Below are 144179 nucleotides of genomic sequence, written 5' to 3'. Positions count from 1 at the left end.
GTCGTCGCCGTCATCTCCAGAGGAATACGTTCAGACCTCGTTTGGTAATGCCACAGCCGCGCCTGTATTCTCTGAATTTCCGTGTCGTGATAATCGCCCTCGTACTCAGTTAGCATCGTCGTCAACTCTGCCAGCGCCTTCTCGCATGCCTGGAATTCACTGTCGGTGTCCAGGGCAGCGATCGCGGTATCGGACAACGGGGTGTTCGACTTGAGGCATTTTGTCAAATTTTTCCGTAACGTATCTGCATTGCCCACAGCTGATTGGCCTCTTATTCTCAACTCGTACTGGTTTTCCGTCTTTTTCAAATGATAGGCGTTCATGTTGATATAAGACACGAGATTCTACAACGCAGATGAAACTGGCATATACCATTGCCAAATATCGGAATAAAGTTCGATGTATCAGCCGCTATCAGTCACGGTTATCTCCTATATCACGATAATATCATCGGCGATACGATCCCCAAGTTTTTTCACTGGTCCAGCTGAACGGATATTTAATCCAATTTTTTTTTTCAATTAAAAAACATCAAAAATCTATTAAATGTCAAGTCTCTCTCTCTCGTTTATCAATCAATTTGACAAAATATTTTTTATTACTTATTTATTTAACATCAGATCACTCAGCTGGTCAGTTTCGAAAATAAAACTCAATATGGCCACCTGGTACTAAACTCCCTAGGTGCCTACTATTTATTCGCGCAGAACTCCTCTTTACCCACTACTCATGACATTTTCCCAAAAATTTAAAATTCATCAAAGTCGATTTTCTTTCAATTTACCTCCGTATTATTGCTTAAAACTACCTGTTAAACAACCTTTGTTGACACAAATCGACCTGATTGCCATCAGTATCTAGAGAGTAACCACATCACTAAAATCAATCAATTTATTTATTACTAACTTACTTGAACATAAGCAATCCCGTAGGCATACTTACGTTCAAGTTATCTATTAATAACTATTGTGCAGAAACAAAACTTATTCAATTTCAACTATTTACTTTACTCTCCAAGATAATAAATAACAACTGCTCTTTGTTTATCAGTCGTCAACCAAGATTGTATTAACTCCACTCTTAAATATTTAACTGTTACTTTACTGAAGCTTTAACATTAGGTTAATGTGCATGCAATTATATGGATACCTAATTAAATTTATTTCATAACAAAACAATTCTCATTGACAATATATATCTCAACCAAGCTCTGCCTTCAGTATATCATCACACGAGGTGCCACCTATATCTTAGATTCCGCCATCTTGTCTTGTGTTCTTGTCGGATACGCTTGTCAGGAGGTAGAGGGGGAAGAACTCGAACTTCTCTCCGCTTTGGCGACGCCACCAAGTCGCCATTTTTAATCTACACGCGAATTTTCAATTATTTCATAAATTCGTAATAAATCACTCATAAACGCTAGACACTTCCGGTTTTCGCTAAACTTTACAAAATTACTTTATCTATTTATTTAGTCATTAATTAATTAGGGCCTACAATTGACAATGATGTTAGTACTTACCCAATTGGACCATCATTTTTCGGCAAGTAGATTGGATATTTCTGCTTCCTTAAGACCCACACCACGACACCATTTTGTAGCTCGAGCTCTCGTTGTTCATCAAGGCATCCAGTGGGAGATGTTGGATTAATAACGAGTTCGAAAAGATTAGATAAAAACGATGGTTTATTATACAAAAGAAATTTATTAGAAATTTATTATATTAATTACACTTTAAAGGATTACACTTTATACTACACTATACTGTTACAATTTAGATACGGTTACATTACTTTCAATAGTAAAAATAATAAATAATACCGGAAGGTCATCGCGACTGCGAAGGGAGAGAGAGAGAGACGAACTAGAGTTAAGAACAGATATTCATGACACAGGATGGAGAACGACTGAGACCGAGACCGAGACCGTTACATGGGCTCCACCCGGCAAGACGGAAGTAGAGGGAGAAAAGAAGGTTATTAACCGTACAGTGCTGCGCCCTATCAACAATTCTGAACATTGCGCAGCAGTGATACCAACCGCATGCGTTGTGCATGTGTCACGGCTGCGAGCTCTTATCACATAATACACTTCTCAACTGAGTTACGTTTTATAAGATAATTTTGACTGATGAATGCTGTAACGTTACTAAAATAAATCCATAGAAAACCTGTATTTCCTAATACATTGATATATGTTGCTAATAAAGTTATTTGATTATCCTGAATTTTCCTGATTAAAAATAAAAGTGAAGTTAATGCCAGTGGCCAAAATTGGGGGATGGCAGCGCTTGAGCTGTCACAGGAAATCATCGCATATCCGTGGATTGATGTGACGATTGTGCCTCTTGGCCAGAGTCACGCATTAAAACGTCGCCATAGTTTGGCCAAAAGTAGGAGTGCCATTTTCTCCTGAAAACAAGTAAGATTATTTAGTATAATATTAATAATAAACTATAAAACTTTACACACACATAATAAAGCAGTACCTGGGCCTGAGCTATTTCTTTTTTTATAAAATAAAAACTCAAGGCTAATATTAATCAAATTATGGTATTAAAATCTGTCTGCGATCATCTGAATAATATGCATAAGGTACTATAAAAAGATGTATTTAAATTGTAAATAATTAGGGCTGCTTTTATATATGGGTCCGGGGTCGCAAGCAAGAGAAACATTTCCCTACAAGGTTGGTGGAGAATGGCTCAATTATCACCCGGGGCTCATGACATGCAAGCCGCACGAATAGTGTTTTGACGAGCTAATCATCTAAGAGAAAGATGCTTTGATTTTTCTGTTTACATTTTCATAACCAACATGGTAACATATAACAATTTGAGTTATTATTAACAATTAAACCTTTTCTATATATAATACGCTAAGCCGATTCTTGTGAACAGAACTCCTCCCTCAATTTTTATCACAGAAGTACGATATGAAATGACCCGACGTGACGAAGGAAAAATCAAACACTGTAACGGAAATACCCCCCTTTTAAGTTAGAACGTGTCTTCCCAAAAAACAGATATTTTTTTTTCAAATAAAATCATAGATTTAATCTCCATTACACTGATGAAATCACGGAAGTGTTCAGCTACAAAAGATCCACCAATACGATTTTAATCCTATTTAAAATTTCTTCCAAAGGAAGAGATACCAGATAACATACTAATAATAACTCCGATGACGTACGGTATGGAAAATATTTTATTCGTTGAATTATCAACCATTTTTGCTAAATAACGAAATTAATATCATTATTGTTTTACACTTATTACTCTTTGAACAAAAAACAATTTCAAATGCTCAAAATATGTATCATTTCACTCAATTTATCGCAGTTAGATGAATTAGCGTAAGCCTTGAAAGTAACCGTTGATTTCGTCTTGTTTCACCTAGTATATAAACGCGAAGCCGATTTTTGTAAACAGAAATCCTACCTCATTTTTGAACCGATTTTGATGATTAAAGTGTCTCAAAAATGGCCCTGAAGCTTATGTATACTACTTTTTACGTAAGCAAACTCAACAGTTTGTTAAAATTTTAAGATCTGCACTTATTACTATATTCATTTTCATAGCATTCAGAGTATTCAGCAATACAAAACCTGTCAAGAAATAGTCTTTTATTATTTTCAACTGGATTTACATACAAACAGATAAATAATGTTTTTACGTCCTCAACAATACAGGCAGATACTTCAAAAACCTCTTCTATACTTAAATTTGTTACATTTGTTATTTCTTTGCATACAAAATTATTTCTTACATAAATCATAGTTCCTCCTCTTATTTAATTTTCCCTACAAAAGAATGAAACTATTTTATAACCAGTTAAGTACATCCCCTAAGTTAGATTCCAGCCAATGTTCTGCAAGACAGCATATCTAGTTCCTTTTTGACACATGAAACTTCAAGAGGATATTTTTTACTCAGAATACCTTGTACATTTAAAAATGAACTGTTTAATTTCAAAATAGAGAAATTCATATTATTAGCCTCTTGTACTGTTTTTCTTTGATTAGATTTATTGCTAATGCCGGACGAAACCGTAGAACGAAGATTTACAATATGCTTTGTTAATTCAGACTGAATACAGTCTAGACTAACAGGCTTCTGTTGTGATTCACAATTAGTCCTACAAATGAAATACCTAGTTTTTTTATGATGGCTCATTTTTATATTTGATCTTTACTAAGCAATTTCGAAGAATCCTTTTACCTGATACATTGAAATGTTGGCCATGTTTTGTGTGATAATACCGATTACAAGAACTGGCCTTTATTAGGCGTACATTACATTAGTGTACGACTTACAAATTGGACTGTAGGCTAAGTTTGCTGCTTCTACTTCCTTGTTTACACACGAAAAGTCAGCTAGGTCATGCCGATGCGGGATGTCCACATCTATAACGTTGGTGTGGGCCAGGTTTGAAATCGTTTTCTCTAGGGTCTCTGTAGAAATTTTCAACTCCTGCTGACATCATTTGATCCGCCAATCACAACAACAAAGTCCTCATTTGTTAGGCTGGGGGTATCGACGACAGATCTTGGTGTAACAATATCAGAAAACGTAGATCCTGGTTTGATAATTCCTTCGATGTTGAACTTAGATTTTAATTTTTAAGCATGCAATAGAGAAGATAATCCAAGTCCATGGTGACTATCACCTAATATTTTGATTGATTTGGACTTCCTCTTAGGCCTAGGTAGGCTAGCTTGTTTAGGCGATATGGGCTGAACTGGCTCATGTGGTCTAGGGCTATTTTTATCAGAGTGGGTGGATTTAGGTTAATTTGTTACAGAAAGTTGAGTTTTTATCACTTTCAGGTCAGACCTATCACCATGATAAGAGTTCACAGCAACTCGTTTTGGCATAGACTTAGTTTTTAAATGATCAAAGGTCCTACTAATGGCAACACAATTTTTTTCTTCAACAGGACTCCCATCTTCTGCTATTACCATCGTTTTCAGGTACTGGCCTAGGTTAACATCACTTGAAATCAAGGAAGTTGATTTAGTACTTACAATTGGTTGGTCTACTAGTTTCTTGCTCAGTTGGAAGTCGGACTCTTCCCAGTTTTTCCTTGTAAAACCTCAGCAATTAATTTGAGGTTAACTTCTTTCAGTTCAGTTATAATCAACAATAGTGAATCCCTGTCCTTGTTTATCGTTCAATATTACAACAGGCGTATCGTTCAGTTTTACCTCTTCGTTACTATTTTCTATACACACGAGGTACTTCCATTCATCATCATCACTTGGTAATTTTGATTCATTTCAACCTCATTTAAAATGATACCAACAATCACAAAAGTCACATAGGATACAATTTTTCACAACCCTCTTACATTTAGAGCACTTATGATGGCATCAAATGCGATTTTCTTCAGATCTTGTCAGACACAACTTTACTTGCCCCAATCTTCAAAAACCTCAATAACCTTCCCCAAATGGTAATGCAAACATGGTCTGTTGCTGGAACATTTCATACAACTCAGTCGCTTTGCTTGAATAACTCGAGGTTTTTATCTATCCCAGGTGACCTGGTTTACTTGCATGGGCCCAGGGAATGTTTCAATTTGCTGTGGTAGAATTCTATCTATGATTTTAACTTGGTCACTTGTTATGAAGAAAATGTTAGTTGCTCTGCAATTTGCCTCCAATACATTTTTGAATTGTTTAAAATTTGCAATATAAAGCCTCTTCCGACTAAACTGTCAGCTAATCTCTTTGTGCTCGCACTAATACCATCTACTGCTCCTTTGCCGTGACTGGCCACGGAGTAGTGCCACACAACTTCGTCAATATCTAGTTTCTTACTCAGATAGTAGGAAAAAAGGTAACACATTTTATTGTTTTTATACTGAGTTAAGGGTCCATCACTAAATGAATGAACTTTGACTTTTTTTTAATTAATGAAGTAAATAAACGTTTTTCAAGTTTGGAATCATGCCTTTCATGGTACAAAGCACTGGACTCAAATGGGCACTAACAGCAGAAGGATCATGGCGTTGATTTTCTGAGATAGTACAGAAGCTCTCGTGCTGTAAGAACTTTTGCAAGTGATCTTTAAAATAGATGTCTAAGGTATTAGTCCAGTAAAATAAGGCATGGTAGTACGCAAAATAACGGGTAGTTTAGTTTTTTTATATGTTGTCAGTGTGGGGTCCATAACATAAAATCCAATTTATCCACCTCGAGGTATCACGGCGCTCCACCTGTTATCGAAAAAGCTAAAATTTGACCATTCCTTTGGTTTTTCAATCCATCTCGCGAACGGTTGGTTTTACTGAAAATATTACTTTATTAAATTAAAGGAGGATACATTTGTGACAGTTTCTATTTATTACGATATCAATACGTATCAATACAATTTCTTTTTATTGATTTCTAGGCCCTTTCTACTTCGGGAGGCAAAAAGAAATGAACGGAAAAAAGAAGAAAAAACACAGTTGATGTGTAAAAAGAAGATAAAACACTTTATTTAAGAAAAAAATTACATTTCTCTTTTGATAACAAAACAACAATAACACATTCGAATAAATGAACAAATATAAAAATCAGTCTCTTTTAGTTTGATTTTTATCCCTTTTTTATTTAAACTTTTTTACCCTTTTTTATACTCCAAAAAAGTAAATCAAAACTTAACCTTAAAAAATAAATTCAAATATAAGAAGGAACATTTGGTTACCAATTTAATACTTGACTTGATAATATCGTTTCAAAATTTCTAAAACAAAATTCTCTTTAACTTGAAAAAAAAATCATAACAAAATATAACTAAATAAAAAGCTCTTTCTCGACTAGAATATTACAAATCACAGAAAAATTACAAATATATCTTCCTTAAAACTAACATGCCTTCGAGTTGTTCTTTTTTCTTTACTGGTCCTCTGACGTTTTATTTCGTTTTGTCAAGCTCATGATATCCACATCCGGGTAATAGTGGGGAATATTTTCCAGCTTTCTTTTATTTATACGTACAAAAGAGCTATCTGTAAGGATTACCCGTTGTCTCTGGGTATGCCCTCGCCTGCGTTTTGGGGGTTGCAGTTTCTTGGGAGGAAAAACTCTAGGTGGTGGCATTGATCCTATCGGTTTTGTGCTTCCGTGGGCACCACTAACTGTAGCAGGACTAAATGTCTCCATCCGTTCGGCAGGGGCTGGATTATGGAATTCCTTAAAGGTTGGTGCCATAAAATCTTCTCTTGTCTCTTCGACTTCCATACTACCTACATCAGGAGTTTACAGCTTCATCTCCTTTAAGGTCGACTCTAATGTCTTAAAGTCTAAGGTCTACAGGTCTTGAGGTCGTTTAATAGATTCCACCTTGGGAGAAGTTTTCGTTCCCTTTTTAATGATTCTTGTTCGATGAACTCTTTTACTTGAGCAATTCGAAGGTTGTGCTCTTGGCCAAGGCTGTCTAAGGCCACAGCGTTTTTTTTTCTTTGGGCGGACAACTATAAGGGCCCAGTGTCCGAATTGGGTGTTCGGGTTGACTTTGGTCGTGATGCTGGCCTCGTGGGATATGTTGGATGCAATTTCCGGTTTGATGAAAATTGGAAAAAGTACAAAGTCTTTTCCTAAAGGGTCTTCCTTTGCCCACTTCTTTACGCCATCATACCCTTGTCCCTCTCTGTCCCACCTTTCAAAGAAAACACTTGGGAAGGCCATCACCTTTTTTGATCGATGTTAAGACTGGGTTTCTAGTGGTTTCATGAAGCAGTTTGAGTTCAGCAGCGCGGTTTGAGGTCTTTGACGTTGGCTCTCTTCGTTTCTCCTTTGTCTTTTCGGATTTCAAATTTATTCGCTACTTCAGGGCGTACAATCGTTTAGGGTCCGTCAAATTGTGGGGCCAATTTGGCGGCGAATCCTCTTGCAGCATCTGAAAGTTCATGTCTCCTGCATAACACATGTTGTCCCTCCTTGAACGTGTTTGGTCGACTGCGAAGGTTGTAATATTTAGCTTGGCGTTGATAGGCTTTGGAGAGGTTTAGCTTCACGGTGTCTTGTATAGTCCTCAGAAGTTGCAGACGGTCTGGTACTCTAGGGTTGTCCCCTGGATCTACTTCAATACCTTCATGAAGGGCCTCGGGAAGTCGTAACTCCTTTCCAAAATTGAGGTAGGCTGGCGTGTATCCTGCCGACTGGTGTACGGCTGTGTTTATTGCCAACCTGAATTACTTCAAGTACTATTCCAGTGTCTATTATTGGAATCTATGTATTGTCTTATCATTATCTTCAGCACCCGGTTACATATCTCGGTGGGGTTCGATTGAGGAGAATACAGGGTGGTGTCAATACGTGTTTATTTTCAATTTTGTGGATAATTCTGCAAACAGCTTTGAAGTAGCGTAATACTTTGTAGGGTGCCAGCGATACTCTGTGTCTCCAATCAGGTGAGTCAGCTACCATAGCCTCGCCCAGGTTCCGGTCCTCTACCCAGTGACGAAGAACGAGTTAGCAGAAAGGGACTCGAGCTCGTGCTTGATCACTTTGTAGTCTGTCGAGTGGTGGAGTCCCCTCAGCATCGCATTCCCTGAACACTCAGGGAAAGTCACCTAGTCCACAGGGTGAGCCGTAGGTTTGCTTCCCGCAGCAAGGCAGCAAGTACCAGCAGGCTGGAGACCGGGCTAGCCGGGCAGTTGATCGCTAACCAGGGCCGTGTGGAGGTTTGGTGAGGGTTAGGTACTTGTAGAATAATTACCACACCGCTTTGAAGTCCGTCTAGTGAGGTGGTGTCGGCAGGCGAGACGGCGGGCGGGCTGGTCTGGGCCGGGCAGGCGCTCGGCTTTGCTCTGGTGACTGGGCTGCGTCGGGCGCACGGCTGTTCTGGCTGGTGCAGGCCTTCGGTTTGAAGCTGATGGAGGGGGGCTGGGCAGGCGTTTGGCTGTCTGGCCTGGCTGTCAGGGCTGGGCGTCAGACGATGGCTGTTGCTAGAAGGAACGGCACTCTGGATGTCCTTGAAGTTGGTTGATCAGCGAGCGAAGAGGAGCAGCTGGTGTTCACCCTTCGGAGTCTTGGAGCAGAATGAGATCGGCGGTGGGGGTTTCTCGGGGGCAGGCTTGATTTTTTTCCGAGGCAGGCTTGATTTTTTTCCGGGGTAGGCACCAACGATGACGTCCCGCTGTCGCTGGGGGTTTTGTAGCCTTAATTATAATTCCCCTCATAATTGGAATGTTTGAGATTACACCAACGGGCTTCCACTATTTCAGTCCAGTGAAATTATGTTCCCTAACGGATAAGGATCCTGGGAGTTGAAGATTTGGTTGTAAAATAGAGGTTGCTATTTAAAAAAATAAGTTACCCCCTACCACCTCCTACCCTGTTAGGGGGGTTAAAAAATATTTTTGATTTTAAAAATTGCGGAACCTTTGTTATCAATTATCACCACAAACAGAATATTTCTATCTATTTCAGTTTTAAAATTACAGATTTGTTTCAATACTTAATTTACACACTGCATTTCTACGAAACTTGGTTTGCGGCTTTAAGGCATATCTTATTCATTGGAAATTCGCTGAATAAGTAGGTTTGCTACGACGCGGGTGTTTTCAAATTGGAGATATTTTTAAATGCCAAATCCTTACATATGCCAATACGTTTACATACCTGCACTTCTGTCTAGCGACTGAAAACTCATTATCAATTGGGTCCTGGTTGAGCCTTTCAGTCAAGAGGTGTTTGGCCCGATCTAAGCATTCGGGTTGCAACCAGTGTGCTTGGCTCCAAGCTGTGTAAACAAGGTGGTCTTTTTAAACATGGTCAAAGATTTGAACCAATTTATATCTTTAACTAATGTAGCAAGCAGCTTTCGAAGATGGTTGTGCTAGATGCTGAAATAGCACATCTATATTGGTTCGGATTGATCTTACTTGTGCTATTCATCACGTCAAATATGTTGGTGAAACGTTTAAGAAATTACGCAGTATCAAGTGCGCTTAAAGGCAGCTTTCCAGTTTCAACTGCAGTTGACATGGCTGCACTGATGGATAAGCTAAAAACTTGCGTCGCCAACTTAACTTTATCTTCTCGAAGCTGTTTGGCCGGATGTGCTTCTCCGTCAGTTAGGTTGCTCTTCACTTTATGACTCCGCTATCGATGTTGTAGAGCTTTTTAACGTTATCCCAGTCAGCAACACCATACTAGGCTTTTCACCAGGCTCCACTTAACGTTTACTAAAACATTTACACGCTTCTTCAGAATCAGCCCGGAGCATTCGGGCTGTAACAAGTGAGCGCTCTAAGCAACAAGGTGGTCTTTATAGTCGAGTAATTGTTGAAAGAATTGACCCAGTTTATGAATTCAACTAATTTAGCAAACAGTCTTCGAAGATGGTTGTTGCTAGATGCTGAAATAGCATAATAGGCATATGAAATAGGCATACTTTTGGCGTACCCTTGGGATTAGCTGGAATTTGAACAAAATAATTGTGTGCACATTCTTTAGCAGTGCGGTGAAAAACGTTTTCTGGATAATCAATACCTATTGAAAAGTGGATTTTTTCTAAGAACGATTTCTTATCTTTTATTTGCCATCTTATTTTTGATTCTTTATTTTCTTTTGTTTCCTTCGTCTGTATACAGACCATTTCTCGTATCTCTTCTTACCAATAAATTTCTTCGTTAATTCATTCGATCTAGTTCGAGTATTGTCTGTCTTGGATATCGGTTGTTTAGTTTTTTTTATTTCTATTTAGGCCTACAGGTAAATAAATAAAAAGGTCTTTATTTACAAGTGAGTTTCATATACATGATTTTCAATCTTACTCAAGTCAAACTAAAACTTAACTAACCTAATATATACAGAAATATAATATACAAACTAACTACAAAGAAAAAACATTTACAATTTACATTTGTTTTTCTGCATTGCGGCCCTGAATGAGGTATACGATTTGGAGCTCTTTATGTCCTGAGGGAGGCCATTATACAACCGCGGGCCAAAATAAGAAAATTACTTTCTTCCAACCTCAAGCCTCACTTTAGGAAAGTGAAGCCTGCGGTCGGAACGAGTACCACGCAGGCAGATCTCCCCCCTGTACTTAAGCCTCTCGCTGAGGTACTGAGGCTCTCCCAGCGTGAGCACTTTGTGGACCAGGCATCAGGTCAGCCTCCTGCACATTTCATCCATTGGGATGAGCTTTGCAGCATCTCGGAAGGAGGACACGTGGTCAAAGCGGTATAAGTATTATGAACAGTTTCAATGAACGTGTTTCAACGATCCAGAATAAAGAGTGTTTTATTATAGGCTAAGGGAATATCTTTGTACTTTAAAATATCTAAAGTTAATGTTACGCAACGTCAACATATTTCATCCAGACATTTTGATCGATTATTTAGAAAGGAAACCCTTAGGAGTCTCAATGATTCTCAGAGTTGAAGCATTGACTTCAAATCAGTGAAAATCAGAATTGTAGTAATAATGTTACAAATATTAAGTTCATAACCGAGCCCTCACCTGAGAAGTTACCTCTCTCATACATCCGTCATTGAAAGAACCATACCACCAGATCTAGAAAGCTGTGGGGACCTCTCTCACCAGACTTTAATGAAATAAATACATCCGTCATTGAAAGAACCATACCACCAGACCTAGAAAGTTTTGGAGACCTCTCTCACCACACTTTAATGAAATAAATAAATCCGTAATTGAAAGAACCATACCACCAGACCTAGAAAGTTTTGGAGGCCTCTCTCACCAGACTCTTTACTATGGACACTTGGAAGGCTAACTTGTAAAATATAGTTACCAAAAGCCTTGGATAGACCTAAAAACCCAACTAAATGTGATTTTAAATTAATATAAATCTAAAAGTGGGTAGCCTAAAAGAAAATAAAAAATAAACAGATATAGGCTATAAAAAAATAAAATAAAGAACATAAAAATATAAGTGTAACAAAAATTAACGAAAAAAGTAACAATGGGTCATTAAATATTGTCGACCAAATAAAGTGTGCTTGAAAAATATCACACTTTAAAGATAGTATTCATTCATCATTGCCTTCAGGACTGATTATTGACAATATAAATAGGTTACATACCTTACGTCGTCAATCCTAAAATAAGTCTATGGCGTCTAGTTTCGAAACATCAAGGTTTCATTGTCGAGCCTCTTGCCTCTTAAAAACATTGTGACATCTTGTTGTCGTCATTATACACAGTACATTTAACATAAACACACGAACACGGACACATACTATTTACAAAAATGAATGCGCGGCCGGCCATAAGTACCGCGGTGACGGACACGATGCAACTAACCGACTCCTGTCTGTTGACATTGACCTTGGAGGGGGTGAAACAGCTGATTGTGAGCGCTTCCGTTATCAATGTCCTCAATCCTATCAAATATTATATTACGGCCAAAATTTAGTTTTTCATTTAAAATGTCATGAGGATGTTTTTTTGTTGCTTTGTATATTTCTAAGCTTTCTAGAACATTCATTAAGGAGCCTTTGGTGCATTTGTGTAGAATATTCAAGCTATCATTGCAGCTATTAACGTTGTGGTTTTCGTTAATCAGGTGCTCGGCGAACTTGGAGTGTTGGGTTCTCAATTTAGGTTTAGGAAGGTGTTCGTTGAACCTTTTCTTGAACGAACGACCTGTTAGTCCTATATATATTTTAGGACAGTCACTGTAAGATAGTTTATATACTCCAGTGTCCTCAAGGCTGTTTGAATGAGTTATTTCGGTAGTACGTGGATTTAGGAGGCTTTCTAATTTATTCGAAGTTTTGCAGGCTAAAGTTACGTTATGTTTCTTCAATTCGTTTTTCAGTGTATAGTGTAGATTGCTACCATATTCTATGGATATAAAGTTTTGAACGGGTTTTTCTGTTTGCTTTCTGTTTTTTTGTTTACGGATGATATTATCGATAATTTTACTGTTATAACCATTGTTGACGGCTATGCACTTTAATAATGTGTATTCATCATTGTAGTCTGCTTGGGTCATGGGTATTTTTTAGAAGCCTGTTAACAAAACTATTGTAAGCAGCCATCTTATGGGATTGTGGATGATTAGATGATGCGTGGATGGTATGGTCTGTTGTTGTAGGCTTTCTGTAAATTTTGTAGGCAATGTTGTTGTTATTTTTGGTCATTGTGAGATCTAGGAAGTTGATTGAATTATTATTTTCGACTTCGAGCGTGAATTTGATGTTCTGAGTAATATTGTTCAAGTAATTATTCAAAAGTTGTAGTTGCCTTGGATTGCCATTAAAAATAAAAAATGTGTCATCGACATATCTTTTATAGAACATTATTTTCTTGGAAAATTTATTGCTGTCGGAGAGGATGTTTTTGTTTTCAAAAATATTGAGGTATATTTCGGAGAGCACACTCGATAACGGGGAGCCCATAGCGAGTCCCTCTTCCTGTAGGTAATATTTCCCGTTAAAAGTAACCAAAAAAATAATAAAAGTTTTTCCGCTCAAAAGGCCAAATCATTAGCAGAAAGAATCTGGATAAATAACGAAATTAAATTTCTCTATAGAAAGAAAGACATGCTAAATACCCTACTCTTGAAATCACACATCGACCTTTTGAATGCAATCCACCCTTCTCAAACCAACAATGTCTTGTCAAGCATTGAAAATCAAATAAATAAAGTCATTTTAAGAAAGAAGGAAACCCAAAAACGTAAACTAGATAAACTCGTAGAACTACAATCCAAACCAATCGAAGAATTCATAACAAGACTCGCTATGGGCTCCCCGTTATCGAGTGTGCTCTTCTGAGGGGTTTTCTGATACTACACAAGTTGGTCCAGGATTATTTACTGTACATTTTGAACTTACGTCCACTGCCGGCTCAGGCGGATAGACCCTCACCCACGGCGCTTTTGTCGGCAGCTCATGCCGCGGCAGTCCTCCCTGCGGAGCTGGATCAGGTGCTGGTTGAGGGCCTTCAAGTTGAGGGGCGGCTGCCCTGGGGACTTTGGGTGGCGGGCCTGTGCCTTCTTAACAAAGAGCCGTCTCATCTGTGAGGTGAAGCGGTTGAGACAGCCTTTTATTAGGCCTAGGGTCAAATAGGGGGGGGGGGGTAGGTGACTCTGGGAGTGGAGCTACCCCGAACAGGCCTGAAATGTCTTCCCTGTCAGTCGTATCGAGGTCCTCCGAGTCTGGCTCGTACTCCTCGCCACTGCCCGATGATTAGTCATAAAGGTCTTCGAGGTCACCTTCATCCTGCACCATAGAAGAGATCGCTTTATACAGTTCATGCCTATTAGGTCGAAGGTTTTCACGCAGGGGAGCTGGCCTCTCAGACGGAGGGGTAACGGGGGCACTTTTTTTGTTCAACACTTTAGCCCTGTAGGCCTCATACGCAATCCCTCTACTTGGCCCTGCGACCTGGCCATCGTTAGCAGGAAACACTGGGGGTGGGGGGTTTAGTAGGTGGGGGATTGGACTGGATCTCTGGGGGCGGGGCTGGAAATTCCGGATCTGGACGAGGAGGGGTGATAATAATTATGGAAGAGGCAGGTATGCGATGGCAGGTGGTATCGTTGACTAGGTCTATACACTTCTCAATTGACTATTGCCATTGACTATTGGATACGGCATTATTATATTAATAGTCAAAGCTATTACTCTCTACTGTAGGCTACTTATAATCAGTGTGTGAATCGGCCGCAAATCTCACTTCAACGCTTTTCACATCGTCACAATTGTTGTTTTATTGTAAAGTTATCGGATTTAAAATTCATATCGTGTAGGCCTATGCTGGAATAAAACATAATTGGCCACTCAACATTTGTTTACGAAATGATTTTTCACATTAAAACTGCAAGAAAATATTTTTGTCTTTGTACGTGTAAACTAGCTGTTCTGAATTGTACACAGTTTTTAACTGACTACTCAATTCCCGTACGTAGGACGGGCTAGCATCTCGTTTATGTTTAATTTTAGATTTATCAAATGAACACGATTCCCTTGCAGTACAATTAATTACTGCAGATGACAAAAAATAGGTATCAACAAAAATTAATTTATTAACACTATGGTCCACCATTTTATTTGGCAATATAACCTCGGAAGCACAAAACGTGAGTACCATATGCTACCATGAAAAAGCTTTTAATTTACAGATTTTATCATTTAATTTTCAATAAATTCCAATTAAGCTGACAATGTAAATTAGGTCAAGAAAACATTACGAGAGCAGTTAGACAAACTTCTGTAGTTACTAAAAACTACTTCCTTGACCTTTAGATCTGAGAAAACACGTTTTCTTTTGAACCCGTGGTAGCTAAAGGGCATGGCCAGTCCATCACTCAACAAAAAAGCAGAGGATTCATTTGGTCGTTTCTTTGGTATTCACTCCTCAAATGGAAGATGTATTTTTTACCTAAAACAAAATGTTATCATGAATCAGAGTATCTACTTAAAATAATTCAAACTTTTCATAGTTTCATGATTAATTGAACAATTTCAAACTATTAATTGAACATGAAGAAATGCAGTATTTCTTAAACTTCAGAATTCTAAATTGACTTTTTAAGATACAGATTTTTACACTGCATTTTTTTTATATTTAAAACCTTTAACAACTTGGATGGCCCCAGTGAAAAAGAGAAAGAAGTAGTGCAAGGGGTTTTTTGATACTTCACGAGTTGGTCCACGATTATTTACTGTAAATTTTGAACTTACGTCCACTGCCGGCTCAGGCGGATAGACCCTCACCCACGGCGCTTCTGTCGGCAGCTCTTGCCGCGGCAGTCCTCCCTGCGGAGCTGGATCAGGTGCTGGTTGAGGGCCTTCAAGTTGAGGGGCGGCTGCCCTGGGGACTTTGGGTGGCGGGCCTGTGCCTATTTCACAAAGAGCCGTCTCATCTGTGAGGTGAAGCGGTTGAGACCTTTTATTAGGCCTAGGCACTTCGTGGGTAGGCCTAGGGTCAAATGGGGGGGAGGTGACTCTGGGAGTGGAGCTACCCCGAACAGGCCTGAAATGTCTTCCCTGTCAGTCGTATCGAGGTCCTCCGAGTCTGGCTCGTACTCCTCACCACTGCCCGATGAATAGTCATAAAGGTCTTCGAGGTCACTTTCATCCTGCACCATAGAAGAGATCGCTTCATACAGTTCATGCCTATTAGGTCGAAGGTTTTCACGCAGGGGAGGTGGCCTCTCAGACGGAGTGGTAACGGGGGCACTTTTTTTGTTCAACACTTTAGCCCTCTAGGCCTCATACGCAATCCCTCTACTTGGCCCTGCGACCTGGCCATCATTAGCATGAAACACTGGGGGGGGGGTTGTGGTTTAGTAGGTGGGGGATTGGACTGGATCACTGGGGGCGGGGCTGGAAATTCCGGATCTCGACGAGGAGGGGTGATAGGCCTACAAGAGGGGTCATCAACCTCCATTGTTGTATACAAATCAAGGCTCTGTACACGAGTCTTAAAAGAAAAGGATATGCAAACCATTTTACTGCTCAACTTTTTTAGGAAAGAGTTGGAAAACAACAATACTTACATGTATTAAAATTCGTCTTGGTATCTTTTTGTTTACAATTAATGTTAGTCTGCTTACAATTTGTTTGGATTAAGCAAATATTTGTGTCATAGAAAAGGAGATCAAGAATAATATAATCAGGAATCACGATTTTAAATTACCACCACAACAGCAGCCGGGTTTTATCTAAAGATAAACTGAGAGATGACTTATGAACACAGCGGCATCATTGATACTGCAATTAGACAAACCATCCTTTTATGAAAAAAAGATTGTTTGGCGTGTGTTAGTTATGGTTACGTGTGGGGCCGCTGATGTAGACAAAATATCACTTTCATTTCAACTATAAATATCTTATACTTTTAAGAAATTAATATGGGAAATTACGATGTAGGTTGATTCAATAGGTGGGTAATTATTACATACAGGGTGATTTGTACTCAGTGTGACAAAATTTTTTTGATGTAAGTACAAAGTAAATGAAGTGTGATGATGCATATCAAATGTTCCAAGTCCCAAAATTAGCGTCCCAAAAAATTATTTTATGTTTTTCAAAAATAACCATGCTTTTAAACTTAATACAGCGATTTCTCAATTACCTGTATATGGATTTGAGTAGATAATGTCATTTTCGTGTTCTACATTAAATTTTGAACAAGAATAATGGAAAATGACGGAGGATTAGTTGTAAAAACTCCATTGTAAATAGGTTCAAAGATAAACATTAAGATATTTGATAAAAATTTTAATAACAATAGTCTATTGCATTTTCACACCCTGTATACAAGAAAGTGTCGGAATATGTTAAAAACTGCGCCATTTTATAAGCTTTCCAACCATATGCTACACTATTGAGGTTTAGATAGTTGTTTGTTTGTTTTAGTGGTTTGAATACCAGAAAACAGGGAACTTTTTACTGTTTTTACTGTTCAAGCTGAATAAAAAATACAACTTTTGCTTAATACATGCCGACTTTCTATGTTTTAATGTTGAATACACCATGCTTTGTAGTCTTCAAACCACTAAAGCGTACATAAGCAGACATAAACCTCAATAGTGTAGCATATCGTTGGAAAGCTTATAAAATGGCGCAGTTTTTAACATATTCCGACACTTTCTTGTATACAGGGTGTGAAAAATGCAATAGACCATTGTTTTTAAAATTTTTATCAAACATCTTAATTTTTATCTTTGAATCTATTTACAATGGAGTTTTTACAACTGATCCTCCGTCATTTTCTATTATTCTTGTTCAAAATTTAATGTAGAACACGAAAATTACATTATCTACTCAAATCCATATGCAGGTAATTGAGAAATCGCTGTATTAAGTGTAAAAACATGGTTATTTTTGAAAAACGTAAAATAATTTTTTGAGAAGCTAATTTTTAGACTTGGAACATTTGATATGCAATATCACACTTCATTTACTTTATACTTACACCAAAAAAATTTTGTCACACTAAGTACAAATCACCCTGTATATTAGAACTGATAACGGTATGGATTATTAACATAGATAATTACGTCACTAGCTTTACTAGCGTGTTTACTTTTCAAATTCCTTCAACATGTGACCAGTTCTTTATTCAAATGAATGTTTAACCAAACAGCTGTCTCAAAACAAACGATATGTTATTGTTTTTACTTTTCTATGTTTACTCTTTAGCAATTGATTCAGTGAAATTGATACGTTTAATGATGTTAGGATACCAGTGTAGGCCTACTGTGAATTTTATTGGATAATGTCGTTTTATTTTAGGTAGTTTCTATTCAGACCTACTGGAAATTGTGTATAGTATGAGTAATAGTATTGTGGTGATAATAATTATGGAAGAGGCAGGTATGCGATGGCAGGTGGTATTGTTGACTAGGTCTATACACTTCTCAATTGACTATTGCCATTGACTATTGGATACGGCATTATTATATCAAGAGTCAAAGCTATTACTCTCTACTGTAGGCTACTTATAATCAGTGTGTGAATCGGCCGCAAATCTCACTTCAACGCTTTTCACATCGTCACAATTGTTGTTTTATTGTAAAGTTATCGGATTTGAAATTCATATTCGTATAGGCCTATGCTGGAATAAAACATAATTGGCCACTCAACATTTGTTTACAAAATGATTTTTCATATTAAAACTTCAAGAAAATATTTTTGTCTTTGTACGTGTAAACTAGCTGTTCTGAATTGTACACAGTTTTTAACTGACTACTCAATTCCCGTACGTAGGACGGGCTAGCATCTCGTTTATGTTTAATTTTAGATTTATCAAATGAACACGATTCCCTTGCAGTACAATTAATTACTGCAGATGACAAAAAATAGGTATCAACAAAAATTAATTCATTAACACTATGGTCCACCATTTTATTTGGCAATATAACCTCGGAAGCACAAAACGTGAGTACAAATCCACTTGATAGGGGGGTTCCCGTGTGCATTTTATGTATAGGAAAGCACCCTAACGGATCATGTAGGTACTGTGTGGGTTATCATTTTTCACGTGGGTGCCAGCTTGGCAGAGTGGGCATAACCTCAGAATCCGCCATTTTAAAAATGACGGTGGCATTTATTACATGAAACTTATCGGGAGCTTATATCTCGAAAACTGTAATATATAGCGAGTTACTTTTATTACAATAAATGTTGCTTACACAATAAGGAACAACTTTTGTATTTACAAAAATGCCCTTAATATAACTATTTAGGAGTAATTGAGCAATTTATGCTTATTTAACCTAAAACTTTTTACTATGTTTGGAAAAAAAATGCTAATATCTAAAAAAAAATGTTCTTTTTAATTTTGCACATAACACTTATTGCTCTTTACATTTAAGGTCAAAATACCCCTACCGAAGCAAACCTGCAGACTAAGCAAACATTTACCTGGCTGCATTTCTACTAAAATATTAAAATTGACATATTTAACCTATAAATTTTATCTCTGTTGCAAAAAAAATCTAAAAATTATAAAAAAGCTGTTATTTTGTAATTTGGCACAGAACACTAATTTTTCTTCGCATTTAAGGTAAAAAGCCTGCAAAAAGTATTCGAGAAGCTTCTGACAGATGTATAAGTTATTAAAATAGTATAAAATATTTTAAAATTAATTTTTTGTTATTACATGACGCATTTAAATATAAAATAAATATAGACCTTTCTATACAATGAATTTTTATTATTACAAATAATAATAAATCTACGAATGTAACAGAAATTATTATTATAATTCTTAACATGTATTATTAAAACGGCGATGAAGCGGGAACGGGACCGGAGGCTATGTTGGTGCATCGGCCAAGCATTGACGTCTCGTTAACACAACCAGTACCTTGACATTGTCCTTGGTGGTAGGCTGTTTCGGACTGATGAACTAGTTTCGTGGATCATACAATTTGAGCGCAGTTATTGGATCTAAATTATAAGCCTTTTGGGTTAAGATGAATTAGATCTGTTCCCTTTTATAGTCATCAGAAAAATGAAACTGTTCACAACATACTTGTGTGCATTGCGGCAGTCAACTACAGGAACACTTCTACATTTAAAAAAGGGCAACACGGTATTCCAGCTAGTTTCGTACACATGTGCAGCTTTGATCGGGACAGGTTTTGCAGTTGCAGCCTTCTAATAAATCACTTGGGCAAAGCTGGAAATAAAATTTTGACCAAAAACCAACAAAGAGTAACCACCATCACTGTATCCAAAACTCAAGGATCGATTTGAAAAACGTGTTCTTCCAAGCAATGGATTTGGATGTATGTACAATAAAAAGCACGTAGGCTACATAAGATATGCTGTCTAGTTCTGTAGCTCTACTAGACATAATTTCTTCACGAGCAACGGATGCAGTTCTTTAAGAGTATTCGTTGTACAGTGACAGTGTACATCCAGTATCTTAGACCATTCATGGTTAGATCATACATAGTTTTACACTGAGTATCCATTTTTTTTAAATGTGAACTAGATACTTCTCTGTGTTTTTCAAACTTTATTCTATCTCTTCCTCCCCATCTTTTCCAAAGTCTATTAGCAAGGTACTTGGATTACATTTTAGGGTAGCACGCTTTGTTCCAAATTTGCTGGCAAAATCACAGCCCGTTAAAATATGGAGTGCATGGAGAACTGAGCAAAGGTTACTTCCAAGCCTGTTTGCTATAATTTGAACTAGTACATATTCTGGCTGAACCAAGTCGCATCCACAATTCCTGCAAACCTTCCGAAGAGAATCCATTCATAAAGTGTAAAGCCAACACTACGACATTTTTGTATCTGATGACAGAACTACAACTTAATTTGATAACTCGAGCAAAAATGATCCAATTTTAATGAAATTTATCACAAACGTGTAAACCTACGTTTTCAAACAAATTCGGACTATTAAACCAGCACGATCGGACTATGGCAACGGGGTTTATGGGGAGTTTTATGGGATAAAAATAGATTTTTCCGATTTTCGACCCTAAAACACGAAATTTTATAATAAACCAAACCATTTTGTAGAGCTCAAAAAAGAAATTATTTTGTATATTGAAGCGTTGTTGTATGCCCAAAAGTTACGGAGATAAATTTAAAAAAAAATTAAATTTAAAATTCCCATGTTATTCTTATGGAGAATAAATAAACTGTTTTAGTTTGCTTGTTTATGGATATATTATAATTAAAATTGAAAATGTTGTTTCATTCATACTTAGCTATCAACATTTCAATAAAAATATATATAAAAAAACACCTCAATACCTTCCCTGAAGCAGCAAACTTAAGTACTCATTACAAATCAATGTCATTTAAATAAGAAATCAATCTGTCAATTTTAATATTTTAGTGGAAATGCAGCCAGGTAAATGTTTGCTGATTCTGCAGGTTTGCTGGGTTGGGGGTATTTAGACCTTAGAAGTAAAGAACAATAAGTGCTATGTGCCAAATTAAAAAGAACAGTTTTTTCAAAGACATTAGAATTTTTTTGTCACAGTAAAAATGTACAGGTTCAATTAACATAAATTGCTCAACTACTCCTAAATAGTTATATTAAGGACATTTTTGTTAGTACAAAAGTTATTCCTTATTGTGTAAGCAATATTCATTGTAATAAAAGTAACTCGCTATATATTACCGTTTTCGAGATATAAGCTCCCGATGAGTTTCATGTAATAAATGCCACCGCCATTTTTAAAATGGCGGATTCTGAGGTTATGCCCACTCTGCCAAGCTGGCACCCACGTGAAAAATGATAACCCACATAGTACCTACATGATCCCTTAGGGTGTTTTTCTATACATAAAATGCACACGGGAACCCCCCTAGCAAGTGGATTACATATGCTACCATGAAAAAGCTTTTAATTTTCAGATTTTATCATTTAATTTTCAATAAATTCCAATTTAGCTGACAATGTAAATTAGGTCAAGAAAACATTACGAGAGCAGTTAGACAAACTTCTGTAGTTACTAAAAACTACTTCCTTGACCTTTAGATCTGAGAAAACACGTTTTCTTTTGAACCCGTGGTAGCTAAAGGGCATGGCCAGTCCATCACTCAACAAAAAGCAGAGGATTCATTTGGTCGTTTCTTTGGTATTCACTCCTCAAATGGAAGATGTATTTTTTACCTAAAACAAAATGGTGTAATGAATCAGAGTATCTACTTAAAATAATTCAAACTTTTCATAGTTTCATGATTAATTGAACAATTTCAAACTATTAATTGAACTTGAAGAAATGCAGTATTTCTTAAACTTCTGAATTCTAAATTGACTTTTTAAGATACAGATTTTTACACTGCATTTTTTTTATATTTAAAACCTTTAACAACTTGGATGGCCCCAGTGATAAAGAGAAAGAAGTAGTGCAAGGGGTTTTTTGATACTTCACGAGTTGGTCCACGATTATTTACTGTAAATTTTGAACTTACGTCCACTGCCGGCTCAGGCGGATAGACCCTCACCCACGGCGCTTCTGTCGGCAGCTCTTGCCGCGGCAGTCCTCCCTGCGGAGCTGGATCAGGTGCTGGTTGAGGGCCTTCAAGTTGAGGGGCGGCTGCCCTGGGGACTTTGGGTGGCGGGCCTGTGCCTATTTCACAAAGAGCCGTATCATCTGTGAGGTTAAGTGGTTGAGACGGCCTTTTATTAGGCCTAGGGGGCCGAGGCTCTTCGTGGGTAGGCCTAGGGTCAAATGGGGGGAAGGTGACTCTGGGAGTGGAGCTACCCCGAACAGGCCTGAAATGTCTTCCCTGTCAGTCGTATCGAGGTCCTCCGAGTCTCGCTCGTACTCCTCACCACTGCCCGATGATTAGTCATAAAGGTCTTCGAGGTCACCTTCATCCTGCACCATAGAAGAGATCGCTTCATACAGTTCATGCCTATTAGGTCGAAGGTATTCACGCAGGGGAGGTGGCCTTTTAGACGGAGGGGTAACGGGGGCACTTTTTTTGTTCAACACTTTAGCCCTGTAGGCCTCATACGCAATCCCTCTACAGATACAGATTTGTACACTGCATTTTTTTAAATTTTTAAACCTTTAACAACTTGGATGGCCCCAGTGAAAAAGAGAAAGAATTAGTGCAAGGGGTTTTCTGATACTTCACACGTTGGTCCAGGATTATTTACTGTAAATTTTGAACTTATTTTGAACTTGAATGTAGGTATTCATTTATTAAAGTACAGTGCGGTAACCCTTATAAATAACATAATAATTTGTTTTTCATTATCCATAAAGCTGTACATGATGAATTAGACAACAAAATCAATACCCAACATGTTTTCTACCTTGAAAATTGGTAAGCTAGCCTACAACTTTTGTGAAATAAATTGCCAGCTTATCAAATACGTCTTTGCTGCGGAGTTCATCTTTAATTTTAATGAATTCATTAAAATTATGGATTGGGAATGGAGTTCAAGTGTGTCAGCAGAGAAGAAAAACCATCATCCACTACATCTGATGTTTTGTCCTTTGATTGAGGAAGGTTTTGAACAATTTAAACCACTTCGTCGAGCTTCTCTAAGGAACTATCAATTTTAAATTTCAGGTAGTTTAGTGTTCTAGTAACTCCGACTTTCCAGTCTACAAAAAAAAAATAAAAAAAATAATAAATAATATAAACAATTTTAAATCAAAGAAATTATATAAAACAAAACTAAATTGGTTGATACAAACATATTCACTATTCTTATCGTGTAAAAAATGTTCCTCGCATAGTAATATGAAACATCGTGTGCATGCGGAAAATATCACTTCACAATATTGTTCGTCGGATTGAAAATTCACTTCTGATTGTTTTTACGTTTCATTCTGTTGCTCTTCGGAGGACAAATCGACATCTTTCTTTGTGCATATGTGTTTATGCCTTAAAGAATCCCCTATCTTTTTTGGGTTGTGTGCTAGCCTTTGTGTCAGCTGTAGATGATAACAATGCATCCCGCATACTTGAGGTGATTGGCTGTGATGAGAAATCGACTTTCATCATATAACTACTTGTATGCATCAGAAGGGCTTAGGTCTTTTTGATCCGGTAAATTTTACCAGGGCCTATTAAATGTGGTAGGTATATTTCAGGTTCATTATTATTGTGGTAGTATTCTCGGTTTTAGCGAATTTTTCTATAGGAAATAGCTTTTACCGTGGTGGCACGGTAAAACCTAGGCTCGGGACCGATATACTTTTTTATTTTGATCTCCCCAGAGGCCCAAAACACCATTCGTTAAAACTTTTATATATGTATATATTTTAGGATTTTTCCTTCGTTTCCACTAAAAGTATTGTATGCTCGCAGAGTTCGGTCACCCTCAGTGGGTGTTATCTGAATCACCGCCACATTTTTCTATTGCTATTTGGCCCTACTTTCTCTAAGGACTTTATTTGTCATTACTGTTGGGTCCAGACAGGATGCACCTAACACCACTCTTCTTTTCAGTGGGCTTTTATCATCAATCTTAGCAAATCATTTAATCAAAAACTTTTTACAATCATTTTTTAAATCTTAGAGCATCAATTTCCTTAACATTTTTCAAAGCTGCCATTGCTCCAAAGCCTATTTCGACCTTTTCAAAACTTTTCAGGTTCTCTGTAGCGGCGCGTGATGTGCGCCAATGTTTTGGAAGTAATAACAAACTAACACTTTGAAATGAACTATGATTTTATTGGTATAGAAACGGTTAATTGGCGCTGTGATGAATAAAATTGCTAGAACGAAACTAACGCGGTTGTAACTAAATGTAAATTAAGACTAAAAGTGAGATAAGTGGAGGGAACTGCCTCTCGCGTCCTAAACGAAACTTTGCGAAGTTAACAAAGTGATGCTCGTCGATGCACTGACAAAAGGCACCTCCCTCACCCTAGATTGGGGTTACAACTTTCTAAAACAGGTAAGGAAGGGTCCGTCCTTTTTCAGAAGGTAGATGGTTTTAACTCTGTTACCAAAAATAATGAAAAGCCGACAAGTAAGCCTATCAGGGAGAACGTTAGAATTTAAATCTGACATTTCACTATGATAAACTATTTACCTACAATATGCTACTATACTAAGAACATAAATTAAACAATAAACAATCATGACACCAAACATTCTCATTACAATAACTATCGAAATCCTTCAATTAAGAGGCACTTGTAATTTTTTCTATGACACTCCGCCTGACAAACCGGGTCGCTATATTTTTCATCATAATTAAAATCTCTTTATATAAAAATGGAAGTAGAGGTGTTTTTTTTTTTAATAAACCCATGAAATCCTTTAGTTATTCAGAAATTATGCAAGAGAAGTGAAGCTTAGCTTCTGGTGTGCTGTCTTTCAGTGTATATTTAACCCGAATATATATTTGGGAGTCAGGGTAATTTTTCTCTACATTTTCAACTACTCTTGATTACCGAGGAGTTATCGATTCAGTGGATAGCACAAAACTTTTTAGGAAATGCCTATGAACCAGTTACTTGGTTGTAAATAGAACGTCTAGATGGGGATTTTTTAACAAACTATAAAGTTCCCTTAAGAACTGCTTTAGTGTCCTTTCCTTTTCAATATCTCAATACTTGATTCAGATGATTTCGATAATGGTTTATCCATTATTTATAAGCTTGTTGACAGGGGAATGAAAGCATGAGGTGTGTGTGTACCTTTTGATCGTCCATACATAACTAAAGCGTTTATCCAAGAATACTCCCGTTTCAATATGGTCTTCTTGGGTGGAGAATTCAGAGTTTACATACTTGATATTTTCAACTGCCCAGTCAAAAAGACCGTTTTTGGTTGTCAAAGGGTCTCCAACCACTTTAGTAGCTAACCTTTTGAGGATGCCCTCAACCCCATCGCAAGGCCCCTTAACATGAAATTTCATTTAGCTCCAACAAAATCTTCCTTATGTATGGATTATAAATGTTCTTTTTGTTTTTGTATTGCGCTGCACGACCGTCTGAAAAAATTGCGAGGTCCTGTTTACAAACTGAATTAATTTATTTTGAATGTAATACACAGCCGCAGTTGTGTGATCAAGGTAATAATTACGTAGCTTGTGTGTTTTAGTTCATTTTCTTCTTTAAAATGTACTACGTATGGATGGATGATCGCTCGCCCACTGATACTCTTGATCCTTATCTTGAATAAAAAAGCAAAGATTTTCTGAAAATTCACCAACTATACTGAACTCACTATCATTTAAATTTAATTAAAGAAATAACTTTTTTAATGACAAAATCATGGATTTTAAAACAGTACAATTCTATGAACTAACTGGACGTATTTCATTCACGAGTAAAACACGTTTTTCAATGAATGTTCTAAGTATGAATGCATTGCTGTCCCATCATAGCTTTTGTAAAAATTATTAGTAACAACCCAACCAACAATACATTTTTTTTTAGTACTTTAAAAGTGCACTTTTTGAGACATTTTAATTCTAAATTAAAATATAAATTTTGAAAACAAACTTTCTTAGTGTCAAAAAACTATTCGATCGCTTTTTACCCACAATATTGCATTTCTGAATTGTCTTTTATTGAATTTAATATAATGACTAACTTTGTAGCCGTTCTACGGACGGGGATCTTGTAACCAGTTGAATCTAATGAATCCTTCTTATAACCAGACCAGCAGTTTAATAAGTATAAAGCAGTTTAATAAGTATTATTTATTATTATTATTTAACATCAGTTGGTTTGCATATTAAGTGTGCATTTTTATTCAGATATTCAGGCAAAACTATTATAGGAATACACATAAACCTTCGAAAATACAATATCTGACAGTTTCAATCCAAAACAAATGCTTAGTAATTATATGTAACCCGGATATACAACTTGTAAGTCTATATTTTATATGTAATGATTAAACTAATAAAACTGCTTTATAGATCAACTAGCTGTAACCCGCGGGCTTTGCCCCGTTTAACTTCTTAATTATCAAGATTATCTCGTTCGCATGCTCAATCACGTTCTGGTTGAAGTTTGTTCGCTACGCTCACTCACCTTTAGGTTGGAGCTCGTTCGCTGCGCTCACTTGCCTTCAGGTTAGCTCGTTCGCTACGCTAACTCGCCTCTAGGTTGAAGTTCGTTCGCTACGCTCACTCACCTTTTGGTTGCAAATTAGCTGTTGTCATAAATGTAAAAGAAATAATAGTGCTGCACCCTGTTGGTAATCCTTGTAACTTTAATTAATGCTATTGAACATCAGAGAACAGAATCAACTTGTTTAATTGAAACAGCTGTTAAGATTCAATAATTCCATTTCTCATAAGGTTAACATGGGAAACTCCAGAGCCACTGGGGCGGAGCCCGAAAGGATCTTTGAAATAAGAATATGCCTATATGTTAATAGGGAATGTGAGCTATCATCATGCCAAATTTCAGCCCAATCCGACCAGTATTTTTCGCGTTCACTTGTCACAAACATCCAAACTTTCTCATTTATAATATTAGTAGGATGATGCATAGCTCAAAGGTAAATAAACGGTATCAGCATTCTGACACATACTTTCTCCCATAAGTTTGTCAAAAACCTTTATCATATGTATGTGGTGAGAGTAAATATACGCAAATGGGATTTGTACAATTTTGTTAAGAATTTAAAGGACTATAACATGCTAAATTTTTATCAAAATCGTTCGGGCCATTTTTGGGAAAATCCGATTTTTCTGTTATTTTATGGGGGTTTTATGGGAAAATGACATAATTTACAATAACCGTAATTTTTACAGAAATGGGATTTGTACCATTTTGTTCAGAATATAAAGGACTATAACATACTAAATGTTTATCAAAATCGTTCGGGCCATTTTTGGGAAAATCATATGTTTCCGATATTTTATGGGGTTTTATGGGAAAATCCCCATTAAAAATAAAAATTTCTAAAAAATAAAAAAAACTATAAAACTATAAGGACTATAACATACTATGTTAAATCAAAACCGGATTTTTTTCTAAAATCCTATTTTTCGTTAATTTATGGGGTTTTTATGGGAAAATAACATATTTGACTATAACTTTTGAACCGTAATTTTTACAGATATGGGATTTGTACCATTTTATTCAGAATTTAAAGGGCTACAACATACTAAATTTTTATCAAAATCGTTCGGGCCATTTTCGAGAAAATCCGATTTTTCCGGTTTTTTATGGGTTTTTATGGGAAAATTCCCATTAAAAATAAAAATTTCAAAAAAATGAAAAAAACGCCTGGAGATACCATGGATTAGAACCTACATACCAAATTTCATCGAAATCGGACTACAGGTGTGGTCTCTAGCTCTGTACACATCCACACACACACACACACACACACACACACACACACACACACACACACACACACACACACACACAGACATCACTTCGAAAACCACTTTTTTGGGTCCAGGGGGACCCAAAACGAATCTATCCACTCAAAACTCAAACTCGAAAATTTTGACGAAAACAATACTTTCTCCATATACTATGGTATAGGGGGAGAAAGTAAAAAGAGGCTACTTCACACACTGGATGAAGTAGTTCACCATTGCAATTTTTATTCCAGTTGACATTTTCAAACCTCTTGAATCCCGAGTAAGCTAGGTCATGCTACTTTCATGCAGACATGAAATAGGTGTCTTGCGGCTCGGGATCTCCTCTTGTAGTACGTTTAAGCACATGGCATTTCCTTCTTGGCCGTTGATTCTTAGTGGTCGGTGGGATTAGTTCAGGAAAATGCCTCTGTCTAAGGCGAAGAGGAGTTTCACCAGGGGAGGGCAACCTCCTTGTGGTGTAAGTCTAGTAGGGCAGTGAATCTCCAGTATTTATCGAACAAGCTCTTTGCGGAAGTCCGAAAGATTTGATTTAGAGCCTGTTTTTAGTTTCTTCATGTTATGAGCATTTCTTATAGATATATCAAGGAAGTTAAAAAATAATTTTTTATACCACTTGATTGATTTTCTGGCAGTAAGGTTGAAAGATAATGCCATATCCCCTATATCTATGGCTCCCATATTTGGGTTATAGTCCATAACACTTTTTGATTTTAATTTTATCTACCATTTTGCCCAGTCTGTATTCCCTTTGTCCATCAATGTACTGGTGTGCATGGTTGTTAATATTCTCACCTCACGCTTATCTTGCCTCCATAGATCATAACATCAGTATGATGAGCATCTACCTGACCAACTTCAACCTGTGGTAGCATTTTGGTAAAACCCTGCTTATCAGGTAAAACCGACCCGCGCATATTTATATCATGTTTGTAAAGCTCCATAACAATAGAGATTAATTGTCAAGGTATACTTTGTGCCCCAATCTAAAGTACGGCTCAAGGAGTGTTAGGACAACTTTTCTAGTCATTCCTACGCCTAAAATGTTTGGAAATTCCCATTTGGTTTCGGGCCCAACATATGGCAAAATGTAAATTACCATTCCAGTCACACACTTGGTCGGAACAAATAATTTTACTCCGAGCCTATCTCTTTTGGATTTGGATGGTATATACTGACGGAATGAAAGTTTCCCCTTATAAAGAAAAAGGGTTTCATCAATGACTAATTTCTCAGAGGGTGTATATTTGTCTGATTTTTTTTTTTTTTGTTTACAGTGATTAGGACTGGATTTATTTTTTGAAGCCTACCGAGTGATCTAGAGTTGGTAACCACTGAATTTTTGAAGTTTAGCATTCTCAAAAGAGCCTGGAACCTATTCCTACTCATTATTTCTCTAAATATTTCTGTCTCGATCAAACTATCGGTGTACCAATAGTCCCTCATTTCATTTTTCCTTACATGGGACATAAGCACACACAATGCCAAAAAGCATAGCATTTCATTTTCGTCGGTAGGTCTCCAATTATTCAGCTCATTTTGTGACACACTAGGAAGTTTAGATACGACTTCAGTAAAATAGAGATTTGTCTGTTGCACAATATGTGATAGGCCTATAAGGTCCATTCCAAAAGTGTCCATGAAATATTTTAGGTTGGATGATATAATACCTAGGACTTGTCCCCCCTTAGGATAAAGCAGAAAATGTGGTATCATCATTATTAAAAATACGGGAAGGATCTTCTAAGACTTTCTCTGCTAGGTTATTTTTAAGGTTATAACTAACCTCAGTAAACCAATCATGAATGTCTTTTTTCGATACTACAGCTCGTACATTTGACAGTTTTTCCGGAATCCTTCTGGAACTGGGATGTCCACTCCTTTAATCTATGATTTATTTCAGGGCATGTCTCAATTACAGACTTGATATTTCCTTTATTGTAATTACTCTGATTGAGTTACTTATTTTTTATATCAGGATCTCCTAACAAAATGCTATCATTATTTTGACCATAATCTGGGCTGGTTCTTTCATCCTGTACTTTGGTGACATTCCAATCATTCAAACCCTGGACCCCGGTACTTTTTAATTGATTTGACGTACTTTCTCATTACGCTTAGCAACCTCAACAACTGGTAGCCCTGTTTGTGTATCAATCAACTCCATTAACCCGTTTCTCAATCTCATCAAACCCTTGAGATTTAAATTAATTAAATCTAATTGATGTTTCACCCTTAATATTTAATACTCTCTCGTTACTATCATTATTTAGACCACAAATAAAACTCTTATACCGCCATAGCTTATCAAAATGATATTCATCATAATTATGTAACTTGGAGTATTGGTGAAGTTAGTGGTAAAACTACATTAACCCAGATAGCACAGACATATTCATAAGATATCTGTTAAACATCTAAATTTGTTAGTCAATATATCGTATAGATATCGTAATATAAACCTTTGATATCTTATAAACCTCTTATTTACATTCAGATTTCCGAAAATCAGATATCTAAGAAATGTTCAGGCCAGATGTTCTATAAACATATAAATATCGATATCTGCTGGATGTTTAGGATTAAACGTTTATAAAATATCTATAAATTTGATAGTTTGAAAGGAAATAGATATCTATTAAACCTCTTATTAACATTCAATTGACTAATTTCGATATTTAAGAAATGTTCAGGCCAGATGTTCTATGAACATATAAATATTGATATCTAATAGATGTTTAGGCCTAAACGTTTAGAAAATGTCTATAAATTCCGTATTTAGGACCAGATTTTCATAAAATGTATATAAATGTGACAATTTGAGGGAAAACACTTTTATTTCGTTAAAATAAGGGTATTTTCCACTTACAAAAGACCTAGAATGAAATATATAACACACTATGCTGGCTAAACAAAAAAATTTAACACAAGCTGATTAGGTATACGCTTGAGTGGGTCAAATATCTTAAGAATAAATAACATTCTTACGCTTAATCTAAAAATAGCAATTTAGTTGGGACAAATTGTAAATAGATATTATACAGTACAATTAAAAGGTCAATTGAAATAAAGCTTTAGATATAGAATCACTCAAATATATTTTTTCATATAAAGTACATATAATTCATTGCCAGTAAAAAACATGTTACAAAAGCCAATGTAATATTAAATAAACCTTTACATTACGTAGATTAATCACTTAATCACTCAAATTTAATCTTTCATAAAAAGTAGGCCTACAATTATTGCTAGTAAAAAACATAATACTTCTTTATTATAAAACACTCATAAAAAATTACATACACACCATTACTTGTAAAATACATAATACATCATTTACTAAGCACTTAGTTACAAAAGCCAATGTATTATTAAATAAAGCTTTACATATAGAATCACTCAAATTTATTCTTTCATAAAAAGTAGGCCTACATATAATTCATTGCTAGTAAAAAACATAATACTTATTTACTTATGAAACACTTGTAAAAAATTACATACACTCCATTACTTATAAAATACATAATACATTATTTACTAAACACTTGTATAGTTACAAAAATTGGGGACGGAGAGAAAACGAATAGAACAGGAATTCTATTATCAGAATTTAAATAAAACCTGTGTCACAGTGACATTATTTACCATGGAATGACCCAAAACAGCAAACTCCTTAACATTCTTCCACCTTATATAGCAATAGGCTTAAAGTTGGAAAAGGCTCAACCTTTTTTTATGTATGCAAAAAAGGATATATTACAAACCCATTTTGGTACGTCAGTAGTGCCAATATGATATTCTTTCTGGTTTTGGTTTATAAAGCTACAGTGGGTCCGTAAGGGGGCGTCTAAATCAGGGAAATAAACTCGTCTCTCACTGGATTCACCCTTTTGTGTACACCTCGTGCAAGAATAGAATCCTGAATGCCCTTTTGTTTTAAAAACAAAAGCTTTGGCAGGTGCATCACATATTATTGAACAAATCTGTATGTCTATGATAGTGTTTGAAAAATCAGCGTTAAAACCGTTATTTATTAAAGGCACAGCTTCTTCAATGAAGTCTTTAAGGAAATCATTGGAACAAAAAGGTTTTTCATTACCATGGTACACACCGATAGGATAAACACGAGAATCATATGAATCTTTTTTGTCACTTTTGAACATACATAGTATGGGCCAGATTTGGCTAGAAGAACTTTTAGAAATTTGTAATCCATCAATACCAATCTTCAAGTTAATACTGTTGGGGGTTTCTCCATTCAGTGATTGAAGAAATAAATTTAACGCAATATTTTACCCAAAGTGATGATACTGCCCTGGTGCAACTTGTCTAATTTTAGTGGCACGCGGTGTCTTTAGTAATGTTCGGCTATCTTTCGGTAAACTTGAATATCCTGGTTCATTTCTTTGTATGTCTAAAAATGCATTCAAAGCATTTCCTTTTATATTGAATGTAGTCGCCCAGTTAGCTAATTTCCCCACATATTCTAAGTTACAAATTACAGATTCGGAAACACTAGTGCCATTGTGCGAAGCCAAAGTGTTATTGTTAGTTTCATTTAACACATTTATTTGATTAGGGTCATCATCATCAGTATACTGATCAACATCACTAGTCAAACCACTAGAAATATGAAATTCTAAGTCTTCAAGCTCACTAGAACTTATTTGATTTATGTCATTATTGTAATTACTTTCTTCAAGAAATTCATTAGGCCTATTAACTAAAGATAATTTGCTCACAGGTTCGCAACTTTAATACACTATTTGACTGTGAAGTAGAAGGACTCTCCAAGTTAAGTGATTCATCATTACATATAGCATATTGAAAATTTTGTTCTTCTTGTTTTACTTGATTGAACAAATGCCTTTGGACATATCCTTAAATTTTTTCATTCTTTGTTTAGGCATGTTTAGAAGATTCATTGGTAACTAAGTAAAATGTTAAGGTTAACCTATCTGTTACCTTGGGTTTTGTTTTAAAACAACATAAATTATGTTTTATGGTAATTGTAAAGAAGCTACTTAGAACAGTATAACCCTGATAATAAGACTATCATAGTGAATTATTAAATAAAGTTTTTGAGGTCGACTTCGAATTTGAAAATTATACCTTTTATCACGGGATCAGGAGTCCTGTTATTAAGGTTTCACTGCATTAAAAAAAAATTAGTTAAGACACTTATGGCATCAAAATTGCTTAACAACTAACTATTCTTTGGTTGAGTCTTGAGGGTAATGCTTAACAACTATTCTTTGGTTGAGTCTTGAGGTTGATTGGCTTCTGTAACAATATTGCCCCGTTTGTTCCTAAAAGAAATAAAAAAAAAACTATAGTACAAGGCAATGAACGTAACAATTATTGTTAACAAGATCTTTGGTATGTAGGCTGATGTTAATTTAAAACATTAACAAATTGATAGGCTGTTAGCAAAACGTCCATTAGAGAGAAAGGAAATAGTACATTCACAGCTCTTCTTTGCTGCAATTACCTTTTAAAATCAAATTTCATTATGTATAAAATCATTTGTCATAAATTGTCAACATTCTGGACCTAGAGAATTACTAGTTGCTTTGTCCATGCTTTAAATCGGGATGAGAATGCAGAGGATAAGTTAAAAACAGGGTACTTTAATTCTACTTAAAAAAAATTGCACTACAATCATTAAGGCACATCATCGAATAGGAAAATCTCAATTGTACGGTACCGTACTGCTTACTGTATTTTTAACGAATATCTCTTAGGCCCGTTTAGCAGCTACATCCTTAATTGTGACAGCTGACCAATATTCAATATTGAAAATGTTATTGGTTAGGGTTAACATTTATGTTATAATTATTGTGGGGGGGGGTTCTCAAGTATATATTTCATTTAAGTATGCGGTTGATAGGTGTGCAACTTGGTTTTTTTTTAAAGTTCGAGATCCTGTTTAAGTTAACTTTAGTTTATACAAAAGAATTTTTTCACGATGTCAACAGAAACAGTGCTTATATCGTATTAGGCTAGTCAAATTAAGGAAAAACATCAAACTAATTGTATAAGAAACAAAGTAAGATTTTTTAGATGCGGAATGGTGTCCCGAACAACATATCAAAAGTCTACCAAAATCCACGCGGGGGAAGTCCGCCATATTGGCCGCCATCTTTGATTTTTCAAAAATCTGAGACTTATGAGTATTATGGCTCTTGAACGACCAAATATCAACCGAATAAGGCAAACAAAGTGTCTATTTAATATAGAATTAAACCAGCTTTTTGATTATGTATAACATGTAGACATTCGACAAGCCAAAATTTAGCAAATCCTAAAAAACACTTAAAAAAAATAGTTTTCCTCTTTAGTTCCCTGAAACTAAATAATTACTCAATTTAACAATTGATCAAATTAAAAAACATTCTAAGAGGTTTATAATAATAGACATCTACAAATATATCATCAAAATTGTTTTAGCCAAACTTCAGTGAACCGGCTTTCTCATACTATGAACACTCAGCTCTTTTGCTGTTTATTGGTAGTCATGAATAATGGTTGTTAGAGCTAAAGAGCTAATATGTAAGTTTACTAAAACACATAATATAGTTTAACAATTGACAAAAATAAATATTAACACGGGTTTTTTAAGTCGAAGTTGTTTATATCAGTAAATAAAAAAACACCGGCACTTATAACCCAGTAACCTTGTTATAAAAAGCAAGGTCTACCTTGCATGAAATGGGGTGTGGGTAGTAGGTTTCTTTTTTTTTATGTTGTTTGTAATAGTACCGAGATGCTAAATCCAAATTTTCGACCTCGGCGACCTTCCGGATCACCTCCAAAAAGCTTAAAAATCGGCGGAGCTTCGCACTATTTTTACGTTTGTGTGATTTTTGACACTGAAGCATCACTTTTTCATAAAGAACAACGATAATCATTTTTTAAGTGCATTAAATTACCTATCGTTTAAGACCAAAATGGTTATTACAGGCCTAATAGTTTTCCAGCAAACAATGGCCAAAACTATAACATTTTGAACTTTTTTAAAGTTTGGCTAACGTTAACCCTAAAGCATAACTTTCTATTATTTTTTCATTAAAACAACATAAAATTACTCACAATATAAGACCAAAATGGTGATTATAGGCCTAACACATTGAGAGATATGACTCTTCAAGGTTCATAAAATCTTCCATAAATGTTTGTATTTTAAGATTTAAAGCTATTCAATTTGGTGAAATCTTATAAAAGAACCATACTAAGAATATAAACAAATTTATTTCATTTCAAGAAAAGATTTTAAGTTTTTAATGGATGAAATCTATTGTAATTAAAATGTACATACTATCAAGAGGAATTGATAGAAAGAATGAAGAGGCGTCAGTGAAAACAGGTTTTAACTTTGCTGCCGTTCTGCCATGCTACATATTACTTCTTTTATGCTAAGTTTTTGCATCGGTACCTGCAGGATATGTTGAAATTAGGAAACAAGACGGATTTCAATAAACACCAGTTATTTACCACCAACGGGTTCTTCACCATTGTGCGTTCTGAAAAGTTCTAGACGGATGTTTGGACGGACATGACTATAGAGCAGGTGCTCATTTGCTTAATGAAAAACTATGTAGGTTTGAGTCGGAACCGTGGTATAACTGACACTGTGCTCACCCGATGGACATTAGGAATGATATAATTTATCTGTAGAATATAAGTGCTGAGGTTGAGGAGTAGGCCTACGGCAATGTTAAGGCACATACAACTGAGTAGCATTTAGAAATGAGACCCTCACGAGTCACTCGAGTTAAAGCGAATATAGAGAAGCTTTGTGACTGGTTACTTCGTCACGTCACCCTCCATTCCCTAATACTAGCGTTATAATGTTCTTAAGCAGTGGAATTGTTGGAGGGAAACTGTCAATGGCTAGAGATATTGACAAGGAAGCGATTTTAAAAGTTTTATGAGAAAAATATGAATAAGTCAGATACAAAAGGAAGAATAGAGTAGTATATCTTTCTTCTAAAGTTAATACTGTGACTGATGGCAATATAAAGGTGACTATTGGCCCCCTCTATTTGTTTCACAGGTTATGTGTTCTGAAGCAGTCGGATGAAGATTTAAAGCACTTCTTCACACATAGATTTTCACCATTACCCTTGTCTCAATTGATTGAAAAACTAAATTATAGTGCACACATCCAAATGTCTCAAGTTAGTCAAACAAGTCAATCTTCAACTGATACCCCCACAAGACGAGTTCATGTCCAAAGGTACAAGGATCACCTAATCACAGACGCATCGCCTTCAGTGTTCTCCAACCGGCTCCCGCGACAATACAAATACAATAAATACCGTTCTACACAGGCCTGTGTTCTATCCACAAGAACCAGTTATAGTAACAATGTGCGTGTGTGTTTATGTAGATGGATACGTTGTATTTGTTTCCATTTTACAAATCCATCTAGAAAACTATTAAGCCTGTATTAACCATTTAGGTCTGAAACGATAAGTAATTTAATGTACTTAAAAAATGATGCCGAGGTCGAAAATTTGGATTTAGCATATTTGTACTATTACAAACAACATAAAAGAAAGAAACCTACTACCCACACCCCATTTCATGCAAGGTAGACCTTTTTTTTATAACAAGGTTACTGGGTTATAAGTGCCGGTGTTTTTTTTTTATTTACTGATATAAACAACTTCGACTTAAAAAACCCGTGTTAATATTTATTTTTGCCAATTGTTAAACTATATTATGTGTTTTAGTAAACTTACATATTAGCTCTTTAGCTCTAACAACCATTATTTATGACTACCTATAAACAGCAAAAGAGCTGAGTGTTCATAGTATGAGAAAGCCGGTTCAATGAAGTTTGGCTAAAACAATTCTTTACCCATTCTAAACCCGTCTAAAGGAATACGTCTATATTGGTATATATATATTATTATAAACCTCTTAGAATTTTTTTAAAATTATTATTGATCTGATCAATTGTTAAATTGAGTAATTATTTACTTTCAGGGGACTAAAGAGAAATAGTATTAAAAAATCTGTTTATTTCGAAGTGTTTTTGGATTTGCTCAATTTTGGCTTGTCGAATGTATACATGTTATAATCAAAAAGCTGGTTTAATTCTATATTAAATAGACACTTTGTTTGCCTTATTCGGTTGATATTTGGTCGTTCAAGAGCCATAATACTCATAAGTCTCAGATTTTTTGAAAAATCAAAGATGGCGGCCAATATGGCGGACTTCCCCCGCGTGGATTTTGGTAGACTTTTGATATGTTGTTCGGGACACCATTCCGCATCTAAAAAACCTTACTTTGTTTCTTTTACAATTAGTTTGATGTTAAACCTTTTTTACCCTTAATTTGACTAGCCTATATTAGTACAAGACTTACTTTGTCTTTTGCTCCACTCTTGACTTTGCTTGCCGGAGCCAGTCTTTGATGACTCCTTCTATCTCCGAGTCAGTCGTTTTGGCCAATGATGTGTTTGCTCGAACTGAGTCTAAAATAAAGTAAATATCTGTAAAAAACTCATTGGCAGTGTCACAAATTCAGGTAAAACTTAACTTTGGTTCTTCTGCTTTATACATACTTTGGAGTGCAACTTTCCTTAAGAGTTTTGATGATAATTTCGCAATACAATTAAAATTATAAAATAAACCTTCTCTTTTCAAACTATATACCATTTAATTTTCTCCTAATGCTCATAGAAATAAGTTGATTAATGAACAAATACATTTTGATTCCAGTTGTACTTATAAAAGTGTATTGGCCGGTGCTTCCGGTAGCCAATAGGGTATAAGTAGGGACGCCATTAGGATTCTTGTCATTCGCCTATTGGGTCTGATGATGATTGGAGTGTCCAATTGAAATCGATCACCATTTACCATCTTTTTTGTATATTTACCGTCTTGTGAGTAACAGTATAAGCGTAAATATATGTTTTAAGTGTTATAAGACGTTTCTTTTATTTACTTTCCGTAAATTTAATAACATGTACAATGCTGATCAAGAAATTATTTAATCATATACCTAACTATCGTTTATTTATTTATTTATTGAACACCAACGGAAAACACCATTTTACATTTACCCATTGTGCATTAGAACTAAAGCAAAGCCTTGGCTGACAGGTGAATCAGCGAGCTAACAGCTGATTGGCTCTGACCGTAGCAGTAATCTCAGGTTAGATAGGCTAAGCCAAATACGATACAGCAAGAGACTACCATTCATTTTTCTTTGTTTCACACATTATTTAATCTTTCCCCATGTATATAATTAAAAAATAATCTATTTACTTTTCTTACCAAATAATACTGATTTTAGGCGAAGATCAGCAAAGACGCGCTTCTTCTTAAATCCAAGGTAGCTGTAATTTTTGGCCAATTCGTCACTGAACATTCTTCGAAGCAGCCTTTTCACTGCTTCTTTTGTGTTTTCCCCACCGACTATAGAGAAATGTTTCACCTGCAGATGAGAGTTGATTGTTACACATGTCTTTAGATTATATAAAACAAAGAAGGGTGACTGTGGAGGAAGGTATTGTTGTATGGAGAGGGGGCAATTACATAGAGGAACATACATCTGATGCTGAAACAAAATGGACAGAGCAATTAGTGTACCTAGTTTAAATAATAAAAGTTTGAATTTAAATAAAAGAAAATTAAATTCAAGCTTGGAAATTGGAACAACTGTTGTATATTTGATTAGGCCTACATGAATAAATAGTCGATATTTAATCAATTTTTAGTACTTTCTAATCAACATTCACAAAAATAGAACACAAATTAAAAGAATGAAGTTAACCTATAAGAACAACAACTATAAGAGTAACAGATGGATGAAATAAGCTGAAAAATATCAAGGATCACAAACAAGTGTATTTTAATATGCAAATTACAATTTGAAATTGAAAATCTTAACATTAAAGTTATTTTATAGGCCTAGGGAATATCCTGCATTTTTAAAATACATACCATAAGGTCAAAAATGACTTTTTCCTTGAGTTTCTCTTCAACATCCTCTAGATCTTGTGAAGTTTCAAGTGGAAAATTTCCCAAAATGGCTGATAAATCCATGTCTTCATCATTTTCTGTTACTGTTCGGTTACCGGTACTACTTTGTTTGGTTATCAGGCTCTCTAACAGTTCTTTGATTATGTTTTGGTTGACTTTCAACACAGCAAGCGTTTTGGTTACAGACTTCTTCCATGCTGAAAATTATTACGTGCCTATTAGTTTAGTAATTAAAAACCAAAAAGGTAACCAAAAATGAAATTAAGCTTATTGATTAATTGTATCCTGTATGTAATGGTTTGTCCGTCAAATAAAAAAATTATAACTGCCCTCCTATGACAGCAGAAAAAAATCAAACTCAAATTGTTTATATTTGCAAGTTAACTTGCAATGTTAACTGTAGTAGGCCTGCACATTTCTTCACTACTTTATAAGTCCAAAAAGTGTCACATTCCAGGGGAAAATGGGTTACGGCAGAGGCGAAGCCGAGCGCAGACTACTACATCTGAACCATCTCGAGATCCGAAATAGGAGTTTTGTGACGAGTTATTTGAGATTTTCATTACTTCAAAATACCTACATAAAAATGTTAGTGGACTTAAAAACCACTTACAATTTACGTACGGCAACATTATATCAGGTGTTTAAAAATACTAAGTTATTGGCCTAGGCCTATTAGCCTACTTGTACCAAGAGAAAATTAATTTCTACTACTGTTATTCTTTTCATTGTTTATCGTTGTTAATGCCTAGCACAAAATACAAACATTCACTGTTGTAGCTTTCAATCTTTATCTTTGTAAATTGGTGTAGCCTATTGCCGTTGGTAAATAAATAAATAAAAAATAAAATACCAGAAAGCATAAGTTAGATTTGAGCCTATAAAACAATTAGACTAGGCCTACTGTGACAATCTTAGTTCTTACCTTGATCATCCAAGATATGAGATGTAGGCCTTTGAAGGGGTTGTGGTGTAACAGGGCTATGTACCGGTAGAGATTTTTGAGTGGTAGGAGTGCTTATATTGAAATTATTGTTATTGCCTGGTTCTATTGGGGATTCAAATCTATCGATGTCAGGCAGGATATTTAGGCCAACAGCAAAATCTTCGTCATCTGATTTATCTGATCTATCTCTCAGTGGCTCTTGGTTTTTAAAAAAATCTGTCTTTGGTCTTTTTGGTTTGCCAGCACAATCTTCGTCCTCAGAACTTGACATATATTTTGGGTTGGGGATTTTATTTCTTTTGATATTTTCTTGATCACTGTTCAAGTCGGAAGTGATTTCGTACCCCCACTTTTCTCACGGGCCACCTTCAAGGAATCTGAAAATAAGATAATAATACTGTAGTACTGTACTTGGGCTGTTTCAGAATATCGCTTTAACTACTGTACAACGCCTAGCCTTAATCATTGAAAATTTTGAAAAATAAAAAAATCTTGGTTAAAAAGTAAAACAGTAGGTCTACCGGTAGACTCCCTCTCAACCGACTGGACCTAGGGATAACTGAAAAGGTTGGTTAAAACGGGCAATCCCTAAAAAATTAAAAAAATTAAGTGCTAGGCCTATTCATTTTTGAATTATAAAGGTAATCATTATTCTGAAGCTCTGAAGGATTTTTAGCATTCAACAAACGCAAACTTTCAATGTCTTCTTACTTCTCTCAGAAAAAACTGCACTTGCCTAGCACAAAACGTAGGTATAGAACAACATTCAGTTGGTGTTAGTTTATACGTAAAGCAGTATAAAAAGAAAAACTACCTAATCGTAAGAGCCGATAGTCTCGTTTTATCCCGCATCCTGCACATGGTCTAGAAAGTCCTGTTTTAGGGATAAAAATCCCAAAGCAAACGTAAATGGCAGCACCGCGCAGCTCATGCGCACTAGCCAGCAAAATGGCGGCTGTGGGCAGATATTACAACACTGAGACTGAACGTTTAGAGAAAACAATCTTCTTTCAGATGTGTTAATGTTTTTATAATATCCGTTCCAACTTTCAATAGGCCTACATTAGAATCAATTAATAATATTTTCATAACCGCTTTTTCTTTGATAAAACGAAGAATCACGCCTAAATAACCTTGTATCTTACTGGTTTTCTACCACAAACATAGGCGTGAAAAGTAGTTAAGTTATGTTGATCGAAAAAATGAATTTGAGTTTTACAGTTAGGCCTACATAAAACTTACCTATGGGCAGATTGTAAGTGTTCGCTCTTATATATTTTTATAAAAAACAAGTGTCTGGAACCGATTTGTTATTAAGTTCTTTAACTTGGTTTAAGTTACGTACATGGAATTGAGGTTACGTCTTTTAGCATTATTTGCACGATATTTTCGTGCTGGTAAGACACAGGCTGGTTGCCTGTTGCAACAATAATTGTCATGACACTGGTAAGTTACGGTAATTAAAAGCATCTAGAAATATACATCATCAGGAGAAAGCTCTGAATCTGCTGAAAAAAACGATAAGTTCAGTTCAATCCGATTCAGTCAGTCCCAGAGCCATTGCCGTAAACAGTGTTAGTGAGTCGCATAAGCGACGCATAAGTCAACACCACGGCGGGTGAGTTATGAGTCGCTTTTAAGACACTTAGGCTAACATTCGGAGGGTTAAGTAGGCGGCTAAGTATAGGCCTAAGTTGATAACAGAAATGAAGAGCACTAACTTAGGCCTTGGCCTACTTAGTTAAGTACATAGAAGAAATAGGCCTAGGCCTAGGCTTGAGCTATTACAAGTTAGGCCAAAAATATTGAATTGACATAAGTTAAGTTTACCACAAGGCAAAGCCAAACTAGGACGAAGCTGAGATAACTCATGCCTAAACCTTTTTTCGCCTGAAACAGACAGCGGGGTGGGGATAAGTTACCTATTCATGCATATAGGGGCCCTAAGCTAAGAAACTACACAAGTATTTTTAAGTTAGGTTAGCCAACACTTTAGCTTACTTCACTAACTTAATTAGCCTAGGACTAATAGGCCTAGGCCCAACTTATTGAAACTTAACTTACCAAAGGTTTTGAAAACCCTGACTTCATATACTTTCCAGGTGTCTGGGTCAGGGGTAGTAGCTTTTTTTATCAATGAACTAGGGTGGAAGGACTTCTCAAGCCAGTAGCACTTTTGATTTTCGTGGAATAACCATGTTGCTGGGACGGCTTCTACTTCCCCCCTCGACACAAATTCGACCAGTACATTCCCAGTACGGCATTAGACAAACAAATACCTAAGTTAATCTGAAACACTGATATTGGGGACGGATGAAATAGAGAAAAGAAAGCCAGAGAGAGGCGAGGCGAGAGACGATAGACGATCAATAATAATATAGCACAATGGAATGGCGGAAGCGTGGAGGCGGCACTATGACTATAAGATGGCGAGGCGATGGCGATGGCGACGAGGTCCAGCTCAGGTCGGCGAGGTTTGGAATAGGATTGAGGAAGAAGAATGATTGCGGGTGGTGTCGAGGTGTGGTAGAATAGAAAAGTGGAGTTAGTCAAATTCAATCTATTTATTTTTTTAATTACATAAAGTAATTCAGACATTAATTTTAACGTGGCTAGCTTTAATTTATTTTGGTTAATGAAACGTTAATATTTATTTGAACCTATTGAAGTAAATAAAACTATTTTGTTGATAAATTAATATTTTTCCTTATATAGTTCCCGGTATGACCAATTGACCATCTTTTTTCTATTATACGTATATGATGGAACTGCAAAGAGTAGCCTAATCCAAGTCTTAGATAAACAAAACCAGCCTACAAACTAAATACTATTATAACAAATTTGGTTCTGAATATTATAACAAATAAATATATTTATTACCTAGCTTTTCCTAGCAATTAAAACGTTAAAACGGCTAGATGTGTCATTAGTTATTTGAAGTACCTTTTCCTGAACAAATATATATATATGTGTGTGTGTGTGTGTATAGCGTGTTGAAAATGCTGGGGGAAAATTTTACACTAAAAATTTATAGAATAATTATTTGTGTTTTCATCTACATAAAGGTGTGTTTAATCCTAAAAGTATTTTTATAATTTATTACAGTAAAATATCGTTCAATATGTTTTGTTTTAATTAGTCTAGCTTTTGTGTTGTTTAGTCTATAAATAAAATTCATTAATATACTTTGATATTTGTTATGAAATGGAAATTTAAAAATATTAAAAAAAATCCTTTAATATAATAAACAAATTCTTAAGAATATTTTTTATTTAAACAATATACAAAATAAGGACACAGGTATAGAGGAAAATTATAAAAACTATAGTTAATGTATATTAATAGACATCTTGAAGATATTCATAATCAATATTCTATAAACATTTTAAATTAGATATCCATGGGATGTACATATATCTCCAAAATGATCTGTGGACAAATATATACCTTTTTAGATGTTGATCAGACATATAATTTCAGATATCTTATGAATGTTTAGATTAATATGTCTTATAAATATTTAAAGAACTCTATAGATATCTTTGGACATAAATCAACCGAAATAGATATCTGTGAGACATTCTGTGCTATCTGGGAATGTGTAATCTAATAAGTTTCTTCAACAACAGTTGCAGTGACTGCGTCATAATGATCCATTGCATCGTCTCTCAATAAATTGTTTGTACCTACAAATAACGTTTTCCCCAAAACTAAAAGATTAAATCAATATTTTGACCAATAACTGTTCAATGGTAAACCCAACAACACAATATTCAGCAATATGTTAAAAGAGTAATAACTCTTTTAACATTCAAAACAGTTTTCATCAAATCTAACCAAATTACTATCACTGTATCAGTGCTTTCTCTAGTTTTAATTCCTGCTCAGTGTTTAGGACAATAAAATCATCTTTGGATAGTAAGTAAAACGACGATTTTCGTAAATTACAACTGTACGGACGGATATGAGGTATTTTCGTATACACAATCAACAGTTGAAATGTCACTGTTGGAATACGATCACTCCTTTATCAAAGATTTTGCCTTTAATAACTCTTTTACCATGATGTGCGACGACAAGCTTCCGGTTATTGGTGTTTAAAATGCATTTTTCTGACCCTTAGAGAATATTTTCTCAAGAAAAAATGTTAACTCTACCTCTATGAAATAGTACTCGTATAATTGATGGACTATTTTACAAAGGTAAAGGTAAACCTAGTCTCTCGGTTTTCTGTTTTGCTGAAACCCAACACACAGGCTTAACTGCAATGTCCTAACAAGGTCGGAGAAAGTGAACAATTAAATTGTCGTCCATCAAGACAGGTTTGTGTGTGATAGAGTGAGAGAGGGGGAAGGAATAAGGCTCACATCCACAATCACAATCAGTCCTCGCGCCTACCAGTGCCTCTGTAGTGTAGTGTAGTGTTGTGTGCCTTCGTGTGTTTGGATTGATCAACTGAATTAAGTAGGTACTAGTTTTCAAATACAAGGTATATGTATTAATAGCTGTGGTATTTCTATTTGATTTACAAAATGAATTCAAAATCTAATAGAAGTAGAAAATTAGTCGGACGACTTCCAGTTTCCCTAATTTCTTGCTTACAATTACTGTGCGAATTGTATGTCGTGTTATTATGTTATTCATTTTTATTTTCAATATTTGAAGTGTGTATTGTTCTAAACACAATAAAACTAAAGATAAATTTAACAGTGATAGGACAAATTAAGACCAATATTAAAATTTATACACGCCTTCTCACATAAAATGTAAAACATCAAAGAAAATATTAGTCGTACATGATTAAAACTTGTACTAACAGTTAAGAAAATGTTTTTTTTTTACCGAAAATTTATTAGTTTGCTCCTAGATATGTGTTTAATGTCTGTAAAGAGCATGGCAGTTGTACTACCGTGCCACGTACTACTTTCAATTATTCCATTCAACCAACCTTTTTATAAGTCGTAGTTTTTTGTTTAAAGTTTTCTCCTGTCGGATTGTGTTAAAAATATATCAGTTTATTATTGGCAACGTTTTCTTTCCTCTCGGAATCAAACCATAGTAACCTACCATTTTAATTTCGTTATCACAAACCTTAAAGTTAGTTTTTACAGAAGTGTACGAACAATAAATATATGTCTTTATTATTTTTTTTTTAACAGATAGTCATTAGGCTACACTTGATCAGAAGTTATAACACTTAAAATTTATAGATGTCACCTAAAAAAAGCATTAAGATTGCTTAAAGTTATAAGAGAGGGAAAACATTACACACTTTCACGTTCCCTCGGTTGCATGCCAGAGTTTTTTTATTACGTTGTTGACCTAAAACACGACAACTTTAATAACATGTCTAGTCCAGTAAAAATGAAACACGATTCTAAAAACATGGGTCTTATGAAAACTGACAATGCCCATTATTTATTAGTAGATTTGAATGTTACTTGATCATAGCGTATCTTCAAACTATATGAAAGTCGGTAATTTAAACAACACGATAAGTTATATAATTACGTATTAAACCAATTTTCATAACTTGATCAGACTGTTTACTATATCTACGTACGGCGTTTGCCATCATTTTGTAACCCATGAGATGTTTCAGATTTTAAGAAAATTTTGGATACGAATGGTGTACAAAACAACTAAAAATCCCTTTGAATAACTACAGGGTGTTATTTTTTTAACGCAGCGAAATTTTTTACAACTACCAAGAGACACATTTTAACGACAAAACAAGCTTATATGTTGGTATCCCTGTTTTCCACGCTTGATAATTGTCGATCAGCTGATCTGCATTGTTGCAAAGATATGTATGAGGTTTATTGTTACGGAGAATTCATATTTATTAAGGCTCAACGTGATATTTCCGTTTAAAATGAACTTTGTATCGTGGGTCTACGTTTATTTTGTTTTCTACTGATTCGATTTTCTTTAACTGTTGACAATACTATGCATAGTTGATTTTTTGGGTACGGAATTACATATGGAATCTTAATTTCAAACCTATCTCGGTATAAGGCCAAGGATTTACTTTAATATACATGCAAGACACACACTTTAAGAGTGCATAAATCCCATGCTGAGTCTTATTGATGATGAATTCCTTAAAACACTAGAACTCATAGATAACTATGCAACAATGCATATTAACTAATTGGCAATTAAGAAAAGAAAACAGGTATGCCAACATATGAGCTTGTTTCATGGTACTTGTAAATTGGGTATCGTTAAAAAAACGCCCTGCACTTTATTTACCAATGGTAAAATGATATTTCGATTGAGCTACGTTTAGTCATCACCAGTTAATGACACACTGCCGTTACAACCTTAGCTGGTTACTCTGGAGTAACGAGCAGGCTACTAGCCTTGTATGAGGTACTTATATTGTTTACGATGGTAGTAATATTGCGCAACGGTAACCTTGAATGAACATTCCCACTACCTACGTTTGTAGCTCCTCGTTCTGATTGGGTTACGTTTACTTGTCATCTAAAACATTAGGCTACCTCTATTTTCACACATTACAATTCCTCAGCCCGAATAATGTACCTAATAGTTCAACTACACTCAGAGCACTTAGCCAAAGCATGTTAATGTTTAAACAACTCTAGATAACACATGGTTTCGTAAATCTTTACAACCAATGTGTTCGTTATTTTTAGATTTGTAATGTTTCCTAACCAACCCAGAAATACTAATTTACGCATCAATTTAGATGCGTATTTATTATTATTTTTTGTTCTTAAGAAGTGATATAAAGAAAGTATTGTTACCAAAACTGTCATTAGATATTACGTTACATTTGCAAAGTAATTTGTTACATTATTTTTGGCCATTTCAAAATGAGTTGAGTACTTAGGTTTAAAAAATGACCAGGTCAACTAATTTGTATTGTTAGCTGTGTAGAAACATTAACTATATACTACATAAGCCTGATCCATAGCATATCTAATTTTCAATAACATAACCGTATAATACCCTGTTAGCCTTCATTTTAAAATTTTATTATTATATGAAAATTAAATATTCTAGCTGCATCTTTCGTGGTGTAACCCATGAAAGAGCATTCAGCTAATGAATAAAATATGGTTTAAGCTTGTGTACGAGTCACATAATTTGCCTACAGTCTTTAACTTGCCAAGATTAACGTCAATAATCTAAACAAATGCTAGAGAGACAACCTTGAAAGTTGTGTTAACCAGCAAACTCATAACTAGGTAGAGTTGGTCAAGTAAATATTTACCACGTCTAGAATACAAACGTCAACGAAGGTGTACTCGCCCATTCATTACCGTCCATTCATTCTCTGGCTACCCATTCATACCCATTCATACTAATTCATACCAGTTGTCACTATTCTAACACATGGTAAAGGCGTAGCTGGTTCATGAACACTCTTTCATCCAGAACCATTCATTAAAGACTGGGCATGACAGAGCTAGTATGTTAAGATAGTTAAACGGCTTGATTAATTTTGATAGTTTATCGACAAAGTTAGAATCGTACATATAATTACTATTGTAACATTAGAGACTTTAACGAACGGGCTGATCGAAGTCATAAGGGGAATTGAGGCACTCTTTCTGTAATCGACTAGTTCAGGGGAGGCCGAGACTTGCTCGGTTGTCGTTAATTCAGTTTATGTATTTCCCAACAGCTTACGCCAGTTTAGAAAATGGATACAACATTAACAAGATGGGTTTGAATCGTTAACACACTATCATTAACAGCCCTTTAAAATTTACGAAAATCATTTCGGTTACAAACCATAGACATTTGATCGCTGAAATAATAACAAATATGCAATCTAAAAGTATGCAATCTAAAAGTATGCAATTCAACAAAAATAAGACAAACTTTTGTGATCTTGCTTAAGTTTAAGTGCTACTCGTACAACATCTTTCTCCCGTCTAGCTATTGAAACCCGTTGTGCGTCTTTTAAGCTCACCAATGACAGTAGATAAAAAACAAAATAATTTTAGTTTTTAAATAGGATTTGACAACGATTTTTTTCTTTTTACCACTACTTTTAAAGACATTGAGATTTTGTCTTTTTTCATTGGAATTTAGTATACGGTAGTGTTATGCTAATTAAAACAGGCAGGTGTAAGAGTAGGTGTAATTTAGTGGGAGAGGGCTAAGTAAAATAATCATCTTTGTTGAATTGTTACAACTTTTTGTTTTTTCCTTTATACTGTATTTTGTAATTTTGCTAGTATACTGTTGATGGCTTGTTATAAATACATGTACAACATGTCTTTTGTTTACTTTTACTTGTTAATTTGTTCAACCAACACTTGGCAACCCATAAGGTCAATATTAATTTATTTTTATTTTCAAACGAGTTTTGTAGCGAAATACGAATATTCCTGAGGTAGTGGTACCAATCACGTTTTAAGGGCCATAAGCCCCTAATTCCGAAATTTAGTCAAAACCCTTCCGCTGGATTTCAAGATACATCAAACAGCCAGACGGACAAACAGGCATAGCTCGTAATAGATTATAGGATTTGAGTATTAGATACTTCAACGATCGGGTTGACTGATGTCTTAGAGGGAATTTAGGCACAACTTCTGTAATTGACTATATTGTTGTGGATAACCTTGATGATAATAACAATTAAAGTATTCAATAACAATTACGTGCAATATTATATAATTGTTGCTTTGACTATATTTTACTGTTGAAAATTAGAATTAGACGATTGCTTCTAGTTATGAATGCTGTAAATTCTGTTACATCAAATTAGACCACTTGTAAATCCCTCTTACTTTCTATTGTTAGCTAGTCAATTCCAAGATAGCAAATGTAGAATTCAGGAAAGTGAGTTGCGATTAGAAAGCAGAAGACACGACGGAGCGACCTGAGTGTGGCGTGGGCAATGTTTAGGTCATCATCATTCCTTCTCCCCTCTCACTCTCTCTTCCTCTATCTCCGTCTGTGACCCGCGAGTATGTTGCTATCCTTGAAACACTTCCACACTGCGTGAACCTGGAGAGCGTTGAACTGGTCGTCGTCCTTTCCTTTCAACACTGCTCTCCATATAATATATTAGCAATAACACTTGGTTTGCATTCGATCGGTTACTTAATTTTTATTACTTAATTTACAGCATATAAATTTATAATATATAGGTTTGCTGTTAAAGGAAATTACTTATTTTTTTAAGTTTTACACCGAGATAGAACGATTCTCTAACTTGAATGATTTTGCTAGAGACAAATTTATAGCAATAGTTGTAAAAGTTCGCTATGTTTTAGCAGTAAGATTAAATTGATCATGCACAGCTTAACATGATTCGTTGCAGTAAACATAGTTCAGCAAATAGTATTTACATAGTCATAAACAAATACAATACACGTCTTCGGGCACTTTATGTAAACATAACGGTAAATAGACAAAATATTATATTTCGTACCAAGGGGCAAAAATCAGGTTTCGCTGGCTTGAGACACTTTTTTAAACTCGAGACGAAGTCGAGAACTTAAGAACGATCGAGCGTGGACAGCAACACGTAGCTTTCGATTAATAAGTCATTGAATAGTCGAATACGCCTACGTCTCTTCAGTATTGTTTCCGGACATCTAGGAGTTTCTTCAGTACCAGAACACCAAGTGTTTAGTATGTGACTGTAGTCCCATGAACACATTGCGTTGCTCATCACGAATGTCCGTGACTACGTATGCGTGAAGAGTGTCACAATCAGCTGCACAGCCGCTGCTTTTGTCACTACCTCTCATCGTCAAAGCTATATTAACATTAAACATTGTCTATTTTTCTGAAATAAAGTTCAAACTGAATTTCAGTAACAAACATAAAATACGACCGTGGGCACTCAACCATTATGAGTAAACTGGAACTTTATTTGTCATCTTGTTCATTTTACAATAACATTTAAATTTATTTTATTTAACGAAATCACTACGACATATAACTAGGCTGTATTGAAGAGCCCAACTGTGCATTAAAAGTGGGATTTATGTTGTCTACCAAACCCATTATATCATATTGTTTTCTAATAAATCTACAAAATTACGAGGAAACTATGTTTAAGTGTTTAAAAAACACTATCATTTTCTAATGTTTTTCCCAGGCCTTAGGCTGTCGTACATCTTCACAGAAAAGTTGGTTATTGATTCGAACGTTACTGCCTCCTTGTCATAGTTTTCATACGTGTACCTTAAGTAATCACTTGGTAAGTTAATAAGTTTGTTTTTAATTTGTCGTTCAATAACAGCGTGGACTGAATCAACTTCCATCTGCGTGTGGTCTTTTTCAACAAACCTCTGAGTAATTCGGATGTTTTGTTCATGGCTGAAACTCAATAATGCATTTAAAAATATGGCATTCCTATTTTGGGCTGTGCAGCCGTCACGCCATAGAATGACCGGTGGGTTATCTAAGCAGACATTACTTAATTAGTCCAATGCGAAAGAGGCAAAAGGGTTCGCAGAAATATCTGCCTGGGTTTCATCAAACCAAAAACATTTAAGTTTGTGCTTCGTGTTAATATCGAAAATGGTGAAATTGTGGCACAGCAGTTTTGTCTTATAATAGAGGGATGAGGCATTAAATCTAGTTTAATAATTTAATTCCTAAAATTTATTAAACTAGGTGAAACCCGTCGAATCGGCGGTTACTTCCAAGGCTTACGCTATTTCATCTAACTCCGATAAATAGAGTTAAATTATACAAGTTTTTAGCATTTAGTATTCTTTATTGAGTTATAAGTGAAAAATTATCAATAATGACTATTGATATTATTGCGTTATTTACAAAATATGGTTGATCAAGGTTGACAAATAATGTAAATTACAAAGCAATGCTGCATTTCTAAAATGCAAATACCGTAATTTGCTACATAAATAATGAAATTGCAAATACTTCTCTTTGACTAATTCAACTCCCTAATTCGTCAAACGGTATTTTGAAGCTACAAAATATAACTGCGACGATTCTTTTCTTATTTATATGTTTTTTTGGGGCGCTGAATCAGAATCTGAAGAGATCTAACAAAGACTTTGCAAATACTTCTCTTTGACTAATTCAACTCCCTAATTCGTCAAACGATATTTTGAAGTTAAAAAATATATCTGCGACGATTCTTTTCTTATTTCTATGTTTTTTTGGGGCGTTGAATCAGAATCTGGAGAGATCTAACAAAAATTCCTTGTGCGTTTTGAGCTAGACGCAAAAACTATGAAAAATCTTCGTACTTTTTTCAGTTTCTTGCTTATTACTCGGTAACTATGCGTTCTACTAAATATGAAAATTAAAGATCATAACATTTTTTACAAAATACATACATATCTTTCTTTATCAAACACATACTTAGCCCGCTAGAGCGCGCTCCAAAAAGACAAAAATTAACATTTTTGTAAAAACTCTTTTTTTGCCATATTTTCACGTTTATTATTAAAAGTACAAATTTTTCCACTCAACTTCTTTCAGTTATTTCACTGCCTATTTAACTTAATTTTACCTTTAAAAAATCACTCTCAATTAATTATTACTTTCTTAAAAAAACACCCCTGAACTGTTTGATTATAAGGCATATATGCACGTCAACAGTTTAAAGTACGGTCAGGAATTGTAAAGTGATCTGGTTTCCAAGAACGTTTCATTAATAAAATAGTTGAAAATTATATCCAAATAAATACACACATATGGGATACAACAACGCACAAAAAACTTTCAAACATTTAAATAGGTCCTACTATTAACCTGTATGATGTGGTCCAGCTATTACCAATGATGTTCGGTGACAATTCAGGTGTATATGGTTTTGTTGCCTGGTGTTGTAATTATGTATTTCTTGGTTGCGTTTGAAGTCTTCCGGAAATTTCCATATCATCATAGCTGATTCCAATATATAAACGGAGGTAAGGGTGGGAACTTTAAGATTAATAAAACGTGGTCTGCAATGTTCTAAAAAATGGGTTTTACAAATTATTCTAATAATTCTCTTCTGTAGTAGAAAGACTCTGTTTGCTTCACTGTTGTTGCCCCAAAGTACGATGCCATAACTCAATACGCTATGAAAGCAGCCATAATAAACTTTCATCAGGATATGATGATCCACTATGTTTTGTAGTCTGCGCAAAAGACAGCATACTACCACAAGTCTTGAGGTTATATGATCAATATGGATATTCCATCTAAGGTTATTGCTTATTTTGATTCCAAGATAATTTACGTTATCATTTATTTTTAAGTTTTTTTTTATTTTAAGAGAGGGCTATGGTCAGGTGCCTTTGTATTGAAAAAATTTAAAACTAATGTTTTGTTTTCATTTAGTACTAATTTGTTGTCGTTGCACCATTCTTCCATCTGATGAACGCCTATCTGGGACTTGCATATTGTTTCCTCAGAGCTTTTATTATTAACTAGATGGCAAACATCATCCGCAAAAAGCCAAAGAGCCCTCTTGTATTGTCTCTTGTAAATCATTGACTCATAACAAATACAGCACAGGTCCTATATTTGAGCTCTGCGGGACTCCAGTGTTGATGTTATTCTGAATTTTTGATCTGCATTGTCTTATGACATTATCAGCACCTAAGTTATTTACGGCTACTAACTGAGATCTGTTCCCAAGAAATGACATAATCTAATTTAAAGGGGCATTTACTATACCCAATTTTTGTAGTTTTAATTTTAGGATCGAGTTATTAAGGCAATTAAAAGCCTTAGTGATATCATAAAATAGTCCAAGTACTTCTTCAGAGCAATCTACTTTTTCATGTACATGGGTAATCAGCGAGAACACAGCATCAATTGTCGACTTATTTTTACGGAATCCATATTGATTAGATTTTAAAATGTCATTTTTTTCTAAGTATGGTATTAATCTATTTAAATATGCCACTTCAAAATGTTTTGAAAAAACTGACTGTATGGCCGCTGGCCTATAATTGCTTACCTCCTCTATACTATTCTTCTTGTGAATAGGAACGATTTTTGAAGTTTTGATTATGTCTGGAAATTTTCCTTCGTCAAAAGACTTATTAATGATCACAGATAATGGTTTTGCGATTACATCAACGCAAGCCAACAGTACCTTGCAAGTAACCCCATCCACACCTGAACACACCTGAAGTACGACATACTTTTTGTACAATTTCCACTACTTCTTTTTCATTTGTATGTTTTATTTCTAATATGTCATGATTGGGTAAATCTACTAAATTGAAGTTTGGAAGGTCCGAGGATATAGGCCTACCTGAATTGGCTCCAATTACGAGTAATTTGTCTACTTCTTCGTAAAAATAATTATTAAACAGGTTAGCTACCACAATAGGGTTTTCTTGAACTGAGTTATTGGATTTAATTGTTAGGTTATCATGAGTTACATTTTCCTCTGTTAGGCTATGTACTATTTTCCAGGATTCTTTACTCACATTTGATGAATTAACTATTTTATTGTTATAAAACTTTTTCTTGCTGTTTGCTATAGTTTGAGTGTGCAATTTCTTAGCTTTACTATATTCCAGTATACAGTTAATATCCTGTGTTATCATACTTTGCCAATAAATATTTACAAGATTCTCTCGGGAATCAACCACTTTATCATCTATCCTAGCTGTGTCCTTTTCATTTTTTAACCTAACTACCTTTTTGGGGAAGCTAACCATAAAGCAGTACATTAAGCTATCGTAAAAATCCTTAGAAGCTAAGTCACAATTATTTGGCCTATCATCATTTTACTTGATCCATTCTTCTTGGTTCAGTCTAAAAATAAGCTCATCCATATTTGATTTGTTATATATCCCTATATATCCCCACAAACAATTATGGGCATGTTGAAATCTGTTAGTTTGTTCAATGCATTTTCTAGATATTCAATAAATTTATTAAAATTATTATCATGCTATGTACTGTAACTTAGAATCATATAAGTATTAGATTATGTAAGTTTGTGAATGCTTATATCTAGTTGTCCACTCCGGTCCTTCACATTGTTTTATCGTTGTTTATTGTTTTATTTTACGTGATGTGTTGGTTACAGGATGCGAGCGGCAGGTCGCGCCGCCTCCTCAGTGGCCTCTGTGTGTGAGGAGCTCGCCCTCGCAAGGCCCTACAGTGAGGTACCTGGACCGAGGCCGCTACCACTACTGGGCAACACTTGGAGGCTGCTGCCAGTCGTAGGTCAGGTGCTCACATTGTAGATGTACCCTACAAGTGTTTCTGGAAAGTTGTCAACATATTTGTTAGAGGGAGATACGTTTACGTCAGGCTGCTGATATGATGCAATACGATAAGAGAATCTGGATAGGATCAAGGTTCAGTCTCATTTTCAGTTTTTAGATGCATAAAGAACAACCTTGAAAGCTTAGTTAGCAGCGTTTGGCTTTGAAGCATGGGGAATTGGTTGGTTTCGATGAGGATTATCTAAATTACGAATCTTAGTCTAATGTTCTCCTTAAAAAAAAAACATGAATGTTGGTCTAGCGTTACCATTTGAATCATAATTATTTTCGAGTGTTGTTCTGAGGGACTCTTGAACGATGTTGTTTAGCTGCATTCATGAAATCATTATCAATTTATAAATCATGTGGGTTTTATTGGATTATTGCCCTTGAGGTATTTCTGAAAGTAAATTTAAATGCAATGCAAACAACTACAAAACCAAATGGATTTCATAAAAATGTCTACCATTACACGTGAAAAAGCACGATTTTTTGCTGTCTTGTACATAAATATTATCTTATAAGTTACTGTAAATAATTATAAACGCAGAACTTGCTGCATTGGGCTACGTTATTATAGGTTTATAATGTAATATTTAAATGCCACTTAGTCAACTACTGTATACTGTTGCAGGGCAGTACCAAGTATCAGATCTGGCCCGGGTGTCCAGACTACTGTACGAGCAGTACGGCCAGATAGTGAAACTGTCCGGTCTCATCGGTCGGCCGGACTTGCTGTTTGTGTTCGATGCGGACGAGACAGAGAAGGTTTACCGACTAGAGGGGGACACACCGTACCGACCCTCCATGCCTTGTCTCGTCCAGTACAAGAGCGAAGTTCGCAAAGACTTCTTTGGCAGACTACCTGGCGTTGTTGGAGTGTACGTATGTTTTCCATTATTTATTTAGGACAACTTCAAAAAGTTACTGTCGGAAACTGACTGAAATAAAACTTAATTTTAAATTGTTTTTATAGTTGAAATAGGGTCGCAGGAATTTTATCCCCCTGGAACTTTACCCCCTGGGCAAAGCTGACGTCACTATGACGTAGTAACCTGAGTGGCCAAAAGTTTGTTCGTGGCTGGAATTTTACCCCCGCGGATTTTGAAGTCTAATGAAAATAGCCAGAGCGTGATTAATTAGATTAGCGATACAAACCGGAATTTTACCCCCTGTCCATATAACTAGCGTTTAGACAACTGAAGATGTACGGGCTGGATTTTTACCCCCGGAATTTTACCCCCCGGCCGATTTTAGAAATTCAATGATTGATTTTATTATTTCTGTTTTTAATTAATTGTAAACATTTCATTATTTAGTAGCCTATCTTTATTTGTTTATTTTGTAATGAAATATCCGAAACAATTATCATTCAGTTGATTGTTTATACGTCATATTAACCAGCTGTTGGCTTCAAGTACGAATCCTAATACTAAAAGGAATCTCAAAACTAAAATTGAAAACCTGTTTGATTAGTTAATGTTACAAATAAATTTATATAGGACAGAACGAAGTTAATTAATCATTCCCACTAATTTATATATCTGGCCAGGGGGTAAAATTCCGGGGGTAAAAATCCGGGCCGTAAACTCTAGGTTTTTATAATTTGATGTGTTCTGATTAAATTCACAACCGTGAAAATATATGTTTAATTCCGCGTTTAATCCATCGAGCTGATGTCGCGAAACTCAAAAGTTCGCGGCCGGAATTTTACCCCCTGGTTTGTGACGTGTCGTTTGCCCAGGGGGTAAAATTACAGGGGGATAAAAATCCGCTACCCCGTTAAAATATAGGGGAAACTGTTGTACCTTGGATCATATAATTATTAAAATATTTAAAAAAAATTGAAAATTACGTTTAAAAACGAAACAAAAGTAACCCTATTGTTAGAGGCTATATCTTTAGTGAACATTTTTTTAATTTCTCCTTAATATTAACTATACATATTTTTTAATTGAAAAATAAAAATTTTTGTACTTGTGATCCACGGTACAACATCTTGTACCTTGGATCGGGAACATAAAGTACCTTGAAGTTGAAGAGGATAGCTAAAAAACACAATAATGGAAAGAAAAATATGTATTGCATGTTATTAAAACTCTTGGTACATGTGTTACATGTCAAACCAAATAAAATTAAGTAATAAAAACTTAGATCATCTGTAACAATAATAAAGTTAAATAATTATTTCATTTTTTCTCTCAGTCTATTATTACAAAGGTAGCCTACAAAAACTAAATAAAATTTTGAAACTTGATGCAATAACTGCTAACCTACTTAACGTAGTAAGTGGCAAAATCCACTTTGAACCAGATTTGTCCCGATGTCCTCTGCGACCCAGTGCAAATTGTTGGTTTTGGGAGTTTGATCAGAATGTCCTCTTCGTTGACATCAAACTCTTCCGTTGACTTGACGATAAACTTATTACTTGAACCGATGCGATAGAAAAACTTAACTCAAAATTCAAATTTGCCCTACATAATATTCTTTTGGTCCTCTTTTCTTATCAAAACCTACTTATAAGTAGTCTTCATTACAATAAGTAGGCCTCTCAAACTCGAGCTCCTCCTGAGCTTATACTACGAATTTACAATTCGTTGCAAAGCAGAGAAGTCATTTCCTTAATCTTCTTCATCATAGGGAACTCGATCATCAATTTCAGATTCACTATCACATTCAATCTTTCTGCTTATATTTTGTTTCTTCTTTGGATGTTTTATAGACTTGTTCATGACAATTTGATTTTTTTTACCTCGTTCTTATTTGTTTCTCTTCTTATTTCTTCTTTCTCAGGGGTGTCTGTCGCAATTTTGCTTCTTCCTGGTTGTTATATATATACACACATATATATATATACATAAAGGGAGAATTTTAGTTTATTTCCTACAATGACTTTCAGCAAGTCATTCATTCGTGAAGTCCTTCTTAATCAAAACTTTCTCTTTTCTTCCACCTACGCCAGAGGCATTTCACGAGAGAGTCACAAGAGAAAAAATGTTTAGTGGATGTGCCGGGGCTTGAACCCGTCCCTCCCGCACCGAAGCCCGAGACGCTAACCATTAGGATCGCAAAACAACCGTGGTTTTCTTCCTCGTCGAGTTGTTTTCCTCTGCAGTGCTTTAGGATATTGCTGAATTTGTTCTGGTGACACCATATGATTTACTAGTGAAGCTCCTCCTTCGATTTCCTTGGAAGTAGATGTTTGGCAGTAGTCATGGTCGTGGTCTTCCTGATTGGTTACCTGATTCGTCTCTTTTGTATTATTGTATCGGCCTCATCAGATATATCTTGGCACTCTTCCGTGGGGCTATCTAATGGATGGCTATCTATTCACAGAATTCTTCCTCGGGAGCACCCTCATCATCTCCGATATTGGCATGATCCAGAAACCTGTGCAAGAAATCGTTACCTGGTACAGCACGCCAGTTTTCACCATAGTGTTTTACAAGAAGGGTTTCAATATCCTTAACCTTTGCTGCTTTAACTGGGTGGCCACGTCGCACTTCTGATAACAACAAGTTGTTTATTTGTTGCCCCTTTTTCAGGAGTGATCTTCCACTTCCTAAATTTGATGCATAGTACGGCTCTCCTCTAACAAACACTGTTGTCGCAGTCTTTCACTTGGTGAACACAGACCGTTTGCATGGAGCAAATTTAAATTGCCAATTTTTAGTCGGTTTGAAGTAGGCCTTTGTAGCTTTTTTCCAATCATAGATGGTGAAATCTGTTCCTAGCTTGTAAACAGTTCCATGCATGTTAAAAACATCCAAGTACTCATGTGGATTGTTAATAACAGGCATGGTCTTAAGTACTTTTTCTATCCGTCCTAACACTCCATCGGAGGGCAAAAATGAGTGTCCAGGGATGGGAAAAACTAATTCTATTTCTGTAATGTTGGGAGGTGCAACATTCAACAGATAATATGAACACATAGAAATCAAATTTTGAAATATCAAACAAATTAAGACAGTGAAATACTGATGAACAAATTTCATTTGAGCCCTTTGCAAAATCATTTTCATTCCATGTATATATTATGGTATTTTCTTTTGTCATTTTGCTCTTCGATGAGCCCCTTACAACCGTATAATTATAGGTATATAATTGACGGCTTTAAAATGTCGAAGGTTTTCCCAGGATTGTTCATCAACCAAGCATCAACTGCTTGATTGTAGATCGATTGTAGCTCGTTAGTAAACCGATACATCAAGTGGTTGTAATTTATGTGAAGTGTGAGGTGGGAATGTTAACATCACGATTCCAGCATGAGACGCCTTAACCACAGCATCATGCGAAAGATGTGTCTCATGATTATCTATAATCAGCAGAACTTTATCTTCTTTTGTATGCTTTACATGTGAAATAAAGGGTACTTTCCTGTTAAAGGGAACATTCATTATTATCGATGATTTTTTTCTCGATATATCGATCAAATTGAAACACATCAGCTGACAACTACGATAAATAAAATATTGTTCGAGTGATCAATAAACTGTAGTTATAGAGCATCATTCGTCCAGCCTGCATTCCAGCTGGTTCGTCTGCCACCGCTGGAAGGCCAGAGCATCCAACATCATGCACTGTAGCTTAATGTAAGGACGACTCTTGAATAGTTTCATCATATCGTTTCCCTGGATGTGTTGCCAAGTGTTTTGACATAGGTGGAAAAAACACCCCTTAACTACACTACTACCAAAAACATTATTAACTGCAATCATTGAACCCTTCTCATAGTGAAACACTCCTCCGCATAGTCAATTGATGCAGCCCTAACTGACCTGCAGGGCAATTACCTGTTCCTGCACGGCCCTTTTACAATTCTTTTAGCAACGCTTTCGCGAATGCTCTTGTAAAAATTGAATATTAATAAAATTATTATCTAATATATTAATTTATTCGTTTACATTAAATATCATCGTTTTAACAAGCACCTTTGGTAATATACAACTATAATTTTAACTGAAAATTAAACGTAATATAAACACTCAAAGCGTTAACTTCTCAAAAATCTTCTCCTCCTAATAACAAATTTATTGACCAGTCCCCAGATAGCACACAAACGAAAAATTCTCGTATTAATCACGTTTCCCCTGTACATTCGTAACGTGAATTTCACGTGCACAATTATCAATTTTACGTTTTTTTCATCATTTTACGGTGCAGATGACTCAACTTTTCACGTGAATATATCGTGAAAAAAGGCGTGAAAACAACGTTTCAATTGCACTTTATTTTTACATATTTAACATTTTTCACGTAAATATCACATTTTTAACTCATTGTATATACTCAAGTTTTACCTCTTTGAGCATTTTACGTAAAAATAACAGCATATTTGTGTTTTTCACGTGAAAATTTATTGTTTTTACTATATATGTATACTATTTTTTACACCCAAACGAATAAGTTTGAAGGATTAAAAACAGTTAAAATACTTTACATTTCAAGGAAATCTGTTTTATTTATGAAACTCAAATTGGCTCAGATGTTTTCAGAATCCCCCCTCAAGGTTGTTCAACATTCCACACTCCGCTGGAGATTACGCCGCATCCCCAACCTCCTGGCCTCCCTCAACTGGTTTCCATCAAACAGAAAAAATCAAAAATAATAAATACTCATACACTCACATTACATAGCCTATATTCTAACTGATACATACAGTACTTCTATGCTAGCATGTAGGAAAAGGTATGTGGTAACCATATTTAAGCACACAAAGTTTATAGGGTGTTTGTGAACTCTCTCGAAAAAATTCATAGGATTGTTCCTTGGGTTAATACAAGAATATTTTACATTATAAAAATGGGTCGCCGGAGCCTCGTTGTCCGGCTGTCCGTCTGTATGTGATTTTTACAAATGAATCCATAACTTTCGAATTCCTTAAACGATTAAATTGAAACTTGGTACGTAAGTAGTGACAAGTAAGACTAATCTTTGCACAAAGTATCAGGTTTATAAGTTGAACCAATTCAAAATGGCGGCCATTTAAAATTTTCTTTCTTAAATAACTCAAAAACCATTGATTTTACAAAAAATTTACAAGCATAACTTTTTTTAGACAATTTAATTACAAATCGATTGACACCTTATTTTTTGAGATCGGACAAATATCAACTGAGATATGGCAGCTTTAGTGATACGTGACCACTAGAGGTTAGCTGCAGTGCATACCAGAGCATGCGGCTTAAGTCTGCCACAACAATGCAACAGTCTCCGTCCGCTTTATAAGTTATTTTTAAGCGATTTTAGATTATTTCAAACAATAATAAAATTATAACATAACCCTAAAAGTATTTTTTTTATAAATTATCCATCAGTAGTACCATGGCTAGGGGAGCGAGCTGGCGTAGTGGTTAGAGCGCGGGACTTCAGTCCCTGAGGTCCCGGGTTCGATCCCCACCAAGTCACCAATGGATTTTATCTAAGTGATAATGCCGTAACCCCTAGGTCTAGCCTGAAGTAATGTGAAAAACAATCCCAGGCTCGTGCCTAGCGTCCTAGGACAAAAAAAAAAAAGTACCATGGCTAAGTTAAGTTGCACACCTTTTTACTGTCTTTAAAATAAACACAGAAAACTCAAACTATTTGTATCAGCTGTGGTGAAGTCAACGTATGTTTATCAACTAATCAGCTGATTTTATTGTGACCTGAAAATGTTATTATTTATTCATCACTTTTAAAGTGTACACTCAGCGTAAAAAGGTAGAGGAACTGACTTTATTAAATAAAGTCTTTCTTTGAATAAGAACTTTTAGGGTTATGTATAGTTTTATTATTGTTTGAAATAATCTAAAATCGCTTAAAAATAACTTATAAAGCGGACAGAGACTTGCATTGTTGTGGCAGACTTAAGCCGCATGCTCTGGTATGCACTGCAGCTAACCTCTAGTGGTCACGTATCACTAAAGCTGCCATATCTCAGTTGATATTTGTCCGATCTCAAAAAATAAGGTGTCAATCGATTTGTAATTAAATTGTCTAAAAAAAGTTATTCTTGTAAATTTTTTGTAAAATCAATGGTTTTTGAGTTATTTAAGAAAGAATTTAAATGGCCGCCATTTTGAATTGGTTCAACTTATAAGCCTGATACTTTGTGCAAAGATTAGTCTTACTTGTCACTACTTACGTACCAAGTTTCAAGTTAATCGTTTAAGGAATTCGAAAGTTATGGATTCGTTTGTGAAAATCACATACAGACGGACAGCTGGACAACGAGGCTCCGGCGACCCATGTTTATAATGTAAAATATTCTTGTATTAACCCAAGGAACAATCCTATGAATTTTTTCGAGAGAGTTCACAAACACCCTGTATAATAGAATGCGAACAACATAAAAATATAAGTGATGCAATGAAATGGTAACAGAAAGATAAAAAGATATTATGAAAATAACTTAATGTCTCAACGTCGGAAATACTAAAGAGAAGAAATGTTCAGAATTTTTTTTTATCCCTTTCAAAATGTACAATTACAGCATTAAATATATATTATCAAATGAGGATGTGTCTTTTCACAACATAAAAATATACACTATTTAGTAGTGGTGAACTACCGGTATGACCCCACTTTAGGCACGTTTTTCCCATGTTATTCTTATGGGGATCATTTTTAGCCACCAAATCCAAAAATCCTGATCTTCGCCTGTACACCCCAATATAAATGTTCAATACCATTGTACAACTTCATTACTATTTCAAATCCACATGCATTCACATGTATATTCTCAAAATCATCAACTTGACAGTGTGAGGTTTGTACGTAAACCATTGATATATAACTACTGCGTAAACTCGGGCATGCTGCTGGCCTTGAGTGCGACCGGTCTTCTCACTTTCAACAGCGACACTAACAACACATCAAGGCTACTTCGGGTACCTCCGCCAAGGTTCGGTGATCCTGAATGCGCAAGTGTTGAGACCACTGCAATTAATTATGCAGACAGCCCAGTCTCAGACATTCTATTCGTTGCCGAGACAGGTGCGCCGTGCCAGACGTCTAGACAGGTGCGTGGTGCCAGATGTCTAGACAGGCGCGCGGCGTCGGACGTATTGACAGTGATTGATGTGATGACAGGTGACAGGTGTTAAATTAAATTTGTACTTTCATATTTTAATTTTCTCCAGAAATTGTTAAAATAAATTTTACAAATACACTGCAATTGTTAAAAATTATTTTATGAATTCACTCGCTGGGAATTATATAAAAAGGCGGGGAAAACCGGTTCCTTCAGTAAGTCCCCTTCCGTCGCAGCCAGCGCAGCCATCTTGATCTCTCTCCTCTGGTAAGTTTTTTTCACATGCGGGGCTGGGCTAGTGGAAGGCGTCGGCACCGTGGACCTGTCTAGACATCCTACGCTGCCACGCCCCTGTCTCGGTAGCGAATAGAATGTCTGAGACTGGTCTGTCTGTATAATTAATTGCAGTTGTATGGACACTTCCTCGCTTGCTCGTGCGGAAATGACTTAGTTAGGTGACTGCCTGTCTGTGTATTTATTATTTGAAACTTAGAGAGAGTATTTTTCAAAAGACTTGTGACAGTGAAACTTAAACATTAAAGTCCTAATTTTTGAACTTAGAAAAATTGTACAGGATTTTTCTTTAAAACTTATTATTTTATTATTATTATTTTATTATTTTTATTATTATTTTTAAAACATTATTTTTCTCTAATGACACTTTGTCATTTTTGTATAACTTCCACTATGTTAAAATATAACAAGCCCTGATTTTTATACAATTAGCTGAATTTCACTCATTAAGGTAACACAGGTAACATAGGTAGTTTTCTCTATAGCACACGATGTATAAATGTAGACTCAGCATTCTGAATTGCTAAAAAGTATTTTTATTTAACAAATTTAATTTTTGATTTAGTTTTGATTTTGAAAATTGCAATTATAAAATCTTATTGTATAAAATTGTTTTGAATATTAACATTTAAAATTCTGATTTAAATTATTATTTCTTACAAATTGAAATTGTTAAAATGTAATTTCAACTATATAGAAGATGCCAACCTAATTTTTAGTTACATATATAAAATGAAGACTACATGAACACTGCTCTGTGTCGCTCCACTCAGCATTCTGAATTGCTAAAAAGTATTCTTTTATTTAACAAATTTAACCTTTAAGATTTAGTTTTGATTTTGAAAATTGCAATTGTCAAATCTTATTGTATAAAATTGTTTTGAATATTGAAATTTAGAATTCTGATTTAAACTATTATTTCTCATTAATTGAAATTGTCAAAATGTAATTTATACTAAAGAGTATTTCTCAACAGTTACTATGGCAGTGAAACTTAAACATTAAAATCCCTATTTTTGAACTTAGAAAAAATTTTACAGGATTTTTCTTTAAAACTTATATTATTTTTCTCTCATGACACTTTGTCATTTTTGTATAACTTCTACTATGTTAAAATATAACAAGTCCTGATTTTTATACAATTAGCTGAATTTCACTCATTAAGGTAACAGAGGTAACATAGGTAGTTTTCTCTATAGCACACACTGTATAAATGTAGACTCAACATTCTGAATTGCTAAAAAGTATTTTTTATTTAACAAATTTAATTTTTGATCTAGTTTTGATTTTGAAAATTGCAATTATAAAATCTTATTGTATAAAATTGTTTTGAATATTAACATTTAAAATTCTGATTTAAATTATTATTTCTCACTAATTGAAATTGTTAAAATGTAATTTCAACTATATAGAAGATGCCAACCTAGTTTTTTGTTACATATATAAAATGAAGGCTACATGTCAACACTGCTCTGTGTCATTCTCCACCAAAAGTAACCTGATTCGCCACTACAATTTGATACATCAAATCAAGGTAAAACTGTGTAAAGTTTGTAATTTAATCTGTGATAGTAACATAGCTCTAAAATCTCATATATTAATAACTCACAAGACTTGTAGTTTCTGTAAAAGAAATGTTGTTGGTCATTTTAAAAGACATGTACATTCTTGCAACAAATGTCCATATACAATGATTAAATTTGTTGGTGAATCGATTAAAACTAAACTTAAAAATACTCTTCACTCTTGTCCTCTGCCGATAAAATGGACTTTAGTAAGGAGAATCAAATTTATAAAATATTCTATGGATCAAAATGGAAAATTAGTTAATGAGAAAGAATGTATTGCAGATTTTAGAAGCATTACCACCTTAACTATTGAGAAGAGAGATTTAAAGCCTCAAATTGACAATGCTCTTTTAAAGATTGATGCATCTATACACAAATATCAAGCCCAAGGCAGTGGATGGATTTATGACCATACTAAATATTGGCAGTTACATGTTTACAAGTATAAGCCCTTAACTCCAAAATCATACATTCCCACACCAGAGAGTATTAAATTGACAAAAGCAGTTTTAAATATAAAAAATTTGGATAATAAATGCTTTCTTTGGTCAATTTTAGCAGCTTTATATCCAAGGAATGCTAATGATCATGCTGAAAGGGTCTCTAACTATGTACCCTACGTAAGTCAGTTAAATATGACAAATATAAAATATCCCGTAAAAATATTTGATATAGATAAATTCGAAAGACAGAATAATATAAGTGTTAATGTATTTGGAGTTGAAGACCAGAAATGTATATATCCATTAAGAACAACCAAACTAAATAGAAATACTCACATAGATTTATTATTATTACAAGAAGGTCGTAAATCACATTACTGTTTAATTCGTGATTTTAATATGTTAATGTTCCACTCTACAAAAGATGACCATAAGAAGCATTTTTGCAAATTTTGTTTACAACATTTTTACACTAATGATATATTGGAACGTCATGCAACATATTGTAAAAACTTTGATGCCCAACGAGTGGAAATGTCTAAACAAGATACATTACAATTTAAAAATTATAAATATCAACTTAAAGCCCCATTTGTGATTTATGCAGATTTTGAATGCTTTATAAACTCTAACAACCATACTCCATCTGGATTTGCATTTGTTGTAGTAAGAGATTCTAAGATAATATCTGAAGAGTTGTATAGTGGTGCAAATGTTATGGATGTGTTTTTCAAAAGGTTGTTTGAGACTTATGACTTCATTAAAAGTCAAATGTCGATATATATTCCCCTTGTAATAACTCCAGAGCAAGAGGCATCTTTCCAAAACTCAACACATTGTCACATTTGTGAAAAACCCCTATATTTTGATAGGGTGAGAGATCATTGCCATTCCTCTGGGCAATACCGTGGAGCTGCCCACAATGATTGTAATTTAAACTATAAAGTAACAAAGAAAATCCCAGTATTCTTCCATAACTTAAAAAATTACGATGGTCATTTAATAATGCAACACTTAGGAAAATTTAATAATTGTAAATTAAATTGCATAGCCAAAGATATGGAAAAATATATATCATTCTCAGTTGATGATTTAGTATTTTTAGATTCCTATAACTTTCTGTCCCTTCCATTATATAAATTGGCTTCCAATTTAAACACATTTAGATTCATACAAAATCCACTACTACAACGCAAAGGTGTATTTCCCTATGAATATATGACGGGACCAGATAAGTTTGCAGAGTATCTCCCTCCTATAGAAGCATTTTACAGTACTCTAACTAAAGAACATATCTCTCCCAATGAATATGAACATGCTAAAAATGTCTGGACACATTTTAATATAAATAATTTACAAGAATATCATGATTTATATCTTAAAACAGATGTATTGCTACTGGCTGATGTCTTTGAGACTTTTAGAGACCTGTGCTTAAAAGATTACAAACTTGACCCCGTACATATGTATTCACTTCCTGGACTTACGTGGGAGGCCTGTCTTAGAATGACTGGTATAAAATTACAACTATTTCAAGATATTGACATGCATTTGTTTATAGAAAGTGCGATTAGAGGAGGAGTCAGTATGATTTCTACACGTTACGCTAAAGCCAATAATAGATATATGGGCGAACACTATGACCCCAATCAAGAGAGTGTGTATTTAATATATTTAGATTGTAACTCGCTATACTCCACAGCTATGTGTGAGCCACTACCTGTGGATGGATTTCGTTGGACTAATGAGATAGACTACAAAATATACAAAAATAATCAAAATGATGAGTTTGGATACATTTTAGAAGTTGATTTAAAATATGATAAAAGCTTACATGATTTACATAATGACTATCCATTAGCACCAGAGAAAATAAATGGCAAATTAATACCTAATTTAAATGACAAAACTAAATATATTTTACATTACAAAGCATTACAAAAATATGAGGAATTGGGTTTGATTGTTACAAAATACCACAGAATTTTAAAATTTAGACAATCAAAATGGCTTGCGCCCTATATTAATTTTAATATTGAAAAACGAAAATGGGCTAAAAATGATTTTGAAAAAGACTTTTACAAATTATTAAATAATAGTCTCTTTGGTCGAACAATTATGAATCAACGAAAGTTTCGTGACATACATCTCAAGGATGAGTCACTATTAACAAAATATATCACTAATCCAAGGTTTGACTGTAGCAAAAAGTTTGATAACAATTTACATGCTATACATTTAAATAAATTAGTTGTAAAGTTTAATAAACCAATATATTTGGGAATGACCATTTTGGATATTAGTAAAGTAATAATGTATGATTTCCACTATAATTATATGTCAAAATTTAAGAATAAAAGATTTCTAATGACAGATACAGATTCTTTAATGTATGCTATAGTTACAGAGGACTTTTACAAGGAAATAGAATGTGACTTACACTATTTTGATACCTCTGGATATAGTAAAGACCATTTCTTATACTCTGATAAAAATAAAAAAGTCACTGGAAAGTTTAAAGACGAATTAGATGGTCATATTATGTATGAATATTGTGGTTTAAGACCAAAGTTATACTCTTACATTCCTCTAAAATGGTTATATGAAGAAGACAAGCAAGCTTTAGAGGTCAAAAAAGCTAAAGGAGCTGATAGTGCTACAGTTAAACATCTCCTTAGACATCAACATTATTTAAACTGTCTTGCAACTGGGCAAGATTACTATGAGAATGTGACAAGAATTAAATCTACAAATCATCATCTTCAAACCTTGACCATGAACAAGAAAGTACTATCCTTTGACGATGACAAGAGGTTTATTCTAGAAGATGGCATCAACACCCTTGCTCTTGGTCATTATAAAATTGATCAAACATAAATCTATATTTGCCATTATTCTTTGTCCTTTCTTTGTCTATTACAAAAAAGCCATATTTAGTTTTATCCCAACATTGGTGGCAGAGATTTCTAAATTGGTTAAATGAAAAGTCATTACCAACATGATTGTTATATACATGTTTTAAATTTAAATCATCTTGTTTGAATAATATTAGGAAATTTACATTATCACGTAAATGTTTGTGTACTTTGCTGTAAGATTGACACAAGTAAAAACAGTTAATATTTTTATGTCGACCCATTGAGAAAAATTGTGTAATATTTTGACTATTTATGTCATCAAATACAACAACTGACTGTGATTTTACATCATTTGGTGTGATTTCACAGTCAGTAAACGTGTGTAATTTCACTTCATCACACAAACTAAATATTTCAATTATTTTTTTATATTTTTCTTGTTCTAAAGATTTAGATATTAAATATAAGTTTGTAAATTTTAATCCTTCCTTTCTTACAATTAAATTGTAAATTACAACCGTCTTCCCACTTCCACTTGGACCACAAATAACACATCGAATATTGGTAGGAAATAGACCCAACTTCTTTGGTATATACTCCTTAGTATGTGATATTTTAAATTTATGTTTTTGTTGAATAAAAGACGTTTTTTATATAATAAAAATGGTAAAAAATGATAATAAGAAAACATGTAAAAAGGGCAAAGGTTTATTTCTAAAGCCTTACAGGGGTCGAGGGTTATTGAATACTCTTATAAATAACCTTCCATTTCCACTTCACATACCATCATATCAATACTGTGGACCTGGGACGAATGTACGTGAGAATTTAGCTAAAAATGTACCTCCAAAAAATAAACTAGACTCTTATTGTAAAGAGCATGACATATTCTACATGAATAATCCTGATACCGCTGCTCGGAACAAAGCAGACATGAGATTAGCAGACTTAGCTTGGACTAGAGTAACGGCCAAGGACGCAAATCTTGCTGAAAGAGCAGCTGCTTATGCCGTGACAAATTTGATGAAGGCAAAAGCAAAAATGGGAATGGGATTAAAATTTAATAAAAAAGATGGACAACTACCAGCTGTTAGAGGCCGCAAAAGACGTGCCTCACTTCCGGGGAGTGTACCTAAAAAGCGAGCTAAAAAATCTAACACCAAGAGTAAAAGAGTGCGGAATAGTTAATTTAGATAGCTCATCTGGCACACATTGGACAGCATATCGTAAAAATAAAGATATTGTAATTTATTTTGACCCATTTGGAATCCAACCTCCAAAAGAAGTAATTAAATATTTTGAGGGACATAAAATTTTCTATACAACTGATCAAATACAAGATTTAAATAGTTCTATTTGTGGAATTTTATGTTTATCATTCATAAAAAATTTTTGTTTATAAAAATGGATTCATTTACAATAACATTTTCGGGTACAGAGCCAGAGCTAAAGTCAGTGTTCTTTCCTCCAATTGAATTAAATGATGATTATGTAATTGGATTAGTAGATTTTCAAAGTTATAATTCTATATTTAATGTTAAAAAACCTCTAAATACTTTAACATATTACAAAGTAGAGAAAATGACATTACCAAAAGGAGAGATCTCTGTCGATGATTTAAACCAGTTATTAAATGGTAAACTTAAAGTTATAATAGATAAAAATGGAGAAGCATTAATTAATACTAAATCCAAACTTTTATTTAAAGGGCTTATTCCAAAATTAAATCAACTTAAGGGCAACAAATTAACCATTAGTGAAGGTGATGATGTTTTCTATTATGACCACAATGCTCCAGTTACAATAGAAATTTCTGAAGGAACATATGAGGTGGTTGAGCTTGCAAAGGAAATTCAAAAGCAAATCCCAGACTTTTTCCTTACAGCTAATAATAAAACTATGAAAGCTACACTACTTTCTAGCCACGTGTTTGATTTTACAAAACCGTGTTTAGGGTCTGTTTTATTGGGATTTAAAGGTGTTTCTACTCCTGGTGTTCAGTTTGAATCTACAAATAAAATAAACATTAATAATGTAAATGTGATTAGAGTAAAATGTAATATTGCAAATGGGTCCTATTTAAATGGCAACAAATCACACACCATACATAGCTTTTATCCAGAAGCTCCTCCTGGCTACAAAATTATTGAAGTTCCAAGAAATATTATATATTTTCCTGTAAATAAGAGAAGTTTAGATGTTGTCAGTATTACATTTGCCGATCAGCACGACAAGGCAATTGACTTTAACGGAGAAGAAACTACAATTACTTGTCATATAAAAAAGATATGAGAATTTATAAGAGTGGGCAGCTATCTATAAGTGTACAAAATGCTAGGTTCCTAAAGTCAATAGGACTAAAGTTAAAATTTTCTATTAATAAAAATGGAAGATTTTCTAGATGTTACAGGGAAATCCCAATTCGACGATAGTGTGGTTAAAATTACAAATCACTCCTATGTTCCCCACAACACTTTGGCAATAAATAATTCTGATGAAATTCGAATATGTATTAATAATCAAGATTTGCTAACTCTCCCATGTAGGAGTTATCTGTATATTAAGGGAGAAATTGAAAATCATGATAAAGGTCATTTTATAAATAATGCATTTGCGTTCTTATTTGATGAAATTAGATACGAAGTTGCAGGTAAAGAAATAGACATTGTAAGAAACCCAGGAATTTCTAGTCTTATGAAAATATTGAGCTCTTACAATAAAACTACTAAATTGTCAAATGTGGCATTTGATTCTGACACAAATTTAAAAGAGTTCCATAAAGGTGGTAAGTTTAGTACATGTTTGCCATTAGAGCTGTTAATGGGTGTATTTGAGGATTTTAATAAGGTATTAGTAAATGTCAAACAAGAATTGGTGTTGAAAAGATCCAAAAATGATTTGAATTGTATATTAACAACCGCTAGTCCTCCAGCCAGTGGCACTGCTGATATGATTCCCAAAATTACACTTAACTCAATTCAATGGGTGATGCCACATGTGACACCATCAGATGGGGAGAAGTTACAATTACAAAAGATGTTATTGCAAAATAAAAATTTGCAAATTGCATTTAGAAGTTTAGAGTTGCATGAACTTCCATCATATCCCAATACTACAAGACATACATGGTCAGTAAAGACATCTTCAAGTTTGGAGAAGCCTAGGTATATTATATTTGGTTTTCAAACAGCTAGGGATAATAGTGCACGAAAAAGAACTGATGAATTTGATCACTGTAAGTTAAAAAATCTCAAAGTATTTCTAAACTCTGAATATTATCCTTATAGTGATTTAAATCTCGATTTTGAAAATGGAGATGTCTCTAAAGCTTATGAGATGTTTATGAGGTTTAGAGAGACTTACTACAATACTATCCCAGATCCTATGATTAGTAGGGCTGAGTTTATGAAGAAATATCCACTAATTGTAATAGATTGTTCTAGGCAGAACGAAACAGTGAAGGAAGGAATTGTTGATATTAAATTAGAGATTGAAACTGCAGAAAATGTACCAGCAAATACATCTGCATATTGTTTGATAATACATGATAAAGTGTTTGAGTACAATCCTTTGTCAAATGAGATAAATAAAATTTAAATAAAAGATGAAAAACATTCAACAAGAATTGGTTGACTCTGCAAATCAAATACGAGAGAAATATAGAGCTTTAAAACGTGGCAAGTTTCTAGAGGCTGAAGAGAGGTTCCAAACATTCCAACCTTTAATAGAGCCATTACAAGAATTAAAAAAAATCGCCAAAACAGAGAGGCCTCGAATGGAGATACTCCCAATGACTCCATCTAGAATATCAATGATACCAAGGTTACAACAATCCACCCCACAGAAATTAGATTTTGGTCTTTTAGCATCAGACTATTTAGGAAATTACCTCAGTAAAAGTAGTATGACAGACACTACATATGGTATTAGACGAGAAGCAAATAAATTTTTTATTGGAAATAAGGAAGTTGATATTGCCAATGATGATGTTACAGTTGCAAATAAAACTTACAAGGGGACAAAAGGCTTGTGGCAATTGTTAACTTTAAAAGAACCTGAGGATTATACTCCGGCTGATTTGCAAAATTATAAAGAAATTTTGGAAGCTACAAATGGGCATTTAAAGAGTTACAAAGATGGTGCACCAATTTCAAGTAATAGACATACTAAATATCTTAATATAATTAAACCTCTATTTAAATCTGTTGGTGAAGGTTTGAGACAAGTGACTGGTAATAAAATAGACTATATTTATTGGGATGATCCTAATGAGCTTGTAGATAGGTTAAGACTTCTTTGGCTAAGTCGCCAAGCCGGTAACTCAGGAGTGGATAATGAAATAGATTCCATTATTGAGGAATTGAGAGAAAGTGGTATTATTTATTAAATAAAAATATGTTTATAGATAAATTTTATTGTTTATATAATCCATATAATAAGCCTGCAGAACCCAGGGCTAGTCATGAACCTACTTTAAATTTAAAAGACAATAGTTGGAATTGTTTAAACCGTAAAATTGGTAATGTTAAAGATGGGGAGATTGTAGATGATGTATCAACTTTGGGACAGACATTAACTAGAAAAGGTGATGTCTTTTTACAAGGTAAAACTAAATATGAGTTTTTAGAATCTAAGAATAAAAATTGGAATGCTAAAAAACAGAAAATTACTAATGTGAAAAAGGGTGAAAGTTTAGATGATGTGCCCACTTTACAACAGACTTTAATACGTAAAGACGGTGGTACATTTGTACAAGACAATAATAATTATGAATTTTTAGAATCAGAGAATGGTGTTTGGAATGCTAAGAAACGGAAAATTACTAATGTGGAAAAGGGTGAAAGTTTAAATGATGTGCCCACTTTACAACAGACTTTAATACGAAAAGAAGATGGTAAATTTATACAAGATGATAATAATTATGAATTTTTAGAATCTGAGAATGGTGTTTGGAATGCTAAGAAACAGAAACTTAGCAATTTGATGGAAGGTACAGATAGTAAAGATGCTGTGAATGTTTCACAAGTTCCAAAAATGGAAGCAGGCTATTGGGATTTTAATAATAAAAGGTTAGTACGTGTAAAACCCGCCGTTGATGACACTGACTGTGTTACAAAAGAACAGACTATAACTTTTGATAAAAAAGAAAAATGTTGGGATGCCAAAAAACAATTTATAAGGAATCTGCCAAAGGGGGAATATTTAGATGATATTTGTTTAATGTCACAAGCTATGTATTATGATGGATCAAAATTTGTATATGCAGGAAGAAAATTTAATTTGATGGAATACAATCCTGATTTATTAGTTGCCGACCCTACATCTTTGAGTGGATTTAAGTATATAGATAATAGACCTTATATACCAGAAAACTATGTATTTAAAAGAATGGAAGATAATCTATTGATTGGGGCTAATGGTAATATATTTACAGTACAAGGAAAGAGTGATGTTATAAAAAATGAATGAAATTGCATACGAACTTCATAAGCCTGCAAGAAAGAATTTCATTAGAAGGTCTTTTAAAGTATTAGGTATAAATGAAACCTTACAAATAGATTTAATTGATATGCAAAACTATGCTAGAGAAAATTCTGGCAATAAATATATTTTAACTTTAATAGATACATTTTCTAAAAAAGCTTATGCTGCTCCGTTAAAGAATAAGACAGGGTTGGTGGTTACAGAAGCCATTAAAACCATTCTACCAAAGGGGGTTAAAAACATTCAATCTGACAATGGAAAAGAATTTTTTAATCAATATTTTAGCAAACTAATGAAAAACTTAAATATTAATCACTATCACACATTTTCTACAACTAAGGCTGCAATTGTGGAGAGGTTTCAGAGAACTTTAAAGAATTGGTTATATAGGGAATTTAGTGCTCAGGGGAGTTATAAATGGTTGGATTTACTTCCAAAGTTAATTCGAAAATATAATAATAAGGTGCATAGATCTATAGGAATGAAGCCTAACCAAGTGAATATTAAGAATAGTAAATATGTGCATGAGAGGTTGACTTCTAAAGTAGTGCAAGTTAAGAAGCCAAGATATAAGGTGGGTGATAGCGTGAGAATTTCCAAGTATAAACATGTTTTTAGTAAAGGTTATACCCCAAATTGGACAGGTGAGCTATTTACAATAGCAGAAGTTAAAAATACAAAGCCTGTGACTTATATCTTGAAAGATGAAAATGGCAATATAATCAGGGGAGGCTTCTATACAGAGGAGTTGTTAAAGACCAAATATAAAGACATGTATTTAATAGAAAAGGTAATTAGGAGGAAGGGTGATTTATTGTATGTCAAATGGCTTGGGTTCCCAAGTAGTCAGAATTCATGGATTTCCACTAAGGATGTCCAAGGGAGCACGCTGTGAGCTGGGAGCACGTGCAAACCTCGCACTGTCAAGTTGATGATTTTGAGAATATACATGTGAATGCATGTGGATTTGAAATAGTAATGAAGTTGTACAATGGTATTGAACATTTATATTGGGGTGTACAGGCGAAGATCAGGATTTTTGGATTTGGTGGCTAAAAAATGATCCCCATAAGAATAACATGGGAAAAACGTGCCTAAAGTGGGGTCATACCGGTAGTTCACCACTACTCTATTTTTATAGTGCAAAAATTTACCAATATAAAAAATAGGATTTACGACTAATTGAACTACTAACAAAATTAAGTTAGGCCTATGTAAAAAAAAATTTAAGGCAAGTTTTTTATTTATTTCAATATTATTTTATCAGTTCAAATGTGGTAAAGAAATGTGTACTACAGTACGGTCCACGAGAGTCTGCAGTTGAGGTAGAAGCCTATTTACCATGTGACTTTGAAGGAGCCAATGAGGACAGTGCGGTGTTGCCAAATTTAATAATACCAGCTGATTTGAAAATATTGTTTAGTATATTTTAATTAGTGTCGAGAATTAGTGAATGGGCAATGTTGCAACGTCAACGTCGTGCTAGTCCAGTCTTGCTACTGGCTGCCGCCAACTGCATACTCTCGTTTTCCCTAGTATAAGAGGACATCAGCGTAGGTAGGCTTGAAGTTGGAAAGAAACAATGCTGTATCAAATTTTAACACGGTAGGTGTGGTTACGTGATGGCTGGCCGTGGCCGGTGGCTATGTGCTGCATGGTTGAGTGCGCAAAAACGCTTAAATTTAGTTACATCCAAATGATAGGCATATTATTGCATGTACTGTCAATATGGACGTAGTTCAACAAGAACCCAACAGATAGCAGCACTAAAAAAAACTGCTAGCAGACCCTCAGTATTGCCAAATTAAGGGAAAAAGCAGGGGGGGGAAACCCCGGAAAACGCCATAAAAAAGTGACGCAATAAAGGCATCAAGCAATATAGGTTGGCATCCTTCCACACTACAGTACAGTAATTATCATTATTCTATTCAATTTCTCTAAACCCAAGACAAAACCCTACACTGCAATAAATTTGGAACAGTACCCACTGATGAAATTGTCGGATCTGAAAATGTTCCCTGTGCAAGGCTGAGCTCATACTGGACAATACTTTAGAGTTATGAATGCTAGGTGGTTTAACGTCAGCCGCGCGTGCCAGTCCTGCAATGAGTAGGCCACACTCAACATGTTAAAACATCATCTAGGCCTATGCCCTGATTCAATCATACAACGGTTGATAAGAAAAATGTTAAACAGCAAATAAACAATTGACTAATCAATTATATTTTGATTGTCATGATTAGGCTACATACCACAACAAAACACAATTGCGAGCTTAGTCCAAACTGTATGAAAAATGATTAATCTTAAAAATATTACCTTTTTTGGTTTACTCAGGAGCCGATTTGTGGATGGTCGGTGCCAATCTTTGATGCCGCCCTCTACAGCCTTTTCCGTTGCTTCCAATGACAGCTTAAAAAAAAAAGTTTTAATCAACACAAACTCGGATGAAAAAACCCATTAACTATTTACTATAGAGATATGTGCACTTTGTTGATGTGCGGTAATGAGAGAAACACAAAATTGTGCATGATGACATTTTAAAAATTTAAAATTTTTTAGTTTAAATATTTAAAAAGTAGACCTAAGGTTTCTTAATAAATTAGCAACATAATGAAGTAAATCCTGATTATAGGATGTATATTTTTCTCTATTTATTCTCGATCAAGACTACCTCAGATACCAGGAATCAATTTCCATCGTAAAACAGTTAGTTATTTCACTTTATACTGAGAGGATATCAGTAGAATTTTGCTCAATATTCTAGCCAAATTTAACAAAATATTCTATCAACACGAAGCTGTGGCTAAGTATAGGCCTATATATTTATTACTATGCTAATTACTGTATCTAAAACATTTAAGCTGTACCAGCAACAAATGAAACTAAAATGATGATGCCTTGCTAGCAAAAGATCAATTTAAACTTTGGTTTAGGAGCTTAATCAGGAGGTTAATCACAGGTTCAACTTCTGTTAAGCCCACTAGGGTTGGAGAGCAACTTGTAATAAGAAAAAAATTAAAAAAAAATAAGAACTGAATATTATTTATAATAAATTTTATAAAATTTTGTTTCTGGAAAAATGTCTATGTACATGATAGATTGATAGAAACATACTTGATATTGCCATTCTCAATTTGAGTCTTGAAAAGACCCTCTTTCCTTTTTGGCCAGCCCAACTATAGAAACCCCCTATAAAAAAAAATTTGCTGGAAATTTTGCAGGCTACCTCATCGGTAATGGAGACGCAGCAGTCAGCAGCATTGGCTCCTCCAACTCTTACCAGATAATTTATCTGTAGAAAAAACAAAAATAAAGTCATGATCTTACTAATATTATAAATGTGAAAGTTTTTGTGTTTGAAGTTCAATCACTCGTAAACCAGTGGACAGATTGGGCTGAAATTTAGCATGATGATAGCTTACATTCCCGATTAACATATAGGCATATTCTTATCTCAAAAATCCTTTCGGGCTCCGCCCCAGTGGCTCTGTAATTCCCCATGTTAACCTTGTGAGTATTCATATTTAAAGGGAATTAAAGAATTTAGTCAGCTGTTTCAACTAAAAAAGTTGGTTCTATGATATGGAAAAGTACTAAAAAGTTATAAGATTTACCAACAGAGTGCAGCACTATATTTTTTTTGCATTTATGAAAACAGCTAATTTTAACCAAGCAGCAACAAAAAACTGTGATTCGCAATGAGAACTGTCAAAGTAGGATTGTTTACAGTTATGTTTATGTTTTTCATTTCATGAATAATTTGTTATATTTTGCGAATTGTTTAATAATTTATTTTTCTCTATTGTTTAGGTGAAATGGTAGAACATTATGGCTATGGTAGATGTGTAATACTATAGAATACTGTAAATTTAAAAAAGCAAATTTGATCAAACCTTGTCCTTCCTTATTGCAAACGCAAAGCTTGAGTATGACTGCAATAAGCATTATATACTCATATTCCAACCCCGTACGAAGGACGGGTACTCTGCTAGTAGATTCATATTTTTTGCAAAACCCAATAAAGAAAATTAACAACAACAACTGTCTGCTGATGGGAAATTAGGATATGTAGGTACTGAGCTTGAAAAACAAAACACTGAGAAGTCAGTAACGTTAGGGGATTTAAATAAAATCATTAGGTACAATATAATAAAACAGGCTATCCAGATTAATGTTGAGAAACTCCTAATAGTGCATGAGCGAATAAGCTAGTATCATAAAGCAAATGTTATCATTATGGCCAGCAGCATTAAAAAAAAGTTCATCTATTGGCGCTTATCAATTACGATCATCAACAAAATACTATTGATTCTTCAACATCAATTCATAAATTAAATACAGTATACTAAACAATTCTAGTCCCAGATATTTAATGTAGCTCTTGCATGAAATATTTGTTTTTACTTTTAATCCAAATATATAAAGCTTAATTACTTAACAACAAAGAGTAGTAATTAATCTGTTATTAGAAGATTGTTGGAACCGATAAGGTATACAGAAATTAGTAATTCTTTCCAGCAAAATAATCAAAATCTAATGAGAGAGCTAATCAAGTTTAAGCTAAACATTGAAAAAGAATTTGAAATACTTACCATTTCAGTTTCTTATTTTTGTCAGCCAGTTCCTCTTCAAGTTCATTTAACTCTTCAAGAGTTTTACAGGGCAAGTGATTAACAAATTCTGACACTTTTTGTGTCAGCTGGACTTCTGTAATCAATCTAGCTTGTTCAACATTTGCAATTTTTTCTTGGAGTTTGCTTAGGTCTCCCCTAATAGTCAATAGCATCTCTTTGATAAAATTTTGGTTTCTAATGCATATAGTTTCAAATGCTGAAAAAAACAAGAGGTTTAATTTTTAAAATAAAAACCATTCAGATTTGGAGGTTTTGATTTTGCTATATTAACAATACAATTAAGTTTTAAGTACAAGGAATCTGCATGTTTGTGTTTGGATCCAGAATAATCTATATTCAGCAAATTGATTGACTGTTGAACAACGCATCATGTAATAGTCATAGTTTGTAATTTGAGCTAAAGAAATATGAGGCTACCCTTTTGATTTGAAATGCTTATTTTTCAAGAAAAACAAAACCACTGTTCTTGCATTAAAAAAAGGCAAAGGTAACAACAGTTTGATAATTAAATATTCTAGTTCTTGCCAATGGGAAATACGTCAATAAATTAAACCAGACAATATAGAAGATTAAATGATAAATAAGATGAACATAGTTTTAGAGATAGAGATATAAAAGCATATTTGTACATAGGCCTAAGTGGAATTTACAACCTTAATAGCAGTAATTCAAATAATATTAAGCACCAGTAAACTTAATCTTCTGTTTTACATAATCTATAGTTAGAAGGTTGCATCTAACATGGGCTGCTTTTAACCTCATTTTACGTCTTCTCAGTTTGAGCCCAAAGACATTTTTTGGCTTTCTTTGATGAGGGTTCATCGTCATGAGATACACTCGAATTGAGGGAAGACTCAGATGAGGAAGGTGATAAGTTAAAAAATACTTCTTGTTTGGCTTTGCTTTTCTTTTTAAGTTGTCATCAGTGTCTATATCTGACCTTGTAAAGGGCAACATTGGCCCTCTGTCAACTTCTGTACATTGTCTGAAAAATAGGCTAAATTAAGTGGGTGTGGTTAGCTCAGTTGATAATTATTCCCGCCTAGCCGGCAGCATAGTTACGCTTTATAGTAAAGGATACAACATAGATCTATGTAGTAGATAGATCTATGAAGATCTGCAGGTTGGCTGTGGTGGGGGTATTTTGCCTATTCCATGAAATGCAGAGACGGTAATGCAACCTTTTATTGCAAGGGAAGTGAATAGGTTGCTGCAGATCTCTGGAGGGAATTGAGAACACAAAACACTGAATGATTTTTTTTTATTTTAGGTTTTAACGGCCGCCATTTGGAAATGACTTGATGAAACTTGACCATTTTCAACCCAGGTTGAGATAATGTATTCAAGCACTTGTGTGCCAAATTTCATGAAAATCGGTTCAGGCATTCGGTCGTTATAGCTAATTCATGGGGACCCAGCATCCTCTTACGGCCGCCATTTTGATGACGTCATTACGGACGACCGAGGTCCTTAAAAATTGGGGTCTGGGCGGTTTTAGGTTCAGAAACTTGTATATTATAACCACCTAAAATTGCAGCCTCTCCGCCAGAACTGAAATATATTCCTGCTACCCAACCTGACTATTCACTTTTCTGCAAATACCTAAAACCTGCAAAATCATAGAAAATATAGTATATTCTTTTGTAGTCTTTAATTCTTTCAATGTATACTATTTTACCGCAAAGCCGCAATCATTTGATTTATATACATTTTTCTAGTAGCAATTTTTAAAGCAGACTATCGTATAATCAACTGAAATTAAATTTTATCAGATTGTTTGATTACAGGCATGGAGAACCATGGAGAGAGTTTAGGACTAAAGTGCAAAAGCCATGTTTACAATTGCAGACAGTACGGAAATACATCAAACCTATCGAAGAAGTGACGGAATACTTTATACAAAGGTAAGCCAAGTTAAATAGTATATTTCGTAACAAGTGTGGAAAGTGGGATTTGCTTAGTTTACAAACATACCAAAACCCAAATGTGTTGTAAAGATTCCCGAACATTGCATAACCATTTCTCTAGAAATTTGCACGATATTTTTCACTACACTACTGAATAAAATGGCATCGGAATAATATAAACATTGTTATCAAATTAGGATATTTTTTTAAAAAACAAGGTGAAAAAATTTAAATTATTTGTGCAGGTTTTGTTGTTAAATATAGATTTCTTTAGAATGATTTATAAATATCTAACACATTTACTTCCAGGAGCAATACCAAGCCTAGACAGAATTTGGCATTTTACTATATTTTCCTTAATGAAGGATGTAATTGTCTCATAAACTCCTGTCTCCAAAGTTGTCTTCATGACAAAAGTTGATTTGGAATTGTGGACCATATAATATTATTCAAAGATTCGCATGGTTTTTGCGTTGCACCATTTAAGCACCGTCGTAAAATGTCTGGGTTGGAGAGGTCCTGAAATATTGGCTTTATTTTCTTCATTACAACTTCTGGAAGAAGGCTTACTATGGTCATAGGGCTCCTGTGTGATAATTGATTTTCGGTACTTACACCATGTCTCGGGTTCTTTTGGCAGAGATAATAGCGTCCGAAGCTAAAAGGTGAAAGTATTCTGCTCTTTTGACAGTTGTTATGTCTTCGAGGCTGGAACAGTTCTTCCTAATAGCCTGGTCACAGTAATACTGAATTTTTAAGGTTGATGCCTCTGTCAAACGGGTGCGACCACCAATAGACTTCCCATCCGATAATGCAGTTTTTTCCCATTTTTTTTTTCAATGTCATCAGCCTATTTCTCATCCTTTTCGTTATATGACCTATACATTCTTGTTTTTTAATTATGAAATCTTGACCAAAGGGCATTGCAGTTGCTACTGTGGGAAAGACGAGCTGTCGCCGTCTCCTAGGTAATACTTGTGTTGTAGGCCGCGAGTCTCCTCCGATTTCTAAAACATGTCTTCTAAACATTAGTCTTCTAATGGTATAACATCAACCTTTGTAAACATAGATCAGTCTTTCATAAATATTTAATACCCCAGACTTTTATGAATACGCCTAAGCTATTCTTGTCTAAAGATAAGTCTTCATAAAACTTTGAAAATTCACCAGACAAAATAGGCTAAGACACAGCTTAAGCCTTAATTTAGCAATTTAAAACTCCTCATTGTCTGCGCTGCTGAAAAACGCACCATCAATGTCAGAGTCAAAATATGCACATCTTTCACAAATGAATTTAAATTTCATCCTCTGAGTCAGAATCATCTGAATTCAGAATCCGTAAAAAAACCAAAAGTCCGTACAATGTTTGTTGGAAATGCATTTAGCTTGAAACCAGCACTTACAAGTCTCACATTCAATCCACTTACTTGCAATACCTGTTTGAACTCTGTTCCAGCTGGTTTTACATTTTTTTGCATTTCCAGTCTTCTTTTAAAATGTAGCCTGCTTTTAAAAACAGGCGCTCACAAGGTACTGATGTTGCCAAACAGCAACGTTTATCCCTAACAACTTGGCTCAAATGAGGGTAGCTGTAATTGTTCTGTCTCCACCATTCCAATGGATTTTTTCTGGTCAAGGGGTAGCTCTTCCAGATAACGCCGGTTTTCAACGTGCCCTTTGGAAACTGGATTCACTTTTGGTGTAGTGGCGAGCTTGTGATCCACCCAAGCCCATGGAGAAAGGTCATCATCTTCTTTAGATTTTTGTTTGCTTTGCAGCTCAGTCTGGTTTTCTTGCTCCTAACCGGGTGCAATTAGGTTTACAACCATTCCTCTAACATTTTCAGTCACAGTTATATTGTTAAACGATGTTTTAAAACGAGGGTCTAGGAACGTAGAAACAATCAATGTGTTATTTTGTTCTACATTGCCTAATCTAGTCAATGTCCCTATAAGTTTAGTTTCAGTTGGAGTTCCAGGAGGACGGGTCTGAGGTCCTCCCGGTAGTGCTACGCCCAGTTAGCCCCAGGAACTCTTTGATCTCCCTGTCCAGTTCCATATCCTGGACGTCCAAGTCGCTGTCCAGCTCCGGTCGACGTTGATCAAAAGACATCTCTATATACCTAATACTGAGCTATGCAGAAGAGGTTCTTCATTTAAACTTTATTTTACTGTAAATCATTTACCGATGGTTATCATTTCATTAGACTCTCTGGCGAATGCAAAGTTCACCGCCAATATAACATCACCCTTATAGTTGCCACAACACTGATTTTGTCCAGGCACAGAGATGAAAAAAGATAGAAACACACATTTCGAAACCTGAAAACCTGAACAAAGAGTCAAAAGAGGGAATTGCAATGTGAAGATGACTTTGGGAAAAATGGTTTGACATTGGTAGCACTACATGTACTTTGCTTTAGCAAGTTACACTTTTCTAGCAATCTCCTGCTAATCTGTTCCAAAGGTTTGTTGCTCCCTCCAATCATATTTCTTCCTTAAATGGAAACGCAGATATGTCGTTTAATGAAAGGTTTTGTAGGCCTGCAGTATATGTGAAGAAGTCTACATCATCCATTATGTGGATCAAAGCAATCAAACCATGACAATTGTGTGCGAGGAATTCCTTCTCATAAAGTCCTGTAACTAAATGAATAAAATAATTTTAAAAACTATTTTTTTAAATATTAGATTTTTTATATTTATAAAGAAGTATTTTAAAAACATGATACTAAAAATAAAATATGTTAAAAATATGTCATAAATATTATCTTTCTACTAGGCAATCTAAAGTATCTAAGTAAGTATCTAAATGCCAAAACCCCTGAGGTTAGGTTACATGTTGGCCTGACTTAAAGTAATGTGACAAACAATTCCAGGTCTCCAACAGAGTAGAGGGGATTTTTAGGGAGTAGTCTGTGTAAGATTCAGGAGTCTCACACTACAGGCTGGCTACCTGTGTGCGTAAAAGCATTTTCCCTCCACTCCCTTAAAAAAAGAGAGAACAAATCACTAGGGAATCTGCTGTACCAGCCGATGAGTGGCGGCTAACATAGTTGAACGAAGAATCCAACTTTAAGAAAACTCGCGTTCAATTATACTCCGCGCCAAAGCTGGTGGTGGCTGAGGGCCTCCACCCCAAAGTTGTTGTTTCCGGCTGGTTAGGATGAGCCGTGACTTGTACGCCAAGCGTCCCACCAATGTCACGCCTCAGTGTTTTTGTATAGTGCGAGTGCTGGCTTTGCGCCGGAACTCAGTCGGTTTGGGTCGGGCAGCAATCCTGCAACCCAGAGTCAATGTCCGCCTTCTGTCACATTTTCACCAGAAGGCCGGCGATTGTCAATTTATAAAGACTTGGGTATCTTCGATGAATATCAGTGTTAATCTTTCAATGTCACTGTTAATTTTGTTCATCCGTTCTTCGTTGACTCTAGTCATGGTTTAAGTGTTTTGCCAGACATCAGATGAGTAAGTTGATTGATTATTATTTGATTTGTTTTAGGTTAGAAAGTTTCTGAATTAGTTTTGGCCTTCGGCCACATGTTGTGCAGACTTTGAGTGGGTTTTGGCTAGTGAAAAGCAAGTATTAAGCACCTTCTGTGCATTGGTATTACTTTTAATTACCAATTACTTGTTTTTCAAGGCGCTAGACCCATTTCTGAGCCTGGAATTGTTCAGAGTTTCAATGGGCCTTTGGCCAAGCTTTGTGTGGTCAGACCACAAGCTTTTCTGGTTAGTTTTGTAGTTTTCTTTGTTGTCAAGTTTTCAAAGCTTTCCCCGAGACTCTAGGCCAGATATTACCCAAGAAAACTCACTTTGAAACTCACTTTTGTGCAGGCTAGGGTCCGTTTGTTCTGTGTCCCTGTTAATTTATTATTAGGCCTAAGGCCTAGTTTGTGCTCAATTTTGTTTTGTTATTGTGGCCTACAACTTGTTTAATGTAAATTTTGTCCCTTTGTCCCCTGTAAAAGTGTTTTTTTGTTATTTGTATTGTAGGCCATGTCACTCAGCCTAATTTTTTTTTAGTTAAGTAATGGCGCCTCCTGGGGGCCAAGCTCGGTCATAATTAGTTAGTTTTAGTGTTCTTACATGTCCCCTGCAAGTTTGATTTAGTTTTATTGATAAATGACCGAGTTATAAGGTTTTTAGTTTAGCGCAATTCTGTATTCTGAGTGACCGTAGGTAACTGACCCCCTACCTGGCCTCAGGCTAGTTGGTAGGCATGGGTTTGTCTTTTAAAAGCTGCGGGCACTTGTGCCACAACTTTTAAAAGCTTTTTGAGCAAATTTGGTTGGTAATAACCGGAGTTATTACCGGTTTTACCCGAAAATGCACCTCCAGCCAAAGAATTTTTAATATTTTGTGTAAACTGTTTTTTGAAGTATTAATTGTAGTATTTATGTAACTGTTTTGTGTTTGATTAATGTGTTTTACCCTTCTGGACCAGATAATTTATATTTTTTATTGTCAACTTCAATTTTTATGAAAAATGTCTGTAAGAATGTGTTGTTAAAGTTTGTAAAATCTAGAAAGTCTAGTTATTGTTATGTTTTAGAGCTTTATTGAACTGAATTAACTTATTTCTAGTCATTTTACTTTTTCTAATTTTAAAAACTGTTTTACAAAGGAAAGCCTAATTTAAAAGAAGAATATTTATTAATAAAATCACTCTTAATGGTTTGGACGCTGTCCGAGTGGTGCGGAAACTGTTTTTTGGAGTTTTTTGCTTAAAAACTAGGTAGGCCTAAGGTTACACTCCAGTTATATGAACTCCTACTAGTTAGACCTGGAAACTGTTTAAAGGGTCCCGGATGGGAGGTTTTGTTCCGCCACTTCCGGAGAGGGTCGCCCGGGGAGACCTTACACCTTCTCCCTCTTCGGGCTGCCAGTCACCCTGCTCCTGGGACCAGTGGGACACACTACACCTTCAAGCCACCATCCGCCTTCTACCACCACCGCCACCCACCACTAGTTGAAGCGACCAGAGTGACCAGTGACCATTACCGCAAGTTATATTTGTAATTAATGAAAGTTTTTTGAAAAGGACTGATCATCAATGGGGCCCCCAAATTATTTACCATTGTTATTTATTTTTAGTCACTTGTTATTCATTTAATTGTTGATTTTTTAAAGGTTTAATATTAATTGTTACCGTCTTTAATCTATTCGTTGTTAGGCCTATTTTTCTGTTACTGGTACCAGTATTTGTAAGTTTAGAAGGGTAAACCTAAAATCATTTTTTTTAATTAAATTTTTGAGAAAGCTTATTTAAAGAAATTCTTTGGATGGATGTTTTGTTATTTGTTGATTTTTTTTGTAAATATATAGGCTTTGTTGACAACTGTTTGTTTTTTGATATTCACCCACGGCCTTTCATTTTTGTTAGGGATGTGGGGCGGCCACTCGCACTGTCACTATGGGGGGCATGCTTCCAATAGTTGTTCGTCTGGGGGCGGTGCGAGTGGTCGGCTCAGATGGTAGCAGAGCGTGGTTTTTTGTGCTCATTCCACGAAAGGCCGTGGTTGGATTTGATTTTTGGGTGATTCTGGTCTGGCAGTCTTAGGAATTTTTTGAAGAAATGTTGTCGTGTTGGGGTAAGCACACTGTTGTAGTTTTTATTAGGAGCTCGCCCTTGGCCGAGTCACCGGGTGGAATCTGGTTAATGACTTGCATCCTTTGGGAGCAAGAGTGTCAAAAGCATGGCCAAACCCAAAATTGAAACTGTGTGTGTGTTTACCTCATCACACAAATGTTAGGTGTTGTCGTTTAGTGTATGTATGTTGTGTGTATGTCGTGAGTGTAAGGTCCGTGTTTTTGATTTGGTGGCTAAGGCGGTGTGTATGGGCAGGTTCTTCTGTTTGGGACCTCATCTGACTGTAGGCATTTCAGTCCAGAGCCTTTAGTTAGTTAAGTTTGTGAATTGTTCGTTGTTAAAAAAAAAAAAATTTTTTTGTGTGTGTTTTGAAGGTAGGCCGACTGACTGTGAGCAAAATGGGTTTGTTTGCTCCACTGCCCAATCCCATTGCTGGGGTTTTGAGCGACATTCGCCCGGTTGATGGTTTAGAGGTGGAACCTTTGTTAGAGTTTTTGGGAAAGGTGTTGCACCTGAAGGAGTTCCCAGGCATGGAGGACTCAGTAGTGTTGGAACTGCTGGTTCCACTCTGCCTGAGACCTCTTGGTGACAAATTGTTAGACTGTTTGAAACGGGGAGTAAATTTTGACAATTTTCACAGTGAAGTGCTTGAGCTCTTTGTCCCCTTCAGGGTCATGGAGAGATTGAAGGTTGAGAGAGTGTTTCGACCTCAAAAATTGGATGAAACTCTCAGTCAGTATGTGGGTGACATTTGTGGCGTGTGGCGTGTCCTACGGCTGGACATCCCTGAATCCCAACTGGTGGACATTGTCTTGCAGGGGTTGAAGCCTGAGGAGCGGTCCAGACTGATTTTTGCTCCGAAGCCTTCTTCTTTTGCAGACCTGGATAGGTTGGTCATCCTTTCACGGAGCGTTCAAGACGCTGATTGTCAAAGGGAGCACGTTGCGGGGCATCTTCCCCGGACTGGTCCCCATCCCGCTGTAGCATCCGTGTGTCGAGGTCCTGAAACACCGCAGAGACAGAGGCGTCCTATTGTTTGCTTTGGCTGTGGTCAACCAGGTCACATGAGACGAGTGTGTCGTCAGAGGGTTAATCTTGCGACTTTGTCCAAAAACCTGAGTAGCTCACAAGGGGAAAGTTTGCCTAAACCGCCCTGTGAGAAAGCTGTTTTGGAGAAAGTCAGCAGGAATTTGGTTTCTGTGAGTACTGCCCCTTCTGGGAGTGCTGGTTTTGGGGAGCCTCTGTCGCGGGGAATGAGGGAGCTTGCATGCATGGGAGTGAAAGCGGCGCGCTCAACTTGCCCACGACTCAACATCTTCTTAGGTAAAACGGTGCAGAAGGCCCTTGTGGATTCTGGGTCAGCCCGTTGTCTCATTTCCCTTTCCCTGTTTGAAAATCTAAAATCTTCTGGGCTAATCAAGCAAGTTGAGCGAAGTACCCACATCTGCTGGACTGCATCGAAATCCCCACTTCCTATCATCTATGAAGCCCGTTTGAAATTCAAGATTGAACATTTTTCTTGGGTTTGGAGTTTTTGGGTAGCCAAGGACCTTTGCATTCCTGTCATTTTGGGAGCGGATTTCATCAAGCATTGTGGCCTGATTTTGGATTTGGGCAGAGGCCAGTGCTTCTTTCGTTTCGCAAGACGGGTGCTCATTCCTTTCGCGGATGAAATTGTGGATGGTGCAGCTGTGGTAGAGCCTGAGACACCCAGCAAACCAAAAGTTGATCCTTTAGGGCATCTGACTCCTGGTGAGGCTGAAGCAATCAGAACCTTGTGTTCTCGTTTTCCTGAGGTGCTGACGCCAAAGCTTGGAGTCACCAATCTTTTGGAGTACGAAATCCGTTTGACTGACACCCGTCCTGTTCGTTCTCATCCTTACAAACTTGCTCCACCCAAAATGGAGACACTCCGTGGAATCATCAATGAGCTTCTTGAAAATGGGGTAATTGAGCCTTCTCGCTCAAGTTACGCAAGTCCAGCTTTTCTAGTTCCAAAGCCAAATGGCAAGTCTCGAATGGTTCTAGATTATCGCAAGTTGAATGCTCAGATTGAAATTGACTCTGTCCCTCTCCCTGATTTGCACTCTGCGTTCGATTGGTTCGGTAAGGCCAAGTATTTTTCCGTCTTTGATTTGAACCAGGCTTACCATCAGATTCCCTTGAAACCTGAATCTCGGCCTCTCACTGCCTTCTGCGTTCCGTGGAACTTGTACCAGTTCACACGTGTACCCATGGGCCTAGCTGTGGGGGCCCAGACCCTCACCAGACTTCTGGACTCCATCTTTCATGACGTCAAGTTCAAATTTGTGTTCAACTATCTTGACGATCTTTTGGTGTACAGTGAGAGCTTTGAAGACCATCTGGTTCATCTTGAGGAAGTTATGAATAGGTTGCTTAGGGCTGGCCTTACCGTAAATCCCGAGAAGGTTAGTTTTGCTCAGGCTGAGATTTCTTTCCTAGGTCATCTAGTATCATCTCGAGGTGTCTGTATCGATCCGGCTAGAACCCAGGCTATCAGGGAGTTTCCTCCTCCCCGAGATGTCAAAGGCATTGCCCGTTTCATTGGAATGGTGGGTTTCTACCGGCGCTTCATCCCCAATGTGGCTGAGTTGGCGGCTCCTCTCAATGAGCTTCGGAAGAAGGGCGCCAAGTTTGTTTGGGGTGAAGCACAACAGATGTCTTTTGATCTTCTGAAAGAAGCTATCATGCAACCTCCGGTCTTGGCGATGCCAGATTTCAGTCAAAAGTTTGTTTTGCAAACCGATGCTTCCTCCGTCGCTATTGCGGCTGTGTTGTCTCAAGAGGTAGATGGTGTTAGGCAGCCAATTGCGTATGCCTCACGCACTTTGAACCCATGCGAAAAGAAAAGCTCTTCTGTGTATGAGTTAGAGTGTTTGGCTGTCGTGTTTGGAGTGAATAAGTTCAGACGTTTTTTGGAACACAAGGAGTTTTTGCTGGAAACCGACAACCAAGCACTCTCGTGGCTCCTTGCACATCCTCGCCAGCTTGGGAAAATTGGTCGTTGGGTGGTCCAAATATCTTCCCTCAAATTCCAAGTGCAACATGTTCGAGGCACGCAGAATGTGATTGCTGACACTTTATCAAGGATGTATCACTCACCTGACGACCAACCTTCTGATCAGGAGGAGCACACTGGGTGTGCCGTGCTCCTGGAGTTTCCCCTTGCCTTTTCTGAGTTCATCCCACATCAGTTAAAAGATCCCGAGCTGGCTAAGATCATTGGTGAGCTTCAAAATGGGGGAGCCCACCCCCCATATTTTCTGTCCCAGGGTGCTCTTTGTTGTCGAGACCGACAGCGAGGTAAACCCAAGGTTGTGCTGCCTAGTCTTCTTGTACCCATGGTCTTTGCGTACTTTCACTCTTCCCCTGTGGGTGGGCACTTAGGGATTCACAAGACCATTGCGAAGGTTAGGGACATGTTCATCTGGAAGGGTATGGACAGGGACATTGCGGCACGAGTGCGTTCTTGTCAAACATGCTCGCTAAGCAAGCCTGCTCAGAATACCAAGTATGGGTTGTTGTCATCTGAGGTGGCGGAGAGACCTTTGGAGAAGGTTTTCATAGACTATGTAGGGCCACTCTCACGTAGCAAGTCAGGAAACAAATTCTTGCTTGTTTGTGTGGATGCCTTCTCCAAGTTTTGTTGGCTTTTTCCTTTGAGGAACGCCACTGCACAGCTCACCGTGCAGGCACTTCGTACCCATTTGTTCCAACACTTTGGGATACCCGCCACCATTGTTTCCGACAACGGAACTCAGTTTGTGTCTCACCTTTTCAAAAGAATGTGCTTTGGGCACGGTATCCGCCATGTGACCACTTCTCCTTACTATCCACAGCCTTCCCATGCTGAGAGGTTCAACAGAAATCTTCGATCCGCTCTCATAGCTTTTCATGCTGACAAGCAGACCACCTGGGATCAGGAACTTCCTTGGATTCAATTTGCTTTCAATACTGCACACCATGAGAGTCACAAGGCGGTCCCTTTCGAGCTGTTGTTGGGCTATCCACCCAATAATCCTTTGGCAAATGTGTGGAAAATTGGCGACCTTCTGCCACCCCCTGGTGCGGCCAATGTCAAGGCAACTTGGCAGGCGGCTAGGAGGAACTTGATCCGAGCTAGGGAATTGGTCCGGAGGAAGCACAATCGAGGTCGGTTGGACAATCCTTTCCAGGTGGGGGATTTGGTTTTCTGCAAGGCTCATCCGGTCAGTTCGGCCGTGGACAAGAGAGCCGCAAAGTTGTCTCATCGGTGGTCAGGTCCCCACCGAATCTTGAAGTTCTTGACTCCTGTCTCCGTGCGGCTGGGAAATCCGCAGACTGGAGAAGTTTTCCGGAGGGCTCACATTTCTCATCTGAAGCCTTTCCGGGGAACAATTCCGTAGGTCATCTTTCATTACTCTTGTGTCTGAGTGGGAAGTGCACTGGGCCAGAGAGCTTGATCACCTCTTCTGTCCCTTGTGCGCTGCTGAAGATTTTTCCCTAGTAAATTTTCCAGCACTGGCCAGTGCAAACCCTGGGGGTGAGTAGTCCCTCCAGTTGAAAGACTTTTGGCGTTCCCCACTTCAGACACTTGAGTTGATCTGTGGTGTTGAGATCTTCTAGAATTGGGAGAGGTTGTTTTTCTTTTTTTTTTGGAGAGGAAGTCCTCCTTTGGGGGGGGAGGTTGAGCCGTGACTTGTACGCCAAGCGTCCCACCAATGTCACGCCTCAGTGTTTTTGTATAGTGCGAGTGCTGGCTTTGCGCCGGAACTCAGTCGGTTTGGGTCGGGCAGCAATCCTGCAACCCAGAGTCAATGTCCGCCTTCTGTCACATTTTCACCAGAAGGCCGGCGATTGTCAATTTATAAAGACTTGGGTATCTTCGATGAATATCAGTGTTAATCTTTCAATGTCACTGTTAATTTTGTTCATCCGTTCTTCGTTGACTCTAGTCATGGTTTAAGTGTTTTGCCAGACATCAGATGAGTAAGTTGATTGATTATTATTTGATTTGTTTTAGGTTAGAAAGTTTCTGAATTAGTTTTGGCCTTCGGCCACATGTTGTGCAGACTTTGAGTGGGTTTTGGCTAGTGAAAAGCAAGTATTAAGCACCTTCTGTGCATTGGTATTACTTTTAATTACCAATTACTTGTTTTTCAAGGCGCTAGACCCATTTCTGAGCCTGGAATTGTTCAGAGTTTCAATGGGCCTTTGGCCAAGCTTTGTGTGGTCAGACCACAAGCTTTTCTGGTTAGTTTTGTAGTTTTCTTTGTTGTCAAGTTTTCAAAGCTTTCCCCGAGACTCTAGGCCAGATATTACCCAAGAAAACTCACTTTGAAACTCACTTTTGTGCAGGCTAGGGTCCGTTTGTTCTGTGTCCCTGTTAATTTATTATTAGGCCTAAGGCCTAGTTTGTGCTCAATTTTGTTTTGTTATTGTGGCCTACAACTTGTTTAATGTAAATTTTGTCCCTTTGTCCCCTGTAAAAGTGTTTTTTTGTTATTTGTATTGTAGGCCATGTCACTCAGCCTAATTTTTTTTTAGTTAAGTAATGGCGCCTCCTGGGGGCCAAGCTCGGTCATAATTAGTTAGTTTTAGTGTTCTTACATGTCCCCTGCAAGTTTGATTTAGTTTTATTGATAAATGACCGAGTTATAAGGTTTTTAGTTTAGCGCAATTCTGTATTCTGAGTGACCGTAGGTAACTGACCCCCTACCTGGCCTCAGGCTAGTTGGTAGGCATGGGTTTGTCTTTTAAAAGCTGCGGGCACTTGTGCCACAACTTTTAAAAGCTTTTTGAGCAAATTTGGTTGGTAATAACCGGAGTTATTACCGGTTTTACCCGAAAATGCACCTCCAGCCAAAGAATTTTTAATATTTTGTGTAAACTGTTTTTTGAAGTATTAATTGTAGTATTTATGTAACTGTTTTGTGTTTGATTAATGTGTTTTACCCTTCTGGACCAGATAATTTATATTTTTTATTGTCAACTTCAATTTTTATGAAAAATGTCTGTAAGAATGTGTTGTTAAAGTTTGTAAAATCTAGAAAGTCTATTTATTGTTATGTTTTAGAGCTTTATTGAACTGAATTAACTTATTTCTAGTCATTTTACTTTTTCTAATTTTAAAAACTGTTTTACAAAGGAAAGCCTAATTTAAAAGAAGAATATTTATTAATAAAATCACTCTTAATGGTTTGGACGCTGTCCGAGTGGTGCGGAAACTGTTTTTTGGAGTTTTTTGCTTAAAAACTAGGTAGGCCTAAGGTTACACTCCAGTTATATGAACTCCTACTAGTTAGACCTGGAAACTGTTTAAAGGGTCCCGGATGGGAGGTTTTGTTCCGCCACTTCCGGAGAGGGTCGCCCGGGGAGACCTTACACCTTCTCCCTCTTCGGGCTGCCAGTCACCCTGCTCCTGGGACCAGTGGGACACACTACACCTTCAAGCCACCATCCGCCTTCTACCACCACCGCCACCCACCACTAGTTGAAGCGACCAGAGTGACCAGTGACCATTACCGCAAGTTATATTTGTAATTAATGAAAGTTTTTTGAAAAGGACTGATCATCAATGGGGCCCCCAAATTATTTACCATTGTTATTTATTTTTAGTCACTTGTTATTCATTTAATTGTTGATTTTTTAAAGGTTTAATATTAATTGTTACCGTCTTTAATCTATTCGTTGTTAGGCCTATTTTTCTGTTACTGGTACCAGTATTTGTAAGTTTAGAAGGGTAAACCTAAAATCATTTTTTTTAATTAAATTTTTGAGAAAGCTTATTTAAAGAAATTCTTTGGATGGATGTTTTGTTATTTGTTGATTTTTTTTGTAAATATATAGGCTTTGTTGACAACTGTTTGTTTTTTGATATTCACCCACGGCCTTTCATTTTTGTTAGGGATGTGGGGCGGCCACTCGCACTGTCACTATGGGGGGCATGCTTCCAATAGTTGTTCGTCTGGGGGCGGTGCGAGTGGTCGGCTCAAGGACGGCCGGGTCGGTGAGCCTACCCCCAATAAGACCGCGCTCGACCGCTTCGGGTTTTGGTCATTATAAGCCCTACTGGGTCAAAAGTGCTATCGGTAAAGATTTTTTGATTAGTAAAATATTATCAAAGTAGTATTTCAGCCGCCACCAGCTTTGGCGCGGAGTATAACTTCTAAATATCTGACTAGAGAACCTCTTTTTCTATGGAGTGGAGTGGGACTAAGTATTGCTTCAAGTATGTTTTAGAACTAAAATCAATATATTTTTTAGGATGCAAGAAATGAAAGACGATAGAAATGAGATGCCAGCAGACTTTGACAATGAAATACACAAGTGGTCACTTGAGTGTAAGTGTGCGAGATAAGAGTACTTACATTGTAAAATAGCTACTTCCCTATAGGGAAATTCGCTAAAACTATGAAAAGACGGACATAACTCGATATTTCGTAATAGATGTAGTCATGATCCCTCGAAATTTTTTCTGTAGTGTCAGGTGATTTTTGGGCGTTACGCAGCATTATGTTTAAAAAATTATATAACATTTATTTTTCAGATGAACTATACCATGTTATATATTTTTGTTATGCTAAATACACTGACATCATAATGCAGCATAGATGTTTGGGTTTCATGCATATTTGATAAAAAATGCTCTGAGAAAAAAAATCAAATGTTCGTGCCTCTTGTTTTAGAAATAAATTTAACCATATGAGAAATCTGAGATAGCCATTTATTTATAAATATTATAACAAAAAAGAAAACATGCATTTTAGTAGGCTTAGCTTAATTTTTAGGTTAGCTATATGACAAAATATAATACAAGAACAGTAGTGAAATCACTCAATATTACAAGATTCTATGACTTTGCAGACAAGCTTCAAAACACACATGCAAAACACATGCATACCGTTAAATATTCATTATTTATTGTTTAACATCAATGCATGCATAAAAATAAAATATACTTATCAAAAAAATATTTCTACTAGTAGTACGCTTATTCTGCACGTAACGGGATGAGTGAACATGAACGCAATAATGGAAGAGTCCACCCACACCTAGCCTATTTACCGGTGTCACTGGTGAACACAATAATGTTATTTGTATGGGCAAATCAACAAAATCTCAGTCAACAACAATCCTAACTTCTCGTCCATTAATTAACCAAAAGTCATTGGTAATATACGTAATGGATTTCCAACAGTTATCGATAGGAGGTAAATCCATCGTTCTTGTACAAAACGTCTTTTGATTAAATGAAGCCTATTTCCATATTTGTTATAAGGCCTATCATAAACAAAACTAAGCCAAACTGAACTAATCTAACTTAAATAAATTGCCAAAGCACAGTGTAAGGAATCTCAAAAAAAAATATCGTATTGCTTACAATGATAATTTATAACAGCGATAGCGCTATTATATCACCTAAAAATGATTAAAAATCCAATAAATGATCATCTAACTAATGAATCTAAATGCCATAAACGGTTCCCACACTCCGCACTGCTTAAATTTACCACTTCCATCGCCACTACCTACGTCGTGGACCTGTTTCCCTACCTTACCCCAGCATTTTAGAATTGAATGTACATTAATCTAACTACCACAAACTGTTCCCACACTCAGAACTTCTCGCATTTACCAAATCCTTCCCCACTTCCTACGACGTGGACCTGTTTTCCTCCCTTCCCATAGCCTTTTGGTATTGCAGATGCATTTATCTAACTGCCAACAACGGTTCCCACACTCCGCACTGCTCGCCTTGACTACTTCCTTCACCACTTACTACGTCATGGACCTGTTTCCCACCCTTTCCATAGCATTTTAGTATTGCAGGTACATTAATCTAACTGCCACAAAGGGTTCCCACACTCCGGACTGCTAGCCTTGACTAATTCCTTCACCACTTCCTACGTCGTGGACCGGATTCCCTCCCTTCCCATAGAATTTTATTATTGCAGATACATTAATCTAACTGTCACAAAGAGTTCCCACACTCTGGACTGTTCACCTTGACTACTTTCTTCACCACTTCCTACGTCGTGGACCTGTTTCCCTCTCTTCTCATAGCATTTTATTATTGCAGATACATTAATCTAACTGTCACAAAGAGTTCCCACACTCTGGACTGTTCACCTTGACTACTTCCTTCACTACTTCCTACGTCGTGGACCTGTTTCCCTCTCTTCCCATAGAATTTTATTATTGCAGATACATTAATCTTACTGTCACAAAGGGTTTCTACACTCAAGAATGCTCACCTCGACTACTTCCATTATCACTTCCTACGTCGTGGACCTGTTTCCCTCCCTTCCTATAGCATTTTAGTATTGCAGGTACATTAATTTAACTGTCACAAAGAGTTTCTACACTCCAGACTGCTCGCCTTGACTACTTCCTTCACCGCTTCCTACGTCGTAGAGCTGATATAAAAAAGATAAAAGCCAATATCAAAAAGATCGGACAAAAGATAACTGAAATATAACGTTTTTTGTGTAAAAATAAGGCAAAGTTAGTAGAGGAACCCTTAATTTTTGCCTTATTTTTACACAAAAAACGTTATATTTCAGTTATCTTTTGTCCGATCTTTTTGATCGTGGTATCGTTTGATAGGAAATTAAAAATGCAAAAAAAAAGTATTCTTGACATTTTTTCATAGAATTAGCCGTTTTTGAGTTATTTAAGTTAGAAAAATTCAAACGGCCGCTTTATTATTTTTTCTATTATAGGTCTTGTGTATATTAACATGTATACCAAATTTCATAATCGTCGAATAAAAAACTTCACAGATAAAAATATTTTTGTATAAAAAACAAAATGGCGGATATCTGGGTTAATATGCATTTTCGGACATACCTTCCCATAAACTTTTTTCTTCCTTTTAGTATGGGGATTCATTTCCCAAAGTCCTGAAACGTTTTTTATGGACACCCTGTATATTCATAGACGCCAAACTGTTTACTCCGGTTTACTCCATGAATGAAAGAGCTTAGAGTAAAAGTCGTTCTCTCTGTCTTAAGTAGACAACAAAATTGTTGGTCGCAAAACGTAAACAAATAAAAAGAAGAAGGTAGCTCCTAATGTTATTCTTATGGGACAAATTTAAAAATGTTTTTTAAGTATTTTATAATTACTACTGAGCGGAATCGTCTAGAATTTTAATGGTGTCTTCCCACTGGTGTCATAATTATTTGTGGAAAATTTGAACGCTATAAGTGCGACGGTTATTGAGTTTTTGGTGCGAACACACACACGCAAACACACACACACACAAGCGGACAACTTTTCTCAAACTTCGCTATACACGATTCATAGATTCGTTCACTTCGTTCACTCATCTAAAAAAAATATTTCTATTACTATCGACCATGAAACTAGAGGGTAGGCGGAAAAGTTTTTACTTCAAGTGTTCACTCAACCAAACCAATGAAACAAAGTTATAAAAAAACACTCACTTTTTGTAAAACAAAAATTAACTACCGTACCCAAATAATCTTTGGAACAATGTAGGCTTACACAGAAAACAATTTTTAGGCACAGTAAAAACATTAGTCCCCTAGAAGACAGAAATAAATTATGATCACAAATGTTATTCTGAGTCGGAACTTTTTCTATGCAGTCTCCGCTTAGCACCACGAGTTGGCCTCCAGAAGTGCTGTAGGTTATGGTAGCATTCACGGTGCACTCCTATGTTGCATCCAGGGCACCAGAATCTTGTTCTTCCATTGCTGCATACCATTCACTTCCTTTCACATTTCCTCGGCAGCTTGTCAAGGTGGTGTCGATCTCCAACATCTCCAGAGGTGGAGGTTCCTGAGGGATGCCTGCTGCTACAAGAGCTTCAATGATTCCTATGGAAATCTCTTCTCCCCAGTGGATCGTCCGTGTTTGATTTGTAGAAATCTTCTTCCAATACTTTGTGGTAGAACGGTTACAAGTCATATGGTAGACCGACTTATCGTTGACGTCAATTCCACCTATTGATTGATTGTAATCATGAATCAAAAGAGGCTTTTGGCCAACGAGTCCATTTTTGCTTTGAACAATTTCATCCCCAGCATTGTGGGCAGTTGTAATTACAAAAAACGGGCTTCCAGTTTGCTTTTTGCCTGTACTGTACAAGTAACAGATCGGTTACCTCCCGCTATCTCCGCGTCCCGCCACCTCCGAATTTCAGAGTGACCCCTATAATCCTCGGTTAATACATGCGTTAAGACTTTCCGTCCTAACCTAACCTAACCTAACCTAACCCACGGGTTAAATTTTCATTAAATCTCCCATCCACGGGGCTTCGCAGCCGTGAATGCAATGACAGCTACCAACGCAGGCAGTGACGGTATTATAAAGGTCACTCAAGAATTCGGAGGTGGCTGGACAGATTTGGGTTCGGAGGTGGCGGAACGCGGAGATAGCGGGAACACACGAACAGATCACCTTGTCTAAAATAAATACTTTCCCGGGCGCCTAGAACTGTATTTTTGGCGGTTCTAGACAGGTGTTTGGACCTTTTATTGATTGTTCTGGTTAACTCTGTTTGACGTTTTAAGAGTCGCTCAACTAAGGGGATTTTTGTATAAAAATTGTCCGTGTACAAGTGTTACCCTCTTTCTAACAATCTACTTTTCGACATCAAATTCATTACAACTCTCTCAGTGAACAACTCTCGGTATCATTGGCTGGTAAATAATCAATCAGTCCCGCTGTACAATTCAACATGCAAAACATAATTTGTATTGCTGTCACCTGTCTGAAATCTTTTAATTCCATATTGTTTGTGTTTTTTATTTGGAATATACTGTATAAAAGCACAGCGGTTCTTCAATCCGATGAGGGATTCGTCGATGCAAACATTTTGAGATGGGATGAAGTATCCTAGGTTTTGAAAATATTTATATGGTCATACATATACCTTACCTTCACCATGGATCGTAGCCTACTGCCCTTTCCAGTGATCGATTGGAGATAATGTGAAAGAACGTGCTTATCAACAAAAACCGATTGAGGGACATCGTGTTTTGAAAGAATGGGTTGTGTTGAGAGCCCCTAGTATCCCAGTATGTTTTCAGGTTCTTCTTCACTGTCACACCCATGTTCAGCAAAATAGCAAAGAGTTTTTTTTCATTTCTTGTACAGTCACAGGTACCCATTTTTTCCACCGCGAATTTGGTGTCAGAGTGTCTCTATTCTCATCTATCCTACGATGCATAGGCATTTGTTTCTCTAGTAATGAGAAGCCAGAAAGCCTGAGTCAAAAAAAGGTTTACAGTATGTAGCTAATTGGATTACTATTTCTTGGAGGAAGGTTCCTAGGCCCTGGGTCCCTAACAGCAAACTCAGTAGCAATATTTTTGGGAGGCTCAGGAGGGTACACCCTAACCCATGGCTTTCTTTTCAAAACAACATTTTGGTCATTCAAAGGAAAATTGCCATTAGGCCTAACTTAATTTTCAACGTAATTCTCTTCATTCTGATAACCTATTGGAACAGGATCAGGATCATCCACATTTACTTCTTCCCGATCAGATGTCTCCAATTCACTCAAATGAGGCGAATAGATTTCACCACTTCCAGACGAAAAATCAAGTAATGAAACATCTCCAGGCACTTCAATGTCACTAACAACAGAGTCTGCATCACTAAAATCTTCAACTAAAGCAACTCTAATATCGCTAATAGCCTATCCATTTTCCCAACATAAAATCAAATAACAAACCACTAGTAAACGATAACAAACCACTTGTAAACAGCAACAACTAGTGACACCGTCGTCCGTCGACGGCAACGAAACGTAAACATTTATATATTTTTAATAACATCTGGAGACAGGCAAAAGAAAAAGGAGCTTAGAGTCAGACGCCATAATAAAGCCTGTTTACCACTGATTATTAGTGATGTGAATTCAGTCCGATTTAGAGCGAAATTGAGTGAGTTATTACACGAAATGTAACAGTCTGCACTACCGTCGATTAATCGACGCTTGACACCCCAGATCATGTCCTTACCGTCGATGCATCGACGGTTGACACCGTGTGTGTAACCCACGAATACTAGAAAAATACCGGTATGGATCATAAACATAAAAAATTACGATTTTGGACCCAATCCTACACAAATAGCATTAACCTTTGTCTGAGACAGCTCCATTTAAACAATGTTACATAATGTTTACTTTTGGGCCAAAAACGTCATTTGTTCATGTTTATGATCCATACCGGTCTTTTCTAGTATTCGTGGTATAGCTGTAGTATTATTTTGAACGAGCTTAATTAAATAACGGCTGAGATTGAAATGAACAGCTGATGTTGTGATTATAGCATATTAGTATGTGTATAGCTGACGTTGTGATTATAGCATATTAGTATGTGTATTAAATACTGTACATTTTAAAAGATGCATACGCAATCTGTCTGTAGGTATCGGCCGTGTGGCTCTCGACGTACGGCTGGGATGTCTGGACCCTCAACTGTCACCGGACTCTGAACCACAAAAGATAATCAACGCTGCCAAATATGCGTTACGAAACGTAGCTATTCTGGAGTTGAAGATGCCTTTCTGGAGATACATTCCGACGCCATTGTGGTCGAGATACGTCAACAACATGGACTATTTCATTGAGTAAACTATCAACTTTTATCTATTTTTTTTCTTTTTGGATTTTTTAATACATGGCAGACTCAATGTAACTCAATAACCCATTTGTCGGTACTTCAGTATTAAACGGAGGCCACATTTTGTCAGCGCGCTGCGGCGGTTATGTTAGGTTGGGTTATCGTAAATATTATGTGTGTAGGACTTTCCTCGCTTCGTTATGAATCGAACGATACTTTCTATTATGATAACCCAACCTAACATAACCGCCGCAGCGCGCTGACAAAATGTGGCCTCCGTTTAATACTGAAGTACCCATTTGTCTTGCCTAAGTAACATATTTACATCCAATAGCTTCAAATTGACCTATTTCAAAGTTGAGTGGGTATTTGACATGTTATTACTTTTTCAATTTAATTTATCATGTTTATTTAAAGAATCATTGCCAATTTCTTCAAATTCATACGAAATTACGAGTACGAGGATTTTTAAGTTTATCACCAGGCAAAAATCCTTCGTTTTATGGATATTATTTATAGATATCACGATTACTAGAAAAATACTACAGGATGGCTGAAAAGTAGCTCCCCCCTTTAACTTTTTTACTATTTGAGATATTTAAAATCAGTTTACGTTAACCTTCCTAGATATGAGGGCTACAATAATAATAGTTGTAAACAATTTACCCTTAGAGGTATTGGGGGTAGTGAGTAGATCAAAATTGAATAAAGAAAAGTATAGTTGACTTTCATATCACTTTACTGGTCCTGATTAAACGTAATGAAGAAATTGCCCCATTGCGTTTCTTAGAAAATTTTTTTTATTCTCTTCAATGTGCTGAAACACCGTTCTGATTCTGCCGTTGTGACTGGAATTGTAAGTGGTATTTGCAACACCTTGAACGTTTGATGAAAACACTCTTTCAGTTCTTTTCCCAGAAAAAAAGTAAACAAGTTATTTACTGACTCAAACTATGAAAATGTTTCATTTGATAAACAATTTTAAGTTCATTGCTTAGTTGAGTGATGTCTACGAGTGTTGAGTAATTCTTTGAAACTTGTGTACCATTTCAGAAGGAAAGCTACCTTTGAAAATCGTGAACTTATTTGTGTAAATTATAGTAAAACGATTGAACGTTTCAGAATTAGAAAACTGGTCTTTCATTTGGTTTACTACGATGTCACACACTTCAATAGCGCTAGTACGTAGTTGCTCTTGAGTCTGTTGAGTTCGTCGTGACGCACTGTCGCTTGTCACAAAATACTTGCCGATATTTTCACGAATACTTCCAATCTCACTTTCCAAATATTTTAAACTGTTGTTTACTTGCACACTGTTTGATGTAACTTTTTGGATGATGTTGTATATAACGTCAGTATGTTTCAGGACATCGTAAAATAAATCAGATAGAATAAAAATTCAACATTTTGGAGAAATTTTTTCAATCCACAGGCTTCTCTTATCGTCGTGTCATCCCATCCTTCACCTTCTTCGATGGTATCAAATGTCAGCTCTACACTCAACTCTTTAACGCTATTTACAACGCGAGATTAGTAATTCCAACGGGTCTGGGGCACTGTGGGCAAAAACCTATTGCAAACATCTTTTAAAACATCCATTTTTTTTTGTGACGATGAAAAATATTGAAAATCCTGTGATGTTTACGAAAAAAATGTTTACTGGCTTAACATTTGAACACGCATTTTCACTACAAGATTAATTTGGTGAGCATAACAATGAACATACTTCGCATTCTTGAAAACTGTTTTCATTTAAGTTTGCACACCCCCTGTATGAGCACGCATAGTGTTTGCACCATCGTATGCTTGAGCAACGAACTTATCTTGAAGTCTACAGGGTTCTAGCATAGTTTTGTTTTAATACTTCAAACATTCCCGCCGTTTTGCGATCGTGAACGTCAGAGGCCAAAAAACGCTCGACTGTTTTGTCTATTTTAATGAATTGAAACACTATCACAAATTAAAGGTGAAGGTTAGTACAAGATCGAAAACAAAAGAAATAAACAAACAACAAAACAAGAACAACGGAACAAAATAAGAAGTCCGCTTGTATCGAAAAAAATTCAAAAAAAAAGTCCAAATCTGTAGACAATTCTTCTAAATATACTTTATACATACAATCCAAGAGTTCATTTTGAATATTGTGTGATGTATATTTTAGTCCCGACGTGTCACTAGTTAAATGGTCTTCCACGATACTGACCAAGCTGCCAATCAAGGATAATAGATCTAAGGAATTTCCGCGATTGTGTGAAGAGACCGATTCATCATGACCCCGAAGACCAATCTCGTGAACTCCACAAAATGTTAGACAAGTTACAATTCTATCGAACACATGCCTGTTTTTAGAGACCTGTTTTTTATGCTTTTAATGGGTATTTTCACAGCATTCAGTATTCAGTATTTCAGTATTCAGCGGCTATGTTTACAGTTCCAAGAGTTTTGAAGGAAAGGGCACAAGTCCTATGACAAGCTGACTCTTTGTGTTTCTTTATTTTTTCATCCAGTTGCTTTAAGTCTTTATAGCCGGTTTTACTCCACACGTCTCTATTAATCTCCTTTCCAAAAAATATACAATAAAAACAAAACAGACTCCCTTTGCTCACACTTGCCGTAATCCAAGGTTTTTTCTCAAACCAAGAAGTGCAAAATATTCTAATTTTCTTAGGACCATATTTTTTAGAAAATGTAAAGTCCATTAGGGCTTCCTCAATATTCTGTTTGCAAGCTTTGTCAGTTCTTGCCAGACCCGAAGCGCGCAGATCTTGACATGCTGCACCAAATGGGGTACGCCGTCCCTCTTTTCTATTATTTTAGCCAATATTACATTGTCAGATTCAAAATGAGGATCTTTCATGGCTAGGACCACAATTAGTAAAAGCATGGAAAAAATTTAAATGGTACAAATTATTTTGTTCATAAAAAAATTGAAGAGGCTTACAGATTTGCCGGGGTTGTCGTTATAGTCCATGTAGATTAAGTAACTTGCAATTACAATCACTGTTACACACACAACCATGTAGAATCTGTTCTCAGAGTAGATTCTTGCAGTAATAATTCTTTTAAACTTTCTATCTGAAAAGACGCGACATTGAATACTCGTTCTCTGATTGATTGGGGCCAACCCAAATCAAATTCATATTTAACATTGTCAGACTCTGCATCACTCCTATCATTAACCTATAGTGCTTTAATGTCACGTTTTTGGAGATCAAGAGGGGAGCAGACCTCCCTATCTTCCGCCATTTTATTTTAGCTTATGTAGGCCTACCTTTTTCTAAGAAAAGATTAGAGTTAGAGATCTGAAATTTTTACCACCATTTTATACATCCTTTGTTAAAATTTTCTCTAAGGTATTTAAAAATATATCAATTTTCTTGTTCAGTAGATAGGTTTTATGAATGTAAATTTTAAAAGCTTATTTTTTCTTAAAGTTTATCTTCTAAAACCTCCCTCTTAAGTGAATTTGCCTTACGATATTTTATTTTTTAATTTCTTTGATGGCTTTTTCCGCACAAGCCACACGGCGAGCGTTGAGCGATTTCATTGCATTCACAAAGTTATGTCCAGGTTGCAAGTCCAAAAGCATGAATACAATACACTTGCTGACATTTTCTTTATAATAACAACCAGCAATAGCATCATAGACCACCAGTTTGAGGGTATTTAGTCTAATAAAAACTTTTTGGGTACTCGGCTCCAAATAACGCTGTTGAGCGATTCGCTGATATTTTGAGTTCCGCAGTGCAAACACTTGCTCAACAAAAAGTCATTCGATAAATCTCCAAAAATAGGTTTGATTTCTTTCATGATTGTTTCAGGCAAGTGTAATAGATGCTGGTTCATCATGTCTGTAGGGTGTTTTGTTCATTCTGGCGACTTGGTACTTACACCATGAATCGATGTCGCGTGGGCACAGTGCATGAGATGGGTCTTCATCGGTGGTGCCCAAATGAAAAAAATCTACTCATATGGCCTGTTTCAGTGCAGAAACCCCCTCATGTGCATGTCTGCAGATAGCCAACCCATAATACAGCTGGACAGTGTTTATAGCAGCCTCAGTCAAACGTTTTACCTCCAATCGTTTTCTCTTCTTAAACTGATTTTGCTCTTTCTTTGTTTGTATGTGCGAAGCCTTGTGCCCATCCATTTCGGCACATGACCAACACAATCCATTTTCTGAATTTTTAAAACCTTGGCCATAAGGTTGTTCTTTACAAATAGTTTCAAACCCTTTGCAATCACCGTCACCGAGATAAAACCTGTAACGCACTCCGTAGTTAGGTTCAGATATATGGAAAATGTTCCGAACTGCAGCAATCTCCATTCCTCCGCTTGTACCCGAGTAGTTGGCCATGCATGCTTCACTATGATTGTTTGTAACACATCTGAACACATCTGTGTTTCTGTTGTAACACATCTGTTTGTTGTCTTTACATTGACAAAATTTGGAAAAAACCTCAACATCAAGTATCTCGCCAGTGGTAACACTTGTAGCAGTGACAACTCCATTCAGCGATGAGTAGCCGCTACATTGCAAGCTTCCGTCAAAATCTGCTGCCAAATCCCTGTCTCCACCATTTTCCCCAACAACCTTTTCCACAGAATTTTTCATGGATTCCACTTGCACTTTTTTAGTGGCACCTTTTAATACCTTGTTGTAGAAGCGAACTTGGAAGGTTTCGGTAGGTTCATGAGACCCGCAAGCATTTCTCCCGTTTCTCAATCTAGGCCAACCGATCGTAAAGCGTACACAAACCTAACATTTATGTCAAACACTGAACACTTGTTTGGTTTATCATCCTCTTAAGTAACACAAGTGACAGGGCTGCTTGGTTTGCTACTTTTTTCATCACAATGTAAACATTCTAGATTTAGTTCACAAGCTAGGCCTACTTTCTCAGAAGTTGACAATGTCAGACAACCAAAACAATTTTTACAAACCGCAACTTCTTGAATAAGTTCCTGGATTGCAATTACATTCACAATAGTATACTCAAAGTTGTTCCCATGAAATTGTTTATACTCTTCAAGATGTTGAATGAGTTTCAGTTTAGAGGCACTTAGGCCTATGTCTTTATGCTTAGGCTTGTTGTTATTTGTGTTTGGATTGTTTGCAGATGTACTAGCCCTAGGAATACTTAGGTTAGAAATGGATTCAGCATGAATAACAAAGGGTTTCTTCTTTTTAAAAATTCTACTGGATTTTGGCATTGTATAGTCTTTATTCTAGATAAAAACCACCTAGAAACACTTCACTTTACACAAAATACCACTTTTCACACACAACAAAAAGAATAAGTTATAGTTTGATAAACGTTCACCTAGTAACGTTAGCAGACCAAACCAAACAATAATAAAGAACATCTGAAATGTAAACATTCATTTGCCACAGCCTGTATAATAACTTTGTTATTTAAAAAAACGCACTATATGAAATGATACAGACAACATCAGTTCTATCACCCACGCACCCACGAAATCGTGCTTGCAGGGTCTCAGAAAATATTTTTTTATATCCAAGACAAATAATACATACCTTGTGTTATATATGAATTTAAAGAGCAGAAAACAGCCTTAATAATCAATATAAATAAAAAATTCAATGAAACATTTTTTTGAGGTCTGCTTCCTTTACATTTTGTCGATGCAAACCAAGGACATGGTTGGGCACAACATCAAACACAAACTGTTATTCAACTGCAGGTGTTTCAGGACCAATAAATATGATAGATCTAGTAAAAAAAAAAAAAAAAACCTGCAGAATTTAATGATTCCTATCTAGCCTAAGATCCATTGAACCCTTGAGTATAAAATTAAGCAGAATTGATCAAACTTAAGCGCGTTAGAAGAACGAAACTAAGTAATTACCAAGCAAGAATTCGGACAGTTAAAACCCGGGGGTCTTCTACAAACTCTACAATTAAAAATATGAAAATTCCATACTATCAAATTTATGCTCATGCAAAGTCATTATTAATCGTCATACATGTCCGCAGAATCTGCATGAAGTACATTGATAGCGCAGTGGAGAGACTTAAGTCAAAGGAAGCCTCCTCAGACCTCTCACTACTAGAGAGAATTTTGGTCAGTGAACCTGACCCTAAAACAGCCTATGTCCTAGCCTTGGACCTAATTTTGGTTGGAATAGACACGGTAAGATAAATAGTGCTTAAAATAACAATATTTTAAAACATTAATAACTCTTTAAAATTCTATGAAAACAAGTTCACTATCGTTTTTATTACCAAGAATGAGTATACTCATATGCTTGTTGCAATTATAATATAACAAATACAATTTAGTTAGTCAGTCGAGAACCACATTAAAGTTGAAATTGTAAGAATTTCATATTATTTCCAGATATCGATGGCTGTGTGTTCTTTGCTGTATCAGCTGGCTACTAGACCAGCTGAGCAAGAGAAGCTTTATCAAGAGCTTGTAACAGTATTGCCAACTGCTGATACTCCACTGACAACTGCCAACCTCGACAAGATGAACTATCTTAAGGCGTTCATCAAGGAGGTTTTTAGGTAACTAAACAAGTTAAAGAAAGCTATGGTTATTTTCAGTTATTATTTATATAAATTTGCAAAGAATGCGAAGTGAAATTTATGTTCTTTACATGCAGGATGTACTCAACTGTGATCGGGAATGGAAGGACCTTGCAAACGGACATGACGATTTGCGGATATAGAATACCCAAAGGAGTAAGTGTAAACCCTGTCACAATTATTGTTCATTACAAAAATGTAAGATTGCTTTTCATTTACCTGTGGTCTTAAAAGTTAACACTTTTGCTCCGAGTTCAGTGCAACTCTGAAGTGCTTTTCATTATTTGCCCTATCATTGTTAAACCTTCCTGTAACCCCCTATTGGCGTTTTAAATATTTGTATATTATCTAATTACAAAGCCAAAAATGAAGTGGCGATGTAATTCCACATTTTCTCTGCCAAATTGTGCAACAAGAGTTCCAAAAAGTCATTACGGTTTCCACTTGGTATTTATCAATTTTCTTATCGTTTAGTTTGATGAAAGTGGATGTGGTGCTCTTTTTGTTTTGAACCTTAAAATAACTCAAGGTAGTTAGTTTGTGCTGATTAATGTTGGAGTTCCACAGATTTAAATCATTTTTCTTTCGTTAGGGGAGGTATTCCTACGTAGTACCTCAATGCCTCAATGCCATTTATTTATGTTAATCTTTATTTAGATGTTCTTACGTCATACATTTAATCTAAAATACGTGATCAGATTCGGTCCATGAACCCCCTTAACCTATCAAATATATATAACTACAGCTTTTAGAGTAAAACTGTTTGAATACGTTTGTATCGCTCCCAGGTTCAGCTAGTGTTTCCTACTATAGTGACAGGCAACATGCCTGAGTTTGTGACGGAGCCAGAGAAGTTTCTGCCGGAGAGATGGATGAAGCAGACGGCCAGCAACGACGCCCCCCTCCACATCCATCCCTTCGCCTCGCTGCCGTACGGTCACGGACCTCGTATGTGTCTGGGCAGACGGTTCGCCGACCTGGAAATGCAGATACTTCTGGCCAAGGTGATTTTCTTTTAGTTGTCACAACATTGGCAGTTTATACAATGGAATCAAAAACTCTAAACACTAAAACACACAACAACTTAAACAACACATTTAGGGCGTATTTCTAGCCAAGGTTTTGTCTATTAGAGAAACGGGTTTGACCTCAAAACTGGGAGAGGTTCCGAAAGTTTTCCCATAAAAGTTTCATCTTCTCACATCACAAAATGCCAATAGCCTCGACACTAAAATAATCACGCACTTTTGAACTCTTGGGTTGTATCTATAAATAGATTGCTGGAATAGGTGGTTGATGAAAATTATTTACACTACAAAGAATATAGGATGGTTTGATTGTTCCGTTTTAAACAATCTAGAAGAAAATATTCGCCCGAATTACTTTTTTGTACTCTTTGATATATTAATGAAAATTTAATATACAAACAACTACTTTTAAATCTACTATTTCTTATAAAAGAAAGAATGATTCATTTTAAAAGTGATTCTTTTTGAGATTATTTTGTTGCTATACAAGAGTATCACACTAATGCTTTCTTAAATGTTTAATTAGCACTCCCTTGTCGGTTGAGTAGTATTTGCGCCGAGTAGTATTTTCGCCACGTAGCACCAGCGCTGCGCCAGCTAATTAAATGAGGGTTAGCAGTTTTGACAGGTTAACAAAGGCGGAACCAATCAACTGCACTAATATGATTATTGAGGACGTAGTTCTTACCACATTTTACTTTCAGCGTAAAGTGGCTGCATGCAGTCGCCTCGTGACCCATGCTAATGGTTGCACATACATAATTTTAAATCTAATAACTGCAAAATTGATGATACCAAAAATATCTTCAAATATCGTTTACTGGTTGACAACAATACACAGTACACTCCGCCGTTTCAGTATAAAGGCTACCTAAAACCAATTAATTACCAATAACTCAAAAGAGAGGAAATTACGAAAAAAAATAGTTTGTTTCTGTACCAGGTTTGGTAGTACTGTATACTTCGCGGTTCGTGAAGCCTGGGAGTTGAGACAGGCCTTATATTAATTTAAGTTTATCTTAAGTCTAGAAATACAAGTACATATTAAGTTTACAAAATAACTCTCTAAAACGTGTAGTGGCAATTACCACAAAGATACCTTACTTTAGGCGTTTTTCCCCATAAGAATAACATGGGGATAATTTTTTAGCCACTAATTCCAAAAATCCTGATATTCGAAATCAAATTAAAAAGCTAATTCTTTCATTTATTGACCCATGTAAAGTAGGTATAATATAGTAATATGACCTCACTTTAGGCACTTTTCTCCATAAGAATAACATGGGTGTGTTTAATTAGCCATTTTTTAAAGACCCTGCTTTCGGCCTATACAAGCCCATACAAATGTTCAATACTACTAGGTGAAACCCGTCGAAATCAACGGTTACTTTCGAGGCGTACGCTAATCCATCTGCTGCGATAAATTGAGTGAAATTATACATATTTTGAGCATTTAGCATGGTTTATAGATTAATATAAGTGTAAAAACAATAATGATATCAATTGCCTAAGTTACCAAAATATGGTTGATCATTCAATGAATAAAATATTCCCCATACTGTACGTCATCGGAGTTATTATATTAGTATGTTATCTGGTATCTCTTCCTTTGGAAGAACCATTATACAGTATTCAACTCGTATTGGTGGATCTTTTGTAGTTAAACACTTCCTTGATTCCATCAGTGTAATGCAGATTAATCTAAGATTTTATTTGAAAAAAAATATCTGTTTGTTGGGAAGACACGTTATAACTTCAAATGGAGGTATATCCCTTACAGTGTAAGTTTGAGTCTTCCTTCGTCACGTCACTTCAGTTCATATCGCACTTCTGTGCCAAGGAATAACCCTCTAGCAATGTTTTGAGAAATTTGTTGTGGGGTTACTGTTAAAGCTGGAATTCCTTGACATGGGGGATGTCAGTTAGTTGTCTCAGCCTTATCAATTACATAAAGTTGTCAATATAATCTCTCTACAGAATGTTAGGTGTAGTGGAATATACTTGAAGTGAAGTTGGATTTTATTCTTGAACTGTTAGGGGCCTCCTCATTTATATGGTCGTGCGGCTTCAACAAATAATGCATATGACATGATACAGAAGAAAATCAATTTTAAAATCAGAAAATAACATTGAAAATACTTCTTTTTGATAATTCTAACTCCCAATAAATGTGTGTTGTTTAAAATACAATTTTAAAATTAACAGCTGTTTCATTAAAAAGTATTATCCACATAGCCAAAACGTAAACAAATCTGTGGATGGATCTTTAAAGGCTTCTGGGGCAGAGCCCTAAGCGAATTTACTTCGTTTTTATTTTGATAACTCATCTACAGACCAAGACCTTTCTTTGGACACCTCTACCAAGTTTCTACGCCCAACCGTTCTCTCAAATTAGTGGAGACAAAGTTTCCAATTAAATATTTAGATTCCCCCATGTTAATCTTATGGGAGAAAACCCAACTTTGATGGAAGATCCTGCCCAAACTAATAAAGATATCAAAAATCTAAAAACACTTTGCAAAACTACAGATCAGGGCCATTTGTTTGACACTTTAATCATCAAAATCGATCCAAAAATGAGGGAGGAGTTCTGTTTACAAAAATCGGCTTAGCGTATTATATATATAGATTGTACAACTCAATAAACATTACAAATCCCCATCCATTCCCACGAATATTTTAAAAATCATCAACTTGACAGTGCGAGGTTTGCACGTGAACTCGGGCGCGCTCCCGGCCTATTATCGCTTCTCGTGCGATTTTGATTAAATTTGGCATGAATGTGTAAGGTTGAATCACCTGGATTAAGTTTACGAACCACCGATATCGGAATAAAACCTGTTGTTATTTACCTACACATATAGGTATGATATAAATAAATTGAGGATACTTACGTCTTCTGTAGGCTATCATAATGTTAAATTCGCAAAAAAATTGATGTTTTAGCGAATTCCCTATAGGGGAGTAGCTATTACCGTAGGTGGCACCGTAAGACTTAGGCCCGTGACTAATTTACTTTTTCCTTTTGTATAGATTTATATACGTCCGTGAACGCGATAACTTGAGTAATTTTAGTTTGCTTGTTTACGGATATATTTTGATCAAACTTTGCAAATTTGTTTATTTTATACTAAGCTATTCATATTTTACTAAAACTCCACTTTAATAGTTTCCTTGTAGCAGCTAACCTAGGTACTCCTTAAACCTAATTTTATTTACTGTACATACATTCAATTGAAAATCAATTCAGACAAATGGAAATTCACTTAGTCGGCAGGTTTGCTGCGGCGGGGGTATTGTCTGTTTAGTTTAGCTAATTGTTATCACACAATGAAACGGTGTACCTGATACCATAAGGTTTTTTGTGAAATAACTTTTAACCCGTTTTGATTAACCAATGTTTTCGATGTAGGTGTCCTTGTACATCTTATGATATAGCAGAGGGACGAATGGTAGCTAAAAGTGTCATTTTGGGCTTGCCCCCCTCAAGTTATTGTTTTATTTACATGGTTAACTTTTTTAGAACCTGTAATTATGACAAACCTTTTTATAATGGGGTTTTATGTATGAACCCGTGATCCTTCATTTCGATGTATAACCTTTAGATAGCAAACAAAAGACGAAACCATATGGGTCTAAACTATGTAACGTTTTTAATCACCAGTAGTAAAAAGCCTTTTTTGTCCCTAGGGAGTACAAGTCAACTGTTATGAACAGTTGTAAATGTCGATGTAAAGCAATTGCATGGTTCGAAATTATTTATGTAGCTTATTGTTGCATTCTTATCAATTGTGCGACATATCGATTATGTAATGTAGGCTACAGTAGATCAATTGTAGTAGATGAAATGATTGAAAATTGAGCCCCCTTCAATTGAAAATTGAAAATTATTTGTATCAATGTCCTTTACACACTGGTTTTATTGGTGTTTTATTTCAGCTCATCCGAAATTTCAAGTTGTCTTACCACCACGAGCCTCTCGAGTACAAGGTGACGTTCATGTATGCCCCGGACGGCGACCTGAAGTTTCGGATGGAACCACGGACTGACTGACTCTAGACGGGAAACCTCGAACTGCTAGCTATGACAGCGTGGGAACTGTGAAATCTACTTCAAGTTATAATCGCGCTGGAATGTTTAAAAGTGTACAACAATTTATAAACTCTGTCATGGGAATGTTATTTGATCCTATAAAACATACTTCTGTACCATCCATCCAGATATTTGACGAAGTGTGTTGTATCCCAACCCTCTGCGACCAATCTTGGGTTCCAATCAAGTTTGTTACTGTAAAATATACATATTGATAGCCTATTATAAAACCAATTGTATTAACGACGTATAATAAATTGTTGTGACAGTGCATGATTCTTTTGTCTTACTAAAATTATTTCTGCAGACCCAGTTTTCATTCCTGTCAGCCCACTCACCGACTTTAAGTCCCTTCGTCGTCATAACCTCTTCTATTTCCAGTCGTCAACTCCGTCTAAGTTGTCTTCTCTTCCACTTCTCTAGCGGAACCTATTCCAAACCTTTCTTGAGAGCTGGTCCTCCACCACTCTAATCATTTTGCAAAGCCATATCAATTTCCTCCTGTTCAATAATCTACTTTACCTTCCACAAGTTCCCTACTCCTTCTTATATTCTTACTACCTGTTAGATTTGACCTTGTTTACCTTAACCGCCACACATTCATTTTCGTTACTAATATCTTACTTAACACACTTCTGACCCATGTAGCATAGTTTTCCGTGCAAAATGGCGACAACAGATGATGATGCCCTTGCTGCTGTTGGTTGGTTGTTAGCTATAAAAAGCTGTGAAATTTATAGATTGAATAACGGTTTTAGAAAAGGGTATTTATAAAATGTAGAGTTTTTTATCCAGTCTATTTTTGGATGGATCAAGAAACGTACTGTCATGAGGCTCTTATCATTGGTGACGCCGATTATTTAGATTTATTTATATTATTTATATGAGTACCGGAATCAGCGAAATTTAAATCCGCCCAATCTGCAGCTTTGCTGCGGCGTGGGTATTTTCATGTACTCCCTCCGGAATCCAAACGCGCACAGCTAATAGCGTTAAAACACGTGTTATCTTCTACGAGTTCTATTGGGATATTATTTTGTCGTATTATAAAAAAAACTAATATCTCAAGCATTAGTTCATACTAAATGATTTGAAATCAGCTATCTTTTCCCCGATATATGCTTCTTAACCCTTAGCTTTGACTTTATACTGTTAATTGTTTCAAATCGGTAATTTTTTCCTTTTTCCCCACGGGTTTAGACAATTTATTTTAATGTTTTCATTTTTTTCTATCGTCAAAATATATACCGTTTTACACTTATATTATTACAGTTTAAGTCCTGATGCGTTTTGCCGTAACATTAAAACGTTCTTTATGCCAAAACTACTACAGCTAGGTCAGTAAAGTAGTTCGTATCGGCAATGACGTGTTGTGTCCGATTTAGTTCTCGCTCTGATTGTTGTTAATTGATTTGAATAAACATGGGGAATTTCGACTGGTATTGCAATTAATATGTCTTGCCAACATGTTTTATCCAGAGAGACGACACATTTAACCGGAATATACAGAGTGTCCCGGAACTACCTACCAATATTTTTTAGGGCATTGTTCCTAAGCGAGAATTAAATCTTCTATACTATACTATTATATAAAAATCTAATGGTGTCTGTCAAATTCGTCCCGAGCCCACGTTTAACCATGAGACCTACAGTTGTGGCTTATTGTATGTGAAATTTGCCAAAAAAGTAATGTACTTGAAGAAGAAAAAAATATTTGTACTTGCTCTTGTTGTAACTTGTATGTAGTCTGCTGCAGCAAATACTGTGCACTTCTGGAGATTTTTTCATCGGAGTAGTTAAATCGCCTTTTAACAGCCGCTAGAAAGTTATAAAATGTTATTTGGCATTCATTCAATTGGGAGAGAAATGATAGTTCAAAACTCCTACTGCAGCAAACCTACAATATTGCATTTTATTTTGAGTAAACTAGTGTGGTCACACTTAAGTCTAAGTACAGCATCAAAAGGAGTTCACAAGTTTGTTTTCCAGTTAAATTTTAAAGAATACGCCATTATAAGTAATAAAACTTGAACATGATACATTACTAAACCACAACCACTGTACTGACAAAAAAATTAAGTATATTATCAATTGCTTGTATGATAAAAAATTACGTATTTAAATTGTAGCCCAGGCAAATTAGACATATGCTCCCCAAAAAATCGTCCAAAGCTGGAAAGTGTTTTAATACCTTTTGGGGGTCCCAAATAAGACTCCTGTGAGTTTGCGACGGATTCTGACGTCTGCAGAATTTTTGGGAGTCGTAAAACTATGAAAATGTTGCACTTTTTTCGGGTTTTCGCTTATAACTCATAAATAACGAATCCTACGGAAAATGTTGGGACCACAGTTGGTGAGAGGCACTCACGTAACATGCTCGTTAATGCACGTGAGCTACTACTACTCACGCACCCTAGTGTAGTTAGGGCAAGCACCTGGAAAATTAATATCATAATAAATTACATTTAGGTACTGAATAACATAACACTCCGTAATTTTTCTAAAAACAGGCATTTTAGACTAGTTATTGAAACACCACTTTACGATAAAATAAAATATCACTTGAAAGTCCTTGCTTATGATATAGTAGTTTACGCAACGATTGCGTAAAGATAGCGTTAACGACACGAGTAGAAAATTTAAGGTACGAGCCTTGGCGAGTGCCTTAACAACTTCTACGAGTGTCGTTAACACTATTTACGCGAGTTGCGTACACTACTTTACCTACGACGGTGTTTTAATTACAAAAAATCACTACTCTAAAAAAAATATTTTACCTACAACCGTTTTTTAAAGTAGCCATTTCAGTTTCTATGGATGATTCGCATGAGAGCTTCGTATATGCACTTATGTAAACGAATCCCGCGGTTGTACTGTTTACCTTGAAGAACATTTAGAATGGATCCTTGTGAAATACATCCAGTTTCCACCGCTATGTCACCAAGCCCAGCATCACCAAACAGTTTGCCAACGATAGAAAGTAGGTTGCATATTATATGAAATCCTCCCATCATTATAAAAACGTCTTTAAAAGTGGCACCAAACAATTTCCATAGCTTTTGCAAATATTGCTTGATCTAGCACCAATGTCACTTTCATGTTACAAATAAACCAACAATAAAAACAAACAATTGTATTGCTAAATATTTACTCATTACCTTAGTATAAGTACAGATTATAAATCCCAATGAAAATAACATTAGTGTAGGACTGTCCTACCTTTCAGAACTGCTGAAGCGTGTGGAAGTCTTGCATGCATGGGTGTTACTGTGCAGGGGGATGCACAGAAGAGTGTTACAAGGAACACACATGTAGTAAGTGCCCTGTCGTTTTTGGGGCCTCCTCTTGGTATGCATACATACGTGGAAGAAGAATGTCTCGCTCAAGCTCCTTCCTGAAGTTGGAGAGGTGGAGTTTCTTGTCTGTTTTGATCTTTTTTAAATGTGGGCATTTCTAATAGCAACATCTAGAAGGTGAAAAAATCGTTTTTATATACCATTTTATAGGTTTCTCACTGTTACATTGGAAGACAACTTTATGTCCCCAATGTCAACAGTACCCATATTCTTGTTATAATCTAAAACACTCTTTGGCTTTGTTATTTTTGAACCAGTTTTCCAGTTGGTTTTACCAGTTTCTTTTAGCCCGTAAGTATGCATAGTAGTCAATACCCTCACCTCCCTCTTATCCTGTGATCTTTCGTACTTCAGCTCCTCGAGTTATCGTGCTAACGGACACATATATAACAAAAAGGAAATCCGTCCGGAGCCCACGTTTAACCATGAGACCTACAGTTGTAGCTTACTATATGAGAAATTTGCCAAAAAGGTAATGTAATTGAAGAATAAAAAATATTTGTACTTCTTCTGGAGATTCGATCATCGGGCTCCGTGTGGTGTATGTTAACTTGGCCAGTTTCAACATTTAGTAACTTTTTAGGCAAATCTTGCCTAACTGGTAGGACAGTTCATACACATGTTTATGTTGTGTATATAAAGTTCCATCGCTAGGCTGGGCTGACATACCAATTATCAAGGTAAACTTAATGACCAAGGCCAAAAAAGGCTCCAAGAGTATGAGCTAAACTTGCCCTGTAATCTGTATACCTTATATGCCAGGGAAGTTCAGACGTGTTTCGGCTCCAACATATGGAAAAATGTGAATGACCATGCTAGTCTCACAGTCAGACAAAACAAAAAGCTTTATTCCAAACCTGTTTTTTTATGTATTGGCGGAAGGCCAACTTTCCTTTGTACAGAAAAAGGGGTTCGTTTATGGCCAACAATCATGCGTGTCACTAATTAGATGACGAGGCATTTGGCTATTGTTATGTGTTAATTATGTACGTACATTATTTCCAGGAAAGACCTCCTGGGGGGGGGGGGGGTGCCTTACATCTTAAGGCATGTAAGATGGAAGCATGCTCGTTTGAGACCACGTGTAAACCCTGAACCCTGTCGATCATATCATGAGATATTAAGATTTAGTTTCTTTCCGGAACTAACCCGTATAGGAATCACTCTTCATCGCACGTAGTCTAGATGTTGAATAGCTATGCTGTCAGATGACCTGACGGCTATGAGTGCTATAGTGATATCCATATCCTTCGTGTAAATGCCAAGCCAACTGCGTGCCCTCATTATTCGACAACAACAGAGAAGGTGAATTATTGTTTGATAAATATTCTGGAGTTGTAGATGAGTTTGTGCTTTGGGGGATAGAAATAGTCAATGGGACTGTGTGCCCTGGCTGTTCATACATTCCCATATCAGCTTCGAACAAAATATTATTGATCTTGTGTTGAACAAAGCATCTTGTATTATGGGAATATCCACGCATCTTACTTGCAACATAGTCCCCAAAAGCATCATCAGTAGACTTCCGTACCACAGGTTTATTTCCTCCTATTTTGTTGCCAACAGTCTTGATGACGTCAACAACATCTTTCAATTGCGCGTCCACTTTTTTCATTCTAGATTGGTTAGGAGGGACACTGTTGGCTTTCCTTTTCAATTCACCCTCCGAACTTGTAGACGGACTTTGGTTTTCAGGCTGAATAGTAACTTCATTCTCCTGGACATCTTCAAATTCGGTAGTTTGTATCTCAGTATAATTCAAAATCTCATCTTCATTTAATTGAACAATATCCTAAAAAATATATATAAACAAATAAAATAAAACAAATAAAAAAATAAAAAAAAACATTAAATAAATTATTAATAACAAAAACAGTATTTATTTACAATACTTTTTACAGGTGCCAAGAGCACAAGAGAAATGGTTAGAAATATCTGAGAGATTTGATGCATTGTGGAACTTCCCGCACTGCATTGGAGCTGTAGACGGCCGTCATTGCCAAATCCAAGCTCCAGCTAATAGCGGGAGTGATTAATATTGCTACAAAGACTTTTTCAGTATAGTGTTACTTGGTGTTGCGGATGCAGATTACTGTTTCATATATACAAACGTTGGAAGTCAAGGACGAATATCTGATGGTGGAGTGTTAAAAAATACCGATCTCTGGCGTGATATTGAGAGTGGCAATCTTCACCTACCACCGGAAAGTCCATTACCAGGAAGACATATTAACGTCCCATATGTTTTTGTGGCTGACGACGCGTTTGCGCTCCACCAACATTTCCTAAAGCCGTATCCAGGTGACCATGAGGCTGGATCTGCTAAAAGAATATTCAACTATAGGCTATCAAGAGCTAGGCGAATAATTGAGAATGTTTTTGAAATACTGTCTTCTATATTTAGGGTTTTGAGAAAACCCTTGCTTCTTCAACCCGAAAAATGTGTCAAAATCGTGCAGACTTGTGCTTATCTGCACAACTTTTTAAGGACAAGCTCCATATCAAGGCATGTGTACACCCCATCAGGAAGTTTTGATGAAGAAGTGAGTGGTAACATGATTCCAGGAAGTTGGCGAGCGGACAATGAAAGCAACACATCATTTGTTCCTCTGCAAAATAGACCTAGGCGTTCATATCAAAGGTGTCTGGAAATGAGGAATGAGTTTGCAGAGTACTGTGTTAGTGAAGTGGGTAAAGTGTCATGGAAGGACGATTACAGCTGAAAACAACTTACTATAATGCAGAAAATGCTAACATAATTTTATGTAGGGCCTACGGTATTACCTATATTATAGGCTATTCTAGGTATTTTTTAAGCATGACACAAGAATTGAGTACTTGATTAATTTGTACATTTTTATTGTCATTGTAATAAAAACATTTATTATTAAATACATTTCTCACAAAACTTTGTCTAATGCCATTTATAAACAGTGTCACTTATACACCATTACAGGAAAATGAGTAACACTTTAACAAATTCAGTAATTAAGTATTAAGGCGACCATGGGAACCTATAGCAATTTAAATATAATCAGAAACTAAATTTTTACGTGAAAACAATGGTGCTGAACTTTCTCTGCTGTGACAAAAATTGAATAAACTACAATAGTTTCAATTTTATTTTAATGTTGGAACGTTAATCTGCACATCAATATTTACACTCAAAAATCAAAGTTAATAGCCCAAGTCACATTTACATTTATTGATTGATTTTATGATTGCATTTATATGTATAGATTTCATTACAGCATTGACTATATACAAGGTTGTTTATTTTAAGTGTGCCACCATTGGGATCTCAGTAACTAGTGGTTTTACAGCAAACTTTAAATGGGAAACATTCCCTTGTTTTTAAAGAGGTTCAAAAATAATTTAATAAAATTTTTGTAAATGGCCACCATTTTCCAATATGGCGGTCAACTTTGAAATTTCTTATAGAACACCCTATATTTTATCATGTTTTCGGATAGAACATGCAATTGAAAAACTTTTTTATCCTTGACATTTTTTCGATAAACCCTTTCGTTTAGGAGTTACAGCCTATGGAAAAATGACTTCCGGTTTACATTTTACATCATGTAGCTCTTAAACAAGTAGGGTTAAATTGATTTCAATATAATATTCATTATTAAAATCCTTACCTCTGAGCTCTTTGTATCCTTCACTTTAAATTTATCCTTGAGGAATGCCATCGGGGCATAGGCAAACCAATTGGACTTGTAGACTTCATTTGCAGCCATGCCGGACTTTTTCTTTTCCTTGGTCCGTTCTCGCCTGAACGACGAAAGTAATGAATTAATTTTCTTCTTAACTTCTCCAACATCGTTAGTCATGACAGCCGCCAGCGATTTCCAACTGTCACTTTTCTTGTTTAAGAGTTTTTAATCCGCACTAGTGGGATCCCATAACACTGGCCGTGCTTTGTACTCTTCAATGAGCTCCAACACTTTGTCATCAGTCCACTCCATGGTTAAACAAAATAGGAAATTGTAGTACAACTAAAAAAACCACCTTTGACCTAAACAACTTGTTGATAGGAGTAAACACCGGCAGCATGCAGGACCAGACTGGAGTCACTCCGATGTGGTCACACTGAAGCGAGCACCGAACACGAGCGAACGCGAATTTCCTTTGATCGTTCGCGCTGAAACCGACAATGGATGGAGCAGGCGCGAACGCGAACATGCGACTACCGAGCATTGCCGAACACGACCGATTGGTGTTCGCTGCGCCGGTCACACCGAAGTTAATTTCGCATTCGTTACTGCTCGTTCGCTCCTGTTCGCTCTGGTGTAACCGTACCTTTAGCGCCTGCGCGGCCCTGGATGCAAACGCAACACACCGCTCATGCGCTCGGAAACTACAACATGCAGCTTATGGGCAGCGCTTGTTCCAGTAGTATAGTTCGATGGTCTGGGCACACCCAGACCCCCGTCTCTGCACTTTGCGTGGATGAGGTGGTCGGTAGTGGAACCAAGAAGATGGAACATGGACCTGACCACCTCTCTCAGTCCTGTATCCAATCTCGGCATACGTTATCTTGGGGATCAGATATTGCTTGAGAAGCTTGAGCTTCTGACAAGGCTTAAGCTTGAGTGTGAGAGAACGACGTACCCCTGCCAATAGTCGCCCAACGTGGTGGTTATTTTGAATACCACCTGCAATAGTGTAAGTGACCCCTAGATAGTTGATGGTCCACCTGGCCCGATTGCCGGGATTTCATTTGCATGCACAGAAAGATTTGGGCTCTCGGTCACCCAAGTTCTACTGAATGGTTTAATGGAGAACGCCAAAGATTTCCTAGCCGCTAAGTCCATGCCGAGCTCCTGCAGGTATCGAGAAACCCGGTCAAGCTGGCGTTGAGCACCTTCAACGCTGCTGCTAAGGATCTTAAGTCATCAGTAAACGCCAGTCCTCCAAATCTATAGTCGTGGTCCACCCGGAATCCATCTGGCGAGGAGTCCAGTTCAGCCATCAGCGGGTCCATCACCAGGTTAAACACAATGGGTGATAGAGGATCGCCTTGTTTAACGATCGGAAAATGTTCACCCTGGGTGCCCCCTCCAGCTTTAATATTGTGCTGGAGCCCGTGTACATATTCTGTATGATTTGAACTATGTGTGACGGTACCTCCTGACGCCTTACGGCCGCCATGATTCCTTGGTGTGGCACAGAATCGAAGGCTTTAGATACGTCGAGGAGGGCCGACCCCCTAACGGGGGTTAGGGGGAAACCTTTCTTGGCGATCTGCATGACTTCATCGACAATGTAAGTGTTTTTATAGCAGCCATTACTTGGCATGAACCCACGCTGAGTCTCATTTATAACGCCCATCCAGCAATCCACTATAAATTCGAGCTATAACTGATCCAATGGTGATTAGTCTAGTTTGTTGCATCTCTAGGGTCTTTGCCTGGCTTGGGGATCAGAGTCGTGCGGTTGACCTTCCAGCTTTCCGGGTAGTGTCCGGAGGCCAGCGTGACATAGAATCGTTTAACAAGCAGCTTGGTTGGGAATGCACCGTCTATCTTGTAAATCGCGTTTTCCGATCCCATCCGGGCCGGCTGCGGTCTTAGTTTTAAGTCTGCGTATCCTAAGGTAGATTTCCCTTGGAGTTATGCCCAGGACGAGATTGATACCTGTCTCAGGGCCTGCTTCCAGTTCCAGTGCACACTGCCCCGTTACACCCCATAGATTGTTAGATATTCTTATTTGACCTTTTTCACATTCAACTTCTACTAATTCAAAATCCCAGACTTCCTGCTGAACTCTTATAACCCAACACTGGTAATTTTGTTGATTTCTTATGACAATTTGTATCTTGCTTGAAGAAAACCCTGTTGTTGTTGACTTATTATTTTCTATCCTCAATGCAATTATCTGTGGGCTTAAACCTTTCACCAATTTTTTAACTATTTCCAATTTGTTGATAGATTTATTATTATTATATAGAATAGTTTTATCTTCTAGTATTATCTTTTCTAATCCATGTTCTCACTTCTTTCTAAGGTATAACTGTAGGTTCATCATCATTTATGTCTATTATTACACCAACAAAGTCTTTTACTGTGTGTTGGTTTGGAATGACATTAATACCCAATCACCAATTTTTATGTGTTTTTCTGCTAGTAGGATTGACTCTTCTGGTTCATCTTCTTCACTAAAACATCTTATAAGCTATTCCATCGTTGGAACGTTGTTCTCACAGTCAGATATTTCAATTCTCTCACTAACTTCTGAATCTTCTTGTTTGTGTGTTTTTTTCCTTTTGCCTCCCTTTGTTTCTTGTTTGATTTTCTTTAATTTTACAACTTTCCTGTTGGATCAATTCCCTTCATATTTTTCTTTCAAAAGATCTGTTTGTGATTGGGTCACAACGTTGGACAATTCTTGTCTGGCTACATCTTCGTTCTTACTGCCCCAAACCATAGCATCACAGTCAAAAGACGTGTTGTATATCATCTGCTTTATGTGGCTGTGGCCTTATCGTAGACTTGAAGCCGGTCGATGGTGTCCATTTACATACTCGTCCGAAATTTGACGCAGTTAGTAAATTTCCTTGTATTTCCAGCTATTCACCACAGTAGCTCTAGTAGATCGTATTCCTTTTTATCAAACTTCTCTACTCGCGTTTTCTTTAAAGTGTGTAAAAACTCGAACATTTCATTCTTCATCTCTTCTTCTAAATCTATCTGGTCGTTGTGCAGCAGGTCCTTGGTCTTAGTTTTTTGTAGACGTTTGATATAACGAGTTTTACATTTCTTCTTTACACGCAGAAGAACCTTTCGTTTTCTTTACGGCCAGTAGTTAGTGAAATAGCCGGAACTACTTGCATACAAATTCTTGTGAAGGTGGTAGTGCACATTCCCAGTGTTATGTTGTACCACTGCTGCCGAGCACCGCCCTTCATACGAACCTTGGAGAGCCAAATTGATTCGCTTCCCGCCGACATATTTTGCAACAAGCGAGTTATAATGCTCAAGTGTGTTGCTAGTGACGTCCGTAATCAGACGACGGCTGTGGTGGCTAATATCCCTCACATCTGTTACCTGCTGGTACAGCCCCGTTGACACTAGTTCTGGCACAATGTTGCCTTGAGATGGCTCAGTCACTGGAATCTCTTGTCAAAATATCCTTTTTCCAAACACATGACTAGGAATGTTCAAAATGTCTTGTCTGTAGTTTCACGTTGTCGGGATTTGAAGTTTTTCGGGTTTTCTTACCTTTACTGCTTTTGTGACAGCAGTCCGGCACCTTAAAATGTTATCACAAATTTTCTTCCTCCAATATATTGTATTTTTGGGACAATTACTCGTTGTCGCTAATACTTTCCTTTTAGTGGAAAAGTTATGGAGCAAGTGAATTTTGCACGATATTTTTTTAGTGGTTTTGTAGGGTCTGATCATCCTTAGGGCCTCTTCACACTGGGCCACCATGGTGGTCGGTCAAAATGTGCGAACCACCAGCTCAGCCACCAGCTCAGCCACCAATGCAGCTGCAGCCTACAAAGCTCACAGTCAGTCACAGTTTAATCATGGACGTCGAAGAAGCAGGTGCTTTAGCATATCTTTTTTTGAAATTGCGAAAGCGTAAGAAAAAACGTAGTTTTTGGGTTCATCCGTTTTTAAGAGATAGAAGTACCAGGGGGACTTTCTTTACTCAATATCAGGACCTTAGGAATAACCCTGACAAGTTTTACACATATTCAAGAATGAGTGTTTCAAGTTTTGACGAACTCCTGGGACGTGTGGAAGAGAAAATATCAGGACAATCAACGAGACTGCGGGACAGCATACCTCCAGAGGAGAAACTATTGCTAACTTTGAGGTAAATGAAATAAAACTTAGTTAATATACCATTTTATTAATAACACTGTAAAACATTGACACAATTGTATAAAGTAGAATGACGAAAATATGCTAATGAAATAGAGTATACATTTTGTCATATTAGAAAAAACGTTATCTTATTATAATTGTTAACTTAACAACTTAGAAAGATTAGTAAAGTCCACCCACACGTTCAGAATGTGTACATTTGAAAGGGTTGTTAAATATATAATAAACGAATGAAAATTACACAATATAAGTGAAATTAAGTGAGAGAACATATATTATTATATATGATAAATTATGTTTACCCATCAACTTGTACTATGTGCTACATAACTTAATAAAGGGGTGTGTAAAGGGGAGTCATGTTCAGAGTCGAGGGATAAATCAGTGGAATTTGATAGTGGAGAGGTCACATCGTTGCGATAATCACGTGTTGAACCAAGTTGATTGTTTGGTTGATTGTTTGGTTGATTGAGAGGTGGCAGATTTGTAAACGACATTCTTTGTTGATGCGGTTGGTATGGTGGTTGAACGTAAGATGGCATTACTTGGTGTTGTGTGGTAAAACCAGATGGACCTGGCTGTGAAGAATTCAATGACATTGCGCGAGCACGCTCAACTGCTTGCATCATTTCCATTTTTACTGAAAAACGCAAATGTTCAGGTACTGCTTTCAGAGGAGCTAATAGGGACAACAAAAAAAGACGATCACTGTCATTTTCAACAGCAGCTTCCCTCTCCTGTCTGTAATTTATTCCTGTTTGCAAAACATTGACAATCTCTTGGACATCTCTACACACAGGAGGGTCAGTTTTCTTTCTCTTGCCGATCAAGGGTATTGATGAGTCGGACGTACCTGGTCTTTCTTTTGTTGGGGTGTCTGGATCCTCATCCAGCGAAACATCGGTCATACTGTTAGTGGTTTTCTTGCCCCTTGTAACTGGGCCCAAAAATGTTAGCTGTTGGTAGAACACGTATGGATTTTTTCTGGATGCAGCAGACCCACTTTTCAGATTTGATAGGCGCAGGCACTCCCTGGAGTAGCAATCACGCAGGCTCTTCCATTTTCTCTGGAGCAATCGACCTGAAATAAACATAAATATGTATTAGCTAATGAATAATGTATATTTTGTTTTTAAGCTAACCCCCACTAATCCCAGTGACATCAATACTAATTGCATGTTGTTTTGTTTTCAGTTATTTGGGAAGCGGTGTTACAATGACTCAACTTCACATTTACTATCGTCTAGGGTTATCCACAATATCGTGTATCATAAGAGAAGTAACAAAGGAAATATGGATATCATTGAAAAATGAATGTATTCCTGTGATCACTGCAGAACAGTGGAAGTGCATTTCGAACGACTTTGAATCTGTAACCAACTATCCAAACTGTGTAGGGGCCCTGGACGGTAAACATGTTCGGTTGACCAAACCGTGGAACAGTGGGTCAATGTATTACAATTACAAAAACTATTTCTCAGTTGTTTTGCTAGCTATGTGTGATGCTAACTATCAGTTTACTTTTATTGATGCCGGGGCTTACGGGAAGGAGAGTGATTCCAGCGTTTTCAAGAAAAGTGCTCTTCACGCTGCATTAAAGAACAAAACATTCCAGTTACCAGAAGCCCAACCAATAAGTGAGTCATCATCTGCCTTGCCATACGTGATAGTTGCAGATGAAGCGTTTGCATTATCAAATCACATCATGCGACCTTTTCCAAGAAAGTCATTAACAAGAAGAAAAAAGGTGTACAACTATCGTCACTCAAGGGCACGTAGAATGATAGAGTGCTCTTTTGGTTTACTAAGTAATAAATGGCAGATCTTTCATCGTGCCATGAACGTGGATGTATCACTAGCTGAAGATATAATCAAAGCTTGTTGCATTCTCCATAATTTTGTAAGAAAAAGAGAAGGCTATAATTTTGAAGAAACATTAAATGTGACCGGCTTTCATGAACTTGAGGTAGACGTTGAAAGTAGGGGAACTAAAGAAGCTTTGACAGTGAGGGACAAATTTGCTGAGTATTTTGACAGCCCTGAAGGTGCTTTGGAATGGCAGTACCGTGTTATTTGAGACATACATGGGTGTACAGAAAAAAAACAATCTTTAAGTTTGTGTAAAATGTAATTGTTTGTCTTTTGGGACTTCATATTGCTTTTAGGATTTTATCACGTTTCATTTGTAAATTATGTTTTGAGATCTCAAGTCAATAAACATTATAAGAAATATTTATATGGTTTATTATTGTTTTAATTTATGATCAACCTATAATAACATATAGTCAGCATACAACTGTACCAAGGCCACACTAAATAAACAACTTTTTTATTTAGTGTGACCTTGGTACAGATGTATGCTGACCATTCAAAATATCTTTATTCATTAATTACATTATTAATATATACATGATAAGTGTCAGATTTCTTATAAGTTATAATAAAATATACATGCTTATAGTAAACAAGGAAAATTATAAAAGAACAAAAACTAATAGTTAAAAAACATACTTTGATTATTAGGTTAAGAGAAGTCATTTACAGTCAAAAATAAAGTCAAAATATAATATAATAACAATAATAAATAATAAAAAATAAAAATATCATGTCTCAGGAGCAATATGGTCTGTTAATTTAGTGTGGCCTTGACTTTACTCCACTAAGGATTTGTGACGTCAGTAAAATGGACGTACTTGATTACTCAATTCTTGATACATAGCCTATCACATCATCACAAATAAAAAAGTAAAACAGGGTTAATTTTACTTACCATATTCATTTTTTTCATTTTCATTAGCATCTTCTTTTCCGATGAAGATATTATCTACCATTTCTATCCACGCCTTCTTCTTTGCATCCCTGTCCGAGTACACGTTGGATGTCATGTCCCATATTGCAGGCCTATTTTGTATTTCCAATATGAAACGCTCTGTATCGACTTTATCCGTACCGTTACTCATGATCTACACGTTTAGCACTCCACTAGTAGACTGAGTAATGCCCGAGGGTAGTGACTGGTGGCGCGGCCAGTCGCTCCAATGTGAATAGTCCGATAAGAAACCATGGTACGACGTGGTGGCGCCACCAGACTGGTGTCTCTGAAAATCGCAACCCCGAGCCACCGCATTTCTGGTCGCGCGGCCAGTCGCGCCACCAAAGCTCAGTGTGAAGATGTCCCATTTAAATCAATGCTAATGTAACGTAGCCACCATGGTGTCGCCACTGGTGTCACCACCATGGTGGCCCAGTGTGAAGGGGGCCTTATTCGATTATATACACTGCTGTCTCCGCCAGCTATCAGACTAGCGAACTTCAATCCGTTCATTTCTTCAGAGCTCACAAAGCCATCGGCGATGATTGCAGGTTCCAAACTCCCCCAATTTCTGTAACAACTGTGAGACTTCGGTTGAATGCCTTGGGTTTCTGCTAGTCAAGTAACCAACGATCGCTGTCTGAAACCAACGCAACAATTCAAAATATAAATAGGAGCCCATTTAACACTTTGAAGTTATAACTTTGAGTTATAAAATCAAACTCCGTAATAGTTTTAGTGAATTGATCGGGGCTGTATTGGTAATACTTAATAATACTGATCCGGTTTTCAGAAATCGGGCTGTAGGAATGGAACTTTTGGGTTCCAACAATAGCCACTGAATCACCAAAGCGTGAAGCAAGTTTCTTTTATATGTATTCATAGTCTTGTTGTGAGGAGTATTCAAAATCTTCCAACTTTTAGGAAGTAATGTTAAAATTTTCATTTGTTCACTTCGCTTTGTCATTTGTGAAAACTTTTACTTCATCTGAGCTAACATTTCAGACTCAGGAGCAACTACATCATCTATTTCTACATTCTGAATCATGATTATTTTGTCACTAAATGTTTTTCTAGGCTAGTTTTAATTTTTTTAATCTTCGTTTTGGTGTAGCTCTCAACCTGGACTTTTTTCTTCTTGATGGGTGATTAACCGATTAGTTCTAAAGAATTATTTAAGTAGTCAATTGATGTGTTTGGGTAAACTAATGTGTCTTCTGTTGTACTAGGGCCAGGTAAAATATCATTGTGTTTCATTGGATAAATTATTTTTTACTAAGATAATTGTTTCCTACACATATCAAAAATGTTGCAATTGTACATAACCCAATAAATAAATAAAAATTCTTACAAAATAAAACAAACAACAAACATAAATTCAGCTAATTAAATTTTAAATTTGGTCTGTCAACCATTATCTTTTATTAGCAATTCATTTAACTGTAGTTTTGCAAGAAAGATTATACAATCTTTCTTATATCTATAAAATTGTACAGCTTTATGCAACAAAAACTTATAATAATAAAAAAAGACAAATACAAAATATGCAAATAAATATTTACAAAACTATTTACACAATAGCAATTGTACATCAAGCAAAAAAATATCTTACATAATAAAAAATATTTACAAAGATAAATTCACAAAAAGTATAACCCTGCGTTAGACAGGTCAAGTCGTCATGCCTGCAAATCCATGTTTTCATATCCACCATTTTCTTCATCTTCTTCGTCGTCGTCGTCTTCTTCGTCGATAGGTATGATAAAGGGTTCGATGGAAGGAGTCATTACCGCACTTCCCTCTTCATTCTGCACGTGCTGGCAACATTTTCTCCACAGTTCCTCTCCAATTTTTTCAACTTCTTCTCTTACTGTTTTGATGACGCCATCACTCATAGAAAGGGTTTTATTTTCCTTCCGGACATTTCTCTTCAAGGGGGTCAAAACAAGTTTCGATAGGGTTAAAAAAGAAATACCGTAGTCGAACGTCTTGGTGTCCATGCTGCTGTGCCGGGTCATCCACACATTATTTCTTCAAGATTAATTTTACAATAATTATCAGTTTGTGCATGGAACCTAGTAATATTATATTTTAATAAAATAGTTTCATGAGAAGTATAAATTTGCGGTGTTTGTAAGTGATTTATATTTAAAAATAAGTATTTTTACCTTAAACAACTGCAACAAATCGTCTTTGATTGGCTTTCGTGGCTTTCGGCCTGGTACAATTTCATCTGGTATTTGAATTCCATTTCTATGTAGAGCCTTGATAATATCATCCTTCTTCATCCTTTTGGAAGGCGTTGGATGGAGAAAAGTATGCTGTGAAATGGAGCGTTGACCATAATAATCACGCACGATTTCCAAGGAAATTTGGCCTTCAATGAAGGAAGAAGCTGGTTTTCAAAGAGATCAGCATTTATCCCCTGGTGGTAATCGGTGGACGCCGGTCCATCTTGACAACCGTTTAGGATGATAATCTTTTTTTCTGAAGACGGAGGTGTGTTCAGTGAACAAAATACAAAATTTTCCGTCCATCCACGCCGTACAACATCATGGTTGTCATACCTATAAATGAAAAGAAGAACAATTATTGTGACTGCACGGACTTATAAGGTTGACGAAGGGTTAGTAACAGCCGCAGTGATTTAAAGTAGGCTACATGTTTAAAATAATATTTTTAATATAATCTTATATATTTTTGTGTAGGACTATCCTACCTGTCAGAACTGCTGTAGCGTGTGGAAGTCTTGCATGCATGGGTGTTACTGTGCATGGGGATGCACAGAAGGGTGTTACAAGGAACACACATGTAGTAAGTGCCCTGTCGTTTTTGGGGCCTCCTATTGGTATGCATACATACGTGGAAGAGGAATTTCTCGAAAGAGCTTTGTTTTAAATGTGGGCATTTTTGTTATAGCAACATCTAGAAGGTGAAAAAATAGTTTTTTATACCATTTTATGGTTAAAGATATGCTGTTTTACAAAAATGGCCTTTAGGATTATTAGCCTACATATGCTAGTCATTTGGATCATTGCGGACAATCTTTAAAGATCTAAAGGGTACTCAAGGTATACAGTCAGTTAGTATTTGATATCCTGACTCTATTGAAGGACGATTTAAGGGCTCACACTAGAAAAGATGAGGTGCACCAGTACTATACCAGAAGATCCCAAAATATCGAACTACCCCGCTGCTGTCTCAGGCGTACCTTGAGTAGTTATCCTCGTTCTGCTTTCAAAATTTATAACTCTGCCTACTCGTTTGCAGGGGATGGATGCACCCTCCTTCAAGAAGGCACTGGATGGAATACTCTTAAATAGGCCGTTGTACTCCTTAAAAGAACTTAAGGAAGAGCCCCTAGTGAGATAAGTGTATGTCCGCCATATCATCCGTTAAACGGCCAAGTTTTTGAAGGTATAGTTTATTGTAAATATTGTATATAGTGTAATTTTTTAACTCATTTTATAAACTACTAGCTGCTGTACCCGTGCTTCACAATGGGAAGATGTACTATACCGCCTAATCCAAACACTTGTGAAGTAGTTCGAATTTATAAACAAAAAACCACCAAATGTATACCAAAAAGTATTACCTTCATTGTAATTTCCTTACTGTTTACAATAAAATATGTCAATAACATAATTTTCATTTTCACATTTCAGTTGATTTGTCTGTGTATCACTGAACAAACCACAAAAGGTATAAAATTACCTGAGTACTGTCAGAGGGATCTTCCGCATCGCAGCCATGACCTTAACCTGCAATTGTGCGCACGCGGTTGGATATTGTAAGTTTTTGTCGGTAAGCCTACTTGTTTTTGTTCGCAAAACGTCTACGTCTGTTAATAGTATGTGTCCGTGTTTCGTATTTAAACTTTTGACGACCTTTTTGAAGTGACACTGTTAAATGTTCTTGTAAGAGATCTGATCACGAAACGCGTAATCCATAAGGACTATACAGGATCACTCTGGCAGTCTCAGGTAATTTTATACCTTTTGTGGTTTGTTCAGTGATACAGAGACAAATCAACTGAAATTTGTAAATGAAAATTATGTTATTGACATATTTTAATGTAAACAGTAAGGAAATTACAATGAAGTTCATACTTTTTGGTATACGACGAGGTGTTTAAAAATTCATCGTATCCGAGATCTTCTGCAGAACCATGGGTTTGCAAGAGTACACAGTCAATTTTGATAATCCAGGTAGATATTGTCAAAAAGAGAACCGCTGATATTGATATGAAGATAGGTCACCTAAAAACAAATTAAACTCAGAAATCAGTATGATAAATTAGTGGAGGACCTCCTCCTTTCCAATGAAAACAGCTTATAGACAGCAATTCAATTAGAACCAAAAACCTAATAAACCTCATAACAAAAAAATCATTAACATAAATACCGAAATAGCAGACATGTCATTAAATTCTAAGCATGAAAAAAGAAGACAATTCTCCCAGAAAAATTAAGTGTACTTCATCTCACAAGATTTTGAGAAAGAAAATTCGGAGTGAAGGGGAATGCGCAAAGTATGTAAACATATACTTTAAAAAGGCTCTAGAAGGGAAAAGTATGCGGAAAACCAGCCAGAACGACTTATTTATGCTTACAAGATTCAACGAAACGAGTGGATATAAATTTAAAACATCAAGCCTCGTCTCTCAAAATAAAAAAATATGGTTTGGATAAGGAAATTAAAGAAATTAAAAAAAAATAAATTTTGATATAAAGAAAAGTATTGGGACCTAGAAATAAATTCACAGGAGCATAAATCACCATTAGACCACCTCTTTGATATCATCGATAAACCTAAACAACAAAATTATCTGCAACGTAAAATCTACAAACTTGATACGGCAAATTTACAATGTAATTGGCTACAAAATCTAAACTGACGTAAAATAGGTAAATGAGAAAAATACCTAACAAGTAAAACTAACCGAGACAATGCTTGGTGAAAAAGCCACTGTAGGAGAAGAAAATTACAACAACATTGCAAAGAAAGTATGTGAGTGGAGTAAAAAAGGTAGTAACAAAATGAGGGTTCTAGTCATAAAATGACTATAGTCGAAAATTTCAAAGGCACAAGTTTAAAAAATAATAACACTCGCACAAAAAAAGTAGAAATTTAACAAAATAAATGGTTTTGCAGTACTTGTGATTAGTCACCTATGTTTGCCTGATGAGATCTAATACGATCGAAACACATTAAGCTGTAAATAATGCAATATTAATTATAAATGGTGTGACAAAGTGGTCAATGGTCATGCATAAGAATAAGAACAACAGTAGTGGAATAAGGGGCCTACTGGCAATGATTTTACAGTTTTACAGGTACTCTGACTTTATGTTCGGTTGCGTCAGGGAGTTTTAGGTTTACTGAAGAATGCAATTTCATTAAATCATGACCAACCAATATGTCAGTACACAGATTGTCAATAAGAAACAGTTTTACTCTCAAAATTATGGTTAGATAATTCCAAGTTCACAGAAACATAACTTTTGATAGGTGACCTTAGGGTTGTGTAGGTAAGCCATTGATACCTGTTTCCGTTCTGAAATTACATACAAACCATTTTCCATCATAACAGCTTCATCGACTTGCATACCTTCATAAATCTCCCTTTTACTTACAGCCCGAGCCAGTAGTATCTTTGGCCGGACGGTCACTTCGAATAAAATGACGCCTGCCACCGCAGTAGAAACACTTCTGTTTCAAGGTTTTCGCTACAGCAGCTGAGTAGGAGGCTATTCAGGATCTATATTTCCATCCAGTTTATCTGGTAGTGTTGATGAATTGTTGCAACATGAGACTCTAATTTGGATTGAAGATTCATGATTCACAGCTCTTCTGTGGAGACTCAAGCGAACGTGAAATGTCCTCTACAATTATGGTTTTTCTAATAGTCTTTGTTTAATATTTCGATTCATAATTCCACTTATAAAAAGACATCTCGAACGGCTTCATCTCGATAAGTATTCCATCTCTGGCATGAAAATTGCAGTCCTTAGTCCTTACTTAGAAGAGAAGTTTAAGCTCTTGTTGATACGCGTCTAGGTTTTTATCTATCTTCTGCTATTAGGATTATAAATAGTTTGCAATATATTAACCGCTGACTCAAACGTGGAACATTCAGAAATGTACTCGTTGACATTGTAAGAAAGAAAACTAATAAACGCGTTAAGTTTTCTCTCTTCAGTAACTTCAGCAGTGTTTGAATGCTCTACTTGCAGAAGGATTTTCAGGATTTATATCTGTTTCATATCTATATATTAATTTGAAACTGTTTTTCTTTGTGACAGCTATTTTGAGAGAACGGCTGGGCGTAGAAACTCGGTAGAGGTGTCTAAAGAAAGGTCCTGGTCTGTAGATGAGCCATCAAAAGAGAAACATGGAGAATTCCCTCGGGGCTCTGCCCCAGTGGCCTTTAAATTTCCATCCCATGTTATTCTTAAGGAGGAAAACGAGGTTTTTGTCACAGCTAATTTGAGAGAACGGCTGGGCGTAGAAACTTGGTAGGGGTGTCTAAAGAAAGGTATTGGTCTGTAGGTGAGCCCTCAAAAGAGAAACGATGTAAATTTCCTTGGGGCTCTGCCCCAGAGGCCTTTAAAGTTCACTCTGCAATTTTGTTTACATTTCGACCATATGGATAATTTTACACTACTTTTAATGAACCAGCTGTTAATATTAAAATTGTATTCAAAGGTCTACTGAAACTGTCAAAATTAAATGTTTACATTATTATTTATGATTTTTATTGGATTCTCCACTGCATGGCAAGTTTTTTATAGTTTCAACAAAATGATGAATATATGATACATTTGAAATGTTTTGTTCAAAAATCTATGCTTTATGGCTCTTAGAAAATTTTAAATTATGAAATAAGTGTGACTTATCAATTTCAAAAGAACATATAACTATTCCTTATCGGGTTAGCTTATATATATTGTAAGGTTGGCACTTGCCTTTTTTTCCTACTAGTCCCCTGTCAAATGTACATATACAGGCTCCCGTGTGCTCCTTCATGAGGCAGGTGTGGGAGTAGTCTTAATCTCTTCGTTTGACCTTGGAGAAATACAATTTCGATGGTGGCACTCTTGAAAATTGTGCGTTTGAACGCCGAATGGTAAAAAACAAAATGGCCGCCATCACAAACTTGTTTTCTTACTTATATCAGTAACCGTTAGGGTTACAAAAGAATTGTTGATACCAAAATGTAGCTATTTTAAATCTCCACAAAAAATATGATTACAGTTTTTATGTAGGATCAACCATTATTTCATAAAACATAATTTTATATTTTTCATAAATAAAATTAATCAGGGTGGATGTAATGTCCCAGGACAGTTAAATATTTCAAAAAGTAATAAAGGGTGTTTCAGTAAAGCGTAGTGGACTGTGCAGATTCAGATTCTATGTGCAAAAATAAGTCAAAAATGTTGTATAAATTTGTTTTGATTTCGGCTTAGTTTAGCCGTAATCCGCCATTTTGAATTTTTTGAAAATAACTCATAACTCAAAAGCCCTTGAAGATATTTTCATGAAACTTGGTATAAACTTTAAGTCTACAACCATAAACATTCTCCGAAAAGATCTTTGATCAGGCTCATCGAATTTCAAAATGGTGGCCATTAAAAGATGTTAAAGTCAAATTCCATGAAAACCAGCCATTAAAACAAAACTTTGAAACACAATATGTAAAGTCCTTTTTATTACAAATCGAACGACACTTTATTTGCGAAAATCGGATAATAAATAAAAAAGTTATGTAACTTTTATAATGTTTTTGTCACTAGTTTCTATGGAATTTAACTTTGTGGTGTTAAAATGACTGCCATTTTGATAATTAGCATTAATAACAAAAGTTACATAACTTTTTTATTTATTATCCGATTTTCGCAAATAAAGTGTCATTCGATTTGGAATAAAAAGGACTTTAAATAATGTGTTGCAAAACTTTATTTTAATAGCTGGTTTTCACGAAATTTGACTTTAAACAATTTAAATGGCGGCCATTTTGTTTTTTACCCACAGCGTTCAAACGCACAATTTTCAAGAGTGCCACCATCGAAATTGTATTTCTCAAAGGTCAAACGAAGAGATTAAGACTACTCCCACACCTGCCTCATCAAGGAGCACACGGGTGTACATTTGACAGTGGACTATACTTTCAATCACCACTTATTTTTAAATTCAAGAAAGAACACCTGAGATTCATTTATTGGTATAACAGTTTTTTATAATCGGGTTGAAAATTGTGTCATAGATGAGTACGTTGAGGATGAGAGCTGTGTTCAAGTTTTGGAATAGACTAACTACGGAGTCTATGGTTTTGGTAAAGTAGGTGAACTAATGTCAATTCAGGTATTTAAAAAAAATGTGTACACAGTTTTTACTTTGATGTACACATGTAGCTAGGTTGAACAACGCATCTAAACCTCACTACATACAAAACATTCGGAAACACAACAGTGTCATCACATCTCATCGCATTTGCATTGTAAGGTACCAAATTTTAAGGGGGGTAAAAACGTACTGCGAATAAATGAACACCAGAACTTACCCGATTTTTAACCACAATAGCCTACTCCGAGGCCTATGTGTTGGCCATAGCTTGGGCTATGGGCCAAAGAACGTAGGCCTATTTTTATTCACAGTGAAGTACACAAACACATCCACAACTACATATTTATTCATAATAGCACTTCGTTTCACATAATAAAGTTAAATCGGCCGATTTTACAGACATTTAACGCCGCCGACTACATAACCCCAAACTGGTGTTTATTTGTTGACCAACGACAGACGACAACTAGACCGGCTCATCAGGTGAATTTCCGATCAGCTGTTGGCTAGTTCTCAAACTCACCACCAGAGCGATTAAGCCTCGACCGAGGAAATCATGATTTGAGCCGGACAAGATTATTCGCTGTTCAACCGTCGACTTGTTCACGAGAAGCTCTTGCGAAATTACGATCACGCCATACGATTCTACGTTATTGATTCAGGTTAGCTAACTTCGTTGTTAGACTTACTAACGTCCATTTTATTATTCTTTTAATATACGTATACTCGTCTGCCACTCATTTTTACCCGTTTAAATTCGATTTAATTTTCTAAATTTTATTAACTTAGTTTTCGCCGACTTGCATAAAACCCGCCAGTTCCTGCCTGCCAGTGACTAGCGGTGGATATCTTTCGGTTCGTTTAAATTAATTTGCTACGAAATTACGTTTATTCTGTTCGTTTAACGATTATTTATTACTTAAATTTATTCTAGTCGATTCGACGTTTTAATACCCCGAGACTTGTCGTCTAAGTTCTAAACCCCGTCTTTGGCGGGTGAAAGAACCAAGTCTTGGGAGCGGGCTGATTTGAACAACCAGCTACGAAAATTAATATTAAATTTATTTTAAACCTATCACGATAAATTATCCGTCCAATTATATTAATTAGGCCCCGACGACTCTGTAGGGATTGGGTTTTACATTATATTCGATCTTATACTATTTACCTAGGCCTTTAGCTAATTATTTTAAAGTTCATTACGAGTATTTATATCACATTGGCTTAAGATTGGATACTCGTCGGCCCTACAGAGTCATTCTAAAAGTTAGGCAAAATTCTCCAAAACACTTGTACGAAGGCTGGGATGATATAGCTCCAACTGGGCGTCTGCAGGATTTCCTGAGCGCTTCTAGAGCTCTGAGCCTTCGATTAAATTTTAAATAAATTGATCAGTCAAAGCCGTGACAACTTCGTATCGACCCCTGGATTTTCTCGGCTCCTTCTGAACACTCCGGGGAAGAAATTCGAGTGTGGCCGGTTCTAGGGGTAGGCCTAGCCTGACTTTGGTGAATACTAGTTTATTCCCCCCCTAGAATTTTGCGTCACATCTCTGGCGCCCGAACAGGGACTGAGCTTCCTCGGTCTCACGTCCTTGTACTGTCGTTTTGTAGAATTTTTCGTCACATCTCTGGCGCCCGAACATTTGGACTCGAAAACGCGGTTTTGACTTCGACATTTAAACGAAATTACGAGATAAACGAAATCTACGACGACTTCGACTACTACGACGACCATTACTCGACCCGAACGTTATCGATTAGCCACGTAACGATAGACACGGTGGAAATTCAAACGTCGACGACTACAATTACAACGAAATTTCCGAAATAATGCCTTCGACGATGGAGAGCTTACCGAGATCGCCGATAGACGACCCGCGCGTCGGTTGGATCCACACTTTGAGCAGACAATAATAGCTGAGACGACGAAGTATCAGCTGGGAACTGGGATCAGCGTCGCCGAGCTTCGCAAACGCTTTTGCGAGTCTTGGAGAAACCCGTTGGGAAGCATCGGTCAGCCGATGAACCCGACGGTGACTTCGATATCTTGGACTACCGCCTCTGCGGCCCATGATATCCGAATTCGAACGCAGTTGCTGGAACCTCCTTCCACGCACCAGGAGACGGCCAGCGTACGAGATATACTCGGACTCCCACCGAACGCTGATTCTTTACCCGTTCGACGAACCCTCGCAGTGTTGGTAAAGCCGCCAGCCAACATCCCGTCGCGCAGGTAAGATATTCCGGCGCGCATCCGATCTTCGGTCCAACGACGGAACACGATCATCACGTAACGTTCGATAGACGCAATGATTTACCCGACGCCGTACGACCTCCGAGTGGAGCCGTTTGCTCCATTTCATAACGCAATTCACGGGAACCGTCAGCCGCGAACGCGCCCCCCAGAGATGACCGACCCTTCGTCGACGTGGTCATCTCAGGTGAGACGTTCAGCGCCCTCGTAGATACCGGCTCGTCAGTCAGTCTGATTGGAGATCGTACGTCACTTTCGGACGTGCGGCGTCGTACCCGACCAGACTGACGTCAACCAACGAATGGACAACGCAGCGTGTGTTTCGGATCGATACCGAGTAGACGACGATTGCTGGCCAACCTTATTCGCGGGATATCCACGTCCCGGGCCTAAGTGTGGAGGTGGTACTCGGCATTCGGTGTACTGCTGACCTCGCTCTAGTCAGAGTACACACCGCAGTACGAAACCTCCACAACGACAATGTCTCCCCGCCCTTTCCGGTCAACAACATATCGAAATTTTCAAAATTACACGAGAAAACACGAAACTCGCAGAATTTCTGGAACGCGAGATACCGCTTTTTGACGACGATTCGGGGTAGTCGGCGTTGACTGAGCAGACGCAGTGGCTCAGGGCAATTGCAACCCCTGTCAAACAGAGGTATCCCAGAAATCCTGTTACGCAATCTATCGTAAAGGATGCTTTCCCGAGGCAACCCGTTGCAAACGAGGGCCACACGGGCCTGGCCACGGTGAGTCACCTCACATCGGAGGTGGCCGACGTGCCTCGTGAACGTCCCAACGTATTAATTCGCCGAGACCGGAAGGACGACGCATCGAGGCTAACCGCGACGAACGACGGCCAATCGGGCCTTGTCGTGGTGAGTCACCTCACATCGGAGGTGGCCGACGTGCCTCGTGGACGACGCCCGACACGACGTAGATTCTTCGAATCCGAAGAGCATCGAACAACGCAACGAACTCCGACGCACGCCCCGACGGAGCTGGTGATATCCCTCCCGTTGGTTGATACGATAAGATACGAACGATTACGACTAAACGACGAATTCTACAGGCACCCCTTCTTCGAGACCATTCCGACCCCGTCCGAACCCCTACGTTTAAGATTTTTTTCTTTTTTTTTGCTGAAGTTGGTAAGGGATGTAAGGTACCAAATTTTAAGGGGGGTAAAAACGTACTGCGAATAAATGAACACCAGAACTTACCCGATTTTTAACCACAATAGCCTACTCCGAGGCCTATGTGTTGGCCATAGCTTGGGCTATGGGCCAAAGAACGTAGGCCTATTTTTATTCACAGTGAAGTACACAAACACATCCACAACTACATATTTATTCATAATAGCACTTCGTTTCACATAATAAAGTTAAATCGGCCGATTTTACAGACATTTAACGCCGCCGACTACATAACCCCAAACTGGTGTTTATTTGTTGACCAACGACAGACGACAACTAGACCGGCTCATCAGGTGAATTTCCGATCAGCTGTTGGCTAGTTCTCAAACTCACCACCAGAGCGATTAAGCCTCGACCGAGGAAATCATGATTTGAGCCGGACAAGATTATTCGCTGTTCAACCGTCGACTTGTTCACGAGAAGCTCTTGCGAAATTACGATCACGCCATACGATTCTACGTTATTGATTCAGGTTAGCTAACTTCGTTGTTAGACTTACTAACGTCCATTTTATTATTCTTTTAATATACGTATACTCGTCTGCCACTCATTTTTACCCGTTTAAATTCGATTTAATTTTCTAAATTTTATTAACTTAGTTTTCGCCGACTTGCATAAAACCCGCCAGTTCCTGCCTGCCAGTGACTAGCGGTGGATATCTTTCGGTTCGTTTAAATTAATTTGCTACGAAATTACGTTTATTCTGTTCGTTTAACGATTATTTATTACTTAAATTTATTCTAGTCGATTCGACGTTTTAATACCCCGAGACTTGTCGTCTAAGTTCTAAACCCCGTCTTTGGCGGGTGAAAGAACCAAGTCTTGGGAGCGGGCTGATTTGAACAACCAGCTACGAAAATTAATATTAAATTTATTTTAAACCTATCACGATAAATTATCCGTCCAATTATATTAATTAGGCCCCGACGACTCTGTAGGGATTGGGTTTTACATTATATTCGATCTTATACTATTTACCTAGGCCTTTAGCTAATTATTTTAAAGTTCATTACGAGTATTTATATCACATTGGCTTAAGATTGGATACTCGTCGGCCCTACAGAGTCATTCTAAAAGTTAGGCAAAATTCTCCAAAACACTTGTACGAAGGCTGGGATGATATAGCTCCAACTGGGCGTCTGCAGGATTTCCTGAGCGCTTCTAGAGCTCTGAGCCTTCGATTAAATTTTAAATAAATTGATCAGTCAAAGCCGTGACAACTTCGTATCGACCCCTGGATTTTCTCGGCTCCTTCTGAACACTCCGGGGAAGAAATTCGAGTGTGGCCGGTTCTAGGGGTAGGCCTAGCCTGACTTTGGTGAATACTAGTTTATTCCCCCCCTAGAATTTTGCGTCACAGCATAATTTGTTACCAATGCTTAGGTTATGGATTTGGTTCCGCAAATGTTCAAGATTTGAGATAAAATTTCCTACAATTATGGTTCATTCCAATCCACGAAATACATGCACAGCTTTATGTGATCTATATGGCCAAGGCAAAACTACCCCATAAGTTAATTAATTATCAAGTAAGAACAGGATGATTAAATACATGGGTCGATGTGGCAAGAGAAGGATTTAAAATTGCTGAGATCGAAGTAAGAATGTTACTACTTTCTGGTGAATCAGATATTTTTATCAATAAAAAGATGAAGATTTACTTATAAATCCGGATACACTTCAGATTTACTTATCAAGCCCACGTTATTCAAGAGGATACGGTTTTGCAGAAAAGGCTGTGTCAATTGCAAAGAATGTCATGAGGAAATGTGGTATTTCCAATCTTGAACTTGGACTCATGGAGTACAGGAACACGCCTATTCCAGATTTAAATTTATCTCCGGCAGAACTTTTGATGTGTCGAAAATTGAGGGACAAAATGCCGGTATTAGATCTAGACCACAAACTTTATGACAAGAATGAAGTTGTAAAAAAGTTGGAGGAAGCTAAACATCGGAGTAAGTTGTACTATGACAGAGGGACTCAAGAGCAAGATGAGTGCAAAACTGGAGAAGATGTATATTTTAGGAAAGACCCGAAGAAGAATTGGATAAAGGATAAAGTTGACAGAAAACATCAGGAAACACCTAGATCATATGTTGTTTGTGATAATGATGGAAATAGTTATAGAAAAAATAGGGAACACATCCTAAAACCCTACAGCTTGAGAGACAGGAAGAGTTTATAATTAATAAAATATATTTGTTTAATTTGCAATCTTCTTAGAAAATAAAGCTTTAATAAAGTTAAATTCTTAGATAGTTTTAAGGGAAACAATTAGTATATAAAAAAACAAGAAGTAAATAACTACATAATCTGATTACTAAGAACAGTAATTCATAACATAGTTAAACGCGGTGCGTGATATGTGGATCTAGGGCAGCTCTTCGATTTCGGACACCTCCGCATCTGAGTCGTCTGGTCCTGCGTCATCATTGCTCTCCGACTCCGAGTCGCTCCCGACGTGGATGATGAATGATTCAGTAATAAGTCCTGGACCTGACTAGGGTTCTATGTGCATGTCGTGTATAGAGAATTTTGCTTTTGCATTTCAATATAGGTGTCTTAGGAAGTGTTTTCCACTCGGGTGTCAAGTTCGCACCAGGTACGTTTTCGAGCTATGACGTCATCAAAATGGCGGCTAGGGCAATTTTTAAATGCATATATTTCGCATACCGTTTAACGGATCGGGGTGATTTTTTTTTTTTTAAGATAATTTTACAGGAAATGTTTATTTACACTTTTGTTGTCAACTTAATATTTATCTCACAATATTAAAAAACGTGGTTTTTAATATCATTGTTTTTGAGTTTTTCTTCATAACTTGTTAAACGCTTATAGAATGAAATAACTACCCATTACAAAAGTTGTAGATAACTTTATGCCCTTTCCAACGATACCAAACAATTAATATTTCAAACTAGAAATTAAAGCCAAGAGATTAAATAACCCGTTAACAAACATTTAACATGGTAGGTAGTCCGGAAAATATTGCGGCTGGAACAATTTTTCAAATGCGTATATTTCACATACCGTTTAACGAACCGGGATGATTCTTTTTTTGTTTGTAAGATATTTTTTAAGCCTATCTTTTTTGTATTTACACTTTTGTTGTTAACCTACTATTTATCCCACAATATTAATAAATGTACATTTAATTGTTATTTTTATTTTACTTTTGCTTATAACTTTTTGACAAATAGTAGGTTAACAACAAAGGTGTAAATACAAAAAAGATAGGCTTAAAAAATATCTTACAAACAAAAAAAGAATCATCCCGGTTCGTTAACCAGTATGCGAAATATACGTATTTAAAGAATTGTTCCAGCCGCAATATTTTCCGGACTTTCTACCATGTTAAGTGTTTGTTAACGGTTTATTTAATCTCTTGGCTTTAATTTTAGTTTCAAACATTAATTGTTTGGTATCGTTGGAAAGCGCATAAAATTATCTACAACTTTTGTAATGGGTAGTTATTTCATTCTATAAGCGTTTAACAAGTTATGAGGAAAAATTCAAAAACAATGATATTAAAAACCACGTTTAATTGACAACAAGTTGACAACAAAAGTGTAAATACGAAAATCATTTCCTGTAAACTTATCTTTCAAACAAAAAAAGAATCACCCCGATCCGTTAAACGGTATGCGAAATATACGCATTTAAAAATTGCCCTAGCCTCCATTTTGATGACGTCATAGCTGGAAAACGAAACAGGCGCGGACTTGACACCCGAGTGGAAAACACTTCCTAAGACACCTATATTGAAATGCAAAAGCAAAATTCTCTATACACGACATGCACATAGAACCCCAGTCATGTCCAGGACTAATCTTTCCCGGACCGTACACCACTTTCAGTGTTTTTTTACGGTTTATTCAATCTCTTTGCTTTATTTTTAGGTCTAATCACATATTGTTTGGTATCATTGGAAAGGGTATAGAATTATCTACAACTTTTCCAACGGATGGTGTTTGATTTTATCAGCGGTTAAGAAGTTATAAGCAAAACAATAAATATAATAACAATAAAAACGACGTTTTTCAATATTGTGCGGTGAATATTAAGTTTACAACAAATGTGTAAATACAAAAAAGATAGTTTGTAAAAGTATCTTTCAAACAAAAAGATAAATCATCCCGATCCGTTAAACGGTTTGCGAAATGTACGCATTTCAAAATTGCCGAGCCGCCATCTTGATGACGTCATAGCTCGAAAATGTACCAGGTGCGAACTTGACACCCAAGTGGAAAACACACCCTAAGACACCTATATTGAAATGCAAAAGCAAAATTCTTTATACTCGACATGCACACAGAACCCTAGTCAGGTCCTGGACTAAATGTCATCTATCGCTGGTTCCCTGGCGGCGTATTCATTCTCTGCGTTATCAATATGGTCGCATTTTTGCTTGCATTCGTCTGTGCATATCGTGGAAAAATGTTTTTCCTAGAGTTTTTCAATATCTGGAAGTTTGGAAGTCTCCCCAAATCGTTTCAATAGCTTAAGATCAGGATGATGAAGCCGCAGAGGTACAAAATCATCGTCGAAAACTTCTAGGTCCATCGTCTAGGTCTATACGTTATCAGTTGGATGTATTGTTAAGGGGAAAAGGAGAAACTGTTTTACGCCAACTGACGAATGTAACAATTGGGTCTCATGTTCATGCAGACAGACTTGTAGGATTTGAATATGGAATCCATAGATTTTGTAACGGTCTTTGCATATATCAAGGCCTACTTCAGATAATGTTTCAATTGCATGACAAATTTGAAACTTTTTACTTGATACATAATGTAAAATTCTTCACCAACATCAGTTCCATCAATAATGCCTCTCTTAAGAGCCGTTTCTCACGTTCTGTAATTTCACCAGTAGGGTAAGTTAAAGGTTACCTGATTATTAACAAAACGTATTATTACACTATTTACAGTAAACACACGCCTAGGAAATTTTACAGGTTATAAGGCTATGTCTCTTTTTTTTAACAGATAAAACACAATCCTTTTAATAAATTACCTTTTTGTTTTATGTTGCCTTGAAGTTCTTGACGTTATTCAATTCCTGATGCGCATTTCGCCACAAGTTGTGGCATCATCAGAGATCACTACACTAAGCTTAAATCCTAATATATACAAAGTTTATATACATGAGAGTCACTGTAGGCTACCGGTCGTCACATCACACTTTACACTGGCGGCGCGGTGGGCGTGTGTTGCGAGCGCGGGAGGCTTACTTGTGTAACCGGGACCGTTGTTAGACTGACTGTGTCTGGTGGATGGACGGGTTGTTGGGGTGTGGATTTCCCGTAATTGTAGTACCTGCGATGTTGTCTAATTTCTGCAGGTTTGCCAAATCGGTTAGTTTCTATTTCATACGTGGTCTTAAAAATTATGGAGTTGTTGAAGTCTTCTTTTATGTTAAGTAGGCTGTCAGGTCCAGATTCGGTAACTTGTTTATAGATTTCGTAGCTTTCCTGTATTTTGGCTATGGTTTTTTACTGTGTTCTGTTTAAGATAGTAAGGGAATCGGGGAATGTTATTGAATGGGTATGGTTTTGTTTGAGGTGTTTTGCTACTATTGAAGTGGGATTTTTGTAGTGGCTAGTGTTGTGTTCTTTGAAACTTTGGGAAAATGATCTATTTGTGTAGCCAATATATTGTTTGTTACAAGGTGGATTGCAAGTTATTTTGTACACTCCTCTGTCTTTTTCTATTGATCCGGCTTTTGTACTTGTTTCTATGTCGTATAGTGGTATAGGATTGTCCTTGATTCGATACGCAGGTGTATAGCCAGTCTTCTTGAAAGCTTTGCCAATTTTCCCTGATATTTTGCCAGTGTATTTGATTGTTAAGAATTTTGGTATCAATCACAGGTAGAAGAATACCTACAAAAGAATTATATAATCAAAATATAAGACCAAACTAAATAGTTCAACATAGAAATTTAAAATTTTATTGAAAATAATTGTATAATGAACCTAGACACAAGCAAATATCTTTACAACACCAACCCTTCCCCTCCCACTTTTGACCCCAAAGGCCTTCCCATGGGTGGACCCTTATCCGCCACATTAGCAGAATTGTATATGGAGAAATTCGAAGAACAACACATCCTCTCTGATTAAAAACCATTCTCCAATAAAATAACCTTCTATGCAAGATATGTAGACGACGCATTTCTTTTAATGAACTACAATAAACGACAATCTAATCTCGTTCCAAACCACATAAACAAAATCCATAACAACATCACATTCGAAATTAATGGAAACAGAAGAAAACCACCGTATAAATTTCCTTGATTTAACCATCACAAAAAACAGCACAGGAAAGGTAGCTATCGGAATATATAGAAAACCCACCCAAACGGACCTCATGATACCTGCCGACTCCAATCATCCATACAATCAAAAAATGGCTGCATTCCGCTCATTAATCTACAGGCTATTAAACTACAACCTAACGACATGGAATATGCAAAAGAAATGAAAATAAATAAATAAATCTATAAAATAAATAAATGTATCAAATAAATAAATAAAAATAAATAAATTATGAATAAATAAAAATAAATAAATAAAAAATAAAATAATAAATGGTTAAACAAAAATGTTATAATCTTGAACACATCTGACGACGCTCTGACAAGCTTTACCCCTGTTTACATGATCTGTAAAATGTGTATCGCTCTGACAAGTTTTACCCCTGTTTACAAGAGCCGTAAAATGTGTATAGGGGCTTAAGTTGTGTTCGTCATCAACCAATAGATTCGTACATTCCTCACATTCTAGTTTATTTATAATTTTCCTTGTCACAAAACCACATATGTAGTTCTGTGTATAGTCAATGGTAGTACATTGAATTGTCCCTATAAAATGTACTACTAGTATCATCGCAAAGATTAATCATAACTTAAAGTCATCGTCGTTGTCCTCGGTTTCATTACTTTGCACACTGCTTTTCCAAAGCTTATGACCGAATTTTGGTGGTGTTCGTTAAAAATTAAACAACTTCCCTTTGCAGAAGGATGGATACTGTTACGGAACATAAGTTTTCTCAAGGCCCACTGAAATTGCTTTACATTTGTGTTGTTATAATTTCCTCCTCTAGCTCATATACATGAGAATAACAACTACAGATGATCTTTAGAAAACTTATAAGTTAGTATGTAATTAAATTCGAGATCGGTTAGTAGTTATCAATTATAATGCGAATTGTGTTAATGTTAGTAACGAAACCGAGAGCAAATGTCTTTTCTAGGGTGTACTAAGATCCCCATCTAAGATCCCCCTTAGAACGTCCCCACGTTTTCGATTTTTAAACTCTTGTCTAAGATCATATTAATGTAGATCAGGGTTTCTTTTTTATGGAGGATTTGAAATTCTTCCCAAACGGGTTTCTACTGTTGAAAATGTCAAACAATTGGTCAAGTATTCGAATGAAATCGATAGTTGGTTTACAGCCTACAAAACTGGGATGTGTGGGGATTAACAACAATTCAAAAGCGTCAGCAACGCTAGAGCTCAACGGTTGAGCTGCAATTTTGACGTTCATTTTCCTGTTTCTGTAACATATATTTTTGTCAGACAACTTCGTTAACCGATGCTAATCCTTCATCTTTTTGCAAAGACTTAAGATTCTTCAGTTGAATGCGACACAGCTCTTGACATGATTATATGTGACACGTCGTACTTTGCCTTCTGTTAACTTCCGGGTCATTCTTCCCATTGCAGACGGCGCAATTTTTTCTTTATTTCCTTTCAGCTTCTCAACTCCAATTTTTTTTGACAAGGCCATCACCACCGCCATTACATACTCTATCTGCAGCATTTTTCACCGCCAGCCATTCATTTGCCAATAACTCTATAGCAGAAACCTCAAAATCGAGTCGGAAAATAGGTTTATCTTTCTTTAATACTTTCTCATTAAGGTGTTCA

At 36.3% G+C, this 144179-nt stretch overlaps 5 protein-coding genes and 1 long non-coding RNA gene across 7 annotated transcripts; 2 read left to right on the top strand and 4 right to left on the bottom strand.

The window, feature by feature from the left end:
* Positions 1–7833: 7833 nt before the first annotated feature.
* LOC128984549 (uncharacterized) lies at positions 7834–8532 on the bottom strand. Its single transcript, XM_054403883.1, has 2 exons — positions 8444–8532; positions 7834–8176 (listed from the first exon to the last, which is right to left on the bottom strand). The coding sequence occupies exons 1-2, from the start codon at positions 8530–8532 to the stop codon at positions 7834–7836; spliced, it is 432 nt and encodes a 143-aa protein (XP_054259858.1).
* A 5625-nt stretch (positions 8533–14157) lies between these two features.
* Positions 14158–29094, bottom strand: LOC128984548 (uncharacterized). The gene is made up of 5 exons (XM_054403882.1): positions 29015–29094; positions 22366–22615; positions 15947–16052; positions 15655–15836; positions 14158–14448 (listed from the first exon to the last, which is right to left on the bottom strand). The coding sequence occupies exons 1-5, from the start codon at positions 29092–29094 to the stop codon at positions 14158–14160; spliced, it is 909 nt and encodes a 302-aa protein (XP_054259857.1).
* Positions 29095–32964: 3870 nt separating this feature from the next.
* LOC128984547 (uncharacterized) lies at positions 32965–40435 on the bottom strand. The gene is made up of 4 exons (XM_054403881.1): positions 40144–40435; positions 39180–39415; positions 38511–38670; positions 32965–33528 (listed from the first exon to the last, which is right to left on the bottom strand). The coding sequence occupies exons 1-4, from the start codon at positions 40433–40435 to the stop codon at positions 33461–33463; spliced, it is 756 nt and encodes a 251-aa protein (XP_054259856.1). The 3' UTR covers positions 32965–33460.
* Positions 40436–44540: 4105 nt separating this feature from the next.
* Positions 44541–110701, top strand: LOC128987997 (probable cytochrome P450 301a1, mitochondrial). Of its 2 annotated transcripts, none has more exons than XM_054409160.1 (11): positions 44541–44628; positions 54173–54312; positions 54988–55234; positions 79439–79555; positions 92417–92493; positions 98560–98761; positions 104754–104910; positions 105118–105287; positions 105386–105464; positions 106097–106312; positions 110276–110701. In XM_054409160.1, the coding sequence occupies exons 2-11, from the start codon at positions 54174–54176 to the stop codon at positions 110387–110389; spliced, it is 1518 nt and encodes a 505-aa protein (XP_054265135.1). In that variant the 5' UTR covers positions 44541–44628; position 54173; the 3' UTR covers positions 110390–110701. The 2 variants fall into 2 exon arrangements, with proteins under 2 accessions (XP_054265135.1, XP_054265136.1); XM_054409161.1 differs by having other exon boundaries at positions 44556–44632.
* Positions 59813–81334, bottom strand: LOC128987998 (uncharacterized). Its single transcript, XR_008490312.1, has 4 exons — positions 77610–81334; positions 76244–76309; positions 75334–75426; positions 59813–59927 (listed from the first exon to the last, which is right to left on the bottom strand). It is a non-coding gene; the product is annotated as an uncharacterized LOC128987998 (long non-coding RNA).
* Positions 110702–121237: 10536 nt separating the features above from the next.
* Positions 121238–123702, top strand: LOC128984546 (uncharacterized). Its single transcript, XM_054403880.1, has 2 exons — positions 121238–121614; positions 122820–123702. Exons 1-2 carry the CDS (start codon positions 121238–121240, stop codon positions 123700–123702), a joined length of 1260 nt encoding a protein of 419 aa, XP_054259855.1.
* The last annotated feature ends 20477 nt before the right edge of the window (positions 123703–144179 follow it).

This window comes from Macrosteles quadrilineatus, unplaced genomic scaffold (genome assembly GCF_028750875.1).
Source record: "Macrosteles quadrilineatus isolate MER2022 unplaced genomic scaffold, UCM_ALF_1.0 Scaffold_2__2_contigs__length_208266976, whole genome shotgun sequence".
Lineage (NCBI taxonomy): Eukaryota > Metazoa > Arthropoda > Insecta > Hemiptera > Cicadellidae > Macrosteles > Macrosteles quadrilineatus.
Note: the sequence above shows the minus strand (reverse complement) of the source record. Positions and strands in the feature narration are given on the sequence as shown.

Coding starts and splice junctions, on each gene's coding strand:
- LOC128984547 (XM_054403881.1), bottom strand. CDS start 40,435: ATGTCAAGTTCTGAGGACGAAGATTGTGCTGGCAAACCAAAAAGACCA. Junction 39,416..40,143: donor TCATATCTTGGATGATCAAG/GTAAGAACTAAG, acceptor AATAATTTTCAG/CATGGAAGAAGTCTGTAACC. Junction 33,529..38,510: donor CCTAAAATCAGTATTATTTG/GTAAGAAAAGTA, acceptor TATTTCTTTTAG/GAACAAACGGGGCAATATTG.
- LOC128984549 (XM_054403883.1), bottom strand. CDS start 8,532: ATGCTGAGGGGACTCCACCACTCGACAGACTACAAAGTGATCAAGCAC. Junction 8,177..8,443: donor AACTCGTTCTTCGTCACTGG/GTAGAGGACCGG, acceptor GAAGTAATTCAG/GTTGGCAATAAACACAGCCG.
- LOC128984546 (XM_054403880.1), top strand. CDS start 121,238: ATGTGCGAACCACCAGCTCAGCCACCAGCTCAGCCACCAATGCAGCTG. Junction 121,615..122,819: donor AAACTATTGCTAACTTTGAG/GTAAATGAAATA, acceptor TTTTGTTTTCAG/TTATTTGGGAAGCGGTGTTA.
- LOC128987997 (XM_054409160.1), top strand. CDS start 54,174: ATGCGAGCGGCAGGTCGCGCCGCCTCCTCAGTGGCCTCTGTGTGTGAG. Junction 54,313..54,987: donor GAGGCTGCTGCCAGTCGTAG/GTCAGGTGCTCA, acceptor ATACTGTTGCAG/GGCAGTACCAAGTATCAGAT. Junction 105,288..105,385: donor TTCATCAAGGAGGTTTTTAG/GTAACTAAACAA, acceptor CTTTACATGCAG/GATGTACTCAACTGTGATCG.
- LOC128984548 (XM_054403882.1), bottom strand. CDS start 29,094: ATGCTACCACAGGTTGAAGTTGGTCAGGTAGATGCTCATCATACTGAT. Junction 15,837..15,946: donor TGACAGGGAAGACATTTCAG/GCCTGTTCGGGG, acceptor TTCACCTCACAG/ATGAGACGGCTCTTTGTGAA. Junction 14,449..15,654: donor CGCCTGAGCCGGCAGTGGAC/GTAAGTTCAAAA, acceptor CTCCTCGTCCAG/ATCCGGAATTTCCAGCCCCG.